Source organism: Bos indicus, chromosome X (genome assembly GCF_029378745.1).
Source record: "Bos indicus isolate NIAB-ARS_2022 breed Sahiwal x Tharparkar chromosome X, NIAB-ARS_B.indTharparkar_mat_pri_1.0, whole genome shotgun sequence".
Lineage (NCBI taxonomy): Eukaryota > Metazoa > Chordata > Mammalia > Artiodactyla > Bovidae > Bos > Bos indicus.
The window spans coordinates 91,868,010-92,009,762 of NC_091789.1; the positions used below are offsets into that span (position 1 = coordinate 91,868,010).

The 141,753-nt window shown below is 45.5% G+C and overlaps 6 protein-coding genes, 2 long non-coding RNA genes and 1 pseudogene across 13 annotated transcripts in view; 3 read left to right on the plus strand and 6 right to left on the minus strand.

The window, feature by feature from the left end:
- Positions 1 to 4,508: 4,508 nt before the first annotated feature.
- ARAF (A-Raf proto-oncogene, serine/threonine kinase) lies at positions 4,509 to 15,072 on the plus strand. Of its 4 annotated transcripts, none has more exons than XM_070784231.1 (16): positions 4,509 to 4,665; positions 6,322 to 6,476; positions 6,620 to 6,723; positions 7,509 to 7,611; positions 7,695 to 7,849; positions 7,962 to 8,060; positions 9,483 to 9,639; positions 9,744 to 9,771; positions 9,851 to 9,996; positions 10,091 to 10,293; positions 11,921 to 12,097; positions 12,199 to 12,245; positions 12,733 to 12,851; positions 13,087 to 13,218; positions 14,184 to 14,318; positions 14,509 to 15,072. In XM_070784231.1, exons 2-16 carry the CDS (start codon positions 6,381 to 6,383, stop codon positions 14,641 to 14,643), a joined length of 1,836 nt encoding a protein of 611 aa, XP_070640332.1. In that variant the 5' UTR covers positions 4,509 to 4,665; positions 6,322 to 6,380; the 3' UTR covers positions 14,644 to 15,072. The 4 variants fall into 4 exon arrangements, with proteins under 4 accessions (XP_070640332.1, XP_019811142.2, XP_070640334.1 ...); XM_019955583.2 differs by having other exon boundaries at positions 9,498 to 9,639; XM_070784232.1 differs by lacking the exon at positions 4,509 to 4,665 and adding an exon at positions 6,158 to 6,231.
- Positions 14,503 to 78,610, minus strand: SYN1 (synapsin I). Of its 2 annotated transcripts, none has more exons than XM_070784224.1 (13): positions 78,083 to 78,610; positions 62,591 to 62,648; positions 62,393 to 62,484; positions 59,938 to 60,094; positions 59,676 to 59,765; positions 21,231 to 21,293; positions 20,031 to 20,173; positions 19,857 to 19,931; positions 19,654 to 19,756; positions 18,243 to 18,389; positions 17,771 to 17,858; positions 17,080 to 17,671; positions 14,503 to 16,101 (listed from the first exon to the last, which is right to left on the minus strand). In XM_070784224.1, exons 1-13 carry the CDS (start codon positions 78,457 to 78,459, stop codon positions 16,074 to 16,076), a joined length of 2,013 nt encoding a protein of 670 aa, XP_070640325.1. In that variant the 5' UTR covers positions 78,460 to 78,610; the 3' UTR covers positions 14,503 to 16,073. The 2 variants fall into 2 exon arrangements, with proteins under 2 accessions (XP_070640325.1, XP_070640324.1); XM_070784223.1 differs by having other exon boundaries at positions 14,503 to 16,139.
- TIMP1 (TIMP metallopeptidase inhibitor 1) lies at positions 25,388 to 29,313 on the plus strand. Its single transcript, XM_019955596.2, has 6 exons — positions 25,388 to 25,547; positions 26,421 to 26,549; positions 27,304 to 27,383; positions 27,566 to 27,692; positions 27,947 to 28,071; positions 29,040 to 29,313. The coding sequence occupies exons 1-6, from the start codon at positions 25,412 to 25,414 to the stop codon at positions 29,208 to 29,210; spliced, it is 768 nt and encodes a 255-aa protein (XP_019811155.2). The 5' UTR covers positions 25,388 to 25,411; the 3' UTR covers positions 29,211 to 29,313.
- Positions 36,758 to 40,430, plus strand: LOC109554977 (uncharacterized). The gene is made up of 2 exons (XR_011565285.1): positions 36,758 to 38,622; positions 40,079 to 40,430. It is a non-coding gene; the product is annotated as an uncharacterized lncRNA (long non-coding RNA).
- Positions 78,611 to 83,068: 4,458 nt separating the features above from the next.
- On the minus strand, positions 83,069 to 88,600 carry CFP (complement factor properdin). Its single transcript, XM_019955585.2, has 9 exons — positions 88,304 to 88,600; positions 88,071 to 88,221; positions 86,696 to 86,874; positions 86,054 to 86,224; positions 85,725 to 85,916; positions 85,368 to 85,541; positions 84,929 to 85,120; positions 84,657 to 84,768; positions 83,069 to 83,297 (listed from the first exon to the last, which is right to left on the minus strand). Exons 1-9 carry the CDS (start codon positions 88,374 to 88,376, stop codon positions 83,147 to 83,149), a joined length of 1,395 nt encoding a protein of 464 aa, XP_019811144.1. The 5' UTR covers positions 88,377 to 88,600; the 3' UTR covers positions 83,069 to 83,146.
- A 4,219-nt stretch (positions 88,601 to 92,819) lies between these two features.
- On the minus strand, positions 92,820 to 108,290 carry ELK1 (ETS transcription factor ELK1). Of its 2 annotated transcripts, none has more exons than XM_070784235.1 (6): positions 108,135 to 108,290; positions 99,024 to 99,297; positions 96,220 to 96,663; positions 95,096 to 95,563; positions 94,309 to 94,410; positions 92,820 to 94,224 (listed from the first exon to the last, which is right to left on the minus strand). In XM_070784235.1, the coding sequence occupies exons 2-6, from the start codon at positions 99,231 to 99,233 to the stop codon at positions 94,126 to 94,128; spliced, it is 1,323 nt and encodes a 440-aa protein (XP_070640336.1). In that variant the 5' UTR covers positions 99,234 to 99,297; positions 108,135 to 108,290; the 3' UTR covers positions 92,820 to 94,125. The 2 variants fall into 2 exon arrangements, with proteins under 2 accessions (XP_070640336.1, XP_070640337.1); XM_070784236.1 differs by having other exon boundaries at positions 99,024 to 99,267; positions 108,135 to 108,289.
- Positions 108,291 to 109,440: 1,150 nt separating this feature from the next.
- UXT (ubiquitously expressed prefoldin like chaperone) lies at positions 109,441 to 115,963 on the minus strand. Its single transcript, XM_019955597.2, has 7 exons — positions 115,835 to 115,963; positions 115,543 to 115,649; positions 114,467 to 114,548; positions 114,264 to 114,331; positions 113,890 to 113,997; positions 109,752 to 109,815; positions 109,441 to 109,536 (listed from the first exon to the last, which is right to left on the minus strand). Exons 2-7 carry the CDS (start codon positions 115,638 to 115,640, stop codon positions 109,486 to 109,488), a joined length of 471 nt encoding a protein of 156 aa, XP_019811156.1. The 5' UTR covers positions 115,641 to 115,649; positions 115,835 to 115,963; the 3' UTR covers positions 109,441 to 109,485.
- A 1,591-nt stretch (positions 115,964 to 117,554) lies between these two features.
- The window catches only part of LOC139181289 (uncharacterized), a 58,180-nt gene continuing 33,981 nt past the window's right edge, over positions 117,555 to 141,753 (minus strand). Inside the window, exons 2-3 of the long non-coding RNA XR_011565286.1 lie at positions 125,232 to 125,338; positions 117,555 to 118,303 (exon numbers count right to left, since the gene is read on the minus strand). This is a non-coding gene — a long non-coding RNA (uncharacterized lncRNA). The remainder of the gene's footprint in view (positions 118,304 to 125,231; positions 125,339 to 141,753) is intronic.
- LOC139181284 (cyclin-C pseudogene) overlaps positions 129,045 to 141,753 on the minus strand; it is a 20,497-nt pseudogene continuing 7,788 nt past the window's right edge.

The window sequence follows — 141,753 nt, forward strand, 5'->3', positions numbered from 1 at the left end:
TTAAACTCTTTTTTTTCACCCTTGATGGGCCTGTGGATCAGCGTACATGTGTTTGGAATAAATATGCTAACCTTGAGAATTTTTTTACCAAATGCATTTCTGATCAAAACCAAAAGCAGACATTTCAGGACCACTTCCTTTGGGGAAATTGCTTTTTGTTTGTTTAATTAATTGATTAAAATAAAAAAATAATTGCTGACCATATTGAATTGCAGTCCCTACGGAGGGAGCTACCATGGAGGGTCAGAGGTGTTTGTCACTGTTATAGCATCTCAAAGATGGCTCCACTGATCAGTTTGTAGATTTATATTGATCCCTTTGCTCAACTATTGAGTATTTTCATATTTGAATTTTGCTTTATTTCTGAGAAATAAACATACCCACCAAAGGATTTCCTTATCAGAGTAAACTTAAATTACAAGGCTGTTATTTGGTTTATTTTTTTACCCAGCTTTATTGAGAAATAATTTATCTTTTTTAAAACTCATCTGATCCTTGGGTTTGGAAATTGAAAATATATAAAACTGCACATTTGATTTTACAAAAACACAGAAGTATATGTATAATATAAGGAACTTTAAAAAAATTTAAGAACCCTGTCTGTTGGTTTAATAGTGTGGTTTCCATCAATTTGGTTCACAGAGATAGCAAATTAAAATTACCACCCATTGCATTTTGTAGGACATTTTAATAAGGAATATTAATGTTACAAGTAGCATTTCAGTTCACTTGTAAATTTCCCACACCTCTGACCCGGAGGTTGTACATTAAAAAAATCTCTTCAAGGAATATTCAGAAGTGGAAATTTCCATACTCTGCTGTAGATGGAACAACTACAATTGCATTGGCACTCATTTAAAAGCAACATTAAATTGCTGGTTAGTAGCAAGACTCAGTCCAGCACCACCTCCCATTGGCTGGGACCGCCCAAAACCCACCTCCTATGCCTAACTACTGGTCTGTCAGTGGCTCCTAGGTCTGGATGGCCTCTCTTTTTTCACTCTTAAACGCTGGCGGTGAGGTAGGGCCTATCAATGGCCCCAGGCATCCCAAAGCCCGCCCTCCACTCCATCGCCGTTAGTTGATCTCGCTGCCTGTCGGAGGCCTTGGGCTCAAAGTGACTCCCTTCAGAAGAGCCAACAGTTGAGGACGCTGAGTCAGGGCTTTGGGACACTTAGCAAATTTTGAATTGTCGCTCAGCAAAATGTATATGCAGTCACATGTGAGGTACATGACTGAAATCGTGTTAGTTTGGGATGGATTTTGAGTGAGCCTATGACTCTTTGGAGAGAAAGGATTACCCTTGAGTGAGCCTCGCCTCCTCCCCACCTCCTCCCTACACAGCACCTGTGCAGTGAGCTTACCCTGGAATTTTGCTCATCTTTTTGTAAACGTTGAGCAACGGAGTCAGAAATCTGTGTTCAAATACTGCCTAGAAATTAAAGTTTTTAAACAAATTAAATAATATTTAGATGAACTGAAATCTAAAATACACTCTCCCCATCCATGAAATTATTCTTTCTCCTGGTAAGCATTTTGGAGCCCTTCACTGAGCTCCAACTGAAGTTGTTCCTGACCCTATGTGGTGCTGAGGTTGCCACCAGGGCTCCTGCACTGGGAAATGGGGTGCCTGGTCCAGGGATTCAATTTCAGAATAGTGAATTTTTTTTTTTAAAATCCTCTAACCAATTAGAATTTATAAGAAATCAAACGTTTAGAATTACTTTTGAAGCCATTTTTTTTTGCCATGAATTTTTTAAAATCAAGGTATATTTTACATACAATAAATATGCCCATTTGCAGGGAATTCCCTGGTGGTGCAGTGGTTAAGAATCCCTCTTCCAATGCAGGAGATGAGGGTTCTGTCCCTGGTCAGGGAACTACGACGCCACATGTGAGGGTCAACGAAGCCCACATGGCCACAACCACTGAGCCTGCAAGCCACAACTAGGGACTCTGTGTGTCTCAAAGTTCCCGTGTGCAGCAACTAAGACCTGATGAAGCCAAAAATAAAACTACAATATCATAAATAAACATGCCCATTTTCAGTACAGATTTCAATGAGTTTTGACAAATGCATACTGAACAGCCCAATCACCTCCAAAAGCTCCTTCATGCTCATTCCAATCATTCTTCCCCAAGACAACAACTACAGATTACTTTTCCTGGCTTAGAATTTCATACAGATGGAATAATAACAGCATTTCTCTTTTGTCTGTGGCTTCTTTCACTCACCCTTATGTTTATGAGCTTCATAGACATATGAAGTACTTTGTCTCTTTCATTTGGTAAATAGTATTCTATGATCCCATTGTTGTGTTTGTCAGTTCTTAAGTTGTTGGACTTCTGAGATGTTTCCAGTTTTTTGCTATCATGAAGAAAGCTAATGTGGGATTTCCCTGATGTCCAGTGGCAAAGACTACACTCCCAATGCAGGGGGCCCGGGTTCCATCCCTGGTTGGGGAATTAGCTCCCACATGCCTCAACTGAGAGTTCAAATGCTGCACCTAAAGATCTCGCCTGCCACAACGAAGATAGAAGAACTCACGTGCTGCAACTAAGACCTGGCACAATCAAATAAACATACAAATTTTTTTTTTTTAAGAGAAAGCCAATATGAACATTTGGGCACAAGTTTTTTTGTGTGTGTGAACATATTGCAGTAGTATGCTGTGGCTGGCTCACCACAGTCAATTTTGCCAATCTCTTCTCAGCTCTGGTTCTGTGATGTCATATTAGTACACAGTTTGAAATAAGCCAAGATGGGAGTATTTATACCATAGTTGGCAATCGCTACAAATTAGAGCTTTATTTCCCTGGAGAGCTGGTTGGTAAACATATACCAGCACACCATCGGACATATTTGTTTTCATTGTTTTTTCCTTTTTTTAGAGTAAATACCTAGGAGTGAAATTGCTGGACTGCATGATGTATCTATGTTTGACTTTATATGAAGCTGCCAAACTGTTTTCAAAGTGGTGTAACATTTTACACTCCCAAAAGCAACGTATGAAAGTTCCAGTTGCTCCACATTCTCATCAGTGCATGGTATTGTCAGTCTTAATTTTAGCCATTGAATGAAGATCTGAATAGAAGAGGGGTGATGGGAAATGGAGGTTATATGGCAGCCCAGTAAGCCATACATTTGTTTTCTCTTCTTACAGACGGAGAAAGCCCTCAAATAAATACAAGTAGAAGCATGTTGGGATCCCCTCACATAATACCCTTTCTCTGATGTTCCCATTTCACTGCAGAGGAATGTTGATGCTACCAAGGGGAGAAGGTGGTCACTTCAAACATAACAGGCCATGTTCATGATGTTGGGGAATAATTAAAAATAAAATCTCGTGCCAACTCAATGAATTCTCTCCACAAAGGTAGAAAAGAATGAACTGGTTTTATTATCGAGTAAGCATTAAAACAGGCAGTGAAGTGTATTACAAACAATTCACTAAAGTGATTTAGGAGAAAGTAACCTCATCCTTTTATATACCCAGGCACTTACAACCCATTTCATACATGTTCTTAAGACATGATAACTTGCCTTCAAGAGAACTTGACAGCACTATTTGCTACACACAGTTCATCTCAAATTTATCTGGTTATTGTTGTAGCCATCTGCCTTTAGGCAAAGGAAAAACAAAACACATATCTCTCTGACAAACAGCGACTTGGAGCCAGCCGCCTAGGTCAAATTCCTAGGGACCAGAAGATAGGGCGCTATCTCCGCTGACATTCACATTTCAAAGAGATGGCTCCCAGGTCCTCACGAACGACATTCCTGAGTTGTAAAACTGGCAGGAGGCCTATTTAGCTTTTATTAAAAGGAGTTACATACATCTTGAAGGGAGGGAGAAAAAATTTACAATTTAAAGTTTTCTAAGGGAACTACACCAAGAAAAGGGAAGATGGAAAGTCTCATTTGTAACACCAGAGACTATTTGACTTTTAAAAACTTTGTGTTTACCCTACAATACCTCCACACGCTTCCCAGCGTTATGCACCATTCCAGGTCCACAACTCCCCTTCACGTCTAGGATTAGTCTTTCAAAACCCGTATCAACTCCATTCCTAAAGGAAGGAAGCCTCCGCCACTGCTAGGGTAAGACCTCCAGCCCCGGCTACACTAGAGACTCGCTGTTATCAAAAGCTATGACTACAGTCTCTCAATTGGAAAACGTTGCAGATGGTTGGTGTGATTCCAACCCATTTCAAAGACGGTAAAACTGAGACCCAGGAATGGTACTTAGGGCACTGGGTCACTGGAGCAAAAAGAGCGCTTAAGGATCCCCCACCCATTTTCGGGAACCCCTAAAGTCAGCCCCAAGTGACCAAAAAAAAATAAAAGCCCTGCCTTATTCCATTGCGGCAAGATTGGGGTTAAAACCCTTGGCACGCAGGTCTTTTCCCGACTGCGCCTGCGCGAATCCGGACGAGCGAATTTGCCCTAGACCCTGACGTTTCAGGCAGCCTCTCCTAATCCGGAACACGACCCACATTCCGCCGGCCCTGCCTTGACAGGCGTGTACCTAATCCAATAAGGATGGAGGACTGAATCCTCCGGAGCCAATGGCCAAAGTCCGAGGGGCGGTGGAGGCGGACTCTGTAAGGAAACAAGAAGACAGGCCCAAGATGGAGGCGGCGGTGGCTGTAGCGGCGTGACAGGTGAGGGCGGGCCCGGTAGGGTTAGGTTTCTGGAGCTACTGTTGGGCACGGGTAGGGAGCCGGGAACGAAAGCTCAGCTCCAGGATGACTGCGCCTGGGCCCTGACGCCCCCCACCCGGAACCGGAGGAATGGTTTGACCCGGGGCGAAACCATTGTCGACGGCGGGGGGGCGGATTGGAATGGGTGCAAGGCTGCGGGGGATGGTTTCGCCCGTCGCGTGTGGCAGCGCGCCTGCGCAAAGCTGGAAGGCCCTCGGTGGGCGGAGCCGGGCCGAATGTGGCTTGGGTTGTGGTATCTGTCTTGTGGAGTTCTTCTTAATCTCTTTAAGGTATCTGATGCCCATTCCTTACCAACAACGGGGAATGCGTGAAGACACGGCTCATTCCTCGCTTTCCTTATTCTGGATCAATGTCTAACCCAATAGGAGAATGTTTGAGGATTCTCACATTCCTCCTCTTTAACCCTCTCCAGCCTCCATCCATTATCACTAGTAATATGTCTGCGACCCTTTCATTAGCTGTCAAGGAGAATTTTGGAGCGCCCTCTGCCTCATCTACGCCTTACCCCTGCTTATCTCACCTCAGCCACATCTGGTGATTCTCGATAACCCTCATTTCCCCCATTACAATGTCTGGTGATACCTGTTATCCACTCTTCCTCCCATTACAGTCTCTCAGTTCAGTTCAGTCGCTCAGTCGTGTCCGACTCTGCGACCCTATGGACTGCAGCATGCCAGGCCTCCCATCACCAACTCTGGAGTTTACCCAAACTCATGTCCATTGAGTCGGTGATGCCATCCAACCATCTCATCCTCTGTCGTCCCCTTCTCCGTCTGCCTTAAATCTTTCCCAGCATCAGGGTCTTTTCAAATGAGTCAGCTCTTCGCATCAGGTGGCCAAAGCATTGGAGTTTCAGCTTCAACATCAGTCCTTCCAATGAACACTCAGGACTGATCTCCTTTGGGATGGACTGGTTGGATCTCTTTGCAGTCCAGGGGACTCCTTACAGACTCCTTACAGTCTCTAGTGATGACTATTACATCTCCCCTCAGCATAGTGTCTTTGAGCCTTTATGAACTCCCTATCACAGTCTGGTGACTCCCATTAGGCACCTAGCACAGTACCTGTGAACCTACTGTCATTACAGTCCAGGGCTTTGGGATGCCCACAATGTCCTTACAAATACTGTTTGGTGCAATTTCCATTTTCCCCAAGCTAAGGGCAGTGTCTGATGATCCTCGGTTAGTTCCCCATCACCCTGTCTGACTCCTCCCACACCACAGTATCTGGTAACCCCCTTCTCCATTCAAAAGCCAGGACAGCCTGTTCATGTCCATTATGTACTTGACACGCCCCAGTGTAGTGCGTGCTGACTTCCCCATTAGTCCCCAGCACAGAGACTTATGTACTCCTATGCCCTGCGGGACAGTGTGTGCTGCCTCTCACTATGTCCTACCCCCACCCCTCCCCACCCCGCCCTGTGCAGTGAATCTGAGACCTTGGCACTTAAGCATGAGACAAACAACTGGAGGGGCTGAGCAGAGGAGGAACTGGATCCCTTGAGCGGTGTGGAAATAAGATTGAATTTTTTGTCCTCTGCTACTTTGCTTCCATACTATCATTATAGGACCTCTGAATTCTTCCTCTGTCTTTTAGGAGCCCCATGGCACCTACCCAGCCCCACCTTAGCCCATCTTGACAAAGTCCTAGGCTCCATGGAGCCACCACGGGGCCCCCCTGCTAACGGGGCCGAGCCCTCCCGGTCAGTGGGCACCGTCAAAGTGTACCTGCCCAACAAGCAGCGCACGGTGGTGAGTCTGATGGGAGCAAAACTGGCTGGGGGTGGGCATGGACCTAGTTGTAAATCTGGGATAAGAAATGTGACAAGGGCTGGGAGAGTCCACTGGGGACCCCTCTGGGTGCTGACTCCTTACATGTGTGCACATACACACAGGTGACTGTCCGGGATGGCATGAGTGTCTATGACTCTCTAGACAAGGCACTCAAGGTGCGGGGTCTCAATCAAGATTGCTGTGTGGTTTACCGGCTCATCAAGGGGTAAGTGTGGCTCTCCCACCCTCAACTGGGTGCCCAGCCTTCCACCCCCTTCTCAGAGTCATCCGACTCCTCCACTCTGCTGTGCAGTCTCTGTTAGTCTTCCCTTCATTTGGTGAATCCATGAGTCCATCCAGCTTTTGTCTTATTGCTTCATTAGTTTATTGGCCTGTAAGGTCAGTGATTCATTTTCTTCTTAGATCGTGAGTCCTCACCATGCTCCGTCGTCTGCTCCCGGAATTCATCTGTTTCATTCTTTCACTGTTTTATCAACTTGTCAACTCCCTCCTTCCTCCGTCTCCTCATTCTCTGTCTGCTGTGTGGGCCTTGCTGACCTTCCAGTTATTCCTCTGTTTTAGAGTTCCTTAACTTTTGTATTCAGTTCACACATTGCTTTTTTTTTTTTCACGCATTGCTTTTTATTTGTTATTTCAGTGCCTTACCAGCTGCTTTGTCAGGGGCTTGCTTAGCACCTCTGAGATTTAGTTGTTTCTTCACTGTCTCATTTCCTCCTCCTCTTGTAGCTAAGAACATGGACTCTTCACACTGTCCTTCCACTCACAGTCCCTTGTGGCTCTGGGCAAGTCATTTCATCCCTCTTTGCCTCAGTTTCCCCATACATAAATAGGGGTAAGGATAGTACTGGTTCCTAGAGTTACCATACTAAAAATGCAACATGTCATCTATTCTTCCATGGATGGCAGGCTTGTAAGGACTTTTGGTGGGTTCCCTTCCTCCTTGTGGCCCCTGGCCACCCTCCCACTCACTCCCTTCCATGCCTTCTGCAGGCGAAAGACAGTCACCGCCTGGGACACAGCCATTGCTCCCCTGGATGGCGAGGAGCTCATTGTGGAGGTCCTCGAAGACGTCCCCCTGACCATGCACAATTTTGTGAGTGGAGAGTGGGGGCAGACCGTGGGCATGGCGGGAGAGTCCGTGACCAGGCTTCAACCTTCTCTACTCTGTGGCAACAGGTACGGAAGACGTTCTTCAGCCTGGCCTTTTGTGACTTCTGCCTTAAGTTTCTGTTCCATGGCTTCCGCTGCCAAACCTGTGGATACAAGTTCCACCAGCATTGTTCCTCCAAGGTCCCCACAGTCTGTGTCGACATGAGTACCAACCGCCGACAGTGAGCCTGGCCTGGGGTGGGTGGGGAGATGGGGAGGACAGAGGCCCAGCCACAAGGCTTTTACAGACAGCTGACCCATGTTCCCTTGCTTTATACCCCAAATGCCCTCAAGGTTCTACCACAGTGTCCAGGATTTGTCCGGAAGCTCCAGACAGCACGAGGTTCCCTCAAACCGCCCCCTGAATGAGCCGCTCACCCCTCAGAGTCCCAGGTAGGGGATGCCTTAGCTGAAGGGCTACTGTCAGAAGAAAAAGATCTGGAGGCCTCGGTAGAGATCAAGCTATACTTAATTCTTTTGTCTACTCAATGAACATTTAGTGAGCACCTACAAGTGTAAGTAAGGGTATGGAGCTGTGGGGCCTCAGGCAAGTTCCCTAGTCTCGCTGGACCTTAGTTTTCTTATTTGTAAGGAAAGGATAATGATACTTTTACCACATAGGGTTCTGGTGTGGATTAAATAAATTAAAGTGGGTCCAATGCTTAGAACATGATCTAGCACAGGATAAGTTCTTCTTATTAATTATAATATATATCTATGTATATATTATCTAACTACTTTGTTAATTTTTCCAGGATAACCATGCTCAAGCCTTTCTACTTTGGAATACATATTATTTTTCTCATAAATTCACTTTTACTTCTCCTTTAAGTATAATAATACTATAATATATTTTAATATTGAAATATACTATCACTCTAATATATCATGTTTATATGATATGCATTTTATATGTATATGTATTTTATAATGTCAATATCTATATGATATTTATGCTATTGTATTATGTGTTATGTTGATAATATTTTTGTATAATGTATAATATTAAACATTTTTATGTAATATATAAAATAGTAAAGTTAGGGCATTATGTTATTTTTAATTATGGGCACATGTGAATTAATTATCTATGAATTGCATTTCAGGATAGTGAAGAAAACATTAAGAAATATTTTTATAACATTATAATATATTTAATATATATCATATATAACACATGTATGTATGTAACATTAACATTATTATATGTACATGTAAAGTATTGCCATTTTAATATAGATAACATTGTATATTACATAATGCATACTATATTTGAGTACTGCATATAGTTATACAATATTACATATTGCTCTTCCCCTACTAACTGTGTGGCTTGCTGTCCTTCCTTTAAGTCTTTGCTCAAATGTCGCTTGCTCAGAGAAGCCTTTCCTGACATGATCAGGGACACTTCTTGTCTTCTTATGTTGCTTTATTTTTTGCTTTATTGCTTCTATCACCATTGAATATATGAAATATTATTTGTTTTTTATTTGTCTCTCTCCCTACTGCAGTTAGTCCCATGAGGGCGAGAACCTTTGTTTTTCATTTCTTTTTTTTTTAATTTAAAAATTTTAGTACAGTTTAAATCAGCATGTGTGTAGAACCTTTATTTGTTTTGTCCACAGTTTTATTTCCACTGTCTAGAACGGTATCTGGAACACAGCCGGCAGTTAGTCAGTGTTTCTTAAACAAATGCATAATAGTAATGACAGTGGACATTTACTCTGTGTGAGCTAAACACATACCTAGGAAGGGGCAGTGGGTTGGGGGGGGCATTCTACTGGTTCTGTCATTCACTCAACAGTGATTTCACAGCCTTTCCCCTGCCAGCTCCTGCACCCAGCACCGCGACCCCGAGCACTTCTCCTTCCCTGCCCAGGCCAACACCCCTCTCCAGCGCATCCGCTCCACATCCACCCCCAATGTCCACATGGTCAGCACCACAGCCCCCATGGACTCCGGCCTCATCCAGGTTGGTGTTGAGGCAGGCGGTCACCAGGGAGCACGAGGCAGAGGGGAGGGCCATTCCTGTTGTCCTCCATGTCCTCTCTCTGACTCCCAGCCCTCTTCTTCCAGCTCACTGGCCAGAATTTCAACACTGATGGTGAGCCTCCCGCTGCCTGTGCCCTGAGCCCCCAACCCCACCCCACCCAGCTCCACTCACATCCTCTCTGTAACTGCAGCTGCTGGGAATAGAGGTGGTGGTGATGGAGCCCCCCGGGGGAGCCCCAGCCCAGCCAGTGTGTCCTCGGGAAGGAAGTCCCCACATTCCAAGTCCCCATCAGAGCAGCGGGAACGGAAGTCGTTGGCTGATGACAAGAAGAAAGTGGTGAGCTCCAGGGGACACCTTTGGTGGGGGCACCACAGGCTGAGTGATGAGGGGTGTGGGCAGGCCCCTGAGATGCCGCCCATGTGGCCCACAGAAGAATTTGGGGTACCGGGACTCGGGCTATTACTGGGAGGTGCCACCCAGTGAGGTGCAGTTGCTGAAGAGGATCGGGACGGGCTCGTTTGGCACCGTGTTTCGCGGGCGGTGGCATGGTGATGTGGCCGTGAAGGTGCTCAAGGTGGCCCAACCCACAGCTGAGCAGGCCCAGGCCTTCAAGAACGAGATGCAGGTGCTCAGGTGAGACTGCTCGTGTGTGTGGATGGGGCGGGGGCGGCAGGCACGGCCTCCGTGCCTCTCTGGGGAAAGGCCCTGCTGGGGGTGCTTCCTCACATCCCCCATGTTTATGTTGGGTTATAACCATAATAGAAGTTGTTTCTTTATCAGAGAAGTGCCTTTCCCCTCTGGGAAACGGGTATGTTTAAAGGACCTCTGATGAGGCTGTTTGTGTAAATACTGATGTTAATTAATGGCCCTGCCTCCAAAATGTGACTCTTTTTGCTTGCCTCTTGTGAAATGAGTATCACTGCAGTGTTACTGTATGTACTGACATCAATAGCATAATGTTAGTTAACTGCATCTCCTGGCAGCCTGGCGGCCTCTGCTTGTTCTACACCATTAGTATGTGTTTACTGTGTTATATTCATGTTATTAATTATAATAATACTATTCTTTAAAGAACAGTATTAAAACTATGATAAGCATAATTTAATCATTGTTTGGTTAATGATTGTGATTGCTCTGCTTAATGTATCATTCCTACTGTATTAATTCGTTCACACCGAGAAGCCCTGGTGCTCCCTTTTGTCACCCTAGTTACTACCACTCTTGGGGTTGCTGGTGTGGGCTTTCCCCTCTTAACAAATGGACACAATTATGTTGCAGAGTTGATGTTTTCAGTCTCTGCTCCTTTCTGTCAAATGGCAGTGATTTGAACAGGCTGTGAATTTGCACTGTGTTTGTACTGAAACCATAACCTAACTGCTATGAAGAACTCATGTGCTGTTATCCACTCTGATGTGTGCAAAACTGTGGACCATCATTGATGTTCTTTGCATGTATGTTACCATTGTAACTGTAGTAATCCTTCTATAAGGAATGAAAGTTTTCTTCTAAATGAGGGTGGCTGTTCGTACATGACAGAGTTTCTCTCAGGTAGATCCAGGTACCCAGTAGCGATAACAGCAGGGACAGTGGTGTTTTTAGGGTGCTTGCTTGTGTTTGGCCATTCAGAGCACCTTACAGGTTATTACGTAGTCCTCCCAACGCCCGTGCCAGGTATCTCATAGAATAATCACAGTTTTTCAGTTAAGGAAAATGAGGCACAGAGAGCTTAAGTGTCCTCCCTGAGATTGCACAGTGAGTACCTGAGGAAGCCCGGATTAGAACATAATTTTAGTCCAAACCCCAAACTCTTTACCTCTAAGCCTATCATGGTTAACAGGACATAGTCACACATCACTGATGTTTTTACTCAGCAGTTATCAATGTTATGTTGATATATTGCTGATGAAGGTTGGCATTCCACTTTTTCATCTTATCTCAAATGGTCACAGGCTCAAGTCATGGTCATGGTTAGAGGTGTGGCAAGTTGGATGATTAAGATGCTCCTGGTCAGTAGGGAGTGAAGGGTTATCCCTCCCTCCTGCTTTTGTTGGGAGATTTGGATGAGGAAGTTCAGGATATAAATGCTCAGCCCAGTAAATAAATCTCAGAAATTCACTGAATCTGGCCATAGTCTGGTCCTGAGCCTCCTAAAAGACAGGGTGGAAATGATGGCAGAAGGCAGCAGTGAAAGCGCCCTTCCAAAGGCTCAGAAAGTTGCTGTTTGCCCTCCCTGCCCTGATACCGCCTGCCCCACCTGCAGGAAGACACGTCACGTCAACATCTTGCTGTTCATGGGCTTCATGACCCGGCCAGGATTTGCCATCATCACACAGTGGTGTGAGGGCTCCAGTCTCTACCACCACCTGCATGTGGCTGACACACGCTTCGACATGGTCCAGCTCATTGATGTGGCCCGCCAGACTGCTCAGGGCATGGAGTGAGTGTTCTGGCTCAGGGACTAGGGAAGGGGCTAGGGGGCTGGGGGTAGGGAGATGAGGTAGCCCCTAGACAGTCTGACACCTGCTTGTACCCCTACAGCTACCTCCATGCCAAGAACATCATCCACCGAGATCTCAAGTCTAACAGTATCTACCTGTCCCTCTGGGGCTGGGCTGGGGCAGACGGCACCAAACAGGATGAGGACTTAGAGGGATGGGTTTTGTGGGGGGGCCCTTCTGGGGGGCAAACAGGGAGGGGCACCTGTTGCATTTTCCTTTGCCACGTGCCAGAGTTGTGGCTGGTTCAGGTGGTATTCTTTGGGACTCTGGTCAGGGTCTGAGGAGTGACAGTGGTGGAAGGCATTATGGGAGTTCCTGGTCAGTGTCACAGGCATGGTGAGTGTGGGTGCCATGAGAGGAGCTTCCTAGTCAGGAGTCGCAGGGGAGCCAAGTATAGGGAGTATTAATTAGAGCTCCCCTCCAAGTCAAGATTGTAGCTAGTTTGTGTGACACTGGGGGGCTTCCGGTTAGGATTAGAGGCAATGACTGGTGTGGAGGCGTCGATGAGAGCCTCCTAGTCAGGGCAAGAAGCATGGCTCTTGGGAGACCCTGTAGTGGCCCTTAACCCCGGTGGACATCTTCCTGCACGAGGGGCTCACGGTGAAGATCGGGGACTTCGGCCTGGCTACAGTAAAGACGCGGTGGAGTGGGGCCCAGCCCTTGGAGCAACCCTCGGGCTCTGTGCTATGGATGGTGAGTTGGACCAGGCTGGATTGGGGGTGTATAGGGACATGGGCTGCTGGGCTAAGATGTGGAAGGTGGAGTGGGGCCAGGGTTTCCTGCACCAGGTGTGGGTGTCTGGACCACTCATGCTTCACCTTGTGGGGGCGGCTCTGAGTTATACTCAGTGTGGCTGGTGGGATCTGGGCCTGCAGGTCAGTCACTTGCTGACCTGCACATTCCTTCTGCCCGGTCTGGTCTGCTGAAGGCAGCTGAGGTGATCCGTATGCAGGACCCGAACCCCTACAGCTTCCAGTCAGATGTCTACGCCTATGGGGTTGTGCTCTATGAGCTCATGACCGGCTCACTGCCTTACAGCCACATTGGCAGCCGAGACCAGGTGAGCCCCATACCTTACCTGCCTTATCCCAGGCCAAGGGATCCCCTTAGTCTCCAAACCTCAGATCTCCTTTGCACAGACCACCAACACCGCTCTGCCCCCAGAAACCCCAAATTTTCAGAGCTGAGGACTCCCAGACTCTTCTGGGTCTTCTGTACCCAGAATTATTTCCTTCACTCATATCCACTTCTCTGGGTCCTCAAAGTCCAGAATCTCCTGAGTCCCCTATACCCAGAATCCCCCACGTCCCCAAAAGTCCCCCTAGACACATACAGTCCTCTGACCTGGGTACTCAAACTCCTCAAAGCCCAGAATCCCATTTATCCCAGAAACAATCCCTTTGTGCTTCTGGAATCCCCACAGATACCCACAACCACTGAGGCCTTGGGTATCTGTCAAGTTCTAGGGCCCTTGAATCCACAATACTCGAGGCCCCAGACTCTCATATTTCTCCAGGTTCAAAGACTAGAATCTCCCAGGCCCTCAGAAACCCAAGATCCTCTAGGTTCCAGGTACCAATAGTCTTTGGGTCTTGAGCACTCACTGTCCTACAGGCCACTTGGACCCATAGTCCTCTCAGCCCTGGACCACTACAGAGATACAGGTTCCTGAGGACTACCAGCCTTTAACTCCTTGCAGACCCAGAACTTCATGTTTCCCCCAGGCTCAGTTCTTTCCAGGCCCCTAAGCCCCCTAGAAACCTGTGGACCCATAATCCTTTGGGCCCCAGACACTTAACCATCTTTGATTCCCCCAAGCTTAAATCCTTCTGTTCTGTTAAGCAGAGAATCCTTCCAAGTCCTCAGGGACCCAGAATCTCTAGATCCACCAGATACCCACAGTCCTCTGGGCCCCAATATCCAGAATACCCCAGTTCTCCCAAAAGGAGTCCCCGAGGTCCCTCAAGACCCAGAATTCCCTGGGCTTCCCAGCCCAGATCACCCCATTCCTGTCCCTTCTCCCAGATTATCTTTATGGTGGGCCGTGGCTATCTGTCCCCGGACCTCAGCAAAATCTCCAGCAATTGCCCCAAGGCCATGAGGCGCCTGCTGTCTGACTGCCTGAAGTTCCAGCGGGAGGAGCGGCCCCTTTTTCCCCAGGTGGGCTGAGGAGGAGGGCTGGACACCCTGGGGAGGGAGCCTCTGAGGAGCGAATGTGAATTGTGTGTGTTCAAGGCTCCGAAGTGTACAATGTGTGTGAGTGTGTGTTTCCCCTTTAGACTGGGGTTTGGGGGTGTTTGGATGCCCACGTGGCTCTGGACACCCCCTCCTCACCTGCCCCTGCCCCCAGATCCTGGCCACGATTGAGCTGCTGCAGCGGTCACTCCCCAAGATTGAGCGGAGTGCCTCCGAACCTTCCTTGCACCGTACCCAGGCTGATGAGTTGCCTGCCTGCCTACTCAGCGCAGCCCGCCTTGTGCCTTAGGCCCCACCCCCAGCCACCAGGGAGCCCATCTCAGCCTCCCACGCCAAGGAGCCCTTCCCACCAACCAATCAATGTTCTGTCTCTGCCCTGATACTGCCTCAGGATCCCCCATCCCTGCCCTGGGAGATGAGGGGTGCCCATGTACTTTTCCAGTTCCTCTGGAACTGGGGGACCCTTGGAGACCAAACCCATAATTTGGTTTCCTCTTGGCTTTGGGGATACTTTTAAATTCAGGAGCTCCTCCATCTCCAATGGCTGGGATTTGTGGCAAGAATTCCACTGAGCACCTCTCTGTAATTTGTGCCTGATGTGCCTTCCACTGGATTTTGGGGTCCCAGCACCCCATGTGGATTTGGGGGTCCCTCTGTCTCCTTTCCACCATTCAAGGACTCCCCTCTTTCTTCACCAAGAAGCACAGAATTCTGCTGGGCCTTTGCTTGTTTATTTTGCTTCCCGACTCTTCTCATGGGGTTCAGAGCCGCTGAAGGGTGAGGGTGAGTCCAGGCAAGGGTGGAGTTTGGGGGGAGGTGCGGATCACACAAACAGTGCCACTGCACGCATCACCACAGGCGGCACGATGAACGAGGACCACATATGCCAAGCACGGGCACGAGAGGAGGCCACGTCAGTCACAGACACAGACATCACGGCAAAGGTGGGGAAGTGGGAGACCACTGGCCTTCTGTGTGCACAGGATGCTGGGAGGATGGGTGGGGTTTGCATATTTAAAGACAGCTGTCAGAGGCAGGAAAGTGAGGCAGGGGTCCCTGGGGAACTGAGGGGTCCTAGCAGTGGGAGGAGCTCTCAGTGTGTTGAATGGGGTTGGGGGCAGGGAGGACTGAAGGGAAAACCTTGAGGGGCTTGGTGGGGACAGTTGAACAGGTGGATCCCCAGAGATGGGAAATCCAAAGAAAGGGTATCAAAGGGAGGGGTTTCTTAAGGATTGGGGAAATTTTGCTGGGGAACAAGGTGCACTGGAGAGCTCTGGGGGCAGGAGTGGGGTTTCCCAGGAATTTCAGGGCTCCAGGAGTGATTGCCTGGTGTTTGGAAGCTTCCAGGAAGGAAAATGCACTCGGAGGGTTGAGGTCTTCAGGGATCTGGAGGTTCTAAAACTGAGAAGTAGTTCTTGAGATGACTGAGAGTGGGTTTTTCAAAGGACGTGGGAATTCCAAATGTGAGGATTGGATTTAGGACCAGGAGTGAGGTTTCCCCAGGGACTTGAGCATTCTGAGGAGTGAGAAGAGGGATCTTGATGATCCAGGAGAGGACTTCTCAAGGGATGAGATTTCCAAAAGTGAGAAATAGATTCAAGGCCCAGACAGGGGTTTCCCAGGGATTTGGGGGTTCTCAGGGTAGGGTGTCAGTCGGAGAAGAGGCTTGCGAAAGACTTCCTCAGGCTGCGGATGGTCTCAGCTTTCACCTCGTCCTGGCTAAGGCTGGGCCTGGGCGGGGCTGGCTCTGGAAGGTTGAAGGCATTGGTCAGAGACTGGGATTTGCTAGAGAGAAACAAGGTGGAGGCGTGGGAGGAAGGGGGAAGAGGAAGGGAGGAGGGGGAGAGAAACACAACGTTACCCCAGGCCCGGCCCCAGCCCTGCCCCTCTGGTCCTGGGGCTGTGCCTGTTACCCTCCCACCCAGCAGCACAGGCCTGGACCCTGAGGGATTCTCAGGAGGAGTAGGGGAGTCCTGGGCTGGGTGGGAGGATCTGGATCCAAGGTGAGGAAGCCTGGGATGTATGGGAAGAATTCTGGGCTGAATCTTCTCAGAATTCTAGACCAGATTGGGAGGTGTTTGATATAAGGTGATGATGGGCAGGAAGGTTTCTAGTCCAAGAGCGAGGAGTCCAGAAAGAGGGGTGGTGTAGGGCTTGGACCAAGGAGAGGCTGGAAGGGGAAGATCTGAGGGGGGAGCAGTTGGATGGGGCAGGGAGGGCTTTTGAGGTAATGGAGGAGGTCTGGAATGGACAGAGAGGATAGTGTGATTTGGGAGGAGACTCAGATGGACCAGAAGGGAGCCTAGACTCTAGAGAAAGTAGGAGGATGACTGGAAAGTGAAGTAACATAGGAGGATTGTGGATTGGGCTGGGAGGGGTTTGGGGGTTCAGTTGCAGGGAGGTTGGGTAGGAGGAGAATGAGTTGGGCAGGGAAGTACTGAAGAAGGGTTAGCAAGGCGCCTGGGGTAGGCCAAGAGGAGCTGGGCTAGGGGGCTTTCCCAGGGCCTACAGGGAGGATTCTGAACTGAAGAGGGGTTCTCTGGAATGGAGTGTAGGAGCTTCTATGAACCAGGAAGGGTCTGGCTCAGACTGGAACCGGAGAGAGAGCTGTTAGGACCCCGTGCAGGACCGGGGTCTGAGGAGCCAGGGATCCCAGGGCTGCCCTCCACGTGCAGGAGCCCATTTTGTGAGCAGCAAGGTGAGGGCTGCTGTGGGATCCTCTTACTTGAGCTGCGGGTGTGGGGGTCCCCCGGCAGCAGCAGTGGCAGGTGGTGGCACATCCTGGCTGGGTTTCTGGGCCAGTTGTGGCTTGGTGGGACGTCCAGCGGGACCCGGGCCACTGGGTCGCGGCTGCTGTGTAGTGGGTGGTCCAGTGCGGGGCATGGGACCCGCCTGGCTGGCCTGGCGTGTGGGGCCAGCAGGGCCTGGGGGTTTCTGGGGTGGGCCCTGGCGCTGCTGACCACCCGGTGGAACTCCTGAGGCCTTTGGCGGAGCCTGACCAGAGACCGATGTCTGACGAGTAGCCTGTGGGGGGCCCGCCTGGCGCTGAGGAGATGGGGAGGCTGGTGGGCGGGTAGCTGGAGGTGCCCCAGGTCCTCCAGCCACTGGCCGGGATTGGCGGCCTTGACCCTGGGTCATCGGTGTGGCCTGGGATGCAGGCTGCTGGGGCACTGATGTGGGACTTGGTAGACGCTGGGGCAGGGGGCTGCCAGCAGGGGGTCCAAGGCCCGAAAGGTGCTGCTGGCCCTGTGGGGTCGGGCGCTGCTGCAACGGGGGTCCCTGGCGTTGGGGGCCTGGGCCCGGCTGTGGAGGGCCGCCTGAGGGACAGAGAGAAAGTGCACATGTGAGAGTGAGCCAGTGAGAGGTAGGAGGCTGCCGGGCAGAGTCGGGGCCCAGGAAGCTGGCCCCTCACTTACCCTGTGGCGGGGGTCGTTGCTGAGCTGGGGGCCCCGCTGGCTGCTGGGAGATCTGGCGGCCCAAGGGCAGGGCCCCTGGGGACGGAGTCTGCGGCAGAGGAGTGGAGCAGGAGAGGTTAAAAATAGTTACCAGCCAGTGGGGCATCAGCCAATCAGAATGACACGGGTTCCCTGTATGCTGGGTGTTGCCGCATTTGTGGCTGAGCTGAGGGATGGCAGGTTGTGGGGTCGGGTGGGGGGGGGGGGAGATTTATTCCCAGGGGAGGGGTCAGGAGGTACTCAGGGAAGTCAGGGTAGCAACTATTTATCAAATTTTTAAATATTGGACAATTTTAAAAAGTTGGTCATTGCCGCAACACATGTGTGTCCCTGTGTTACTCTTAGCCTGCTGGTTATCAGCTTTATGACACAGCATGACCAAGGGCTGGCCTGCCCACATCTAGCCCCTGAGGGCCAGAGCCAGGGGCCTGACCTGGCTGTGGGAGCCCCTGCCAGGGGAGGCATCCCGCTGCCGCTGCCGGGGTAGGGCCTGGGCCATCTTGTTGACCACAAGCTCTACGATGAGCTGCTTGTCTTCATCCTGGTGGTCACCGATGAGCGGCATGGAGGAGCCCACCACCTGGAGGAGGAGAGGGATCCGGTGAGGAGAGAAGCAGGAAGTGCATGGGAGGGCAAGGATGACAAAGTGCTTGAAAAGTTGGAAAGAGGCATGGCTGGCAGCTGGCCAGGAAACAAACTTTGGTTTGAGAGGCACTGATTATGCAGTGTGGGAAGGCTTGTCTTTTACGAGATACCTTACAGCTTAGGATATACAAACAGGGATGAGCAAATGAGGGCTTACCTACCGGCCAAATCTGGCCCAGCACCTGTTTCTGTACAGTCTGCCCCCCGCCCCCCCGCCTCCTGAACTAAGGGTGGGTTTTATATTTTTTAATGGTTGAGAAAAAAACCAAAAGATTTCATGTCCTGAGAAAACTATATGAAAGTTAAATTTCAGTGTCCATAAACCAAGTTTCATGGTAACACAACCCCCTTTACTTTCTTGCCATATTGTCTGTGGCTGCTCTTGTAGAATTGAGGAGCTGCAACAGACATTATATGGCCCACAAAGCCAAAAATACACACTGTCTGGCCTCGGTAGAAAAAGTTTGCCAATCCCTGCTTTATAGTTTGCTAGGTGCTTTGTCCTTTACAAAGAACTTTGGGGTTTATGTGCTACTTTACAGTATACAAAGCTCCTTGCCCTTGACAAAGGACTGTTGCATATATGGTGTGTTTAGGCTTTAGAAAGTACTTTGCAAAGGGCACCACTGTTTACAAGATGCTTACCATTTATAAAGTGCTACCATTTACTGTGCACTCTGAATTTTCAAGGTATTTTAGTTTACAAATTGCTTTACTGTTTGCTAGGGACACTGCTGCTTACAAAGAGCTTTAGAATTTTAAAAGCACTTTGCTATTCATGAAGCAGTACCTTCTTAAGGTACTTTACAGTTCACAGAATGCTTTAGTATCAGCCACCACTCTCTGAAGTTCTTTATAGCTTACAAAGTTCTTTGCTGTCAGCCAAGTGCAAGTTCACAGAATACTTTAAAGATTACTAAGTGCTTGGTCATTCACCATGGTGTCTCAGTTCACAGAGGACATTATAATTGAACAAATATTTTGCTATTCACTAAAGATGTCCAAGTTTCACAGAGCAGTTTAGAATTTACTAAGAATTTTGCCACTTGCCAGGGAAATCCCAGTTCACAAGGCACTTTACAGTTTTACATACTGCCATTCATTCAGGGCTTTCTGGGCCCTGGCATGCTTCACAGAGTGCTGCTGCCCTGCACCTGCTAGTGTGTCTGTGCCCCCACCAAATTCTGGAGTGCTCCCACCTCAATGATGTGATCTCGTCCATCCTTGCCATGCAGCGCTTCCACTGCACAGATGTCCAGTCCCCCAAAAATCTCTGAGCACGTGTCCACCCACAGCTTGTACCTGCCAAAATGCAAGGCAAGGAAGCCTGTCAGTACCTGGTCTGGGCAGCCACACTTCCACTCTTCCCCCCATCAGCCCCCACTAAGGTCAGGCCACCCACCTGTCAGACATAGCAATCTGCTCAAGCATCGCAGAGCCAGTGTTGGTCTTCCAGTTTCCTGACACTGATGTCCTCCTGGAGAACAAAAGGAGACAGGAGAGAGGCTCAGGGGGCCTGGGCTGCACAAGGCAGGGCAGGGGGACCCCTTCCCCAAGCCTTGGTCTTTCCACTCACATGTAGGCCTTGTAGTTCTGCCCAATCTTCTGGATGCGTACATCGTATTTGGCATCAATGAAGGGCTCGGTGGTGGCATACGTCTTGGTCAGTGCCACGACACTCGCAATGTCCTGGAAGTCGTGCTGGTTGTCCACCTTGACCTGTGGGAGTGGGGTGGGAGTCAGGGCCTGGTTAGGACGAGGCGATAGTGGGCAGTGGGGGTGCCTTGGGGCAAATGACACAGGTGAGATGAGTGCACAGAAATTCAGTGGATACCCCCAAGGCAGTCAAGCATGTATTCATTCTGGGCCTCCTGGCTTTTACATGTGCATGCAGATACCTCATGGGGTGTGAGTACATACAACCTGATTTTTAGACTCTTTTACTTTAAATGGGTCAGTTTATGGTATGTGCATTATATCTCAATAAAGCAGTGAGAAAATTGTGTGTATATACAGTATATGAATATGGGCACCCAGACACAAAATCCATTGTATATACAATATATAAACAGAAGCATGGACACAAACATAAAAATTACAAGTCTGCTTTCTATGAACACACAGACAAAATCAGATGGGTGGACAGCACACAGGACCCCGAGACCCTTGAATGTAAAAGATGACATAGTATGTGTTCAACAAAGAGGTCTGCCTACATACAAACACAGTGCTGGAAACACTAACAAATAACAGGACACACAAAACTGGCTGAGTGCAGGAGAGAAAATTGGGCTAACAAATGTAAGCATATGTGGAAAAATACAAATAGATAAAGGACACACATACAGAATTATTTTATTCACTGAATACACAGTATACTTCTACAGGCATACTTTCTTGGAGATACTGTGGATTTAGTTCTAGACCACCGTGATAAAGTGCAGGTCATAATAAAGCAAGTCACAAATTTTTTGGTTTTCCAGTGCATATAGAAATTGTATTTACACTGTATTCTGTTAAGTGAAATACATATCTAAAAGAATAATGTACATACCTTAATTTTAAAATACTTTATTGCTAAAAGATGCTAGCCATCATCTGACAATGCAGGGTTGCCATGCACCTTCAATTTGTAAAAAAAAAAAAAAAAAGTACCTGTGAAGAGCAATAAAGGGAAGTGCAATAGAACGAGGTATGCCTGTACTTACACCTGCACAGTGCCAGGAACATGCATCATTTACAAGCACACAGGTCCAAACCCCACCTGGCGACTTACCTTGCCCATCCCAGAGTGTGCGTGCCCCATCTTCACAACCACAGGGTACGTTGTGCTGCTGAGCTGGTAGGGTGGAAAGGCAGAGTGTGGTCAGTGGTCAGGGCAGGAGGGCTGACAGCTTGGGGCAGGGGTGAGGGGAGCCCATCCAGTGGGAGCCACACTCAGAGCCATTTTCCCACAAGAGGTGGGTCAGAGATAGCCAGCTAGCAGCTGGGGGTCACACAGCACTTGGGAGCTCAGACTCCAACCCAGAGCCCTGCCTGCCTTTCCCTCCCTCCACCACCCCCGAGTCCCAGACTTCCCGCCTCTGCTTTCCCGGGCAGAGGCATGGGTAAGGGGTGGGGGACTTTTCCGGAAAAGGGAAAGTTTATTTTTACAGTGAATGGATGGATGATAGAGAAGTGAGTATGTGCATGTGCGTGTGTAGGGGTGTGGTGGTGAGCATGTAGCAACTGGACCCCTCAGCCAGGCCTTGTGTGTGCATCTCTTCCACACACATACACAACCCAGAGACAGACAAACCCTCAGAACTCAGATGTACACTGCCACACCCAGAGGTTCCCACACACGCTGAGACCCAGGCAGTGGAAAGACCCACCGCCAACACAGGCTCTGGAGCACGCCTTGCTCTCTGGCCACACAGCCAGCCAGCCAGCCCAGCAGTATACACTCAACACTTGTAGACATGCAGTCCATACTTGTGGGCACAGACGTACACACAGCCCTCCTCTCACCCAAAGCCATGTAACAGAGGGACACACAACACGAAGATTACCTGTGCAACACTGAGACCCAACCCTCAGAGGCGCACAGAAGTGTGACAGGCACATACAACAGAACTGGGTACATATTCAACACTCACACATGCAATATTCCTAGGCATATGCATACCGAACGGAAAGACCCACCCTACATCCAGAGGTACACACACTTCTAGGTATTCACAGAAGCACTGAGACCCACAACACAGAGACACACCACCCTCCTGGACACATACAAAATGTATCTAGGAACACACATACATATAAAACTTGCCTTGCCATATATACAAACAGGCATGTACACAACCAGGGACACCCACAACCTCTTAAGTACATGAACAACACTCTGGGGTGTGTATGTGCACGCACACACACATTTAGGTGTGAGGATACCTCAAGTCTCCCCCAACCCTGGGCAGGGTAGAGGGAACTGAGTTAGCTGACCCCAGCCTCACCACACATGGATGCACACACAGGGTTGTGCCCTCCCTCCGCTGTGTCGACGGACGACAGGGTAGAGAGCAGCATTCCCGGAGGGGCTGCTGGGGTGGTGGCGGTTCTCAGTTCCCGACACAGGCACAGGAAGCCCGCAAGGTCAGGGTGACCGATTGACCTTCAGGCCTCACCCTCCCTGCACCGCCCCCCCACCTTCCTCATTTCCCAAATTAGTGGCGTCACGATGGGGTGCTGAGAAGCACCAAGTCGTTACCTTGTTGCCAGGATGCTTTAGATAGCGTTCCAGGCAAACCAGGCAGAAATGGCAGGTGATGTAACACAGGCGCACACCCAGCTTACAGAGGTGACAGCACACCCTTAGTTCGGTGCGCAACCCAGACCTGCTTTACAGAGGCAGATACAACTCCAGAAGCAACACAAACATAGTGGGCTATCCGAAACATTCAGGTACACACCACACACACACCACACACATACCACACACCACACAGAGGAGCACACACCACCTAAAACCACACACACAACCCTCAGAAGCAGAGACACAACAGGATGCTGTGTGTAAGCGCACATGCACACTCCCCCCCCCCCCGAAGTCTTTAGGCCCCTTTTATAAACCTTGTTTTCTCTGGACCTGAGCCTGAACACAACACTGTGTGTATGTGTGTGTGTGCCCACACATGCTGTGCCTGTAGGGATCTCTGAACACTGGGATCCCCGAGCCAGCCCTAGGTTTGAATCTTGGCCTCTCCTCTTCCTAAGGCCGTGTTTAACCCCAAGTAGGTCACTTAACCCCCTCCAGGCCTCAGTTTCCTGATCTGTACATAGGGCACAATCAGGCCCAAGCACGTGGTGTGTGAGAGGACTGTCAGGTGTCTGCACACCCAGCTGAACCCCACATCCCCCACACCCACCTCACCAGGTGGCCACACCAGCTGGACTACCCCTCCAGAAAACCCCACTGGTTTCGAGATCTGCACAATAACCTGCATCCACACAACCCCTCACGTGTAGACAGTGGGCAAAACTCTGTGCTGACTCAGGTTTCAGACTCAGAGAGCTGGCGTCAGAAGCAGTGTTAGCGAGGGGCTGCAGCAGGACTTTCCCTGCCCTCACTTCTCCCTTTGCCCCACCACCGACTTACTCAGCCCCCGTCTCATCACTCTCACTCCCCACTTTCACAATCAGCTTCTCTAAATTCCTGGTTTATGTCTCTTCCCCCTTATCTAGTCCCCCCCCCACCTCCGCCCCAACCCAAAGAGTCATTTCTTCACTCATTCCTGGGCAGATCACTCGACCCCTTTGTCTGTTTCCTCATCAGGATAATGAGAACAGGAATAGTCTCTAACTCACAGATTTTGTGAGGAACACAACAGCTATTTCAGACAAAACATTTAGCACTGGCATGCTAAAGCCTGTGCTGGCTTTAGTATCTGGCACACAGGAAGCCTCCATCCTCAAAAGGTGTTGAGCACTATTATTATTATTGATTTTAACATCCCTAGGTTCAGATCAGATCAGTCGCTCAGTCGTGTCGACTCTGCGACCCCATGAATCGCAGCATGCCAGGCCTCCCTGTCGTTAGCCAATAGTAATTGACAAGGAGGTAATCGGGACTGATGACATAGAGTAGCTACAAAGATTTCAGAGCAGTGTTTGATGTGTAGTAATAGTAAGAACTCCCTAGTGCTGGCAGTAGTTTCTGTTGTGGTGGTATTGGTGATGGTGATGGTTGTGCTAACCTTGCTGAGTTAATCAAGCTTAATTAGCAAGGAGGTAACAGAGATCTGACGACAGAATTACACGAAGGCTTCAGGGCACAGTATATAGTAAGTGCTCGGGAAGAGGCTGCTATCATCATTATTATTGGCCTGTCCTCCCTGAACTTACCAAGGATGTTAATTGGCCCTCAGAGCCCTTTCCCAGGACCCAGGGAAGATCCAGGCAGCATCTGGAAGCTGGTGGACAGATTGTCTCACCCCACCCCCCACCAGGGGCATGGGAAGGTTGGTGGGGAAAGGGGAGGGCAGGATGGGAGGGGATCTGTTTTCTACTGACTCACTGGCCTCTTTCACCACCTTTCAGCTCCCCCCACCCCAATGCTCATTCATTCACTGGCAGCTTCCCTGCTTGCCAGGACTGTGCTCTGCCTGGGTTAAGATCCTGGCACCAGTTAGCCTAGGTTCAAATCCCAGCCATGCCCTGTGGTCCTGGGAAAGTTCTTCAGTTCCTCTCTGCCTCCTCTGGGAAATGGGAATAATATCAATAACCATCTCAGAGGCTTATCATGAGCTTGAAGTGAGTTGTGTTAGTTGCTCAGTTGTGTCTGATTCTTTGAGACCCCATGGACTGTAGCCTGCCAGGCTACTCTGTCCATGGGATTCTCCAGGCAAGAATACCCGAGTGGGTTGCCATTTCCTTCTCCATGAAGTGAGTTGGTGCTATATAAATGCTGATTGTTTGCCTGTTTTTGTTTTTTTCTGAGAGGGGTTAAGATCCAGGTTTTGGCTCTACGACCTGAGTTCAAATCCCAGTTCTGCCACTTATTAACTGTGAGCTTGGATAAATCATTTAACCGCCTGTGCCTCAGTTTCCCCACTGTATCCGTCCTCCATTCACCTGCCCTATCTCCCTCCACTGTTTCTATTTGTTTGCTCTCTGCCTCCCCCCACAGTAGTTGCACACCAAAGTGTTTATTGAAGGAAGGAATCATTTGGGCTTCACCCATGAGGGGTTTTGGGGGATGTGGGTGATCAGTTAGATTCTGGAGACTTTAGGAAATTGCATTGGGCGGAATCCTGCCTGTAACCCTCCGCTGAGACCGCCTGGAGGGATAGTGCCTGACGTGGAGACGGGGGAGGGGGTGGTCAGGGCGAGGCTCCGGGGAAGGGAGAGGAGAAGGATGCATCTCCTTTTTGGAGTCCAGGGCCCGCCCCTTGGCCTCCGAGGATGGTGGGCGGATGAGTAATGCATCCAGGAAGCCTGGAGGCCTGTGGTTTCCTACCGCTGCTGCTACCCCGCCCTCGCATGGATATTTATCCTCCGCAGCTCAGGCCCTGCCGCCATCGCCGCAGACCCAGCGCCCAGAGAGGCTACACCAGAGGTAGGCAGGGGCTTGGGCGGCCCGCGGGGCCTGGAACTGGGCTGGAGCGTTCCTGCCTGATACTCGGCTGCTCAGCCTGGCTGGCGGGTACCAGGACCTTGGGCTGGAGCAGGGGAAAAGGGCGGGGGCGGGGGAGGGGGGCTGGAATCGCTCTTTAAATCCCAACACTCCCAACTCCTTTGAACCCCTGACATCCATCCCCAGCTCCCCGAAAGCCACGAGCCCCTAAAGCCACAGCTGTCTCCCAAGCTGCCAAGTCCCCTAAATTCCCTCTTTGTCCCCCAGCAACCCAAACCCCCGAAGCTCCCTCAGCCCCCACAATCCCTAGCCTCCCAAATTCCCAACTCCCTAAACTCAAAGCTTTCTCTGCACCCTAATTCCTCAGGCACCCCACCCCCTTAAGCCCTCAAACTCTGTCAACTTCTTAATCCCCAAGCTCCTCCAAATTCCTCAACTTCCTTCAACTGCCCCCCCTCCTCTATAACTCAATATGCACAACCCCCAAACTCCCAGCCTCCCTGCAAACTCCTTCAGCTCCCCTAACCCCAAATTCTTCAGCCCCAACTCCTCAACCCTCCCACTTCTTTAGCACCCCGAAATTCTCCAACTCCCCCAGCCCCCTAAACACGGCAGCCCCATAACTTACCCACTTACCTAGTGCTCAAAGTTTAAATTGCTCAAACTCCATGACTCCTAAACTCTCCTGACTCCCTATCCCCCTAAACTCTCCTGGGTTCTCAAATCCCCAAGCCCCTTAAAATCCCCACTGTGTCTGTGGAGGGGTGTGGTGTAGAGTAGGGTGGGAGGCCTGCCCAGGTATGTGGATCACCTGGGCCGGGGGCCCTCTGAACCCTCCTCCCCACCCCCCAACAGAACGCACCATGGCCCCCTTTGCACCCATGGCCTCTGGCATCCTGTTGCTGCTGTGGCTCACAGCCCCCAGCCGAGCCTGTACCTGCGTCCCACCCCACCCACAGACGGCCTTCTGCAACTCCGATGTCGGTGAGTGTGCCCACCTCGCCCACACACTCCCAGCTTTGGTTTCCCTCTCAGTTCAGTAGGGTGCACGAGGGTGCCTACCTCTAGAACAATTCCACTCAGCACACTGACTCTGCTTTAGCTGCTCTGCATCCTCATGCTTTCTTGATTACTCAAGGCCCAGACCAACCTCAGAGCCCTTGTACTGGCTGCTGCTTCTGCCTAGTATACCCATCCCTCCAGGTATCCACATAAGTGGCTGCCTTAAATGTCACCTTCTCAGGATGACCTTCCCTGACCACCCTATTCAAAACTTGAACCCCTGTCCCCTAGTACTCCTGATCCCCCTCACCCAGCTCTGAAGTTCCCTATCACACTTACTACCTTCTAGCTTCCCATATACTTAATTATTTCACGTGTGTTTAGTCTCTCTTCTCCTAGTTAGACTGTGAGCACCACAAAGGGAGAGATTTCTGTGTTTTGTTCCCTGCTGTGTCCCTGACACCCAGAACAGTGCCCTGGCACGGAGGAGATGCTCTAAAATATTTGTTGTGTGAACAAACACAGGATGAATATAGGAAAAAGGGTTGAAGCAGTGCTTGGCCAAGAATAGGCATTCAACATACACATGAAGCAATTAACAAATGTATAAATCTCTAGGGTGCTGTCTGGCATCCAGCAATCCCTATTTAAGGATGTGCTTTGCTAGTATTATTGTGATTATTTGCATTGGCCCCTTGCAGTCCCTTTGACTTTTGTTTCCCCTCTTCTTTTGTAGTCATCAGGGCCAAGTTCGTGGGGACCGCAGAAGTCAATGAAACTGCCTTATACCAGCGTTATGAGATCAAGATGACTAAGGTAACCCTTCAGTTCTTGCCCCAGCAGTTCCTAACATCTTCCTCCCCGTCAGAATAAAAGCCTCTGGCCACTGGTTTGGCGGGAAAGGTAGCTGTGATCTCAGGATGCTATCTGACTTCAGGGAAGAATGTGGAGTGGGAGGACTGTGTCAGTACAAGACTCTTCCCTTCATCCACTGACAGATGTTCAAAGGGTTCAGTGCCTTGAGGGATGCCCCTGACATCCGGTTCATCTACACCCCTGCCATGGAGAGCGTCTGCGGATACTTCCACAGGTCCCAGAACCGCAGTGAGGAGTTTCTCATAGCTGGTGAGGTTCCACCCCATTGCCCTGTGCCACGCCAACCCTCCGCTGCTGCCTGGCAACTGCTCAAGTGCAAGGGAAGGGAGGCTCTAAAAGAATGGTCCCCATTGAAATAAGGAATGCCCTAATTTCAGCCTATCAGAAGGCTGGGGCTTTGCCCAGCGGGTGTCAGTGGTCTTGGGACACCAATCTGGTGCCACTCTGTCCCTGGCTCAGCCAGTCAGAAGCTGCCTGTTGACCCCTCCCCTCCCCCGCCACAGGACAATTGTCGAATGGGCACCTGCACATCACCACCTGCAGTTTTGTGGCTCCCTGGAACAGCATGAGTTCTGCTCAGCGCCGGGGATTCACCAAGACCTATGCTGCTGGTTGTGAGGAATGCACAGTGAGTGCCTGGAGCCTGCCTACCTCCTGGAGAGCAGTCCTTTGTCGTGTCCCCAAACCACGGCTTGTTTCTTGCTCCCTCTAGCTATTCCTTGTCCCCATGGCTGCTCCCCAAACCCTAGGGGTATTCCTGATCTCTCTTGCTGTTTCCTCAAATCCGAGACTGTTCCTCTGGACATTCTGCTTGTTCCTTTGCCCTGTGTCTGATACCTGGGGATTCGCAGTTCCCTAGACTATCTGCCAGAGAAGGCAGTGGCAACCCACTCCAGTGTTCTTGCCTGGAAAATCCCATGGACGGAGGAGCCTGGTAGGCTGCAGTCCATGGGGTCGCTAGGAGTCGGACACGACTAAGCAACTTTGCTTTCACTTTTCACTTTTCATGCATTGGAGAAGGAAATGGCAACCCACTCCAGTGTTCTTGCCTGGAGAATCCCAGGGACGGAGGAGCCTGGTGGGCTGCTGTCTATGGGGTCGCACAGAGTTGGACACGACTGAAGTGACACAGCAGCAGCAGCAGACTGCCTGCTTTCTGTTCCTCTCACTCCCCCTTGTGACTGCTCTGCCACTCTGAGGGTTCCAGGATTGCTCCCTGATGGCCCTGGAAGTCCTCTGACCCCAGTGACTGTCTCTGAGCCCCATGTCTCCTTCTTAGGCTTAAGTTTCCTGCATTCCAGTTGTTCCCTGCTACTGCCAGCTATTCCCCGTCCAATGGGACGGTCCCTCCAGGTGACCTGCCTGACTGCTCCCCTACCACCATTCCAGGAAACTGATCTTTGACATGGATTGCTGTCATCTCACCAAGCCCAATGACTGTTCCTCACAATGGGAGGGACTGTTTTTGAGTCTGTAGCCATGTCGGGTGACACCAGGTCTCCCTAGCAGCTCTGTGTTAACAGCTGAAGAGTGCAAAGTTCTCTGGAGGGGCAGGAGGAGAAGCCCTCAGAGCTGTTCCTCCCTCCCCTCCTCCAGGTGTTTCCCTGCTCATCCATCCCCTGCAAACTGCAGAGCGACACTCACTGCTTGTGGACGGACCAGCTGCTCACAGGCTCTGACAAGGGGTTCCAGAGCCGCCACCTGGCCTGCCTGCCCCGGGAGCCAGGGCTGTGCACCTGGCAGTCCTTGCGGGCCCAGATGGCCTGAGTCCTGCCCCCAGCAGAAGCTGAAGCCCGCACAGTGTTCGCCCCTGTTTCCACTCCCACCTTTTTTTCTTCAAGAGGATGAAATAAAGAACTACCACCCAGCAGGCAGTCTCCCTGTGTAGTGTCTGGGAACAAACCTATGTCACTTGATGACCTGGTGGGGGTACCCGGGGACCAATGCTGAGGGAGTGAGGGGTGTCCAATGCTTTTTATATTTTATATACAGTTTGAGGTATTGATAATTATTATGTACATTGGCATTAGCACTGCTGTCATGTAACCTGCCTTACCAACCATGAGTTACTGGATTATCTCTCTACTCAATACTTTAAAGCATTTTACCAGACTAATTTGTCGTTCCTACTCCATTGAGCTTTCTAGTTCAGAAATTATCCTACTGCTGCCACATGGCGGGGGCTTCCCAGGTGGCGATAGTGGTAGAGAACCTGCCTGCTAATGCAGGAGATGTAAGAGACGAAGGTTCAATCCCTGGGTCGGGAAGATCGCCTAGAAGAGGAAATGGCAACCCACTCCAGTATTCTTGCTGGAGAATCCCATGGACAGAGGAGCCCGGCGGGCTACAGTCCATAGGGTCATGGAGTCGGGCATGACTGAAGTGACTTAGCATGCATGCATGCATACCAAATGGCAACCTCACTGGCAAATTCCCCTATTCACAAATACCTCCAGTGGACCAGCTCATTGACGAATGCCCTATCAATCATTTGTAAACAGCTCTCGCTTCAGGTGCTGTCCTGATGTCATCCAGGGAGGACGTTTTACCCCATCCAAACCTGTGGGTGTCACTGTTGCCACCTTAGGTTTTGTACTGTGAGTCTGACTTGAGTGAACAGGGAGACCTCCAGTAGGCCCAGAGGTCCCCCCCCAACCCCCATCAACATAACCCAGCCAGGGACTCTGGAAGTAAGGGCAGCCCTGCCCCTGCCCCCACGGCCTATGGGAGATTTCTTGGAAGTATTCATTTGGGGACAAGGAGGGAGGGGGAGAAGGTGTGATCTGAAAATCCCCAAGTTCTGCCCTTCTCCCTCCCCCCCTACTTCTGCTCCCCTCACTCTTTTGATCAACTGAAGCAGTGAAGTGCAGCAAGGGTCCAAAATCAGGACCAACCAGGTGCATCAGCCCACCCGCACCTCCACCTTCCCCTACACAGCTGTCCATTCACGAAAACAGGCCTCTAGACTCAAGCCTCACCTTTCTGGTTCATCTTCCTCCCAAAAACCTGAGTGAGAGACCTTCCAAACACTCCCTTCCTCATGACTTCTTGCTTACACAGCTCGGCCCAGGCCCTTCTCAGTCCCTAGAACCTGCTCCTTACACTCCAGAGATCCAACTGAAGTGAGGTCCCTGGGAACTGGGCTTTCAGATTGGTGCAAACATTCAGTAGAACACTCAAGTGTCCTGTTGACTGGAATCTGCTTTACATAGATACTTGTCGAAGGAAGGGCTTCCCAAGTGACTCAGTGGTAAAGAATCTGCCTGCAATGCAGGAGACCCAGGTTCGATCCCTGAGTCGTGAAGATCCTGGAGGAGGAAATGGCAACTCACTCCAGTATTCTTGCCTGGAGAATCCCATGGACAGAGGACCCTGGCAGGCTATAGTCCATGGGGTCACAAAGTTGGACACAACCAAGTGACTAACACTTACTTTGTCGCAGGAAAAGACTTCCAAATTCCCTCCCATCAGACTACCTACTGGTGCCACCAGTAAGAACCCAGGTCTCCTCCAGGACATTCTGGGTCACCAAGTATGGCCCCCTGGATCCTCTTGGTCCATGTCCTTTTGTATTCCTGGAAGGTTCTGCCAGGGCTCAAGGTATGTCCCAGGGATGGAGGGATTTTCAGCACCCAATGGCTACCTGTGCAGATATTTCCAGCAACAATTTGTGTCTTAATATTGACATGTTGGTTATGCCCTGGGAGGACTGAACCCTGTCCACCAAAAGGGGCAAATGGCAGCCTCTGCTGATGGGTACAAAGAAAGGACCTGGGCTCTGGTGGCCTTGTCTCTATTGGCTCAGCTGCCTGCAAGAGTCTGGCAGCTTCTGACAGTTCACTAAACCCTAGTACCAGCTCCCTGCACTCTTACACCGTTTCCTGACCCCAGGGCCTGTTCTCTGCATGTATTCATGTGTGTTCAGTCGTGTCCAACTCTTTGCAACCCCATGGACTATCACCTGCCAGGCTCCTCTGTCCATGAGATTCTCCAGGCAAGAATACTGCAGTGGGTAACCATGTCCTTCTCCCAGGATATTCCCAACCCAGGGATCGAACCCACATCTCCTGCATTGGCAGGCAGATTCTTTACCGAGACACCTGGGAAGTGCCCTAAGCTCTCCATTATTTTACCCCTGGGAGGAAGGTGAAGTAGAAAGTGGCAGAAGAAGGATGAAGCCTATTGTGGAAATGGTTCTCCTGCCAACCTGCCCACCTACAGGTAGTGCCCTGGATCAGGACTCAATACTTCATGGGATAACCACTAGGCCCTACTGCAGCCCTTTTCACAGAGTCTCAGCACACAAGATCACCTCCCCCAGACCCCAGTAGGACCTCCAGGCAAGATACGCGTAGTCCTGGGGTCATTACACCCCCCATCACTCTTCTGGAAAATCAACTAAAGGACTTCTCTGGTGGTCCAGTGGTTAAGACTCCACATTCCCCATGCAGGGGCCACAGGTTCGATCTCTGGTTGGGGAACTAAGAATCCGCATGCTGCACTGCAGCCAAAAAAAAAAGAAAGAAAATCCACTAAAGTAAGTAAACTGAGTTGCCCTTCACCCCTAGCATTCCACATGTCTGTGTGTGAAGCTCTGATTGGAAGAGACTCTGATGGCTGAGAAGAAGCAAGTGGGGGGGGGTGGTGGCAGTCTTGTGAGGTGTGCAGCATGGGGTCCAGCTCCACCGGTAGCCTGGGGGCTGGCCCTTCTCACCCAAGCCTCAGTTGTTGATGTTGTTCAATCGCCCAGTTGTGTCCGACTCTTTGCAACCCCATGGACTGCAGCATCTGTCCCTCACCATCTCCGGAAGTTTGCCCAAGATCATGTCCATTGCATCGGTGATATCATCCAGCCATCTCATCCTCTGACGCCCTCTTCTCCTGCCCTCAACCTTTCCCAGCATCTCCCTGAAAGATGGGCCTTGCAGTCCCTACCCAGAATCCTTCTGAAGTCTGTGCTAGCGTTGGAGGATGATTAATGAGTGCATTCACCCACTGGGTATTTTGGGGGTGTCAAAACACATGAAACTCTCATAACAATAACTTCCTATATAATGTTACAGTAATTTAAATTTCTAGACCGGTAGTGTAGTGTAGTGATTAAGAATCTAAACACTCAAGCCACGTCATTTGCATTCAAATCCTGCCCGTTACATGTACTAGCTCTGTGACCTTGGGAAAATTACATTACCTCTTTATACCTGTTTCCACCTCTGTAAGATTGGTATAAAATGAATGCCTAACTCATAGGCATGTAACTTTACGTGTAAAGTGCCTGGAACAGTGCTAGGTACATAGCACTTGTAAGTATTAATTAGGAGTAGTATGATAAATGTAATTTAATGTTTAATAGTGATTATCTGTATCACTAATGATTCTTTACAATATTGAAAATCATGTTTAATGTTGGGAATGATAATTTACAATATTAGAAATAATGTATAATATCAGTAGTAATAATTGAATGCACCCTGGAAAACTTAGTTTAACTCATCATCCTGATATCTTCCCCAGAGATGTAACAAATATTTAATATGCTCATGTGTTAATTTTTTTTTATCATGTGAGACTTTTACACTGCTTCCCAATGTCCAAATCACCCCACTTACAAATACTGACATTTTCAAAGACTTCTGAGGGCAAGCCCTCCCAGTGATAGCGTTCCCCACTATGAAGTCCTCACTGTGGACAAATCATCACATTTATAAATCTCTATTGCTGCCAAAACTATAGGTGACAAATCTCTAAGCCCTTGGCGTATTTTTTCCTTTGAAATGTCCCCTCTCTTTGAGAGGGTAACAGGCAGGAAGGCCAGGGGTCTCCAAATGGAGGAAATAGCCTGCAAGTGTCAGACATTTTTATCTCTCTTAAGCGGCAGGAGGAAACAAACTAGCAATATTTTTTCCTTCTCTATACAAATTTAAAGGGAGGTTTCTCTTAAAATACTGTGTTGCCATAATGACACCCGGCTTCGCCTGAAGTTAGCTATTCTCCAGTCTAGAGATAACCAATGCCTTTTTCTTATGGAAATGTTTATCTTAAGCTATGCTAATGTACTATGCCTTTACCCCAAAACTCTGTCTCCAAGTCGGTTCCGCCTCTTGGCCCAGAACCTACTTGACAAACCAGTATGGATATTGTTCCCCTAATCTATGTAAATGAAACTATTTGTATGGTGGTCTGCCCTTCTTCAAGATTCAAGTTAATCATTTTATGGCCCAGGATAAACCATTTATCCCAAAATGCATCTTATGGGTGAGGGGCCTGGTGCCATTCTGAATTTTAAGACATTCCTTTCTTTCATTAACAGACTGCTAGTGACTATATAACATCCAGCTAAACACTAGCAGGGGGGTACTCTTTCTGCCCCCTTCTGATGCCTATGTCAGAAGCTTTCTCTATCTTCTTTATACTTTAATAAAACTTTATTACACAAAAGCTCCGAGCGATCAAGCCTCGTCTCTGGCCCCGGATTGAATTCTTCTCCTCCGGGGGCCAAGAATCCTGGTGTATTCGCGTGATTCAACAACAACCTTTCATCTTGGGGGCTCGTCCGGGATCCTTCAGGACAAGGTAAGGATGCTTGGAGCTTTAGTTCTTTGTTCTCTTAGCGAACACGTTTTCTGCTGTGCTTTACTAACTCAACCGTGTGCTTGTGTGAATGAATGGCATGCCCTGCGTGAAACAAGTAAGGAGCCCTGCTCTGCGGTTCCACGGTGATCTCATATGGCTTACGGCAGAAACCTGTCGGGGCGTTATACCGACCTGCCAATGCCAAGAGGCACCCAATGTCTCCTTCGAGAACCGACCAGAAATGAACAAAGCGTGTGGACCGAACTCTCCTTTCTCGGTCAAACTTTTCGGTCTCTTTGACCATTTCATAACGCCTTGGGAATTAGAAGTACTAACCTAATCTATCGGATCATAGACTTTCAAGGGACTTGTGATCTATACTGTTACTGTATACTGTGGCTTAGGTCCCAAACTTGGATTGGTAGTCAAGAAAGTGTCTAGCCTCGCTAGGAATCGAAAGTTCGGAAGCTAGATGGAGCTCTAGCTCCCAGAACATCTCTGAGGTTAAAGGTTACTCAGATTGGGACTGCGATGGGTTTTTTTTTTCTTTGGTAATGCCGGCTCTTAGTGGATCAGAGGAGGCTGTTATACTGGTGTGGTGATGCTTGGAAAGAACATCTCAGTTTTATGTTCGCGTCGGTCTTATTGTGGTCAGGAAATACTCAGGGTCGTGCACAGGCACTCAGGTGACGAATGTTTCCCACAATGGTCTTAGCTTGGGAGGCATTCCGGAAAGTTACTCTGATTCACCCCGGGTGACATCAGAGGCAAGCAAGGTTAAGGGTGAAGAGCTGGACGTCAAGTAGGGATGCTATCAAGTCTACCCCTGGTACATCCCCACCCCGTCTCGGTGGTAGAACCGGGAGGGACGAGTACGGCCCCTGCGTCGGTAAGGGACAGACTAAGTCCGACCAGGAAGGAAAAGCTTTTGGTGTAACGTCTGTCTACACCCCCATCTAGAGCAGGGAGGGACGCCTCCGGTAGGAAAAATGGCGCTGGTCGCTTTTTTTCTCTCTTACAGATGGGAGCTAACAATTCCAGCCTCACTCCTTTGAACTGTATCCTGAAAAACTGGGATAGATTTGATCCCCAGGGCTTAAAGAAGACACACCTGGTCTTCCTATGTGATACTGCATGGCCACGGTATCCATTGGAGGACGGCGAACGGTGGCCAGTTGGAGGGTCTCTTAAGTATAATACTGTTCTACAATTAGACCGGTTCTGTAAGGAACAAGGGAAATGGGTAGAAGTAGCATATGTGTTGCCCTTTTTCTCTCTGCGAAATATGCCAGACTTATGTCCTAAGGGTATAGATTTGGGTGTGAAACCTTCAGCTCCTCCCTATCCTCTTCCTTTGCCCCCGTACCTGGGACTCCAAACTGGGATTCAAACTGCCCACATGGAGGTCCAAACAACTCCTGTCTCAGTACGACCTCAGACTACTCTGGTTTCAGTAGAAACTCAGACCATCGAAGTAAGCGATGAGATGGAGGACAGGAGACAAAGAGAAGAGGAAAAACAGGTTTCTCCAATCTATCCCTGGGATCATATGCACAGAGCAGCCAGAGAGACTGAGGAACAGCCACACAAGCTGTTGCCTCTTTATGAAACACCCACCAGGAGAAATAATCAGTCCATGAGAGTTAATAAGCCTTTTTCTTATCAAGAAATACAAAGAATCAAGGAGGATCTGGGAGACTATTTAGAGGACCCAGAAAAATATATCAGAGCTTTTAAAGGTGTTACTTTGCTTTATGACCTCACTTGGAAGGATGTGATGTATATCTTGGGACAAACGCTAACTCCTGAGTCAAAGACTCGAGTTTTGGGAAAAGCGGTTGCTTATGGAGATGAGTGGCTTGGTAATGAATCAGTAGGGAAGAGGGAGAACGAGATAGCGGCCCTCCCCACTGGGAATCAGGCGGTCCCAACTATAGAACCAGACTGGGACTACAACACAGCTAAAGGAAGATGGGATCAGAGTCATTTTGTTAGATGTATTCTTGAAGGACTTAGGCAGGCGCGTTCTAAGCCTTTAAACTATGGCAAATTGGCAGATATAGAACAGGAAGAGAAAGAAGCTCCTGGTAAATTCCTAGATAGACTGAGAGAAGGCCTTCGCAGATTCACTGAGATTGATCCCGAAAGTGAAGAGGGAAAAGTGATCTTAAAGGATAGATTTCTCACTCAGTCGGCTCCAGATATCCGCCGTAAGCTATTAAAACAGGCGTATGGACCAAATCAGTCTTTAGATACTCTGTTACAACTGGCTCAGACAGTCTATTATGGTAGGGAATATGAGGAAAAGAAAGAAAGGCAAAAAAAGACAAAGGAAAAGGCGGAAGCCTTCGCCATGGCTATGAAAAACGTTCTTAAACAGCCTGAGAAAAATGCCCAGAGGGGCCCAGGTGAAAAGGGATGGGCTTGCTACTGCTGTGGAAAGGAGGGGCACCTCAAGCGGGATTGCCCTCAGGCATCTAAGCCGCCCCCGGCTCCATGTCCGGTCTGCAAAGGACCACACTGGAAGAGAGACTGCCCCCAGAGGCGTAGGTCTCCGGGGTCGGACTCTCAAGACAATCAGGACTGAAGGTGCCCGGGGGTCCCCACACAAGCTCCCATCCTAATTACACCTGAGGAACCCCGGGTATTAATAGTTGTGGGGGGCCAATCCGTCGATTTCCTTTTAGATACTGGGGCAACTTATTCTGTGCTTACTGAAGCCTCTGGCCCACTTTCTTCCCGATCCGCTTCCGTAATGGGACTGTCTGGACAAGCCAAAAGGTATTATTTCAGTTATTCTTTATCTTGCAACTGGGATTCTGTGCTGTTTTCACACGAGTTTCTGATTGTGCCAGAATCTCCCTCACCCCTTTTGGGAAGGGATATACTGAGCAAGGTCCATGCCTCTGTTTTCATGAATATGGAGCCCTCCCTTTCTCTCCCTTTAGTTGAACAAAATGTAAATCCTAGAGTATGGGCTGATGGAAAATCTGTGGGTCGAGCACAAAATGCTATTCCTGTAGTTGTTAAGCTCAAAGACCCACACGTATTTCCACATAAGAAGCAGTATCCACTGAAACCTGAAGTTAAAGAAGGGTTAAAACCCATCATCGAAAATTTAAAGGAACAGGGACTATTAATTCCCTGTAACAGTCCTTGCAACACTCCTATTTTGGGTATAAAGAAATCAAATGGTAAATGGAGACTAGTTCAAGATTTACGAATAATAAATGAGGCTGTAGTTCCTTTACACCCCGTGGTGCCTAATCCTTATACTCTATTGTCTGAAATTCCTGAACGGGCCAAATATTTCTCAGTAATTGATTTAAAGGATGCCTTCTATTCAGTGCCTTTGGCGGAAGAAAGTCAATTCCTATTTGCCTTTGAAGACCCTACGCAGCCAGCTTCTCAGTTAACCTGGACAGTTTTGCCCCAGGGATTTCGTGACAGTCCTCACTTATTGGGACAAAGTTTGTCACGGGATTTACAAAACTTTAATAGCTCTGAAGCAGTGGTGTTACAATATGTAGATGATATTTTGCTCTGTGCTGAGACAGAGGAAGCTTGTTCGCGAGCCTCAGAAGATTTCTTAAACTTTCTGGCAGGCTGTGGTTACAAGGCATCAAGAGAAAAGGCTCAGCTTTGTCAACAATCGGTTAGATATCTGGGCCTAATCATATCAGAAGGGACTAGGGCCATAGGCCCTGAGAGAATTAAACCTATACTAAATCAACCCCTACCTATGACTTTAAGACAATTGAGAGGATTTTTGGGAATCACAGGTTACTGTCGCATTTGGATTCCGGGTTATGGGGAACTTGCCCGGCCTTTATATAAACTTATAGCTGAAACTCAGCAGGCCCAAACTGACAAACTGGTTTGGTCTCCAGAAACTCAAAAGGCTTTTAAGGTTCTTCAGACTGCTCTCCTGCAAGCTCCAGCTCTGAGCTTGCCCACAGGGTCAGAATTTAATTTGTTTGTCACTGAAAGAAAAGGTGTGGCATTGGGAGTTTTGACACAACCCCGAGGGCCTCACCAACAACCTATTGCTTATCTAAGCAGAGAATTAGATGTAGTTGCATGTGGGTGGCCCCACTGCCTAAGAGTAATTGGGGCAGCGGCTTTATTAGCACCTGAAGCTTTAAAAATAATTAATGGACGAAACCTTACTGTACTGACTTCTCATGATGTGAGTGGAATCTTAAATTCTAAGGTTAATATTTGGATGACAGACAGTAGGCTTCTTAAGTATCAGTCATTGTTGTTAGAAGGACCAGTAACTAAGCTTAAAGTTTGTGGAAATTTAAATCCTGCCACTTTCCTTCCTGAGAAGGAAAATGAAACACCTGATCACGATTGTTCTCAATTCCTAACTTTAAACTATGCAGCTCGGGAGGATCTAAAGGATACCCCATTAGACAATCCTGACATGGAAATATTTACAGATGGCAGTTCTTTTGTTCAGGATGGAAAGCGTAAAGCAGGTTACGCCGTGGTGACTGCTGAACAGGTTTTAGAAGCAAAATCTCTCCCCCAGGAAACTAGTGCTCAGTTAGCGGAGCTTGTGGCCCTGACCCGAGCTCTAGAGTTAAGCAAAGGGCAGCGGGTAAATATCTATACAGATTCTAAGTATGCTTATTTGACTTTACATGCTCATGCTGCAATATGGAAAGAGAGACACTTTAAAACAGCAACAGGAGAACCTATTAAGCATTTCAGAGAGATCGAGAGACTTTTAACTGCTATATATTGTCCTAAAGAAGTAGCTGTTATGCACTGCAAAGGGCACAGCAGGGATGGGAGTAAAATAGCCGAAGGTAATCATCTGGCTGACTGTCAAGCCAGAAAAGCGGCACTTTACGAAACCCCTTCACTACAGACGCCTTTGATCTGGACAGGTCCTGTGGAACAGGAAAGACCACAATATACTGAGGAAGAATTAGAAAGATATGAGAAACGAGGAGCAAAGATTACTGATAAAGGATGGTTACAGTCCGAGGATGGACGATTAATAATTCCTGAAAATGCTCAGTGGAAAATTCTTAAGGGTTTACATCAGAGTTTTCATTTGGGTGCTGAGAGTACTTACCAAATGGTTTCTCGTTTGTTTGAAGGTAAAAATGTAATGAAAACTTTAAAGAATATTATCAAAAGGTGTGAGATTTGTCAAAAAAATAACCCAAAGACTGAAAAGCTAGCAAAATCTGGATTACAACGAAGTGGGAAGTATCCTGGAGAGGATTGGGAAATTGATTTTACTCATATGCCAAAAGCTAATGGATATTCTTGCTTACAAGTTTGGGTAGATACCTTTACTGGATGGATTGAGGCTTTTCCCTGTCGTAGTGAACAGGCTAAAGAGGTTATAAAGATTTTAATTCATGAAATTATCCCCAGGTTTGGGCTGCCACGGAGCCTTCAGAGTGACAATGGCTCCGCCTTTAAAGCTGCTGTAACTCAGGGGGTATCTAAAGCTCTAGGAATAGAATATCACTTACACTGTTCCTGGAGACCCCAATCCTCCGGAAAAGTTGAAAAAGCTAATGACATTATCAAAAGGCATCTGCGCAAATTAACTCAAGAGACGCAGGACAAATGGATTAAAGTCCTACCCATAGCTTTAATGAGGGCTCGAACTACTCCAAAAAAAGAGGGACTGTCCCCCTTTGAATGTATTTATGGAAGGCCTTTCTTACGCACAGACATTGTTATAGACCCTGAAGCCTTGGAATTAACTAATTATGTAACTCAGCTCTCAGCTTTTCAACAGACGTTAACAGAGCTCCGGGAGAAGACTCCTGACCCAGCCTCCGAGTCAAGCAGGCCTCTATTTGAGCCAGGAACCGAGGTCCTCATAAAAACAGTGGGATCTGGGGGGCCATCCCTCGAGCCTCTCTGGGAAGGTCCTTACCAGGTTATTCTTTCCTCTCCCACAGCTGTCAAAGTGCCAGGAATTGATTCGTGGGTACATCATACTCGAGTTAAGAGGTGGCACCCTGACCAAAATTAAGTGACTTCATTTTATGTCTTTACTTTCTATGCTCTGACTTTGTACCTTTTAGATGGGCCTGATAACCTATGTGAGCTTACTTCTGCTGACTCCAAATATCCTGAGTCTGCCGTTGGATCCTCAAGACAATGTCTTCCTGTCCTGGGCTCACTCCTATGCTGCATTCCACAATCGGTCTAACTGCTGGGTCTGCGGAGCGCTCCCCTCTTCGTCAGTGGAAGGCTTCCCGTGGTGGACATCCCCACTTCAAGGAAAAGACTTTCTCCAAGTCTGTGAATACCTTCGACAACAATCACATGCGATGCCTCTTCGTCATCTGATGACATCTACCAACCCTAAAATGGACTGGTGCAACACTTTGTACTCTAACTATGGACATAATGTGACTTTTAATTTTGATTATACGTTGTCTCGGTTCAATGACTATTTTGCTACATATAAGGTAAATAGGTCTAGATCTAATGGCTTTTTACCTGACGTTTATCAAATATGGGATGAGGTTACATGGCTAACTCCTGAAAAAGGACGTTTAATATCTACTGCCTCTATATGCTGGGAACAAACAGAGCCGTCCCCAAAAGTTAGCCAACAACTTAATTACAATGATTGGAAACAAATGGGATATTTGTCTCGGGAAACATGCAATGTAATCATTCCCGTGTTTTCCAATCCCAGTTCAGGTTCTCCCTTTGTCTGGCCAGGCACGAATTGGGACTGGATATCTCAGTCGCGCTGGCTTGCTCCAAACGGAACTTATTGGATATGTGGCTCTTACCTATGGGCATGGCTTCCCCCTGGTTGGATAGGGAGATGCACCCTGGGTCTAGCCTTTACTCATGGCTTTATATTTTCAGAGCTTCCAGAAAAGCCTGCTAATTTACCCCACCTTAGAACTCGGTGGGCAAGGTCTGTATTTTATTGGTATGATTATTTGGCTGCAGCGTTTGTTCCCTCTTTGGGAACTACAGATGTTATGTTACGAGTGGATGCTTTGACTAATTTTACTCAACAGGCATTACAAGATTCTCAAAAGGCTATTTCAGCTCTTAATGCTGAACAAGCACAAATTAGAAAGGTGGTTTTACAAAACAGATTGGCTCTAGACATTCTGACAGCTGCACAAGGAGGAACTTGTGCCATTATTCATACCCAATGCTGTACATATATACCTGATATGAGTACGAATGTTACTCATTTTACTAACCACATGAACAGGATGATTAGGGCCATGGACACTCCTGAAGCCTCAATTGCTTCACTTTGGAAAACGTTAACTAATTCCCCATGGTGGACAACTATCTTAATTACGATAATTCTGGTTGTTTTGTTCTTGCTGTTTGCTCCCTGCATCTGTAATTGTATAACTGGATTTGTTTCTAGCCGCATGAAAGCTTTTAAGTTACAAATGGTTGCTCAAACTCCTGCTACTACTGTAGCTACCTCCAGCTACTATTTGGGGCCCCTGGATCAGATATCCTCAATATGAGGATTAGGAGAATATGTTGCCTCACCAATTTAGGGACAACGCCCCTTGTCAGCTCGGAAGTAGTTATGGAATGAGAACGACGCCCCTTTTCCCTAGGCAACATAATTCTCCTAAAAGAAAAGGGGGGAATGAGAGGGTAACAGGCAGGAAGGCCAGGGGTCTCCAAATGGAGGAAATAGCCTGCAAGTGTCAGACATTTTTATCTCTCTTAAGCGGCAGGAGGAAACAAACTAGCAATATTTTTTCCTTCTCTATACAAATTTAAAGGGAGGTTTCTCTTAAAATACTGTGTTGCCATAATGACACCCGGCTTCGCCTGAAGTTAGCTATTCTCCAGTCTAGAGATAACCAATGCCTTTTTCTTATGGAAATGTTTGTCTTAAGCTATGCTAATGTACTATGCCTTTACCCCAAAACTCTGTCTCCAAGTCGGTTCCGCCTCTTGGCCCAGAACCTACTTGACAAACCAGTATGGATATTGTTCCCCTAATCTATGTAAATGAAACTATTTGTATGGTGGTCTGCCCTTCTTCAAGATTCAAGTTAATCATTTTATGGCCCAGGATAAACCATTTATCCCAAAATGCATCTTATGGGTGAGGGGCCTGGTGCCATTCTGAATTTTAAGACATTCCTTTCTTTCATTAACAGACTGCTAGTGACTATATAACATCCAGCTAAACACTAGCAGGGGGGTACTCTTTCTGCCCCCTTCTGATGCCTATGTCAGAAGCTTTCTCTATCTTCTTTATACTTTAATAAAACTTTATTACACAAAAGCTCCGAGCGATCAAGCCTTGTCTCTGGCCCCGGATTGAATTCTTCTCCTCCGGGGGCCAAGAATCCTGGTGTATTCGCGTGATTCAACAACCTTTCATCTTCACTGCACAAATTCCCTTTTCCACAAATATCCCAGTAACAAATACCTCTGTTGAGCTACCTTCTTTATTCATAAACATCTGATTGATGAATCTCCACTGATGACCTCCCACTGACAAATCTCCCCATTCACAAATACCCAGGAGCAATCTATCATCCACTGATGGACTCTAGTGACAAATATCTCTCTTGATGATTTCCCAATCCGTTGACATATCTCCTATGACCACTCAGTTGAAAAATCTTTCTACTCATGAATACCTTTTTATGACATAATTCTCATTGATAACCTCTATCAAAAAATCTTCCCAAGAATACATTATACTGGCATATCTCCCCATTCAGGCATGCCTATCAAAATGCTCTCATTGTCAAATCTTACCATTCAGAACCATTCAGAAATACCCACCATTGATATCTACCTCATTGCTAAACTCACTTGAAAAGCCTTTTCATTCATAAAGCCTCATCCATCCATATAGCCCCTACTGATTGACCACCCTTCTCCACTGACACATTTCCCCATCCTTAGATATCTCTAGTTGGAAAATCTCCCTGCTGGAACAGCTCTCAATATATTACCCTATATGTTGAAACATCTCTCCATACTCCCAATGACAGATGAAGAGGTAGAACAATTCTTCCTTTTCATCAATACTGACTGACACTTAGGTCTCACTCTCTAGCCTGGGACACCTCCTATGCCAGTAGTGATGAAATCTGAGGACTAACCCCAGTTATACCATAGAGCACCCACCAAAGGAAATGATTAGGGCACACATACTCTCTGGATGTAGAGGTGAAGGTTGAGCTTGAAAAAAGAGATTAGTTGAAAGTCTGCATAAGAAGTTGTTAGAACCCCAGACACTCCCCAAATACCAGTCCCCACTGCAATAGAAGGCTGAAGATATGAGCTCTTAAAAAAGCAAAATAGAGAGTTCATATGGGCAGGAACGCCCAGGCCACACCTCTTTGTTGTTATCTATTTATCCACCACTGAGCCTGGGCCTCCTGCTGAACCTTTGTGAAGAGTTACAGCTCTGATGGGTGGAGGCGGGGCCACTGGTACCAGAGGGCAAGTCTCAGTGTCCTTTCCCCCCATCATATCATGAGGGCCTCCTCTGACTCCAGGCCCCTGGAAAGCTCCTTGAATCCTCTCCTGTTTGAGGGTGAGCTGGGCCAGGAAAAGCTCATGCTTCAACTCCACTCACCCTCACTGTATCTCCAGGTCCCTGCCATGAGTCCCAACTTCCTGCTGGTCCCTGTTTTGTTCCTGGCTCTGCCCCTGACCAGCCTCAGGCTGGCCCTCAGGTGCTACCAACCACACCCCCACACTATTTATTGTAACTCAGATGTGGGTAAGTCTGGGCAGACCTCAGGAAGGCCTCTAACGCAGGGACTCACAGTGAGGTTCCAGAAGAGTGGATAAAGCCCTATGAGGTGGTTGAACCTAAATGGCAGTTGCTCTGCAAACTTTTGTTTTTCCCCAAGAGTATTGGGACAGGGAAAATCTTGAATGTTTGAAACCCAAGGGATCCCCTGACACATTTCTCCCACCATTTATCCCTGTGGCTTAATTCCTGGGATTCTTACTGAGACCATGAAGCATTATGAGTTCAAAACATCAAGGCACCCCGCTCACCTCCTTCCCCATATCTGTCTCCTCACCAAAATACAGGCCCCTGACCTTGTTCTGGCTGAGGGAATAGGATGGGTCTTTGAGGCCTCAAAACTAGAGATGTGATACTAAGACCCAGCCCCTCATCCATTAAATATTCTTCAGTCGCAGGGTCCCTCTCCCTTCCCCCCCCCTCACAGACAATCAATGTTCTAAAAAACCCAGAATCAATGTTTCTGGGTCATGAAAGTACTCAAATATAAAGAGCAATGTGGTTATATCTATCTATCTACACACCACAGCAGTGATGACATCCCTGGGGAGAAGTTTTCTTCTAGGAATTCCTTATCTCAGGCCAGCCTGCATGTCCCTACCCTGCATGGATACCTCATCTTCAGGCCTCTCTCTGTCCCAGCCCTAGAACAAAGTGTCCCCTCCCTGGAGCATTTTCCACCAAGTACTCCTAATCCCAGCATGCTGTGCTCCTGATTTCAGCCATCCACAGAAAATTCTGTCCCCAACCCATAGTGTCCTGGATCTTTGGGACTGGGTACTTGGGGATCACAATCTGTCCCAGCCAAGGGACATCTGGTCACACTTTACTGACCATCAGGGAATGGCATTCACCCCCTTTATGCTCTTTGATGGATGAGAATGTACACTGAGTTGTGTAGTGTTGGAAGGGGCTCAGGGAGGAGTGTATCAGGGAGGGGTCCTGATCATCTACAAGTATGCCTGCAGGAATTCCAGCAGAGCTATTTAAAATCCTAAAAGGTGATGCTATTAAAGTGCTGCATTCAATATGTCAGCAAATTTGGAAAACCCAGCAGTGGCCACATGACTGGGAAATGTCAATCCTCATCCCAATTCCCAGGAAGGGCAGTACTAAAGAATGTTTAAATCACCGGACAATTGTACTCATCTCCCATGCTAGTCAGGCTATGCTCAAAATCCTTCAAGCTAGGCTTCAGCATTACATGAACTGAGAACTTCCAGATGTTCAAGCTGCATTTAGGAAAGGCAGAGGAACCAGAGATCAAATTGCCAACATTCGGTGGATCACAGAGAAAGCAAGGGGATTCCAGAAAAACATCTACCTCTGTTTCATTGACTACGCTAAAGCCTTTGGCTGCATGAATCATAACAATCTGTGGAAAACTCTTAAAGAGATGAGAATACCAGACCATCTTACCTGTCTCCTGAGAAACCTGTATGCGGGTCAAGAAGCAACAGTTAGAACCTTGTATGGAATAACTGATTGGTGCAGGATTGAGAAAGGAGTACAACAAGACTGTTTATTGTCACCCTGTTTATTTAACTTATATGCAGAGTACATCATGAGAAATGTTAGGCTGGATGAGTTACAAGCTGGAATCAACATTCTGGGACAAATACCAACAACCTCAGATATGCAGATGACACCACTCTAATGGCAGAAAGCAAAGAAGGACTAAAGAACCTCTTGACAAGGGTGAAGTAGGAGAGTGAAAAAGCCAGCTTAAAACTCAATATTAAAAAACTAAGATCATGGCTTTGGGTCCTATCACTTCATGGCAAATAGAAGGGGAAAAGGTGGAAGCAGTGACAGATTTCCTCTTCTTGGGCTCTAAAATCACTGTGGATGGTGACTGCAGTCATGAAATTAGAAGATTGCTTCTTGGCAGGCAAGTTATGACAAACTTAGACAATATGTTAAAAAGCAAAGGCATTACTTTGCCGACAAAGGTCTGTATAGTCTAGGCTATGGTTTTTCCAGATGTGAGAGCACTGTACATAAAGAAGGCAGAGCACCAAAGAATTGATACTTTTGAACGGTGGTGCTGGAGAAGACTCTTGAGAGTCCCTGGGACAACAAGGACATCAAACCAGTCAATCTTAAAGGAAATCAACCCTGAATATTCATTGGAAGGACTGATACTGAAGCTGAAGCTCCAATACTTTGGCCGCCTGATGGGAAGACCTGACTCATTGGAAAAGACTCTGATGCTGGGGAAGATTGAAGGCAGGAGAAGAGGGTGATAGAGGATGAGATGGTTGAATGGCATCACCAACTAAATGGACATGAACTTGGGCAAACTCTGGGAAATGGTGAGGGACAGGGAAGCCTGGTGTGCTGAAGTCCATGGGGTCACAAAGAGTCAGACACGACTTGGCGACTGACCAACAAAACGCCTGCAGACATAGATCCAGCTCTTCCTTGTTCTTTCTGTTCCTTGCTTTATGTTTATGAAGGCATAAACTTTGATGTTTTCCTTGGTGACCTGATATCTGCTATTGAATCTTCATGTACAATAGCCTCTGGCCTTGGACCCAGACTTCTGCTCAGAGGCTATTGTACATGAAGATTGCAAGGGCTTATATTGGTTTATGTTGTTGAAGAAGGTGAAGCACCCCCAGCCCTTCAACATCCCATCACCACCTCCTCAAGCCTCCGAAAGACTCCCAGCTCCTAACTGTGCTGGGGATCTATCTGGTTCACATTCTGTTTCTTGATCTGGATGCAGAAGAGAGGACTATGTTCACTGTGTGAAAATTCAGTGAGCTATATACTTATGATATGTTCCCTTTTCTGAACTTGTTACATTTCAATGAAATTGGCCCCTCAAAAGAAAACCCTGTAAACTACAAAAATATACTGTGCAGCACAGAGAATATAGCCATATTTTATTATTACTACAAATGGAATATTATCAAGAAAAATTGTGAATCACTATGCTATACACCTAAAACTAATAAAATACTGTAAATAACTTATATTTCAATTAAAAAATAAGTTAAAAAAAGAAAGGGAATAAATGAAGTCCCCCACCCTCTTAACATATCTCCCTTGCTTTTTCCTTCAATTGCTCCCTTACTACTGCACTCTCTCTTTCACACAATCCCAAAGTCACTTACCCTGTTGATTCTGACCATGAAGCACCCTCTCTTTCCTTATATCACAGGGACCATGAATCCTGGGCCCAGAGAAGGGACTGGATCTAGAAAGGCCTTGGGTTCGGACTCTGCCTGTCACATCATGAACCCTCTACAAACATTTGCTGAGCCGTAAATCACCTGGAGTGCAGGTAGCAAGGAAAGAGAAGTCCCTACTCCCACAGCAACCCACCCTCTAGGTCTGCATAACCAAGCTGATGTAAGTAGATCACCAGGCTAGGGAAGTTGGGGTGAAGAGAAGTCAAACTGTACCCCACATTTGACTGGGAAATATTTAGACACACTGAGCTGAGCATCCTAGAGGATTCCTGGTGGTCTGCAAACTGGATGGGAGTAGACAGGAAAGCGGGGCCAGAGTCCTGATGTGTCTACCATCTCAGCTTCCAAGTATGGGGTTGGGCAAGGCTGCTCCCACAAATCCAGGGCCACCTTTTACCCCTCCATGTTGTACAGTGTTGTTGAGGACAAAAGAGGAAATAGGGGAGGCAAGCTGGCTGGCAAAAAGTCTAATGCTTCTGCCATCACTTGCCACCATTACCCACCATTAACTGTCTTCCTCTGAAGGCCCGTTCTTTCTGTCCCTGACAAAAATAGCCTTTGTATAGCTACAAAACAGCCAGGAGGTACTATCAGGAATTAATGAGAAAATATAGCTATTAAGATAGCACTGAATTGGAACAGGTATAAAGAAAGTAACCAGTGGACTAGAACAGACTCCTGAACTTGCCCACACATACATAGGAATTTAGAATAGGATGGAGGTGGCATACCAGATCAATGGGGAAAAAGGGTTATCTATAAAGGAAAAGATGAAACTGGATCCCTACCTATCTCATACTGTATATGAAAATCAATTTTAAAGAACACATGTAATAAAGATGTTTGGAAGACTGCTAGGACTGCTATATTGAGAACAGCATTATGTAAGTGAATGGATGCAACAGCCATTCTGTAATGCATGTAGAGAAGTGTTAAAGAAATGTAATAAAGATGTTTGTAAGAATGCTAAAAAGAGAAAGGAAATCAATTTCAGATGGATGAAGAATTTAAATGTCAAAAACAAAGCTTGCTACTTGTATCATCTACTAAAGTTCCATTGTACATGGATCTAAATCTGGACTTTGAATTTTTCTTCCTTTAGTCTCAGTCTGTCTATCCATGTGTGTCATAGTGTTTAAATTAGAAAAGCTTCATAAAATGTTTGCTTGCAAAAGCATTAAACTCCTTGTAGACTGGAAAGGCTAGTCCCCCCTCAAAGCTCTTCTTTTTCAGGTTTTCCTGGCTATTCTTGCATGTTTGCTTTTTCATATGAACTTTACAATCAACTTATCCAGCTCCAGATAACAGCTTATTAGGTAGGTATATTTGGGGAGATCATATTACATTTATAATTTAAAAATAGAGATCTAAGAAGGGAAACTGATATCTTTATGATCTTAATTTATCCTATCCACAAATAAGGAATGCCTTTCCATTTGTGTAAATCTACCTTTGAGTCTTTCAGGAGTGTTTTAAATTTTTCTTCATAAAAGTTTGCACATGGGAGAAGGCAATGGCACCCCACTCCAGTACTGTTGCCCGGAAAATCCCGTGGATGGAGAAGCCTGGTAGGCTGCAGTCCATGGGGTCACTAAGAGTCAGACACGACTGAGCGACTTCACTTTCACTTTCCACTTTCATGCATTGGAGAAGGAAATGGCAACCCACTCCAGTGTTCTTGCCTGGAGAATCCCAGGGACGGAGAAGCCTGGTAGGCTGCAGTCTATGGGGTCGCACAGAGTTGGACACGACTGAAGCGACTTAGCAGCAGTAGCAGCAAGTTTGCACATATATTGTTAAACTTATTCTGAAGCATTTTATCTTTTTTGTTGTTACCTTAACTGGGGTTTTCTCTTCTGTCTGGTTAGTTGTATATATGGAAACTACTGATTTCTGTATGCTGATTTTATATTCTGCTGTTACTATTATTGTTTGAATTTGTTATTGAATCTCTGGGGAATTTCTAGGTATACTATCATGTAATCTATAAATAGAGATATTTTTACATCCCCTTTACCCATTTTTACATCTATAATTGTTTTGCCTAGTCTAACTGCATTGGTCTAATACCTCTAAATGCAAAAAGGCAAAATGGTTGTCTGAGGAGGCCTTACAAATAGCTGAGAAAAGAAGAAAAGCTAAAGGCAAAGGAGAAAAGGAAAAATGTAAGCATCTAAATGTAGAGTTCCAAAGAATAGGAGGACTTCTTAACTGATCAATGCAAAGAAATAGAGGAAAACAACAGAATGGGAAAGACGAGAGATCTCTTCAAGAAAATTAGAGATACCAAGAGAACATTTGCTGGGGAGATGGGCACAATAAAGGATAGAAATGGTATGGACTTAACTGAAGCAGAAGATATTAAGAAGAGGTGGCAAGAATACACAGAAGAACTATACAAAAAAGGTCTTCATGACCCAGATAACCATGATGATGTGATCACTCACCTAGAGCCAGACATCCTGGAATGTGAAGTCAAGTGGGCCGTAGAAAGCACTACTACAAACAAAGCGAGGGGAGATGATGGGATTCCAGCTGAGCTATTTCAAATCCTTAAAGATGATGCTGTTAAAGTGCTGCACTCAATATGCCAGCAAATTTGGAAAACTCAGCAGTGGCCACAGGACTGGAAAATGTCAGTTTTCATTCCAATCCCAAAGAAAGGCAATGCCAAAGAATGTTCAAACTACTGCACAATGGCTCATTTCACATGCTAGCAAAGTAATGCTCAAAATTCTCCAAGCTAGGCTTCAACAGTACATAAGGCAAGAAATTCCAGGTGTTCAAGCTGGGTTTAGAAAAGGCAGAAGAACCAGAGATCAAATTGTCAACATCTGTTGGATCATAAAAAAAGCAAAAGAGTTCCAGAGAAACATCTACTTCTGCTTCATTGACTACACTAAGGCCTTTGACTGTGTGGATCACAACCAACTGTGGAAAATTCTTAAAGAGATGGGGATATCAGACCACCTTACCTGCCTCCTGAGAAACCTCTATGCAAGTCAAGAAATAACAGTTAGAACCAAACATGGAACAATGGGCCGGTTCCAAATTGGGAAAAGAGTATGTTAAGGCTGTATATTGTCACCCTGCTTATTTAAATTATATGCAGAGTACATCATGCGAAATGCCAGGCTGGATGAAACACAAGCTGAAATCAAGATTGCCAGGGGAAATATCAATAATCTCAGATATGCAGATGACACCATCTTTACGGCAGAAAGCAAAGAGGAACTAAAGAGCCTCTTGAAGGTGAAAGAGGAGAGTGAAAAAGCTGGCTTAAAACTCAATATTCAAAAAACAAAGATCATGGCATCTGGTCCCATCACTTCATGGCAAATAGATGGGGAAACAGTGGAAACAGTAACAGAATTTATTTTGGGGGCTTCAAAATCACTGCAGATGGTGACTGTAGCCATGAAATTAAAAGACGCTTGCTCCTTGGAAGAAAAGCTATGACCAACCTAGACAGCATATTAAGAAGCAGAGACATCAGTTTACTGATAAAGGTCCATATAGTCAAAGCTATGGTTTTTCCAGTAGTCATGTATGGATGTGAGAGTTGGACCGTAAAGAAGGCTGAGTGCCAAAGAATTGATGCTTTTGAACTGTAGTGTTGGAGAAGACTCTTGAGAGTCCCTTGGACTACAAAGAAAGCAAACCAGTCAATACTAAAGGAAATCAATCCCGAATATCCATTGGAAGGACTGATGCTGAAGCTGGAGCTCCAATACTTTGGCCACTTGATGCAAAGAGCCCACTTATTAGAAAAGACCCTATGCTGGGAAAGATTGAAGGCAGGAGGAGATGGGGACGACAGAGGACAAGACGGTTGGATGGTATCACTGACTCAATGGACATGAGTTTGAGTAAACTCCAGGAGCTGGTGATGGACAGGGAGGACTGGCTTTCTGGAGTCCAGTCCATGAGGTCACAAAGAGTTAGACAAGACTGAGCGACTGAAAAACAACAACAATACCTCTAAACACAGTACTGAAAAGGAGTAGAAAGAGTGGGCACCTTGCTTTGTTCCTCACCTTAATGGAAACGCTTTCAATGTTGTCCTATTAAGTTAACAGTAACTTTTGGATTGAGGTATACAAATTTGATCATGTTAAGAAGGCATGAGTTGATTTCTGTTTTTGAATGATTTTATCAGAATGGGTGCTAAACTCTGTTAAAGGCTTCAAAAATATCTATGGAAATGATCATATGACTTCTCCTCAGATCAATTAATATGTTGCATTATATTGGGTTGGCCAAAAAGTTCATTCTGGGTTTTCCATAAGATGGTACAGAAAAACCCAAATGATCATTTTGGCCAACCCAGTATATTACCTATAACAAACCATTCTTGCATTCCAAGGGGGAAACTTACTACACAGTTATATTATATTATTTTCTTAATATAGTTTTGGATTTGTTTGCTAATATTTGCTTTAGGATTTTTGCACTGATATTTATGACTGAAAATTGCCTATGCATTTCTTTTTTCTGTTGTCCAAGTTATAACTGCTTTAGAAAAGTAATGTGGAAGTTGCTCTTCATTTTATGTTCTTTGGAATAATTTACGTGCCATTGGGATTAACTGGTCTCTAACAGTTTGGTAGAATTCCCCTTTGAAATCATTTGGGCCTGATGCTTTTTTAAGGTGGTAGTTTCTTAATAAATTTCTTCATTCAGTTCAGTTCTGTCACTCAGTAGTGTCTGACTCTTTGCAACCCCGTGAACCACAGCACGCCAGGCCTCCTTGTCCATCACCAACTCCCGGAGTCCACCCAAACCCATGTCCATCGAGTCGGTGATGCCATCCAATCATCTCATCCTCTGTTGCCCCTTCTCCTCCTCCCTTCAATCTTTCCCAGCATCAGGGTCTTTTCAAATGAGTCAGCTCTTAGCATCAGATGGCCAAAGTATTAGAGTTTCAGCTTCAACATGAGTCCTTCCAATGAGCACCCAGGACTGATCTCCTTTAGGATGGACTGGTTGGATCTCCTTGCAGTCCAAGGGACTCTCAAGAGTCTTCTCCAACACCACAGTTCAAAAGCATCAATTCTTCGGCGCTCAGCTTTCTTTATAGTCCAACTCTCACATCCATACATGACCACTGGAAAAACCATAGCCTTGACTAGATGGACTTTTGTTGGCAAAGTAATGTCTCTGCTTTTTAATATGATGTCTAGGTTGGTCATAACTTTCCTTTCAAGGAGTAAGCATCTTTTAATTTCATGGCAGCAATCACCATCTGCAGTGATTTTGGAGCCCAAAAAATAAAGTCTGCCACTGTTTCTCCATCTATTTGCCATGAAGTGATGGGACCAGATGCCATGATCTTAGTTTTCTGAATGTTGAGCTTTAAGCCAACTTTTTTATTCTCCTCTTTCACTTTCATCAAGAGGCTCTTTAGTTCTTCTTCACTTTCTGCCATAAGGATGGTATCATCTGCATATCTGAGGTTATTGATATTTCTCCTGGCAATCTTGATTCCAGCTTGTGCTTCCTCCAGCACAACGTTTCTCATGATGTACTCTGCATATAAGTTAAATAAGCAGGGTGACAATATACAGCCTTGATGTACTCCTTTTCCTATTTGGAATCAGTCTGTTGTTCCATGTCCAATTCGAACTGTTGCTTCCTGACCTGCATACAGGTTTCTCAAGAGGCAGGTCAGGTAGTCTGGTATTCCCATCTCTTTCAGAATTTTCCATAGTTTATTGTGATCCACACAGTCAAAGGCTTTAGCATAGTCAATAAAGCAGAAATAGATGTTTTTCTGGAACTCTCTTGTTTTTTCCATGATCCAGTGGATGTTGGCAATTTGATCTCTGGTTCCTCTGCCTTTTCTAAATCCAGCTTGAACATCTGGAAGTTCACAGTTCATGTATTGTTGAAGCCTGGCTTGGAGAATTTTGAGCATTACTTTACTGGCCTGTGAGATGAGTGCCATTGTGTGGTAGTTTGAGCATTCTTTGGCATTGCCTTTCTTTGGGATTGGAATGAAAACTGATCTTTTCCAGTCCTGTGGCCACTGCTGAGTTTTCCAAATTTGCTGGCATATTGAGTGCAGCACTTTCACAGCATCATCTTTCAGGATTTGGAATAGCTCAACTGTAATTTCATCACCTCCAGTGATGCTTCCTAAGGCCCACCTGACTTCACATTCCAGGATGTCTGGCTCTAGGTAAGTGATCACATCATCATGGTTATCTGGGTCATGAAGATCTTTTTTGTATAGTTCTTCTGTGTATTCTTGCCACCTCTTCTTAATATCTTCTGCTTCTGTTAGGTCCCTACCATTTCTATCCTTTCTTGTGCCCATCTCTGCATGATATGTTCCCTTAGTATCTCTAATTTTCTTGAAGAGACCTCTACTCTTTCCCATTCTGTTGTTTTCCTCTATTTCTTTGCATTGATTGCTGAGGAAGGCTTTCTTATCTCTCCTTGCTATTACTTCTATGGAAATTGGTGTGGTAAACTCAAATGGGGTAAATTTTGGTAAAGTGTTCCCCTAATGAAATTGGTAAACTGTGTTCCCCTAATGAAATTATCCATTTCCTGTAGGCTTAAATTTTTATCTGGGAATGCCTTTTTATATTTTGACTTTTGGAATCATGCTAACATATTACATTTAAATACATAAAATTAAGTCAGTATAGATAGTAAAAAAACTAAAATTTAATATAAAGGGAAACAAATTACATTTGAAATAAAATGAGTAACACAACTGTTTTGGATGACAAAATGAACTAAACCATGTAGCATTTGAATACAGTACTTTGTATAGTCTCATCTAAAGACATAAAAAGGGCAAACAAATCTCAAGTTATACCTTACTGTGGTTGTGTTTTACAGTGGTAAGGGTGTTGAAATTCTAAAAATATTTTCTGTGTATTGTAGGATTGAGCAAATGAGTAAATATGTTGATGATGTTGGAAGCTAGGGCTCTCAGTGTTAGAGAAGAGAAATATAAATATGGAATGGGGAAAGGCTAGAAGGAACCTTATATTGTGTTGGATTAGAATTGAAAGTATCTGTGGAATTCCCTGGTGGTCCAGTGGTTAGGACTTGGCAATTTCACTGCTGGGGGTCTGTGTTCGATACCTGGTTGGGGAACTAAGATCCCACAAGCTGTGTGGCATGGCAAAAAAAGTATCAGTATGAGCACACTGCATATAATTTCATACATGTGTATATATATAATTTCATATGTATATATGTCATAAACCACTCCAATAATCTTGCCTGGAAAATGCCATGGACAGAGGAACCTGGTGGACTACGTCCATGGGGTCACAAAGAGTTGGACATGATTGAGCAACTAAACAGCAACAAAAATATATTTCCTAGCTCTGCACAATGAGACAATTTAGAAGCAAGGACATTCCAGTAGCAATGATCTAGCTCCCAGATCCTGACTTTGAAATGCCATTATCCTAGGGCAGGGAAAGAATAAGATATACCTGGAGGAGAAGTCAGCAGAATGCCAGGGTAAGTGCCTATAACAGTCCTCTCCTCTGTAAAAGCAATGAGAGTACTGGCCAAAGTGGTCACAATGAACTTTGTCAGAATTCTGAAAATTGAGCATAGGCTTACAGTAATTCAAGAAGTATTTATTCAAGAAAAAGGCTGAATCTCACTAAGAACAGTTAAGTTTTGTGACATTTGAACTTTTTCTGTACTTATTCTCTTCTTTCCACCTTCCGAACAGATTTGAAAATCAACAGTCTTGCAATTCTGAAGAAAACTGGCAGGCTAGCAGCCAATGGAAGAAGCAGAACAGGGTTGGAGTCCTCCAAAGCCCCATTCCCAAAGAACTGTCTTTATTTGACCTGTCTTGGACTTCCCTAGAAAACTTCACACACAGGACTTATCTATTTGACCTGACTCAGAGTTCACCTGATGTGAGAAGTTTTTTGGGAGGATGCTTTTCAAAAATAATCAGCAGCAATTATTAACACAGCAGCTGCTTGAGGCAACAATTATAGTTAAGACAAACAACAAGCTGACCAAAAGACTTAACAGAAAAATCTGGGGACTAAGACATCCATAGGAGTCTTTGAAAAGTTCCGACATATTCCTAGGAATCTAAAAAGCCATAAATATGCATAAGGCTGTGTGCTTGAATAGGATCTCTGGCTGACCCCGAGGCTCTGCACAGGCAGGAAGTGAAGGCTAAGCAAAGTTGTAAAAACGTGAAGAAATGAGCACCTGTAACAGTATGAATGCATACTGTTATGTTTTTTTTTTTTTTGTCTCTGACACTTTTCCCCACCTATCTGATTTAAATACAACTGCATCAAGCAATAATTCATAAGTCTATATTCATGGGCATATGATGTATAAAGATGTAATTTGTATGACAACAATAGCACAAAGACAGACTGAGTGAATAAAGCTATAAAGAGGCAACTTTTTTTTTAATACTATTGAAATTAAACTGGCTTTAATTAAATGAGAGTGTATAAATTAAAATGTTAATTGTAATCCCCAGGGAAACTACAAAGAAAATATCTATATTTTAAATATGGAAAAGAAATATGAAGAGAATTATAATGGCACACTGGAAAATATCTATTTAACACGAAGTTATGCATTAACAGAGAAATACAGGAACAAAAAAAGGCACAAGAAATATAGAAAACAAATAGCAAAATTATAAACATAAATTTTACCTTATCAGTAATTACATTAAATGTAAATTAATTAAACACTCCAATTAAAGGGCTGCTGCTGCTAAGTCAATTCAGTCGTGTCCAACTCTGTGCGACCCCATAGACGACAGCCCACCAGGCTCCCCCATCCCTGGGATTCTCCAGGCAAGAACACTGGAGTGGGTTGCCATTTCCTTCTCCAATGCATGAAAGTGAAAAAATAAAGTGAAGTCGCTCAGTTGTGTCTGACTCCTAGTAACCCCATGGACTGCAGCCCACCAGGCCCTTCCATCCATGGGATTTTCCAGGCAAGAGTACTGGAGTGGGGTGCCATTGCCTTCTCTGAATTAAAGGGCAGAGATAAGCAAAACAGATGAAAAACATGACCCAATATATGCTATTTACAGGAGATACACTTTAGAAACAAGTTGAACTATACTTTCAAATAAGTTGAAAGTAAATGAATGGAAAAAGATTTACCATGCAAACAGTAACCAAAAGAGGACTAGCATTGCTATACTAACATCAGATAAAATAGACTTTAAAACAAAAACTGTTACTAGAGATAAAAAAGGACATTTTATATTGATAAAAGTGTCAATCTATCAAGAAGATTTAACAATTATAAACATATATGCACCTAACAAGAGAGTCATATTGAAACAAAAAAACCAGGCAGAACTGAAAGGGAGAAATAGACAATTCAGCAATAATTGCTGGAGATTTTAATACCTCACATTAAATAATGCATAAAATAACTAGACAGAGGATAAACAAGGAAAGAGAAGGCTGATGATGCTGATGCTAAGTCGCTTCAGTCGTGTCCGACTCTGTGCGACCCCATAGATGGCAGCCCACTAGGCTCCTCTGTCCCTGGGATTCTCCAGGCAAGAATACTGGAGTGGGTTGCCATTTCCTTCTCCAATGCATGAAAGTGAAAAATGAAAGGGAAGTCGCTCAGTTGTGTCCAACTCCTAGCGACCCCATGGACTGCAGCCTACCAGGCTCCTCCATCCATGGGATTTTCCAGGCAAGAGTACTGGAGTGGGGTGCCATTGCCTTCTCCTAAGAGAGAGAGAAGGCTAGAATAGCACTATAAACCAACCAAACCTAACAGAGGTCTATAGAACACTCCATCCTACAACAGCGGCATATGTATTCTTCTCAAGTGTACATAGAACATTCTCTAGGACAAAGTATATGTTAAGCCACAGAACGAATCTCAATAATGTAAAAGGACTGAACCATACAAAATATGTTCTCTGACTACAACTGAATGAAATTAGAAATAAATAACAGAAGGAAATTTGGGAAATTCATTAATAAGTGGAAAGTAAACAACATACTCTTAAACAATGGGTCAAAGAAGTCATCATGAAAATTAGAAGATACTTTGAGACAAAAGAAAATGAAGACAACATATAAAAATTGCTTATAGGGAAATTCATAGTTGTAAACTTCTATTTTTATTTTTTTTTCGGGAACTTCTATTTTTAAAAAGAAGAAAAATATTAAATCAATAGCCAATAATCTTCCTAAGAAATTAGACAAAAAGCAAAAACAAAAACAAACACCAGAGCAAGCAGAAGAAAAGAAGAAATAAAGATTAGGGTGGAAATAAATGAAGTTGAAAATAGAAAAAAAAATAGAGAAAATTGGTGAAACCAAAATTGATTCTCTGAAAAGATCAACAAAATGCACAAACCTTTAGACTAAGATTTCAGAAAAGAGAAAACTAGCTACTAAAATTAGGAATGAAAGAGACATAATTAATAACTTTATAGAAATAAAAAGGATTATAAGAGAGTACTATGAACAATTCTATGCTAATAAACTAGAAAACCTAGCTGAAATAGACAAGTTCCTAGAAAGACACAAACTTTGGATACTAACTCAAGAAGAAATGAAAAATCTGAATAGACCTACAATAAATGAAGAGATTGAATTAGTAAATAAGAAAACGTCTTCACTGGTTAAGTATACCAAAAATTTTAAATAAAATTAACACCAATCTTTCATTAACTCTTCCTAAAAGAGTTAATGAAGATGAGGGAACACTGTCTATTTCATTGTATGAGGTTACTATTACCCCAATACCAAAACCAGACAAAGACATCATAAGAAAACTACAAATCAATGTCCCTTATGATTACTGACAGCATAATTTTCAACAAAATACTAACAAACTGAATCCCACAGCATATAAAAAGGATTATATGCCAGATCAAGTGGGATCTGACCCAGGAATGCAAGTGTGGCTTAATTCAGATAAAAATCAATTAATGTAATACACCGTATTCATAGAATAAAGGCCAAGAGCCGTATCATATCAATAAACACAGAAAAAACATTTGACAGAGTCCGACATCCTTCCATGATAAAAACACTTCAAATTCAGAAGGGACAACAAACAAGTGTTCATCAACACTAGGTAGCAGTTAGTATATTTGCTAGATGCACTGTTCTAACCACTTTATGTTTGTTAAATAATTTAATTCTCACATTAACTCTATGAGGCAGGAACTATTATTACCCACATTTTACAGATGGGAAAACTGAGGTGCAGAGCATTTAACTAATGTTTCTTATAGTCAGAAGTTAGCAAGTTGTGGAGCTAGGATTACAACACAAAAATTCTGACTTTAGGGTCTGTGTTCTTAACCATAGTTTCTCAATGAATATAAGATAATAATAATGATGAACAAATTTGGTTTCAAAGTAATGATTTGATTTTCATCTACAAGTAAGCTTAATTCATAACACTACTGATTTGTATCAGTGACCATAATTTGTAATACTTGTAAGAATTTTTACTACTTTAATCAATGTTTATTTAAGTTGATAAAGCTGGGTCAATATTGATATTTAATCATAATTTAATTCATAAAACTGGTGATGATAACTTATATAAGTAAACATAACTTGTAAAAATCATAAAAAACTTGTAAAATTAACTATAAAATTTGATGGCACTAGGCACAGTGACTCAATTTCTATTTGGAACTAAAATTTGATTAATAACTGCTCTACTCTTAACATATTATAATCATAACTTTAATATTAGTAACTATTTATGATATCAATAAGATTATTAACCATATTAATAGTGATTTCTATTAGTAACTGTAGGATAGCTCAAAATATATATATTCATAATTTATATTAGTAATATTAATTTATAAATATTGGCAATAATTTATAACAGTATGTTACAATGTTTGTACTAATAGCTTAATTTCTTTCAGTAATTATACCTTAATTCACAAAATAGGTTCTAATCACTTATATTGATAACCTTAATTTATAACACTGGTAATAAATTATAATCTTAGTTATAATATTTGATGACATTAGTAATGATAATATAATTTTTATTATCAAGTATGACATAATTCAAAACAGGGACTTATAATTTGTATTAGAGCATAATTTATATATTGACAATAATTTAAATAATAGTTATAATATTCAGTGATACTAGAAATGATTACTTCTATTTGGAACTATAATTTATAACACTGGTACTCATAATTTACATCAGTAGGAATAGTTTGAAGTAATGGATATAATTTATAATGTTAGTGATTATATTTGTGATAATAGTAGCCAACAGTCAAATTTTCTATTTGAATACAATTTAATTCATAACATTGCTACTGATAATCTTTACTGGCAACCCTAATTTGAAACACTGTTAACATTTCTATCAGGAGGAATATTTGATAATGTTAGTAACAATGCCTTGATTTGTATATGTAATGTAATCTGAATTGTTACATTAATTCTGTTTACATCGGAAATCAGTTTCTTAATACTGATGAGAATAGACACTATAGCAGGATCAATGATTTAAATCATACTTGTAACTACATACATAAATGTATGGTATTAATAAACTCTATCACAAAGCAACATCGCCCTCCATGTGCATGTGTCAGCTGTACTCTCTGATGGTATTCCACCAGCAACACATCCATTGGCAACATTATTGCAATAGGCATGATGCTTTTCCCTCCTGCCCACTCCCTTCCCCTAGACTCACCATCTCTTTGTGATTGGGGTAGAAGGTCTGATTGATTAGAGGGAATTCCTCTGTTCCCAGTTTCTTGTGCAGTCGAACCATCTGGGCAAACTATGAGAGCCAGGAGAGATGAGTCAGCAAGTCCCTTCACCTGGAGGGAGTCTGTAAGCTGGGACTTCAAGGTTCCAAGCTTCCTCTGATCCCCCAAATCACAGTGGGTTCAAGCTCCCGCATGCATGTATGAGCTATTCCCTCTGCCAGTAGCACCCATCCTGTCACTTACCACCCAGGGTTTGTCACAGAAGTTGTAGACAGAATGCAAAGAGTTAATGCTGGGGATCCCGGCATACTGCAGCCCAATAACCAAACTGCGGTAGTCTCCATTCCGTGCCATGCTGAAGGCATGCTGGCGGATCAGCACGAAGTCTGGCTTCAGAGACCTGGGGTGGCAATGGTAAGAGTGTTGAGGGCCCCCCCAAAAGCTCCCCACCACCTTTAGAATAAAGGTCAAGTTTTTTTTTTTTTTTTTACTTTTTTTTTTACTTTTTATTTTTATTTTTTTTACAACCAGCATCTGTTTTTTATTTTATTTATTTATTTATTTATTTTTTATTTTTTTATTTTTTGGCCTCACTAGCTTTTTTTTTTTGGGGGGGGGGGATCATGTTTGTTTTTTTTTTTTCTTCTTTTTTTGCCAAATATCAAAATGAATCCACCACAAGTATACATGTGTTCCCCATCCTAAGGTCAAGTTTTGAAATCTCCACGGCTCCTAGAAATGGCATAGTGGTTTCTTACCTCAGCCACATACACAAGCTATTCCCTCTACCACACGCACCCTTCCTAACATCTCTTCATCTGGTGACCCCCTTTTAAGCCTTTCCTGCCTGCTCTTTTACCTCACCAAGGTAAGCTTGCAGCTTGCCTACTCAGCTCTCACAGTTTCCCCATCACAATCTCTCAGACTACCACTGTACACAAAGGATGCTGCCCAGAATAAATTCCAGCCTCAGGGCTCTACATGGGCTATTCCCTCAGCCTGAAATGTAGCCTCCCTAGATTTCTGCATGCACCACTCTTCTACCTCCTTCAGGTCTTTCCTCAAATCTCTCTCACTCTTTTGGTCTACATCAACCAAACTGCAGACTCTTCATAATCTAACAATCACTACAGCCCTTTGCTGATATACATATATATATATTTTTTAGCACTTTGACATTTTCTTCTTTGTTTATTATGTGTATCCCACAGTAGAATGTGAGCTTCATGAGAACAGAGGATTTTTTTGTGTGGTCTTTTTGGGGTCTGTTTTGTTCACTTCCAGGACCTCAGCATGAAGAATAGCTCCTGGCACACAACAGATACTCAGTAAATATTTGTTGAATGTGAAATGCTGAGAGTAGCACCCAGTATGCAGTAGACGCTCAAGAAATGCTTGTTGAATTAGTCACTGAAAAATTTGGCTTGTTGTCTTCTGATATCCTTGGCTCTTCTTCAGAAGAGAAGCTATCTCTTTTCATTCTGTTCCTAAGTTCTTTTAAAAAATTGGAATATAATTGACATATTATATGTCAATTATAATATAAGTGTAAGGTGTATTGTTGTTGTTTAGTTGCTAGGTTGTGTCCAACTCTTTTGCAACCCCATGGACTGTAGCCAGCCAGGCTCCTCTGTCCATGGGATTTCCCAGGCAAGAATACTGGAGTGGGTAGAAAATCCCTTCTCCAGAGGATCTTCTCGACCTAGGGGATGGAACCGGGGTCTCCTGCATTGCAGGCAGGTTCTTTACCACTGAGCCACCAGGGAAGGTGTATAACATGTTATTTGATACATTTACATTAATATATTATGATATGATTGCCATTGTAGCATTAGCTAGTACCCTTGCTGATGCTAAGTCACTTCAGTCGTGTCCGACTCTGTGCGACCCCATAGACGGCAGCCTACCAGGCTCCCCTGTCCCTGGGATTCTCCAGGAAAGAACACTGGAGTGGGTTGTCATTTCCTTCTCCAATGCATGAAAGTGAAAAGTGAAAGTGAAGTCAGTCAGTCATGTCCAACTCTTAGCGACCCCATGGACTGCAGCCTACCAGACTCCTCCATCCATGGGATTTTCCAGGCAAGAGTACTGGAGTGGCTTACCATGTCACAAAATTATCATTTCTTTTTTTCATGGTAGGAATAATTAAGGTCTAGTCTTTTATAATAGGAGCTTTACTGATTATGATATAGTATTATTGTCTATATCATGCATACTGTGAATTAGACCTCTAGGACTTATTTATCTACCAGTTGCAAACTTGGACTCTTAAACAGCTCTCCTATTCTTACACACCCTCCCCCAGCCTTTAGCAATCACCTTTCTAGAAAGGTGATTTCTATTAGTCTGGGTCTTTTAGAATCTACATATAAGTGATATCATACAGTATTTCTCTTTCTCTGTCTGATTTATCTCACTTAGCATAATGGCCTCAAGATCCATCCATGTTGTCACAAATGGTAGGATTTCCTTCTTTCTCATGGCTGAATAATATCCCTTTGTGTGTGTGTGTGTGTACCACTTCTTCTTTATCTGTTCATCCATTGATGGATACTTAGGTTGTCTCCATATCTTGGCTACTGTAATGTGCCTAAGTCTTGTTCACAGAAAGATAGGAGAGGAGGTGGGGAATCTCCCTCAGCTCTAAGGGAGCCCTTATGTCTCTCCCATAATACCAAAGTAACCTTTTTACACTCACCGCACAACCTTCACCCCATTCCGAAGAACTTCCATGTCCACAGAGAATCCACCATTGGCATGAGCCACAAGGTTGAGATCAGAGAATTCAGCCTGGGAAGGAAAAAAAAAATCAGGGATTCACTCACAGCACACACAAAAGACAACTCAGTTTGCAGTATGGACAGTTGACCCCCCAGGTCCACCTGCCCCAACTAACCTGTTCTACTTTAATGTCAATTTCTCCATGGATCTTTTTCCCTTTGAAGTATTTCGCCCTGGAGAGGAAAAGCAGAGCACATCTGTCAATGCTCAAATCTCAGAAAGACAAAACCCAGACCGGTCCTTTGACCCCTTTGCTCCTTCAGTGCCACTACAGAAACTATAAAGTGATTTATGATGGTTGAAATATTTTGAAAAAACCTAACAGTTGTTTGTGAACAATGAAGTCTCTTATAATCCTTGTGGAGGTATGTAAATATCAAGGTACTAAATCGCTCAGTCGTGTCTGACTCTTTGCGACCCCATGGACTATATAGTCCATGGAATTCTCCAGGCCAGAATACTGGAATTGGTAGCCTTTTCCTTCTCCAGGGGATCTTCCGAACACAGGGATCAAATCCAGGTCTCCCACATCGCAGGCGAATTCTTTACCAGCTAAGCCACAAGGGAAGCCCTGTAAATGTCAAATTGAAAGTGAAGTCGCTCAGTCGTGTCCAACTCTTTGCGACCCCATGGACTGTAGCCTACCAGGCTCCTCCATCCATGGGATTTTCCAGGCAAGAGTACTGGAGTGGGTTGCCATTTCCTTCTCCAGAGGATCTTACCGACCCAGGGATTGAACCCAGGTCCCCGCATTGTAGGCAGACGCTTTACCATCTGAGCCACGAGGGTGACTTAAATGTCAAAGGACACTGCAAATTATGAATTCTTAAAACAGAGTGCAGGCATTTCCCAAAGTATGGTTTGCTTGTCACAGTGCTATTTGAAAAACTTCTCAAAACAAGGAGTACTTTGTACACTGTAACATACTTTGAAATAGCATGGAGGTTTGTAAAATGGCATAGTTTCTTAGAGGACATATCTATCTGTGTGTGTGTGTGTGTGTGTGTGTGTGTGTGTGTGTGCACACTCAGTTGTGTCCAACTCTTTTGTGACCCAATGGACTACAGCCTGCCAGGCTCCTCTGTCCATGGGATTCTCCAGGCAAGAATACTGGAGTGGGTTGTCATTTCCTTCTCCAGAGGATCTTCCCAACCCAGGGACTGAACCTGAGTCTCTTGCATCTCTGCATTGGCAGGCAGGTTCTTGACCAGCTGAGCCACCATATATATATATGGAGTGTGTCCAAGTGCGTGTCAGTGCCAGTCTGTGTGGGCTGCAGCATCTCTTTGCTTGGGTCCTTTCCCAAGGAGGAACACATTTACCACGTGTTGTTGTGCACCGAGAGGGACACAGCAGCCATGAGTGGGCAGCTGCATCAGAAAAGGAAGAGCAGACTAAGGGCCGCAGGCTGGTGAGGGATCAATAGAGGCTGGAGTCAATCACGATAAGGTTGGAGAGAAATGCCGCTGAGGATAAGGGGAAACTACAGGAGTGAAGAGGGGTAGGAATGGCAGTAGGCATATCACGAATTGCTAAGTCACTGTCCCTGGGCCCATCCCCAGCTAGACTCCTCCACCAGGCCCAGGATTCCTATCCGACAGGCTTGTCCACAAACAGAAGCTCATCACCAATCAGGTTTTTCATAGACAGGGACTGAGGGGAGGAGCCACTCCTGGGATCGCCTACATGCACACCATCAGGGTCTCTGATATACATGCTGCACAACTGAGCTCTGGTGATTTCACTGACATACCCCAAAGACCGCAAGCTATTTTCTTCTCTCTTTCACTCTTCCCTCCTACCTCCCACCTCATCTCTGACACTGTCCCCTCACAGATGTTGGAAGAGAGTCTCTTAAACCTGTGCATTTTTTCATTTAGAAAATGATGATGAGTGTAGACTATATCACAACTTTCTTTTTCAAACTTTTTTGACCATATATGTAGTGGATACTATGGTGCTCTTCTCAGGTCTCCTCTTCAGGGCCAATGCACCTTGAGTATCAGCTGTTGACAGATTGCAGCTGTGTCCTTTGGGGAATTATCTTCTACCATAGGGAACTTTCCTGCCCAAGGTTATACCTATTTTGGACAGCCATGGATTACATCTGGTCTGTGAGTGAGTATGAAAGCCAGCCTCTTTGTCTCAACTATAGGCTGACTCTGAAGGACCACCCTAGGATCTCCCTAGAAGCTCTCCCGAGGATCAGCCGAGGCCTCAGAGGCAACTGCGCTGTGGACTCACTTCTCCAACTGCTCAACTTTGCCTTCCTTACAGCTGTTGATCCCAATGCATGTGTGCTAATTTGCTTTAGTTGTATCTGACTCTTTGCGAGCCCATGCACTATAGCCCACCAGGCTCCTCTGTCCATGGGATTTCCCAGGTAAGAATACTGGAGTGGGTTGCCATGCCCTCCTCCAGGGGATCTTCCTGATCCAGGGATCGAACCAGCATCTTACATTTCCTGCATTGGCAGGTGGGTTCTTTACCACTAGCACCACTTGTTGATCCCAAAGGCACTCCCAAATAAGCCTGTGCATGCAATTCTCTGCCTGAAAAATCTGTTTCAGAGATCCCAACCTAAAACAGTGGGTCAGAGAAGTCAAACAACAAAGAAAACTCTACTGCCTTTCTGGAGCTGGGCCATCCAGCAGCCCGCAGGCAAAAAGGAGCCATCATTTGTGCTGGTGGAGCATAGATGAGGGCTTCCCTGGTGGCTCAGTGGTAAAGAATCCATCTGCAATGCAGGAGCCTCAGGAGACGTGGGTTTGATCCCTGGGTTGGAAAGATACCCTGGAGGAGGGCATGGCAACCCACTCCAGTGTTCTTGCCTGGAGAATCCCATGGACAGAGGAGTCTGGTGGGCTACAGTCCATGGGGTTGCAAAGAGTTGGACATGACTGAAGCAACTTAGCATGCACGCATGCAGCATAGATAGCCTCTGACATGCTGTAGTAACACAAAGTGCCCTGTAGCATGTCTGGGCTGTGGTACAAGCAGGATGCCACTTGCACCATAAGATGTAGCAAACCCTATGACACTGGAGATGTCTTCAGGGAGAAGATGTGGCATGGAGTGGATTCTCGAGTGGGAGAATTATAGTGCAGGCCCATGGGGTTTTGAAGCAGCAGTAACTTAACTGATGGTGGACTGTAATGAGATACTAGTGGAAGGGAATGCACCAGCTGGTGAAATATTGCTGGTACTTGACAGGTGTGAGGGAAATGATAACCAGACTCGGGGGACTAAACACCATCGATTAGCTGAAGAAATATATGACATGCTCAGGGTGAATAATCACCAATTCAAAGCAAAATGTAGGGATTTCCCTGTGGTCCAGTGGCTAAGAGTCTGTGCTTCCAAGACAGGGGGCCCAGGTTGAAACCGTGCTCAGGGAACTAGATCCTACATACTTACTAAAGATCCCATGTGCTGCAACTAAAACCTGACACAGCCAAATAAATAAATAATTTTTTTAAAAAAAGCAAAATGTAAAAGACAAAAGACCTCCTTGGGTGTATTTAGTTCAGTCCAGTCACTCAGTCGTGTCCGACTCTTTGTGACCCCATGCACTGCAGCACATCAGGTTTCCCTGTCCATCACCAACTCCCAGAGTTTACTCAAACTCATGCTCATTGAGTCGGTGATGCCATCCAACCATCTCATCCTCTGTCGTTCCCTTCTCCCGCCTTCAATCTTTCCCAGCATCAGGGTCTTTTCCAATGAGTCAGCTCTTAACACCAGGTGGCCAAAGGATCGGAGTATCAGCTTCAACATCAGTCCTTCCAATGAATATTCAGGCCTGATTTCCCTTAGGATGGACTGGTTGGATCTCCTTGCAAGCCAAGGGACTCTCAAGAGTCTTCTCCAACACCACAGTTCAAAAGCATCTATTCTTTGGCACTCAGCTTTCTCTATAGTCCAACTCTCAAACCCATACATGATAACTGGAAAAACCATAGCCTTGACTAGATGGGCCTTTGTTGGTAAAGTAATGTCTCTGCTTTTTAATATGCTGTCTAGTTTGGTCATAACTTTTCTTCCAAGGAGTAAGCGTCTTTTAATTTCATGGCTGCAGTCACCATCTGCAGTGATTTTGGAGCCCAGAAAAATAAAGTCTGACACTGTTTCCCCATCTATTTGCCATGAAGTGATGGGACTGGATGCCATGATCTTAGTTTTCTGAATGTTGAGCTTTAAGCCAACTTTTTTATTCTCCTCTTTCACTTTCATCAAGAGGCTCTTTAGATCTTCTTCACTTTCTGCCATAAGGATGGTATCATCTGCATATCTGAGGTTATTGATATTTCTCCTGGAAATCTTGATTCCGGCTTGTGCTTCATCCAACTCAGCATTTCTCATGATGTACTCTGCATATAAGTTAAATAAGCAGGGTGACAATATACCGCCTTGATGTACTCCTTTTCCTATTTGGAACCAGTCTGTTGTTCCATGTCCAGTTCTAACCGTTGTTTCCTGACCTGCATACAGATTTCTCAAGAGGCAGATCGGGTGGTCTGGTATTCCCATCTCTTGAATAATTTTCCACAGTTTATTGTGATCCACACAGTCAAAGGCTTTAAAAGCAGAAAGATATTTTTCTGGAACTCTCTTGTTTTTTGATGATCCAGCGGATGTTGGCAATTTGATCTCTGGTTCTTCTGCCTTTTCTAAATCCAGCTTGAACATCTGGAAGTTCATGGTTCACGTATTGTTGAAGCCTGGCTTGGAGAATTTTGAGCATTACTTTACTAGCATGGGAGATGAGTGCAATTGTGCGGTAGTTTAAGCATTTTTTGGTATTACCTTTCTTTGGGAGTGGAATCTAAACTGACCTCTTCCAGGTCATGGTGGAGAGTTCTGACAAAATGTGGTCCACTGGAGAAGGGAATGGCAAACCACTTCAGTATTCTTGCCTGGAGAACCCCATGAACAGTATGAAAAGGCAAAGAGATAGGACACCGAAAGATGAACTCCCCAGGTCGGTAGGTGCCCAATATGCTACTGGAGATTGGTGGAGAAATAACTCCAGAAACAATGAAGAGACAAAGCCAAAGCAAAAACAACCCCCAGTTGTGGATGGGACTGGTGGTGGAAGCAAGGTCCGATGCTGTAAAGAGCAATATTGCATTGGAACCTGGAATGTTAGGTCCGTGAATCAAGGCAAATTGGAGTGGTCAAACAGGAGATGGCAAGAGTGAATGTCGACATTCTAGGAATCAGTGAACTAAAATGGACTGGAATGGGTGAATTTAACTCAGATGATCATTATATCTACACTGTGGGCAAGAATCCCTTAGAAGAAATGGAGTAGCCATCATAGTCAACAAGAGAGTCTGAAATGCAGTACTTGGATGCAATCTCAAAAACGACAGAATGATCTCTGTTCATTTCCAAGGCAAACCATGCAATACCATGGTAATCTAAGTCTATGCCCTGACCAGTAATGCTGAAGAAGCTGAAGTTGAATAGTTCTATGAAGACCTACAAAACCTTCTAGAACTAAAATAAAAAAAAAAAAGATGTCCTTTTCATTATATGGGACTGGAATGCAAAAGTAGGAAGTCAAGAAATACCTGGAGTAACAGGCAAATTTGGCCTTGGAGTACAGAATGAAGCAAGGCAAAGGCTAACAGAGTTTTGCCAAGAGAAGGCACTGGTCATAACAAACACCCTCTTCCAACAACACAAGAGAAGACTCTACACATGGACATCACCAGATGGTCAACACTGAAATCAGATTGATTATATTCTTTGCAGCCAAAGATGGAGAAGCTCTATACAGTCAGCAAAAACAAGACCGGGAGCTCACTGTGGCTCAGATCATGAACTCTTTATTGCCAAATTCAGACTTAAATTGAAGAAAGTAGGGAAAACCACTAGACCATTCAGGTATGACCTAAATCAAATCCCTAATGATTATACAGTGGAAGTGAGAAATAGATTTAAGGGACTAGATCTCATAGACAGAATGCCTAATGAATTATGGATGGAGGTTCATGACATTGTACAGCAGACAGGAATCAGACCATCCCTAAGAAAAAGAAATGAAAAAAATCAAAATGTCTGTCTAAGAAGGTCTTACAAATAGCTGTGAAAAGAAGAAAAGCAAAAACGCAAAGGAGAAAAGGAAAGATATAAGCATCTGAATGCAGAGTTCCAAATAGCAAGGAGAGATAAGAAAGCCTTCCTCAGTGATCAGTGCAAAGAAATAGAGGAAAAGACTAGAATGGGAAAGACTAGAGATCTCTTCAAGAAAATTAGAGATACCAAGGGAACATCTCATGCAAAGATGGGCTCAATAAAGAACAGAAATGGTATGGACCTAACAGAAGTAGAAGATATTAAGAAGTGGCAAGAATACACAGAAGAACTGTACAAAAAAGATCTTCACAACCCAGATAATCACCATGGTGTGATCACTCACCTAGAGCCAGACATCCTGGAATGTGAAGTCAAGTGGGCCTTCGGAAGCATCACTATGAACAAAGCTAGTGGAGGTGATGGAATTCCAGTTGAGCTATTTCAGATCCTAAAAGATGATGCTGTGAAAGTGCTGCATTCAATATGGCAGCAAATTTGGGTATATTTAAGGAAACCTCAATCTTCTGTGACCAGAGGGCAGACAGAGGAGAAGATCAGACTTAGGACTTAACTGTAAGGGTAGCAGAACTTCAGAGAAGGTTGAATTCTCAGGCCCAGTACATCCCCTATTCCATGCTCAGGGGCCTAATAGGACATGAGTGGAGCCCTGAGATTGGGATGGAGATATCTGGGAAGATGCATTTAACACCCTGACCTTACAGATTCACCTGAACCCACTGGGTCTGCAGAAGTAGCCCACTTCTCCTTGTTAGAATATAGACCTTCCCTTTGCTCGAAGATGATGCACAGGCCTTGAGTGAAGCATGTGCCTTATAAAACAATTCTTCTTCCTCTCAGAATCAACTTCCCTTCCCCTCCTGGCAACTAGATTAATAACCAGGGTCAAATCCTAGCACAACTTGACTGGAGAGGTTCTCAGCTTGCAAAGGAAGGAAAGGAATGATATGTGGAAGCTGAAGAATCTGGCTAACATGTATTGGCAGGAGCTGGAAAAGCATGCCTGAGACTGGATGCTGAGGACAATGGATCAAGGGAATGAAGCATGAACTTGGAGCACTGTCCCAGGACACAGAACTTAAAACCACGGTAAGGACTCTAGGAAATGTTGCTGATACAATTTTTGGATGACTTGTGGAAGCCTGGCAAGAATAGTGGCCCACACCAAGTGAAGTAGAAACACCAGACTTCAATGGCAGATTGTGGAAGAAAGGATCAAAGGGCTCAGAGAAGCTGATGTGTTAGAGAAGATACACTACTCCAGTATGGAAAACCAACTAGCTGACTATATTCTATGGGAGGGCCCAGAGCATATACCCAAATTACAAATGAGGGATATGTTGGTGAGAGTAGCACCAGACATGTTGAGAAGCACAGTAGAAGGAAGGTCATAAATGAAGTCCCAGCCCAGTTCCTGCTCACAGTGGGTACACTCGGTCCACAGGTCTACCTAGTGATCACTTTCCCAGCTCACAAACACCTAATTGGAATGGACATATCTGTAGTTTTCAGAACCCCTACATGAGTTCCTTGGCCTATGGGGGAAGAGCTATGGTAGCTGGGAAGTTCAAATGGATGCCTTGGAAACTATTGCTGCCTTCCCTGAGCAAAGCTATAAATCAAAGACAATATTGTATCTATCCTAAGGGTGATGGTAGAAACTAGTGTCCCTTTGAAAGATCCAAAGGATGCAGGGGTGTTAGTCCCATCATGTATATGTGCTTAGTTGCTCAGTCATGTCTGATTCTTTGTGACCCCATGGACTATAGCCTGCCACACTCCTCTGTCCATGGGGATTCTCCAGGCAAGAATACTAGAGTGGGTTGCCATGCCCTCCTCTAGGGGATCTTCCCAACCCAGGGATCAAACCCAGGTCTCCTACATTGCAGGTGGATTCCTTACTATCAGAGCCACCAGGGAAGCCCAAGAATACTGGAGTGGGTAGCCTATCCCTTCTCCAAGGGAACTTCCTGACCCAGAAATTGAACAGGGGTATCCTACATTGCAGGCAGATTCTCTACCAGTTGAGTCACCCGGGAAGCTCAGTCCCATCATATCTCTGCTGAATTAACCAATTTGGGCCCTGAGGAGGCTGGATAGATCCTTGAGAATGTAGAATACTGCAAGCTCAACCAAATGGTAGTACTGATTTAAGCTGCAGTACTAGTCATGCTGACATTGCTGGAGCAAATGAAAAGATCTCAGGTATGGCAGGTGGCCACTGATATAGTGAATGCCTTTTCTATTTTGATCAGAAGATCAGAGACGTTCCACATTCATCTGGGACTGACCACAATATACATTGATGGTCTTGCCATAGGGCTAAGTTATCTTTCTCACCCTATGTTATCATATAGTCGAAGGAGAAATGGACTATCTGGACATCCCAGGGACTATCACATTGGACTACTATAACAATTACATCATATTGATAGGCAAGATGAGCAAGAGTTGGTTAGCACACTGCATTGGTAAGATACATGCACTCCAGAGGGTGGGAGGTAAACCCTAAAAACACTCAGGGTCCTGCCATATTAGTACAGCTTTTAGGGATTTGTGTGTCCAAGGTATGCCAGAACAGCCCCTCCAAATCATAAGGCAAAGCATCGCATCACACACCGCCCACTATGATGAATAAAAACACAACAGTTGGGAAGATTCCTCAGGTTCTGGAGGCAGCATATTCCACACCTGGGAATACTGCTCTGATCTATATTTCAGGTGACATCTAAGGCTGCTAGTCCTGAACAGGTCCAGGCTGTGGTGCAAGCAGTCCTGCCACTCAGGGTATATGATCCAGCAGATCCTACGATACTGCATTGTGGGGGAAAATGCAGTGTGGAGCTTATGGGATGCCTGATTGGGAGGCCCCTGGGGTTCTGGACCAAGGCCATGCCATCTGCAGCAGAGAATTACACAGCTTTTGAGAAACAAATCCTGGTACAGTACTGGACCCTGGGTGAGACAGAATTCTTGACCACAGGGTACCAAGGAACCATGTATCCTGGTGCCTGTTATGAGCTGGGTCGTGCCAGGCCCACCAAGTAATGAAGTCAGGCCCAGCAGCCAGGATCGATCCCAGACAGGGCCAAGCAAGCTCTCTGAGCAAGTAACCTGGATGCCTGTGTCATCCACACTGTTGTGTTAGTGCCTCCCTCAGCTCACTAAGATAACTCCTTAGAACCAGCAGATGAAGGGAGAAAAATCTTAAGCTTGGTTCACAAATGGGTTGGCTTGCTATGTGGGTGGAATGGACAAAAATGAACAGGGGTGATCCTATAGCCCCATTCAGAGTGGCCTTGAAAAACAGTGGCAAAACTCCCAAGGGGCAGAGCTTTGGGCTGTGCACCTGGTCATCTGTTTTGTTGGGAAAGAGCAGCAACCCAAGATTCAAATACATATTCACTGATGGGCAGTGGTAAATGGCTTGGCTGATTAGGCAGAGGCCTTGAAGGAACAATATTGGAAGATCAGGAAAAGGAGGTCTGGGACACCGAAATGTGGGTGGACAGATGGGATTGGAGATGAAACAGAGTGAAGATCTTTGTATTGTGTGTTAACACCCACCAGATAGCATCCACCCTGAAAGTGGCACTAAGCAACCAGGTAGCTAGAATGACTCAGCCAAATGATGTCAGCCAGTTTCTAGAATCAGCTGCCCCAGCACTGGCAGATGGGCACACATATGAAGTGGCAAGGGTAACAGAGGTGGAGGCTGAGTGTGGGGCCTATGGCATCATTGCTGAATGTCCAACCTGCCAGCATCAGAGACCAATATTGGGTCCCCAACACAGCACCATCCCTTAGGAAGGCAACCAGCCACTCTGTAGTGAGCTGACTACACTGGACCCCTTCTACTCTGGAAAGAGTAATGATTCATTTTGACTGGAATATTCTATATATGAGTTTGCTTTTCCTGACTATAGGACCTTAGCCAGCATCATTGTCCAAGGGCTTACATAATATTTGATCCACCAGTATGGCATCCCACACAACAGTGAAACAAACTGAAGGACACACTCCACAACCATGAAATCAACTGACATTTTATACAGATGACATTCTATACCACACCATGCAGAAGCTGCTAGTCAGACAGAGTGATGGAACAAATTGGTATATCCACAGCTAAGATTTCAGCTTGGAGGTGATACTGTGCAAGAATGGGGTACCATCCTCCAAAACACAGTATATACCTTAAATCAATGAACATTGTTTGGGCTGTGTTCCTTACAGGTAGAATACACTGGTTTGGGAACTCAGAGGTGAAAGTAGGAGTGGCCTAGCTTACCATCAATCCCTGGATCCACTTTTGGAATGTGTGTTTCCTGTTCCCTCAGGGCTCTGCAAGGTTAAAGGTCCTGATTCTACAAGGGGGAACACTGCTACCAGGGGACACAGCAAGAACCCCATTACACTCTAAGCTTTGACTGTTACCTGGACACTTCAGGTTTCACAAGCCAATGGATAAGAAGATGAGTCTGTCTCAGCAGGCGCATAGACCCTGATCATCAGGAGATAGTTGCTGTTTTTTAGTTGCTAAGTCGTGCCTGACTCTTTGCAATCCCATGGACTGTAGCCTGCCAGGTTCCTCTGTCCATGGGATTTCCCAGGCAGGAGTATTGGTGTGGGTTGCCATTTCCTTCTCCAGGGGATCTTCCCAACCCAGGGATTGAACCCAAGTCTCCTACATTAGCAGGTTGATTCTTTACCATTGAGCCACCAGGGAAGCCCAGGAGTTGATAGGGCTGCCATTAAACAATGAGGGCAGGGAGGAATATATCTGGCCCCCAGGCTATCTGCTTTGACATTTTGTTGGTATTTCTTATTCAACACTGAAGGCAAATGGACAAGTACAGCAGTCATAGCCTGAGCAGATGGGGACCAGGAGCTCAGGGATCCCTCAAGGATGAGGATCATTCACCAGGTAAGTCACTGTGACCAAGAGAGGTGCTAGCTGAGGGTAAGGGGAATCTAGATTGTGTAGTACAGGAAGGAAACAATGTATCATTTATTTATGCCACATTTATCAAACTACAGTGGAGGCTGTAGTTTGTCCCACTAACTGTGTTCTTTCAAGTGCACTCCAGAAAACAAGACCAATTAGAATCCTAGAAACTCTGTTCCCAGATGGAATGAACTTACTTCTGAAAAGCAAGTGAATCTGAGAAGTCCTGGGGGTTGCCTATGTGCTCTACTCAGATCTTCAAGCCCTTCCTTCTTGTCATAACTGTCCTACAGGTTCTGGGAGTATCTGCTGCTGAAGGCTCACAGTGCTGTCCATCACTGGGAACTGCCCCCTATAGCAGGGACTCACCTTCTGCAAGATTATGCCTTCCCCCAGAGGGCAACCTGTAGTCACTGACTGACTAATGCAGGACTACAAAAGCCTGGCCATCCCATCTCAACTGGGACAACTCTGAAGGGTCATCCCATCTCCAGAGCTCCCCAGATGATCGGCTGGAGTAATTGTTGCACAGCATCACAGCTGTTCAACCTTTCCATCTGCCAAGTCCTGCTTCCCCCACTCCTCCTCTGCAACACGCGTTGTTCCCAAGAGCTCTCCCCGATCAATCTGCACACAAATCTCAGAGTCTCAGGGTCTGCATCCAGGGAAGTCTAAGAAAAGAAGCCACAATAAGCATGTTCTATATATATAATATATATTATATAAGACACATATACAGAAAATTTAATATAGGATGTCTTACATAACATATTACATATTATATATCATGTGTTGCAGTATCTAGAATGTATATAAATATGCATATAGTAGAATGAAAATTTCAGTAAATAATTACCTTTAATATGTACAATGGGGTCATATTTCCTATTCTATTTTATTTCATTTCATGAAAAGAAACATACACATATATATGTATGTGATACTATAAACCCATTGTATAACAAATATATTACAGAATACATATAATATATATGGTACACATTAATGATTATATTTCTTATTGGAGTAACAGTTTCACTAAATAATAATTCCACTTACTATGTGCAATGCACTCTCATTTTTTATTTTCATGTATCAATATTATCACTTATCATCATTTTATTTTCATTTCATGAAGAAAATGAAACACTGGTCACAAGCCAAGAGGTGACCTACAGCTGGAAAAACACTGGCCTAAATGATCTGTAAAAAGAGGTGATGAGTCTCAACTCTGAGTTTGCAGTTTTAAAGCACACAGGACTCAAGACCCAGGAAGGAATGAGAGTGGTGCGGTTTGGTGGGGAAAGCACCAGACTGTACTTAGGTGTACAACCCCATTACAGAGTTTGCATGATTCCTTTTATTCCAGGCTGAAATCCCTAAGCTTGTGTGGTTCTGAAAGTCTGCAAGTTGGTGATGCAGAGTCTCTGTTCCTCGCACTAAACCTGGTGTGTACACAGGCTCTCTCCCTTTACCCATCCCACCCCATCTATACCAGACACTAAATAAATAGTTGCTAGGTTGACTGGAAGAAAAGACTGAAGTAACTGCTGGGATAAAGGAAGGTTTTCGGGATACAGAAGCGGAAGGGAAGAATAGTTGACAGAATTCAGCAGGTGCTCAGTAAGTGCTTGCTAGACAAATTAGAATAAAAAGTGGAAAATACAGGAGTTGTGACTATGGAAAGGGGAAGGGTCTTGTCAGTGGTCTGTAGATAATTAATAAATGCTTAATGGAATGAAGGAAAAGGCAGCAGCAACCTTCCTGGAGGGTCAAAGTGAAGAAGGTAAGTCGAAAGGAGGGTGGTTACTAAAATATTCCAGTGGATCTTTCCAAACCAGGGATCAGAACCACATCTCTTGCATCTCCTGCATTGGCATGCAGATTCTTTACCACTAGCGCCACCTGGGAAGCCCCCAATGTACAGCAAGGGCTTCAATAAGGTTTGTTGACTTCAATAGAGCAAATTTAGCCAGGACGATGGCATATGTGCGAGTGGGTGTTGGTGAAGGAATTAAAACACGTGTTCAATAAATGCTTTATGGATTGAAGGAGAAAAGAGTGGAGGAGTCTGCTGCAGGGATGGGAATGTTGTTGTTTGAACAGAAAACAGTAAGAGAGCGATAAATCCTTTTTGGATTAATTGGGGGGAAAGGGCAGTGGGGAAGATGGCTACTATATGGGAGAGGGTTCCTAGTCAGAATGCAGTAGGTACACATCGTGAGTTTTTGAGATTGTGTCATGTGAAAGGCAGGATGGAGATTGTTGAAGGAGGAATTAGGGCTACAGGAGGGGGAGAAGAGGCACTGACTATGGGTTCTCAGTAGTATAGAATAAGTGCTCATTAAAAGATTGTTGGGGCTGAGTGGAGGAGAAGGTATGAAGAATCCAACTAGTGGTTGGGATTAGAAGGAAAAGAAACTGAAGGAGGCTTCTTCCTAGTGTATTGTAGTACATAATAAATGCCTCCCATAGTTTAACACATCGAAGTATGCAACAACTATCTGTAGAATGAATAAATGGCTCTGAATAGAGAGAAATCCTGCTGGGTAAGGGCTCCTGGCAGAGGAGAGGTAATTAACCAGTAAAGAGCTGGTACTCAATATATTTAGGCTGAAGGGGACCCCTGGAGAGAGAGCTCTTGAGATAAGGGCAGGAACTTCCAAACTTGGAAAGGGGAAGTTGAGAATGGCTCTTATGTAGTAAGTGCTCAGTTAAGTGTTTATTAGCTTAAATAGAAAAAAAGCCCTTTGGGGTCTTAAGATTGGGAGAGGGAATCCTAGGGAGACTGAAGAGAGTGAGAAAAGGCTAACTCTTCTAAATTTGGTTCTAGATTTATCGAAGGAAAGGACTCTGTGGAGATGTTGTATGACTGGCACAGGTTATCCTAAGAGTAAAGAAGGGGAATCTACTTCCTACACACAACAGGTACTGCAAATGTGCTCATGCACCCACTGGAAGAAAAGCACTTTGGGGAAGAGGTGTGAATATAGAGCACACAGGAAGCACTACACACATGCTCACAGGAGCCGCTGGAGGAAAATGCCTTTGGGGGAAGGTGATCTAGAATCAAGCACCTGGCAGACAATGACCAAATGCTCACTGCATCCGTTAAAAGAAAAGGTCTTTGGGGAAGATGGGGGGGAGACTATGGAAGAGCATATCATCACTGGATCCACTGGAGGAAAAATCTTTGGGGGAAGGGAAATGGGGATACAGTAACTTGATTTATGTAAGCTTGATTCGCCATCCTTGGGAAGAAAGGCTTTTATGGAGAAGGCACAGAATCGGCACACAGTGGGTACTCCACAAATGCTCCAGGAGTGATTTTTTAAAGAGGTATATGGAAAGACAGATTGAAATGCTCTACACAGTAAGTGCAGATATATGATCACTGTATTAACTGGAGGCAAAGGTCTTTATGGAGAAGGTCTGAGGTTGAGTCATGCAGATGGTGCTCAATATATACAGACTGAAGCCACTGGAGGAAAAGGTATTGGGGCAAGGGTCTGGGGTGACATAAACAGTGGGCACTCAATAAATGCTTGCTGAATACACTGAAGGAAAGAACCTTTAGAGAAGGCTCACACCTTTAGATCAGGCAGTTAATAAAGGCTTGGTGGGTCCACCAAAGGAAAGATCATTGAAGAAGTAGTTTGAGAATAGGTGGTAGGGGAGGCACTCAAATGAATGCCTTCTAGATCTGTCTGTTGTAGGAAAAGGATTTAGAGCAGAGAGTGTGAAGATAAGCCTCACACAGTAGGTTTAAAACTGCTCATAGAACTCATTTAAGGAAAATATGTTTGAGGAAAGGGCTTGGGGATGGGGCATACACCAGGCCCTTAATAAATGATTCTTAGATCCTTTGGAGAAATAAGCCCTTAGGGGGACTGAACTGGGGCACACAGAAGGAATTAAATAAAAACTCACAGGATCCATTAAAGGCAATGTTTTGGCAAAAAGCTGGGGTGGGATACACAGCAGGCACTCAATCAATGTTCAGTGAATAGTTTAAAAGGTTTTTGAGGTGAGGGCTGGGGTGGGGTGCACTCTGGATACATGCTCACGAGATCAGAGAAGGTCTTAGGGCAAGGACTGAGGAGGACAAAACAGATACCAAGCTCCCAACAAATGTTCACAGAATTCATGTAAGCCAAACGCCTTGAGGAAGGGCTCCCCACTGAGGCACACTGCCGGTACTTGATAAATGCTCACAAGATCCATTAGAGGACAAGACCTTTGGGGGCACGGACTGCGGGGTGCAGGGCACATCAGACTCTTGAATGCTCACAGGATATACTGAAGTCAGGTTTGTGGGATGGAGGCACACAGCAGGCGCCTGATAACTGCTCCCTGTATGGATCAAGAAGCCCTGGGTGAGGGCAGCGGGGAGGCAAGGGCGGGGCACACAGTAAGCGCTTCGTATAATAATTTAAAGGAAGAGGGTTTGGGCGAGGGGGGCAGACAGAGGGCAAACAAGCGGCGCTCAATACTTGCTCATCATGGGATGATCTGGGGACCCAGAACCGCGGGGGGACGTCCGCAGCAGTGGCTTACCAGTCGGTGTGGGGCTCGTCGATTACCAGCAGCACCCTGGCGGCGGCGCCCCCACGGCCTGCGCCCCCAGAGCCGCCGCCCACCTGCTCGCTGAAGGTGGCGGCCGCGGCCGCCGTGGTCTGCTTGACCGCATTGGACAGCGACGAGAAGAAGCCACCGCCCCCCGAGGACCCGGGGCTAGGGGCAGCCGGAGAGGCCACGGGGGCGGCCGAAGAGGCCCTCTCGGCAGTGGCGGTCGCAGGACCGGTCGTGGCCCCAGGACTAGGGGCAGCGGGCGGCGGTGGGGGCGGCTGCGGGCGCTGCAGGTCTGTCATGTACCCATTTGGCAGATTGGCCATGAAGTTGCTGTCCGACAGGCGGCGCCGCAGGTAGTTCATGGCTGCGGCGTGGGGCAGGGGGTCTTAGGAGCAGTCTGGTCAGGAGCCGCGGGGGCGGACCGCGAGGGGCCCAGGAGCACCGCTGCGCTCTCAGGCACGACACGTCTCTTCCGCTGCCCGCTGCAGACTGAGGCAGCGCTGAGTCGCCGCCGCCGCCGCAGCGCGGTTGGTCGCGCCCGTGACCCCCTATTTCGCGCCCCGTGTGGTGCAGTCCGGCTGGGCCGGCGGCAGCGCGGACGCGACCAAGGCGACTGCGAAGGGGAGTTTGTAGAGGAGCGGCGAGTGACGTCAGCGCGCCTTCAGTGCTGGGGCGGCGGCGGCGCGCGCCGGCAGGCGGGGGCGAAGGAGCTGTCCGCGGTGCTGAAGGCATAAGTGCGCAAGCGCCACGCCGCATCCTGTCTCCCCTCCCCCGCCTCCGATTGGGGGTGCGCAATTTGGGGGTGGGGGCGGGGTGGAAGCCTGTCCGGAGGGTAGGGTGGGTGCGTCAGGCAAGCCTCCCACCCTGTCTCATCCTGGTCTTCACATGCACTCGCACCCACACCTAGGACCCTCTGCGGATAGTAGGTTCCCAGTGTTGATATTCACCACAGGAGGCATTTGGCGGGTGGGAATGTAGTTATACTTAGAAACTCAAAAGTAGAGAAATAACCCCTTCACAGCGAGAGCCGAGGGTCACACGCAGTACTCTGCAAGATCAGTTTCCCACGTCCACATAGGCTTAGCTAGGCAGAGAGATGGATGCAGGGGTGGTGTAGCAGCATCAGACAGGTGGAGGTGGACACTTGCGTGGAGTGTACACTCTTGCCCAGGGTTGGGGGGCGTCCTGGAGGCACACTGGGAATGACACGTACGTGGAGATACATATAGAAATACACAAAAGTAGGGAAACATACGGAGGCATGTACAGAGATAGAACACACCGATCTAAGTATCTATACTGACACAAACAAGCCCAGGGTAATATTCATGGGCATACCTGCATACATGCACATGAATACGCCTACACACACACACACACACACACACACACACACACACACACAGAGGCACCACACAGATACACAGAGACCTAGGGAAACTCACATGAGCATGCACCCTCAGACAAAATGCACCCACAATCATGGACAAACCCAGATCTCCATACAGACACATTCCCTGAAGTCTAGTCCTGACGTGTGTTCATCTCTCCCCACACACACTCGGCCAACAAGCCCCCATCCTTTTGCCCTGGACACAGTCAGAAACCATGATATCGACCTGGCATTGTCAGTGCCCAAGGCTATCATCCTCTGTACCAGAGAGCTTTCCACTGGCAAAGGCAGACCCATCCTAGGGTATGCAAGCTGTAGGTGCCACATGTTTGCCACATGGGCCACATGTGCAAATGATCTTTGTAGTCTAGGCAGAGGTGGGCTGTGAAAGCTCCTATAAGATCCTGATTACAGTGAAGACACAAATTTATTTAAAAATAATAATTCGCTGACTGATTGTACCCAATTCTCACAAAACTATGGAGTGGGTAATATGATTTCCGTTTTACAGATGGAATCCAAGAACTCCAATTCATTCTCAAAGGGTCATGTTCACTTTGTGATACATACTTTTTAAAAAAGAATGTGCCAGAAAGGGATGTCAGTGTGGCTGGAGCAGAGTGAGGGAGGGAGATTGTGGCAGGAGAAGGGGTCAGAGAGGTTAGCAGGGTCCAGATGGAGCAGGGCCTTGTGGGGCATAGTGAGTGATGATGGTGGACCAAGTGATATGGAAGAAGATATGGCAAGAAGTAGGCAGATTTGTAGTCTTTTCTGCCTGAAGAAAATACAGAGATAGAATACACCGATCTAAGTATCTATACTGACACAAGCCCAGGGTAATACTCATGGGCATACATGCATACATGCACATGAATACGCCTACACACACACACACACACACACACACACACACAGAGGCACCACACGGACACACAGAGACATAGGCAGATTTGGAGTCTTTTCTGCCTGAAGGACTTTCAAATGAATCATCCACTTATTCGTTTGTACATTCTCCATTTATTAAATCTTTGGCGTGTACAAACAAGGTCATGGTGTGAGGTCTGGAGTCGGAGTGCCTGGATTCAAACTGGCCCTCTACTATACTCTTGGAAAAGTGACTTAACATCTCTGAAACTCGGCTTCCTCACCTGTAAAAACAATCACCTGACCAACTCTAAAAGATAGGGGTGGAGGAGTGCTGTGACTTCTGCCAGGAGTGTCCTTTCTTTCTCTCTCAAGGATCACTTTTGGCCAAGGTCTCCAGGAAGTCCCCTCTCCCCTTAGGCTCCAACTGTCCATCGCCTCTGCTCCCTCCTCCATCCCAGCCAGCTTCAGTCCACCTGCAGGCCTTTGCTTTGGCCATTCCTTCTCTCTCTCTCATGGAAGCCCTTTGGCATCCCACATTCCAGTGTTCCCCAGATGGGGAACTGCCCAGAAATTGGGTATTTCCCAACATTGCAAAGTATATGCTCCCCAGTTTTTGCTCAGTAATGGAAGCAAACAAGCTCTGCTGGGTCTGTGGTGACTTCTCTGAGGGACAGGAGCAGCTGCAGGTCTACAGACCTTTTTGGATCCTCTAGGAGTAAGAAGTCGGGCTCCTTAGGAGTCTGTCTCTAGACTGCCTCTTCCCAGTGGCCCTGTTGCCAGGTTTATAGTACCATGCCCCTCAGTGTCATCCCCTTTCTCCAGGTAGCTCATTTTCCAGAAATTAATTTTTTGTAGAAGAATGAAGAGTTTCCCACCCCCACCCCGAAGGAGTGTCTCAACTCTGCACTAACTTCATCTTCTCCAGCAGGAAGGAACATACAGAAGGGGCTCCAAGAATGTTTTTCTTTGTTGTGCACTGGTGAGCAGACTCTGAAACGCACACCCTTGACATATGTTTGTAATCAGTATTGTAGCCATGTTTATGGGCTTCCCAGGTGGCTCAGTGGTAAAGAATCCGCCTGCCAATGTAGGAGCTGCAGGAGACATGGGTTTGATCCCTGGGTCAGGAAGATCCCCTGGAGGAGGAAATGGCAACCCACTCCAGTATTCTTGCCAGGATAATCCCATGGACAGAAGAGCCTGGCAGGGGTCCCAAAGAGTCAGACACAACTGAGCACACATGCACCCATGTTTATAACTCACAATACATATTCACACCATCTGTGTATGTGTGTATGAGCATGTGCACACATATACCCCCACACCCTTATAACTCACACACTGTTATGGTGCACACAGTTGTAACTTCACATGCACTCCACACATACTCAATATATCCTTAATTCTTGCAGAGACCCTATAGGTCTTCCTATCACACATACACAAAGATATGTGCCTCACAATATACACATACAGCCAAATTTCCACTTTCTTATAGACGTATAACTTTCTCATACCCTGCAGTAGCAACCAGACTCCCTCACTCAGGCTCATTCCTCTTATGATAACTAATATGCATTGATTTCATCTTTACCCCTACCCATCAATTGATCCATTTTACACAAGGGAAAATTGACCCAGAGAAGTGAGCAGCCTGACAGACTCTGGGTGTCACAGATCTCCCATCTGAAGCCTCCCACACAAAGGCGCCCCTCCACTCACAGGACAAACTCCTAAACTCTGCTCCTGGCATGGTGTTTCCCAAATGTCTAGCCCATTACCTTGCTATGCCTGTTCCCTCCTGGGTAAAATGCAGATAGTAATATTGACCTCATATGTTTGTTTGGGTTAAATGAATTCATGCTATGGAAAGTCTTAAAACACTACCAGGCACACATCCTTGTTCTCTTCACTGGGGAAATACATATCGCTCTGACTCTTCTTCCCCATCTCCCATGATGTCCAGCGCTATTTACACAGTAAGCGTTGCTAAATGTTAAATAAATGTTCGAATGAAAGGATCTCCCATTTTGGTCTGTTCCCTGGCTCAGATGTCTTCTCTACCAGCCTTCCTTCACCGGAAGCCCAGACTTAGCTCTAGTATACAGTAGATGCTAATAAGTGTTGAATGAATGAACGAACCCTAAAGAAATGTGTCTGAGTGTCTTGGGGGCTCCTCCTGGCAGATGCTGACTATACCTTCTCTTTGCTCCTGTCCCAGTTCAGAGCCCCTCATAGGCACTTCCTCGGTCCCCCATCCCCCCACCTCTGCCTTGCGGAGCTATTTGTCGCCACTAATTGTGGTGTTGGAGCTGGGCTGTTGGGAGTGGGTGGGTGCAGATGTTCGCTCTGCGGGGCTCCAACCCCAGCCACGCCTCTTTGCCGGATTGACGCAGAATCTGCCAGCTGAGGGAGCCTTTAGTAGGGAGAAGGAAAACAAGCACTCCAGCCAATCAGAAAGTGCCTGCCAAGGCATATAGCCAATCAGAAAGCTCATAAATCAGAGCTCTGCAGAGGGACGTGCTGGGTGCCCCAGGGCACTGACAGAGAAGGGGGCAGACATCAAGGCTACAGCAGGGATGAGTATTCGGATACGCACCTTCACTTCCGTCATACCGTGGCCACAGTGGAAAGTACTGTTTTCCACCACAGGCCACTGCGACTTCGCCTGTGCTGCGCTCTTTGGCCTAGAAGATGCTATGGCCCCACTCTTGGGAAAAAGGCTAGTTTATTTAAGTCTGAGAGGTCGGGGGTCAGAGTGGAAGAGAGAGATGTAAGAATTCTCATCCTCAGGGTTCTTTGCAGGGAGGCACGTGTAGACATGGCCGTTTCTCCTCCACCATCACCTTCTGCCCCTGCAGCACATCGCACTGTACAAACGGTTTCCCCCAGAAGGTCACGTTCTTCTCACCCTGACCTTCGACCATGGTAACGGTGGGCCTGGTGCATTAGTAGGGATGGGGATGAAGAGGAAAAGCTCAGGGAAGGCAAGAATGCGTTCAACAAACTCTTACTGAGTGGATACATTATATGTATATTTTTAGCTGGGAGATACTGGGCAATTTATCTCCTCTGTGCCTCAGTTTTCCTCATCTGAAAAATGGGAATAATAATAGTCTCCTCACTGGGCTGAGTGAGGATAAATGAGTTGATTCAAGTAAAGTGCTCAGAGTCATGTCTGGTACACAGTAAGTGCTCAATAAATGTTGGTAATTATTGATACGAGCTACCATCTCTTACCTTTAAAACCTTTTCTTTCTTTCCCCATTGCCCACTGGGAAGAATCCAAATGCCTTGTTTTGGCATTCAAAGCCTTGTTGTTGGGCCCAAATCTCTGCCCCCAGGTCAATCTCTAGTTCTTTCTTACACTTTATTTAGACTAAGCCCCATGTCCAAAACGGTCTTCGCCTGGGTCATTTCTTCCACTAGGCAAACCCTCCATTCACTCCCATCCCGATTCTCCCAATCAGTCCTTTCTCCATTCATTCCCTCCCTCTGTCAAGTCCTTTGTGTCTCCATTCAACACCCGTAACTCTTCTTCCAGACCCACTCTAAACCCCACACCTGGTGACCAGGTAGCAGGCCTTCCACGAGTTGGGAAGAGGCCACTTAACCTAGTAGAAATAAGGAAAGCATAAGTGTTTTAACCCTCTCCAACACCTGGGCCACCCTGGCCATCTGCAAACATTTCAGGCAGCTGATTACCTGTGTCCAGGACTCTGCTCACAGTTTTGATGGTGGGGAAGTGTTTCCCAACCCCTTCCTGCCAGGGGAGGCCCAATCAGCTTCCTGGACCCAGACCCAACATGTCAACCATTCCTCAGATGTCTTCTGTCAGGGTGGAGTGGGCCTGTATTCCTGAGGGGAACCCATGGGATCTGGGTTCTGTGTGTTTGCAACTGTTGCCAAAAAGGCCTTAGAGCGTCTTGGGGCACAGGTGACAGAGGGAATGAGAGGGTGAATGGGGGCATGAGTGACTGAATGGGCAAATCAAAGCTTGGGTAACTAAGGAAGCAGAGCATATGGACACAGGAAGGACAGAGTGAATGGGAGAATGGCTGAGTGACTGAAACAGTGACTGAAGGGCACAGATGTTACTGATTCTCCCCTCAACATCCTCTTTCTCAGCTTCTTCTTTAGTTTCTCCCCTCTTCCTACAACTGGAAGATGGCACTCAGCCAGGCAGGCACCTTGGACCCAGTGACAGAAGCCCTGTTTGGTGGTGACCAACCCTCCTGCCCTATATGCTGACATATCACTATCATAACCCCCTCCAAGGCACATTGCCTCCTCACTCACGAGAACTTGGGGAGCGTGGCCTGGCAGAGGCGCTGGCGGGTGCGGATGGGGTTGGGTCCACATGGGGGTATGCACAGCCCCCAGGTACTCCACTCCGACCAGGAGCCTTGCACTGCAAAGAGGGGAGAGGTTCCTGAGTCAGAATTAGAGGTCTTGGTGGGGGGCTTGTGAGAGAGAGGCTGCAGGAACATGGGGTCCGCGGCAGAGTCAGAAAGCCCCTGTCCCTGCATGGGCTGCCCCACCCTCGCAGCATGGTTCCTGGGGGCACTCACAGAAGCAGCGCTGGATGCTGTAGCAGTGCCGGATATCCTGCTGTTTCCCAACACATCGCTGTCCGTCAAATTTGCGGCCCTTGCAGATCCTGGAGCGTGTCTGCTGGCCTGGGATCTCCTGGCAGCTGATCTGTTTAATGCTTGGGCGGATGCAGTTGCTCCACTCCCCCCAGAGCCCCCACTGTCCATTCACTGCAGAGACAGGGGCAGCTGGGCTTGCACCAAAGAAGAGAGTCAGGGGGTTCAGAGGAAGGAAGGGGGGCTGAGGAAGACAATGGGAAGGACTGGATGTGGGAAAGGGGGATCAGACATGGAATCAAGGCACTAGGGCCAGGAATGGAGGGATTAGAGGCAGGAACAAGTCATTAACAGCAGGAATTGGGCAGCAGAGATGGCCGGGGGCCTTAGGCATGGAAATCGGGCATCTTGGGGTGCTGACCAGGGCAGTGCACAGCCGTGTTGCAGACGTGCGTCCGGGTGCCATCACCGACACAGAAGGGGCCCCCATGCTGGGGCACAGGGTGATCACATGTCCGTTGTTCCTGGATCTTACCCAGGCCGCAGGTCACAGGGCAGGGGCTCACAGCACCCCATGGCCCCCAGCCACCAGCCACTGTCGGGAGGACAGAAGTGAGGAGAAAGGCCACCTCAGTCTCCCTGACTCAGCCCCTAGACCCATGAGGCAGACTGCTCCCAAACGAAAAGCTCCATGGTCACATGGTCTCAGATCTCTGTCTCTTGAAATGTCAGAGCAATCTCCATATACGTTAAGAGCAGAGGTCTCATTCCCCAGTACCTGGGCAAGGTGGCAGGCCGGTGCAGACCCGCTGCTCATAGGGTGACCCTGAGCAGGGATTCCCAGGAGGCTGTGTGGAGGGCTCAGGTGCAGAGCATGTGCGGCTTCGTCTCTCCACAGCTGCACTGGGTCCACCGTGGCAGGTGCCTGAGCAGGGGCCCCAGGGGCCCCAAGCAGCCCAGGCCCCATGTGCTGTGATGGGGTAGGGGTGGGGAGATACCAAGTGTGGTCATGCATGTTGAAGTCTTCACAACATGGAAGTTCCCTGCTGTAACCCCTGGACCCACCCTGGGTGCCCACATCATTGCCCAGTGGTTGCCCTCACTCACTGGGGCAGACTTGTTTGGTGTCACAGGGCTCTGACTCCTGTGCCTCTCCTATGCAGTGGCCCCCACACTTGGGGGTGGGGCGATTACATGCTCGACGACGAATCTTGATCCCTCTAGAGCAGGTGACAGAGCAAGCTGCCCAGGGTCCCCAGTCGGACCAGCCACCCATCTCTGTGGAAGAGAAAAGAAGGAACAAGATGGAGGTGGTGGTATTACTCAGTGGTCCAGGCTTCCTCATGTACCCCACATCAGCTTATCCTATCCCCACAGTTTCTGCCATACCTGGCCTACCATCATTGCTCATCTGGACTATTGCAGTAGCCTTCACACTGGTCCCTTTGCTTTGCTACTCAGCACATAGTTTGTCTTCCTGACAGCAAAAGGGATCTGTCACAACCCAAATCAGATCACGTTTTTCTGCCATCACTACATCACTCAGAATAAAAGCTGACATCCTCACCATGACCTACAGGGGTCAGTCACCCTATGACCTCACCTCTCATCACTCTACCCCAACCATGCTGACCTCCTCCTTGACACCTCACAAACATCGAGCACAGTTCCACCCTCAGGGCTTTTGCCTTGATTGTTCCCGGTGCCAGGTAACTGACAGTGCTCGCCCGCCTTGCTGATCTTCCTCACCAGGACAGCATGGCTGGTCCTCACAGGCCTGTAGCTGCCACTGGAAGGTTCCAGGCTCCACCTTCTCGGGGAAGCATTGCTCACCCCAGCCTGTGCAGTGCCGGTGCCGCAACTGGGAGCCCTCAGTGCAGGTCACTGAGCAGGGGGTCCATGCGGACCACGGTGACCACTGTGGGAGCCTGTAGGGAGAAGCACACGTCCCACCCTGGCACACTCTGGCAAGGATGGTATACGGGACCAGAGTGTGTGTAGGCACAGGCAGGAATGCGGGATAAATGTATGCAGAATGGAATGATGGGAGTACCTACCTCTTAGTGATGTTGGGGGATTGAACAGGAAGAGGTGAACACTCAGTAAACACTTATCATTTACCTTCATCATCAGGAATCTGGAGTTACCCTTTGAAGACTCCCAAGGACAGTGCCAGGCACGCAGTAAACAAGGATAAGGACTAGGGGCCCAGAACTGCTGTCAAAAGCCCACCAGGCCACAACTATGCATGGCAGCAGGCAAACAGGAAGTGTTTAATAAATAGGAGCCATCATCCCAATGAGCTCAAAAACCCCACCCCCACCATGGCATAATGCTAAACAGATGAGACCTGTTAACAACTAGGGGCCTGCCTTCAAAAATCCCCAAGCTACACATCCCTGCAGCTGTGTGTATCTGGGGTATACACAGTGTATCTGGTGGTGTATATGGAATATATAGTAAGCAGTTAGAAAATATGTCTGACATACAGAAAGGGCTCAATATATGTCAGCAGGCATTATGATTAAGAGACTAGAGCTACTCAAAAATCCTCTACTACTCCCAGTATCTGCAATGAATCAGGATGCTGGAAGTATTCAATGAATGTGAAGTGTCATTTTAATTTGGAGCCTGGAGTTGCCCTCAGAATTGCCCAAACACTTCCCTTCCTGCAATGTCTCTATACAGTATGAACATGCCATATGAGCTGTCATCACCATTTATGAGGGCTTGAGCTACCCCCAGAAATAGCCGAGCAGCAACCCACCCACAATGCTTCTGGTATGCAAGAAGTGCGCAATATGTGTAAGCCATCTTGGTTCTCAACCAGGGGTGACTTTCACCTGTCTGGAGACATTTGAGTTGCTGCAGATTGCTACTGATAACTACTGGGAGGCCAGGGATGTGATAACACATTCTGCCCTGCACAGGTCAGCCCCTCACAAAGAAATAATTTTCTGGCCCCTAAGTGTCAACAGAGCCAAGGCTGAGAGACCTGGAGCTACAGTTGTGATCAGGGCCTTGGAGCCATGCTGGAGAATCTCAGAGAAGGCAAGAGCCCAAGTTCTGTGTTGCCCCACATACAGTCCTTTTTGCCTCCCACAAACCCCAGGCTCCCCCTGACCTGCACGCCATACAGAGATTGCTGCCAGGCTTCTGGAAGGCATAGCCAGCATTGAGACAGCAGTCTTCCACGCTGACCCCTCTCCCAAGGAGGTCCTTGCACTTGCCCGTAGATTCCTCATACTGGGCGAAGCAGAATACAGGGTCTGAGCCTGTAACAGGGTGGGGGAGCATGGTCAGGGTTGTGAGGAGCCCAGGCACCCCTGGGGGCCAGTTGGGCCCCCACCCACTCACCTGTGGCTGGCAAGGTGAGCAGCAGCAGTGGCAGCAGCAGCAGCAGCAGCAGGGCCTGTGCTTGGGCGGGCATGTTGAGCACTGTACCCCTGCAGCCCCGCCAGGGAGGAGGCCTGGCTTTATGTGCGCTGACCTGCTCCCAGAGTTAGTGGAAAAGAGGAACCAGGGGCAGGAGGAACTAGGAGGGCGAAGGGCAGTGTGGGAGAGGAGGAGTGGGGGGAGGGGAGGGTACTGTGCTGGTCTCTTCAGCTCCAAACTCTCCTGGCCACCTCTGTCCCTGAGCTTCCTCCTCTCCTCTCCCCTCCCTACTTCCTGCATCACTCTTGTGAGGTCCTATTGTGTTTGTCACCATATCCCCAGCACCCCAGCACCCCAGGCCCCGCCCAGCAGCCCATGGGCACTCATTCAATGCACCTTGGACAAGTTCTTACTGAGGGGGAAATGGAGCCTGGCAGTTGGAAGCAAGATAGAACTTCCTCACTGTGTGACCTTGAGCAAGTCACTTGAACCTCTCTGAGCCTGTTTCCCCACCTATAAAAAGCATGCCCTCTACCACAATGACAGGGCCAACCCTACGGGGGTGCTGAACATTAGTGAAGTGAGCACGGTGTGCTCAGCGTGCCCTGCCTCATGGGGTGGAGCGGGCATCGAGGTAATTGCTTCATTCTCCATCCTGCCTTCACCACCACCCTCCTCTTTCCTGAAAGTGAGATTCTTCATGGTCAGCAATGTGGAGGGGAGGTCAGCACAAAGGAAGTGAGAAGGGGAAGTGGCAAGAGTGCGGGGAGAATTCAGGACTGAACTGGTGCTATCCACTGCCCCACGGGCAGCTGGGGGTACCTTCAGGTCCCAAGGAGGGGGTGGTTGGCTTGGCCACGTTCCATCGACTATCTTGGATAGGTAATAACTGCCCCCCTCCCCATCCCATACACAGCCAACATCATAAGGCATTTTGAGCAGATCTGGAGTTAAGGTATTTAAAAGTCCTTAGTTTAGTGCCTGGCAAACAGCAGGTGCTGTTTGTTAAATACATTGATTAAACATTTATTGAGCAACTACTGGGTGCCAAGTGCTGTTCTGGACATTGGATGGAGCAGACAATAAGAAGCCCCAAATGCTAGCCCTCAAAGGACTTTTGTTCTAAGAGAGGGAGACAAGGTCACCTCCCTCACAAAAGGGTATCTGTCACTCTCTAGCCCAGAGGCTCTCAAATCTAAGTACACATCAGAATCATCTGGAAGGTTCATTAAGTCCAGATTGCCAGGCCACCCCAGTTTCTGATCCTATAGATTTGAGGTGGGGCTCAAGAAGGTGAATTTCTAATAAGCCCCATCTGACACTGATGTTGCTGTTCGAGGACCACACTTTAAGAGCCATCATTCTAGTTCCTGACCCTTTTCTCTGTGGGTCTCATGTAGGAAAACTGTTCGTTGTAGTCCTTATTTTACTGTTAATAATTAATTCCAATTCAGCCTAAGCTCCACAGAGCCCTTTTTTTTAAAATAAGCCTAATGAGTGAAACTCCAGAGCCTGCTTTAAAAACAGAAATCTTTTTAATTAACAAAAAGGAGTGTAAGAAAGTTAGGAAGGCAATGTCTCATTTCCTCTACATCCATTTAGGAGCACTATTCTGCAAATTAAAACAAGGTTGAATGATTTGATTCGGTCAGGTGTGTTAAAACAGAGCTTTCTCAAGAATACTGGTCTTACTTTATGGGTGATAAGGCATGTTGACAATTCATATCCGTTACAGATGTACTGTTTTCTGATAACATAAGCCTGTCTTTGAACAAAGCGGTCTTGTTAAGTTTCCAGGACTTCAGTGCTGTTATCCTATGAAAACAAACTCCTCAAGAAACCTGTAATTCTGGTTGGTTGCTTTATCTAATCATCTTTTGCCCTGGTAATGATGTTATAATCGATACTTCATTTATTCCTAAACTCTGTACCTACTTACTGGTTCCCCTGGGAAGAGGACTGTCGCTACTTTCATCTTCTCCCACACGTTTAGGCAATAAAATGACTGCAGATTTCTTATTTAAACAAAGACTGAGAGTCTTATCTCATGTAATCATTGCAACACCACCACGATGCATTTGTTGCTTGTCTGTTGTCTCCACTACAATGCCAGCTCCACAAAGGTGGGATTTGTGTCTGGTTTGTTAACTGCTGTATCTGCAGGGCCTGGATGGGCACCAGCAAACAGTAGGTGCTCAATCAACATCTGCTGAATGAGTAAGTAAATGCAACAAACAGTGCTTTCAAGATTCTGAAAAGTGCTTAGAGGAATAATCTGGATTGGAGGTGAAAATGTGATCATCATGGCGGGGAGCAGCAGTGTTTCAAGTGCTGGAACTGGACCAAACAATCTGGAGAGGGCTTGGCTTGTGAGAAGAGAGAAGGGAAGCCCAGGCTAAGCCCTGAGAAACTCCAGCATTTCACCTTGTGGAGAACTGGGAGAAGCCAACCCAAGGGCCCAAGGAGGAAGAAGACAGACAGAAGAGAGCTTTCCCCTAAGCCTGGCACAATCCATCCACCAGCTCTCACCCACTAATTCAGTTTCAGTCATTCTCTCTTGAGATCTCTCTTCTTTTTTACATATTTATACACACACTTCAGAATTTACAGCTTCTACCACAGCCACATACAAACAAGATCACATACATACTTGAACACACAGCCTTTCTCAGCCACTCTTTCAGGGAGTCATTTGCTGTCATTGACATCAGCCTGACTGTGGTCTTCTTTCAAGAACAGTTTCCCACACAGTCACGTCATCTAGCCTGTGTCCTTCAGCCAAGGCCACAATGACTCTCACCGGTCAGTTTTGCACATACACACAGTCATGCGTTTTGATGTTTCAACTGCTCATTCGGGCCATCATTTTCTCATATACACAAATGTTTGGTGATTTATAGCCACCGCTAGTTCCTCCGGAAGTTCCCTGCACACACATGGTTACTCTCTCTCCCACCTCTCCATACTCATGCCCATTTCACACACCTAGAGTGCCTGACTAGGCTGAATTTCATTCATGCACAATCAGTGTCTCAGACACTGTCTTAATCACCTAGTCTCACATTTCTTTGCAAGCAGCTTCCAACATGCCCAGTCTTTGTTCTATAGTCTTTAAAGTCTCTTTTAGAGTTTTTCACAGACCCTCAGCCTGTCAGACATTCTGTCACAGGTACAGTGTCACAGTCACTTGCCCTCATTCACCCTCTGACATCCTGTAGTCACTAATTCACAACTGTTACTAGGCTCTCTGCAAGTCTCACACACACAGTCTCTCACAGCTCATCTTAGTTGTTTACACCATCCAGCCAGAGTATCCTGTACATTCAAACACAAGTAGAGCCTCCCAGATTTCTTGCACAAACTGATCGCATAGTCTCTCAGTGTCTCATTTGCTCAGCTTCATCTTCTCAGTTTTTCACCAGCATGTTTTCTCTGGTTTACTGTCTCTCATGAAATGTTTCACTCTCACACACTGCTCAGTCATCAGTTTTCTCTCACGTGGCACTTCCTTCCTTCTTTTTACTCCTCGCCTCTCACTCACAGTGAAGTAGTCTCTAGCACACTTCCACTCACTCTGTCTCACCATCATCTTCTCTTATACTTCCATGGTCCCTGAACCTGTTGGCTAGATTGGAGTACTAACTGCATCCATCTGCCACTAGGCTCAGGAACACGAACACACACACACACACACACACACACACACACAAATTACAGCCTCTCATGCTCTCCCAGCTGCAGCCACTTCTTCTGTTTCTCATGCAGTCTTTGCTAGTTTAATCTCGCAGAAAGTTTTCATACATACAATCACGCATTCTGGTATCTTAAATCTCAGGCACCCATCTGGCCTCACAGCTATTTTCTCTCATACAATCAACCTCTCACACATACGCTCTCATTATTTTAGTTGATCCAACAGCCTTGCATGAACGGTTTCACACACAACCCATCTCCTAAACACTGAGTCACCTGCTTACTTATAATGAAGTTTCTCACGTATGCACTGTCCCTGACAATCTCCACTGCACTTTCATGCCTATACAGGCTCTCACATGTTGTTTTGGTTACTCTCTCTTGCTCACCGTCAGCTTGTCCAACAGTGACTGATGTGCAATCCCCACTTCCTTCTCATAAACACTGTTTCACACAAAGCACCAGTTTCTGGCATACTATCTTAATCACTCATTCAGTTTTTGTATTTTTTTGCCACCCAGCCACAATTTCTCACATAGACACAACGTCAAGTTTGTGGTTACAACTTCCACTCTCTCAATACATGGCTTCACAAATGTACACGTGCAATCACAGCTTGCCAGAGTTTTCTCTTTTTCTCATACCTGGTTACCAATCTGCAGTCTTTACTCTTTCTGACACACACCATTATGCTCTCTCCCCCATGATCAATCTCACACCCTTATGGCCTTTCACACAGAGTCGTGCCTTTGCACACAGTTATTCCCAACAGCTTCAGGGAAAAAAATGCTACCAGCCTCCAGCATCACCTTTAAAAATATATATTTACAGGAACAATTCCCCATTCTCTGGGACTCTTAGAAAAAAAATTCATTTGGGAGGAAGTAAAACAAACAGTGGAGACAGGTGTAGCACCGTCCCCCAAATCACCAAGACCCAGGTCATAGGCCTGGGCTGGGACGGTGTTGATGGGAGGTGAACCCAGGAGTCCTCTGAACCCACCCTCCTCCAGCCTGGAATTCAGATTGAGCAGGCTTTATGTCCCTTGTTCCTCCCTCCCAACTCCAGGGACACATAAAGGGTCCTTTGTACCCGCCCGCAGGAAAATTGGGGGGCTGGGAGGGAGTTGAAAATACACATTTGGTATCAAAAATAAACACTTGGGGGTGGCAGGGAGATCCCCCAAATCCCTTCCTTCCCACCCACCCCATCTCAGATATAGGAAGAGATACCTCCCTCTCCCTTATTGAAAAGCCCTGTTTAAAAATAGATTATACTATCAAAATGGAAGGGGGTGGGGGACAGGGAGACCTGGAGTACTGGCTGGAGGGGCCCCCCAGACGGGGACCACTCCCCAAAAATCCCTCCATTGGGAGGTAACAGGCAGGACCCCAGGAGTTTGGCAGACACAGGAATGGCTTCTCAGGGGGAGAAGAACAAAAGAGGCATTCCTCCCTGGCCGAAAAGGTGGTTGAGAAAGGACAACCTGTCTGAGAGAAAGGCTGGGGAGGTGGAAATTCCCATCTCCAAGGGTGTGAGTCTTCCTTGGCCAAGACTCCCAAACCATTAAATGGCACAAATTCTTCCTGGACCCTTGGGGAGGGCCAGGAATAATAAACTACAACAAGCTAGCTCTTCTACCCATACCCCAAAGTGAAGACAGGGCTCCCTCAGCTCCCCAAGGGCAGGCTGAGAAATAAATAAAGAAAGGCCTGTCTCAAGCCAGACCCCGATTGTCTCATCTTGGGGAAAAAATGTGGAATACGGGGGAGATGCCCTTGCCACCCCCTCCAAAAGAGTTGGGCCAGGCTCCTCCCAGTGGCCTTCAAAAAATAAATAAATAAACCATCCCCACCACTGCAGTAGGAGACGTATAAGAGCGGCCACTGGGGGACTGATCAAGAAGAGAGAAGTTGTATGTTTTTTTGTGGAAGGGTTATTGAGAGATCCTTCTTCCTAAGAATCCCTACCCAACCACGACTGGAGCACGAGTCTGTCAGCTGAACTATGTTTCTCCTTGAGACAGCTGGCTGGAGAGAAGTTCAGGGCATGGAAGGAGTAACCCCAGAAAGGGGTGGTGGTGGTTGTGGTGGTGGTGGTGGTGGTGATAGTCATGGCTTCTGGGGCCCTGGGGAGAGCACCACGGGGGTTGAGAGGCCATCCACGCTGATGGAAGGGATGTGCACCTGGGCGCTGCCACTGGACGGAAACTGAGGACAGAAATAGGGAGAGGTCATGGAAGGGGACTGTGCTAGGGTCACTCACCCTTTCTGAGATGGGGGAGCTGATCCTACCTGGAAGGAGAGCTTGGCCGGGCTACGGGGTGCAATGGGACTCAGTGTGCTCCAGAAGTGAATGCTGGGGGGCAGCGAGCTGGGAGTCAGCAGCACCGGGGTCTGTGGGGAAGGGGTGGTAAGAGCACAAGTGAGCAAGAGGGCAGCTGTGGGAAAACCAAAGGAACTTGGTTCTGGCCCCACCTGATTTCCCACTCATACTTCCAAGATCACTCCTCAAAAGTGCACAGGCCTAGACCATAACTACTGAGGCCATGTCTGTGACAGCTCTCTGACTTCACACAGACAACTGTTTCTAACTTTGGAGGGCCCACCCCAGCCTCACTAGGCAAGACCACCTCCAAGAGCCCACCCACATGCTGTTTTCAAACCTCACAATCCCAGTAGCTCAGGATCAACTTCCAACTCTTATCCCCTACGTGCATACCTCACAGGAAACCCGCTGAGAAAATCCCAGACCCCAAAGCCCCACTCAGGTTCCTCAAGCCATGCCTCAAACTAGAAACAGTTCCTGCAGAAAGCCTCTCGGTCCCTGCCCACCAAACTCCCCAGAACTGCCCTTCTTTGGGCACTTGATCCTTGGCATTGCAGACTCCTCCGTCCAGTAGCAATCCTGGATGGAGGATTGCTGTCCTCCACGCAGCCAATCCCACTCAAAGGCTCCACCCTCCCACTCTTTCAGAGGTAATCGCATCGGCCTTCACAGTAAGTCTAACTCCTCCCTCCCCCACCTTGCCCCAATCCCATTTGTTCCAGGTGCCGGCCCCGCCCCTTCGAAAGTTCTCACCAATGTGTGCGTAGGTAGCAGGGAAGGCGTCAGAGCTGGACCTGGCGCCTGTAGACCTGAACCAGTTCCCGATCCCGGAGTCCGTTCGGGTCCTGGTCCACCCAGCAGGCTCGGGCTGAGTGGAAGCTCCAGGTCCCGGGGCTTCCGGCCCTTCTGAGGCTGGGCGATCTCCGTGCTGGGTGTTGTGGAAGCCGTGAGGCTGCCCGCCTGCGCCGCAGTTTCCATTGCGACAGCAGACAGCCGGGCTGGCACGCCCTCTGCTGGAGGGACTTCTGGGTCGACTTTGGGTTCAAAGGGCTCGGCCTTGACGGCTTCCAGCACAAACCCCGCCTCCCCACTGGCTGCAGCTTCTAACTCTTCCTTGGGCTCTTCCACTTTGACTTCTGGGGGCAGTGGCCGGCCTAACCCAGGCTCCATATTTGGCTCTTCGGATTTAAGGTTTGGGGCCTCGGGTGGGGTCAGGATGACCTGGGAGAGGAACGAGTGCAGAGGGGATGCCTAAGGATTGCTGGGGTAGTGAAGCCAGTTATTTCCCATGGAAAGTGGGACCTGAGAGTAGGGGCTGGTCCTTTAACAAGATGTGGTACTTTGACAAGAAAATGGGGCTTCTTCTGGTCCTCCTATCTGGGATGCCTTCAGGGGTGGGACTCCAGGAGATACTGCCCCCATTTATAAAAGCAGTGGTTCTCAAAAATTTGCTTTATGGACCAGCAGCATACACCTCATCTGGAAATTTGTTAAAAATGTAGACTCTTGGGCTCATCCCCAGACTCACATAAAAAAAAACTCTGGGGGTGTCCCTCAGCACCTCTGGCTTAAAAAGCCCTCCAAGTGCTTTCTGATGAGTGCTAAAAGTGTGAGAGCCAGTGCATTAACCAAATACATTCAAGGGCACCTACTACATATTGGGTGTACTGCTAATTGTAGTGCACTCAATTTCCTTCTTCTTTCCCAGGGTTTGAATAGTTTTCCTCCCCATCTCTTTCTCCAAGGGGACTTCTGTGTCCCTCCTTCCATTATATTATCTTTAACAGGACATTATGTCCCTCCTCTTCCCAGTCCCTCTCTTCATTTGGGAACTGTATATCCCTCCCCTTGCTGAAATTCCATATTCCAGTCCTTACCTGCAGAGGCAGGCCAGCCTCCTCAGCCTCCAGGCAGGCCTCCAAGGGGTTTGGACTGGTGCTCCTGCTCCCCGAGGGAGGCACTGCTACTCCTGCAGGGCCGGTGTTGGGGAGCACTGTGGAAGGTCGAGGGTGAGAGGGCGGTTGTGGCTGCAGGGACTGGATGGTGAAGGTGGAATAGAGGCCTGAGCGCATGTAATCATTTCGGCTGCTGCGTGCCAAGCCGCCTGGGCCTGCCATTCCTGCACCCTTGAGTGTGCCTGGCTTCCCAGAGGCAGTGTCCCCGGGTATGGCGTGTACAGCTGTGGCGCCTGCATTTGCCAGAGTGGAGGTGACAGACACCTCAGGCTGAGGCGGGCAGTCCTCAGTGGAGCACCCTGCAACCTCAGGGTAGGACACAAACTTGTAGACAAACTTCTGGCCGCTCACTTTGCGGATGATGTTCTGGTAAGGGGGAAGAGACAGGATAGAGTGTCTTAGAAGAAAGGGCCAGAGAGAGTGGACGGTGAGGAGTGTCTCCTGGTGTTTTTTCCCCTGCATGCCTCTCCTGTCCTTTTACATATACACTGTCCCTGCTCAGTGTCTGTGTCCCCATGGGGTCCTCTTCCCAGCTTCTTTCACATCTCACTCATCTCTTAATCTGAGGCCTCCTCCCTTCTCCCCTACTTTCTACTACTCTTCCCCAACCCAATTTCCCTGTCTTCTCCCCCAGCTTCTTCCCCTTCTCTCTCTCCCCACTGCATAATCCTTCCTTTAGTCTACTGCCCTTCTCCCTTCCACATCTCAGTCCCATCCATCCCCCTCCAAGTCTCCCTCTGTCATACTCTCACCTCCTTCTGTTCGATTCCCCCACCCCACCTTAGATACACACGGCCACACCCACTGGCTCCTCTCCACACTGAGGCCCAACTAGGGAAGTAGATCTAGGAACAGGCTTTCCTCTTGGCTCCTGGAACCAGGGGTGTCTGTGGGCTAATAGGGCCAGGCCTTGGGGGTGGCTGCCAGGACACAGTTTTGGAGTCTAGCTAATGCAGTAAGACAGGGAAATGAAGTCACTGATATAAATGTTGGAAGAGACTGAATGTGGAAGAATATGGTGATGAATTGTTAATAAATATGAATTATTAGAGGATGATTTAAAGCTCTTGACATAGCCGTGAAACAGGGCAAAGTCATCAGGGTGGACAGGATGAGGAGCCTTATTCTTAATACCACTGGGGAGGTTTAAGCTGAGACAATTGGAAAATGAAGTAACTGTTAGCAACTAACAAGAATTTAAAATACTGGTATAAATACTGTGGGAATCTTAAGGCTGGCTTGGGTGGGTCACAGAGCATGTTTGGGGTATTTCAGGATAGCTGGATCTCAGGTATGTTCTGGTGGTTTCAGCGCATAGAATGAGGCAGACTCATTATGAATAGTGTTCTGGAGGTTTCAGCTAAAGGTTTAAAATATAAAAATGAAATAAATGCTGTAAGTGAGTAAGGGTGGGCAGCAGCACAGGTCTAGGGCTGTTCTGAGGAACAAGAGGCATCTGGGGGGCATTAGGGCACCCTGAAGACATCTTCATGTTGGCCACAAATGTCACAGGGTGGGTTTGTGTTTCTCAGAAAAGGAATGAAAAGGGAGACTCATTAATATTGTTTGAGAAGTTTCAGTGTGGGGTGAGAGGAAAGGGAATTGGATGAAGGCAGTCAAAAGGCACAAACTTCCAGTTATAAGAAAAGTAAATACTAGGGATGTAATGCACAACATGATAAATATGATTCACACTGCTGTATGTTATATATGAAAGTTAAGAGTGTAAAGATTTTTTTTCCTTTTTATTTTGTGTCTGTATGAGTTGGTGAATGTTCATTAAACTTATTGTGATAATTATTTCTTGATGTATACAAGTCAAATCTTTATGCTGTACACCTTAAACTTATACAGTAATGTGTGTCAATCATACTGCAATAAAATTGGAAGAAGAAAAACACTGTTTTGGAAGTTTCAGGTAAAAAAATAAGAAAATGAAATAACTGGTATAAATGTGAGGTGGGATATCTAGCACTGGTTTGGCAGTCTGAGAGGAAAAGGAAAATTTACAATTTTAGCTACAGGAATAAGATGATAAAATAAAATAACTGATGTGAATATTGGAGAGGACTAGTGTTGCTCTGGGAATACAAGAGGATGGGGCGTGGAGCGGGCATTATACATGTTGTTTTGGAGGTCTTAGCTAACGAAATAGGATATGAAAAGAATTGATAAAAATGTTGAGGGTCTTGGAGGATGAGATAAGCAAAGGTTAGGATAATGCTATCATGGAGGTTTTGATTCTAAGAATAAGGCTATTCTAGAATTCTTATTCTTGGATAAGAGCAAACCATGAAATACCTGGGGGAGCCCAGGACTGTTCCAGGATGAGGAAGACTCATTATTAATAGTGTTTTCAAAAGTTTTGGTCAGAGGAATAAGGAATAAGGCAAGAAAATGAAATGTTGTGTGGGGTGTGGTTGGGACAGCAGGATTCTGGGGATCTCAGAAAGAATGGAGTGAGTAGGGGTCAGTATTAATGTTGCTTTGAAGGTTTTAGCCAAAGTTAAAATACAAGAAAATAAAATAACTGGAATAAATGCTTGGGGGCCCCAATATTGGTCTGAGAGTACCAGAGGATGGGGTAAAAAATGGTAAATTTTAATACTGTTTTCAAAATTAGAGCTAGATCAAATTAAGACAAGAAAATGAAATAACTGGTATAAATGTTTGCTGGTGTTGGGGCGGGGGGAGTGCGTTCCCAGCCCTGGTCTCAGACACCTTACCTTGTCATAATAGTACCGCAAGGCCCGGCTGAGCTTGTCATAATTCATGTTGGTCTTATTCTTGCGCAGCCCCCACAGCCGGGCCACCTCCTCAGCGTCCACCAGCTTGAACTCACCGCCATCCCGTGAGGTCCAGGAGATGATGTGGCCATTGCCTTGCTCTCTCAGCAGCTGCAGCAGAAACTGCCACAGCGTCACAGAAGGGTCCATCGCTGGGGAAGTACTCACGCCATCCCAGGGGTACCTGGAGGGCAGACAGCTCAGAGCTAAGCGGCTGTGAATACATAAAGGGGAAGAGGTCAGTAGGAGAAAGATTCCTTTCTTTCCACTTTGTCTCCACCTCTGACCCCAGCCACCACCATCATTCCCTGAGTACCCTCAGCCTGGCTTTGGATGACGGAGGGGTGGGATGAGAATTTTGGAAATGATAGGATAGTGTGAACGTGTTCTGCCTGTGGGACAAATCTGAACCTCTGGGGGCCAAAGGGCAGACTGTGCTAGGCAGAATAATGCCCCCCACCCAAAGATGTCCACGTTCTAATTTCTGGAAACTGTGAATATGTTACATGGCAAAAGGAACTTTGCAGATGGATTTAAGGTTATGGACCTTAAGCTAGAGAGATGTTTGGGTGAGCTCAATCTAATCACATGAAGCTTCCAGAAAGGAAAGCAGCCCTGATAACACCTGGATTTTAGCCTGGTAAGACCTGTGCTGAACTTCTGACCTCCAGAACTCTTAAGAGAATAATTTGTGTTGTTTTAAGCAGTTAAACACAAGCTGGAATCAAGATTGCTGAGAGAAATACCAATAACCTCAGATATGCAGATGACACCACCCTTATGGCAGAAAGTGAAGAAGAACTAAAGAGCCTCTTGATGAAAGTGAAAGAGAAGAGTGAAAAAGCTGTCTTAAAACTCAACACTCAGAAAACTAAGATCATGGCATCTGGTCCCATCACTTCATGGCAAATAGATGGGGAAACAGTGGAAACAGTGACAGACTTTATTTTTTGGGGCTCCAAAATCACTGCAGATGGTAACTGCAGCCATGAAATTAAAAGATGATTGCTCCTTGGAAGAAAAGTTATGACCAACCTAGACGGCATATTAAAAAGCAGAGACATCACTTTGCCAACAAAGGTCCAGCTAGTCAAAGCTATGGTTTTTCCAGTAGTCATGTGTGGATGAGAGTTGGACTATAAAGAAAGCTGAGCAACAAAGAATTGATGCTTTTGAACTGTGGTGTTGGAGAAGACTCTTCAGAGTCCTCTGGACAGCAAGGAGATCCAACCAGTCCATCCTAAAGGAGATCAGTCCTGAATATTCATTGGAAGGACTGATGCTGAAGCTGAAACTCCAATCCTTTGGCCACCTGATGGGAAGAACTGATTCATTTGAAAAGACCCTGATGCTGGGAAAGACTGAAGGTGGGAGGAGAAGGGGACGACAGAGGATGAGATGGTTGGATGGCATCACAGACTCAATCAATGGACATGAGTTTGAGTAAACTCCGGGAGTTGGTGATGGACAGGGAGGCCTGGTGTGCTGCAGTCCATGGGGTTGCAAAGAGTTGGACACAACTGAGTGACTGAACTGAACTGAAAGCAGTTAAAAGTTTGTGATAATTTGTTACAGCATGAATAGAAAACCAGAACAATGCCCCTCACCTGAACATTTTCATTTGTACCTTCTACCACATCAAATACCAAGTTTCCCAGGAGGTTCCTTCTGTCAGCGTCTCATAAAGGCTGTTTACTCCATACTGGGTTCCCTTCCTCTGCTTTCAAGTCTTCTCCATCGTTCAAGTCTCATCCCAAGGAGCCTTGACTTTATGAAAATTTCTGACATTGAAATGTCTGCTTTCTTCTGTCTACCCCATGCTCCTCTGACCTGTTCCTTTCCTTCTGGTTCTCCTTCTTGACAACAGCAATAATGAACATTTACTGAGTGCTAAATACGTGGTTTTTCCAGTGGTCATGTATGGATGGGAGAGTTGGACTGTGAAGAAAGTTGAGCACCAAAGAATTGATGCTTTTCAACTGTGGTGTTGGAGAAGACTCTTGAGAGTCCCTTGGACTGCAAGGAGATCCAACCAGTCCATTCTGAAGGAGATCAGCCCTGGGATTTCTTTGGAGGGAATGATGCTGAAGCTGAAATTCCAGTACTTTGGCCACCTCATGCGAAGAGTTGACTCATTGGAAAAGACTCTGATGCTGGGAGGGATTGGGGGCAGGAAGAGAAGGGGACGACAGAGGATGAGATGGCTGGATGGCATCACTGACTAGATGGACGTGAGTTTGAGTGAACTCCGGGAGTTGGTGATGGACCGGGAGGCCTGGCGTGCTGCGATTCATGGGGTCGCAAAGAGTCGGACACGACTGAGCGACTGAACTGAACTGAACTGAAATATGTGCCAGGCATTGTACCAATTAGAGGCAATATGGCCTATTGGACGATCACCCAGGCTCCAGACCCAGACTGCCAGGGCTGGAATCCTCATTCTGCTACTTATTAGCAGTGTGACCCTGGGTGTGTTCTTTAACCTCTTTGTGCCTCATTTCTTCCATCTCTAAAATAGATGGTAATACCACCTAGCTCACAGGGTTATTGTACAGTAAATATACTATGCCTGGGGTATAAGCTCTTACAAAATATCCATTTCTAATTTGTTCCTAATTCCTTATCTGCTACTCTAAAACCTGATTTGAAACAAAGTAAGGCCTTTTGTGGTCTTTATGGATCTTCACTTGGTGTGATTGTTCATACATCTTGCTACAGAAATCTGAATGTAGCTGATTACAGAGCCCACTAAGAGTATTATGTAACATCTTGTATGTGTACCTTGTTACTTTTCTAAAATCTGAAAAATTCAAAATTGTGAAACACATCTGGCCCCAAGGGTTTTAGATAAGGGCATGTAGACCTGGATTGCTATTTTTACAGCTATTGACTCACTTCTCTCTCATCACAACGTTGGGAAATAGGTACTCTTATTATCTCTAATTTCTAAAGGAGGAAGCTGAGGCACAAAATTTCTAAATGACATTTATGTACCACACAGCTCTAAGTGGCATAGTCAAGATTTGGACCCAGGCAGCCAAGTTCCTGTTGTCTGAGCTTTTCAACCATTAGACTAAACTGCCCCTCATACTGACTATTCCCTCAGCATGTAATGCACAGAACAGGACCTTCCCTGGCCTTCTTCCCCCAACCTATAACTGCTCCTTTTGCTCAGTGTGAGTTGGAAATAAACATGAGCTTCCTATTTCTTAAGGAAAGAGTTTTCATCAATTACCCAACTGGGACTGCTGGGTTAAGAAAGAACTTCTTTCTATAATTTATAGCTTGAGTCTTTAATCTGTAATGAAATACAGTCTGATCCTCTTATGTCTGAGCTGTTTCGAAGTTCATTTGGCAGATACAATTTTAGGCAATTATGTAAGTCATAAGGCCACAAAGTATTCAGATTACAGTCCCGTCATCAGAAACCTTGCTTGGTTTATTTGGAAGGCCTGTTTGTTTCAGAGGCAGAGAGTCCACTGTGACTCCTGGTGGTGACAACAGGCAATTTTATCAGTTCCCCTTTCAGCAGCCACAGAATCTATCACTTAAGGTGAAACCTGACAGTTGGCTTCAAGCCTCAGCAGCACACGAGGTTTTGTATTTTGTTTATTATCACATCTCCCACATAACCCCTAATAAGAGTTCTAGTCATATGCCTCTCTCAGATGCATTTACTTCTCTTTATTTCACTCATTTAGCAAGCATTTATGGAGGGCCTGCTGTGGGCCAGGTGCTGGGGAGACAGCAGTGGATACAACAAAAATCCCTGCTCTGGCATAACTCACGTTTTAGTGGGGCAGACAGACAAGAAGCAAGATAAACAAGAATTCTTCAGATGGTGATAAGAGCTCTGAGAAAAAAACAAAGAAGCAGGGGAGAAGTTATTTTCTGAAAAGGTAGTCACTGTGGAGGTGATATTTGAGCAAAGACCTAAGAGAGGTGAAGGTGTCAGTTTTGTGACAACCTGGAAAGCAGTCATCCAGGCAGAGGAAATAGCTAGGGTGAAAGATCCTGAGGCTGGAGAGCCTGGCAGGTCAGGGGAAGGGAAAGGAATCTGGCACGGTCAGAGAGAAAACAGTGAGGGGAAAGTATCAACAGTAGGAGCTGAGAACAGAGGGGCAATGGAGGCCAGACTGTGTGAGGCTCTTTTAGGCCAGGAAGGGCTTTGACTTGACTGAATGAGATAGGAGCCATGAGCTGGCTGTGAGCAGAGAAGTGACAGGATGTGACTTGGATTTTAACAGAATCCCTCAGGTTGTTGGGAGGAGAACCAGCTGTAGGGGCTGAAGAGGCTACTGCAATAGTCCATGTAAGAGATGGTGGTGTTAGCAGTGGAACTGGTGAGAAGCGGCTGTGTTCTGGATAAAACCTAAAGACAGAATGAATGGAATTTGTTGACAGATAGCATTGGGGGTGGGGTGGGGTGAGAGATGACTCTAGGTTTGTGGCCTGATCACCTGAGATAGGAGCCCTGTGGGAGAGCAGGTTTTGAAGGGAGAACATGGGGTCAGATTTGGAGATGGTCAGTCTCAGAGGCCTGTGAGACACCTACATGTATGCCAGGAATAGCATTACCAATTTAAAAAACAGGAACCAGCCACACAGCCCTTACCATTTTAGTCATTTAACTCATTCAATCCTCAAACCAACACCATGGGTGGGCACTCTTATTACCCTCCCGTGTTCCAGATGAGGAAATGGAGGCACAGAGAAGTAATATAACTTGCCTAAGGTCACACAGAGACAGCAATCAAACTGTGGCAGTTTGGCTCTAGGCAGTGATCCTAGCCACTTTGTTCCATCAGCTCTCCATAGAGCAAAACTGAAGGGTAAGATCCTTGAGGGGGACAGGGATGCTATTTTACAGAGGGTGTTCAGGGAGGGCTTCCCTGAGGAAGTGACATATGAGTAGAAATCTGAAGGAGGGGAGGTAGCAAGCTATGCTGACATCTGTGGGAAGGGTCTTTCAAGCACAGGGAACAGAATGTACAAAGGCTCTGAGGTGGACTGAAGCTTGGCATGTTACATCGTAGGCACCCTGAGTTCATCCAGTTCCCATCTCTAAGGATATGCATGTGCTGTTCTCCCTGCCAGGAATGTCCTTCCCTCTTCTCAACATACGATGAACCCTTTGTTATACACATCATCAAGTTCTGAGATCTCCCAGGCAGAATTAATTCTTCCTTTGTGTGATGAATAACTTGTCTACCCCAGCAGATCTTTCTTCTCTCTGGCTTGCCAGCCTCATACTCCTTTGTCCTGTTCTAGCTCTGTGACCATGAGCAAGTTACTCAACCTCTCTGGGTCTGTTCCCGTACCTATAAAATGGGGGATATGCCAATCTCAAAGTTAAGTATCTTCAAGATACACCTACCTGAAAGGTTTCTGGGAGGATTAAATGTCAATATATGCCAATATCCGCTGGATCATCAAAAAAGCAAGAGTTCCAGAAAAACATCTATTTCTGCTTTATTGACTATGCCAAAGCCTTTGACTGTGTGGATCACAATAAACTGTGGAAAATTCTGAAAGAGACAGGAATACCAGGCCACCTGATCTGCCCCTTGAAAAACCTGTATGCAGGTCAGGAAGCAACAGTTAGAACTGGACATGAACAACAGACTGGTTCCAAATAAGGAAAGGAGTACATCAAGGCTGTATACTGTCACCCTGCTTATTTAACTTATATGCAGAGTACATCATGAGAAACGCTGGGCTGGATGAAGCACAAGCTGGAATCAAAATTGCCAGGAGAAATATCAATAACCTCAGATATGCAGATGACACCACCCTTATGGCAGAGAGTGAAGAAGAACTAAAGAGCCTCTTGATGAAAGTGAAAGAGGAGAGTGAAAAAGTTGGCTTAAAACTCAACATTCAGAAAACTAAGATCATGGCATCTGGTCCCATCACTTCATGGCAAATAGATGGGTAAACAGTGGAAACAGTGGCTGACTTTATTTTTTGGGGCTCCAAAATTACTGCAGATGGTGATTGCAGCCATGAAATTAAAAGACACTCCTTGGAAGGAAAGTTATGACCAACCTAGACAATATATTAAAAAGCAAAGACATTAGGAGATCAGTCCTGGGTGTTCATTGGAAGGACTGATGTTAAAGCTGAAACTCCAATAGTCTGGCCACCTGATGGGAAGAGCTGACTTATTTGAAAAGACCCTGATGCTGGGAAAGATTGAGGGCGGGAGGAGAAGGGGACAACAGAGGATGAGATGGTTGGATGGCATCACTGACTCAATGGACATGAGTTTGGGTAAACTCTTCGAGTTGGTGATGGACAGGGAGGCCTGGCATGCTGTGGTTCATGGGATCACTAAGAGTCAGATACAACTGAGCAACTGAACTGAACTGATATGTAAAGGACTTTTGCTCCAGCCACGGTGGCCTCCTTCATGGCCCTTGAACACGCCAGGCACAATCCCTCCTCAGGGCCTTTGCATTGGCTGTTCCTTTTGCCTGGTACACTCTTCCCTTACACATCATGGGTCCCTTCTTGAACTCCTTCAAGCCTTAATTCAAGCATCACCTTCTAAATGAGGCCTGCCCTGTGCCTAAGATTCCAACCACCCTGATACTCTATTCCTACCTTCCCTTCTTCACTTTTCCTCCTTAGCACTTGTCTAACATACTAATTAGATTGACTTATTTATATAGTCTGCACTCTTAGCAAATGTCTGCTCCACAAAGGCAGGGATTTCTGCCTGTTTTGTTCCCTTTCATGTCCCCACCACCTAGAAGAATGCCTGGTGCTCAGTAAGTTTTTGTTGAATAAACAGTCCTGACTAGCCTCTTAACTAACTCTCTTATGGCCTCTTCATCTCCATCTGTCCCCAACTCTGATTTGTCTGAAATTGTTATTTTCTCCATTCATTTGTGCAATAAATTCTTATCAAGTACTAGGTAAGAATTTTAGGTGTTGGAGACCTAGCAATGAATAAGCAGACAGAAAGAGTTCCTCATGGGACTCCTATTTTAATGGGGAAAGACAAATATGATAAATTGGTAAACAGAGTGCCTGACAGTGATAAAGGGCAAAAACAGAAATAAAGCAGAAAAGGGGCCTGAGTCCTGCTAGGTGTGCAGGTTCAGATGGTCAGGGACAGGTGACATTTGAACACAGTCCTGAAAGGAACCATGCAGAGATGGGGGTAGACTGTTCCAGGCAGAAAAAATAGGCAAGGCAAAGACCCCAAGGCTGGATTGCGCCTGGTATTTCTGAGGATGAGTGAGGTCATTGTGGCTGGAACAGAGTTAGGGGTGGGTAGGAGGTAAGGTCAGAGAAGTTATCTGTTTTATTAATTCACAAGGCAACCCACTCCAATATTCTTGCCTGGAAAATTCCATGGACAGCAGAGCCTGGCAGGCTACAGTCCATGGGGTGGCAAGAGAATAGGACATGACAGAGCAACTGCACACGCACATTCTTTATTTACCCTGGAGGGGATTCTAGTTCTGATTCCCCCACTTTACCAATGAGGAAACACGAGAGAAAGTGGTTAAATCACAAAGGTCACATAGCTGCTGGGATCAGGTGTGGATATGTCCTGAGACAAGGTGTGGAATGGAGACAGCTGAGGGAACAGCAAAAACCAAAGCGTGGAGACAGGAACTAATTTGGTTTTTAAGGAATGGGGCCTCAAGTGGGGTGAGATGAAGTGAGAGAGGAAAGCGTCAAAAATTATCCTATGTTCTGAGGAGCAATCTAATCTGATACCTACTGGATCACCTTTGAGTAAGGTATCCCTATGCTGAAATTCCCTCAGTACCTATCTTAAAGGCTGGATTAAAAAAGCTCATAACATAAAGCATTTTGCCTGGTACAAGTAGGTGCTCAATAAATGTTAGCATCTATTGGCAATATCACTATCACTAATGTATTCATTTACTGGAGTGAGGTAGGATGTCTCAGTGGTTAAAAGTGTGTATGAGAAAGTGTGTTCTAGGGTAAAAAAAGACCTAAGTTCAACAAGCACACAGGCTGATCCACGATTAAGAAGGAGGGAGGGTGGCAGGGAAGGCCATGGACTGATCCACCACCATGAAAGGAGGGGGAAAATAAAAGCACACATGTTGACCCTCCTGGAGGGATTACAAGGCACTGGACTCATTGGAGGTTATAACAGAAGGGAAGGGTGTGAACCCAAGCACAAGGGTGGCAGGAAGGCCAATGGACAGATCCACAGTTAAGGTGTGTATGTGTGTAAAGGCTCACCTTATTTACTAGGAGCAAGGAGATCAGAAAGCACATTGACTCCTGCACAATAGTGGAGAGCCATCCCACAGACTGATTAAAAGGAGAGGGGGACAAGGCCATGGACTGGGCTACTGAAAATGGGGAGATAAAACGCACTAAACTGATCCACTCTTAAGGAAGGGAGAAGCCCAAGGACTGGAGTGACAGTTTACAAAAAAGGGAGAATAAGGCAACGGGCTAATAAGCAGGGGCACGTGAAAAACAAGCATGTAGACGGATCCACTGTACAGTGGTGTGTGTGTGATAAATCCATGAACTGATGCACTGGAGGCAGGAATACAAGTTCACAGATTAACTCACTGTTTGGGGGGGGGAGGGTACAACGCTACGGATTGACTAACTACAGGAACAGTAAGGGTGGAAAAACAAGGCCACAGCAGGGGCCCCTGAAAGTTGAGGACAGGATAAATACAAACACTCAGATGCACCTACGGTCAAGGAGTCGGACACTGCCGCAAACTGGTTCCCTATAAGCGTGGGGTGGGGGGGCAAGACCACAGACCAGTCTACTGTAAGGTGGGGTGGGGAGAAACACAAGCACGAAGACTGATCCATTATAAAACAGAAAGGGGGGTTAGGCCACGGTCAGATCCACTACAAGGGGCGATGGGAGGGGACAATGCCACAGGCAAGTCCACCAGCCGTAGTGGCGGTGGTGGGGAGCCGAACACTCGCAGGGCTTGGGCCAAGCCACATCTCCCCTCCTCCCCCCGCGGGGGCGGGAAGGATACTTGGGGTCATGGACCAGGCCCTCCAACCTCCAGGCCCCGGACTCACCTGCGCGTAGAGCAGCGGCGGTGTTGGCAGCTCCGGGGGGCGGGGGCTCCATGCGCTGCCCCACCGCCCCCCAGGCCCGGGCTCCGAGGCGGAGGCGGCGGCGGCGGCGGCGGCGGCGGCGGCGGAGGCGGCGGCGGCGGCGGCGGCAGCACCTAGAAGCCGCCCCTGCGTTTCTTCATCGCTCACGTGGGCCCGTGAAGGAGGAGCCGAGCGTTCTGCCGCTCGCTAATTGGCCAAAGTACCATGGATCGACCGCGCGGCTTCCAGGGCTGGGGAGGCGGGCACTGCTCCACAGACCTATGCTGTGATTGGCCCGAGGGGAACTGATGGAACGCTGATGGCCGCCTGGGTTCCGAAGAGGAGAGCTCGGCTCTGCGGTGCTTCATGCTGATTGGCTCAAGACAGACTGATAGGCCGGGGGCGATTGACAAGGTTTTGGGGGCGCCTGCCTCGCATGGATTGGCCTATATGGGATTGATGGAAGACAGCCACCCTCCGAGGATACGGGTGATTAGGTCCTGCTTTCTGCTGATTGGCTACCGAGCGACTCCCTAGACGGCTGCCAAAACCCCAACGGGGCGGTGCCGAACTCCACGCAGCTCAGCGGAAGCAAGACTTGTATAGAAGTACACAGGCATACCAGCCCAGAGGGAGGAGGTCTGGGTACTGCGTAGGCGGACAGGGTAACTGTGTAGTGATTGGCTGGAAAAGACGAATTTAGAACGGAGCAGCTGCCAGACATATAAAAGTGTGTGCTGAGTGGGGGAAACTAAATACCTACGGGGGCGGGGTCGAGCTGCAACCAGTTACAAACAGGCGGAACCTGGCTTTGCATGGATTGGCGGAAGCTGGACTCAACCTAGAATAGAAACCAGACCAGGGAGGGCGGGATCAGCCCTATTGCTGGAAGCTGGAACTTCTTAGCGGCTGGGGCAAGGCCAAGGTTGAGCCTAGATGGGCGTGAGTGTAATTTAAGGTACCTGAGGAACGATTGGGGTGTGGGAGAAAGGTAAACCTTCCGGCCAGGAGTGAAAGGCTGAATTGCTTTGGGGAACAAACCTCCACCGTGAATCGGCCCATTCTCTGGTAATTCAGAGTAGTGTACATGAAAAGAAATGGGTCAGGTGGGGGCCCAGGTTGCCAAGGCAACGGTAGAGAGGGCACAGAAGTCAAATGGCAGGACTTCAGTGGTGCATTAATGGTCCCACACAGACCGGATTTCTGGGCCTCCTAGTACTTTGTGCTTTAGAAACAGGGCACTTTAGCAAACAGTAGGGGTTAAGGGGGGAAAGAAGGGCCGTGTGACTCAAAGACATTCAGGCTCTTTAATGTCAGGGGAGGTAGGAAGAAGTCAGTGCTGAGTCTCTGGGAAATTCTGCAGACCTTGTAGCTCTCTAAGCCCCTGAAAAAGAGAACATAAGAGACTGAACAGAGACTGGGTCCAGGCCCCATCCCAGGCTTGCTCAGAACTCTCTTCCCTCTGAGCCAGCCTGGCTCCAGTTTGACTCCAGTTTAGACGAAAATATGGTCCTTCCCATCTCTGGCTCTCTCTCCTTCTCGGGTCACCACCCTAAACATTTGGAGATAGAGTCTGGGAATGGAGTGAGCTGCTCTCACCTCTAGCAACATGTGGATATGGGCCTTGATATTCATGGAGTCCTTGGTGAGGTTGTCGCTGAGCCTGGAGAAAAGAAACAAGAAAGGTGAAGTGGGCAGGAGGATGATGCTGCTTCATCACTTCAAGAACTACCTACATTCTGTATGACTTCCACACGGTAGGTGGTAGGACATCCTACTACCTGAGCTGCTCCTATGCAGAGATGCCTGGCTGCCATCTGGACTGCACTGATTCAGAGACATTTACTGAGTGCCTACTCTACACCAGGTCGTTTTAGTTACTGGGAGATAGCAGCAAACACAGCAAACAAAAATCTTGGCCTTGTGGAACTCAAATTCTCATTATGGGGGGAAAATGATGGGAATACAATATGCAGTTTGTCAGATGGTTATAAGTACAATGAAAAAATTAAATGTTAAGAGAGAATAACGAGTGCCGGAGTGGGGGGCTGTAATTCTAATTACAGTGCTTAGGGATGGCTTCATGGAGAAGCGCATTTGAGTAAAGACTTAAAATGAAGAAGCGAATTGTGTGGCTAGATAGAGGATGAGTGTTCCAGACACAAGGGGCAGCAAATGCAGAGGCTCTGAGGTGGGAGTGCACCTGGCATGTCTGAGGTACAGCAGAGAGGCCAGCAGGACTGGAGAAGGATCAGTGAAGGGGGGTTGTAGAAGGTGAGGTCACAGAGGTAAGCAGGGGAGAAAGATCATGTAAGACCTACCAGGCCATGGTAAGGACTCTGGCTTTTATTCTAAGTGATATGGGAGCCAGAGGAGGATTGTGATCAGAGAAGGGATGTGACATGACTAGGGTTTAAGAGGATCCATCTGGTTGCTGTGTGGAGAACTGACTGGGGATAAGGACAGCTAGTGTGGAAGAGGAAGTCCAGTGAGGAGGCAGTCCAGGTGAGAGAGGCAGACTCAGACCACAGTGGCAGCAGTTGAGGTGATAAGAAATGACTAGATTTGGGATACATGGGGGCTTCCCTGGTGGCGCAGAGGTTAAAGCGTCTGCCTGCAATGTGGGAGACCTGGGTTCAATCCCTGGGTCAGGAAGATCCCCTGGAGAAGGAAATGGCAACCCACTCTAGTATTCTTGCCTGGAGAATCCCATGGACAGAGGAGCTTGGTGGGCTACAGTCCACGGGTCGCAAAGAGTCGGACACGACTGAGCGACTTCACTTTCACTTTGAAGGTAAAGTCAACAGGATTTACCAAAGGAGGGTGTTGGGCGTGAGAAAGAGAACTCAAGGAAGACACCAAGTCTAAGTGACTGGGAAGCCAGAGTTGCCTGAAACCATGCCGGCTCTGGGCTGTTGAGTTACATGAAAGAAAAAAAGTGGAAGTATTAGTTGCTCAGTCATGTTGGACTCTTTGCAACCCCATGGACTGGGGCTCACCAGGCTCCTCCATCCATGGAATTCTCCAGGCAAGAATCCTGGATTGGGTTGCCATTTACATGAACCAGTCACTTTTTTCTCTCTATGCCAACTGGCACCAGTCTCACCCAAACAATCCTAATTCACCCAAAGGATCAAGGAAGGCCTCTGAAGAATGAGTAAAACAGTAGGAGATAGTCTTTTCCACAAAAAGTCCAAAAGACAGGAAAGAGCTTTTTAAGGAATAGTCAGGAGGCCAGAGTGTTAGAAACTAAGTGAATGGTGGAAGAAAAGTGGCACAAGTTAGGATCCAAGAGGTAGGTAGGGGACAGATCATGTAATCTTGATATTATGAGAGGAATATGGATTTTACTGTGTTGAGCTATCTGTCAATGTAAGAGTCAGTTTCAGGGAAATGAAATACTGTTAAGAAAAGTAGAAGGCAACAACAAAGGATATTAAATTGGGAAAAAATAGTATGAACCCATTTATATATCACTATCTCTCAAAGTTGTATTTTCTTTTTTTTTCAAAGTTGTATTTTTAGTCTAGCCCTCTCTCCCGAATTCCAGCCTTGGGAGTTTTAACTACATAGTCAGAAAACTTACTTCAATGTTTAATGATCACCTCACACTTAACAGGTCCCAGACTGAACTCCTGATTTTCCCCTCCAAATCTGCTCTCCCCTTATCTTCTCCATCTCATAAAAGGGCAATTCCATCCTTTGCTCAGCTGAAGACCTGGACTCCTTTTTCTCACACCCCACTTCCAATCAAGCATTCTCAAATCTTCATCTTTTTCAATTACTAGGGAGTCCTACTAATTATAATAAAGTAAAGAGATTCATGGGCTTCCCAGGTAGCACTAGTGGTAAAGAACCCGCCTGCCAATGTAGGAGATGTAAGAGACGTGGGTTCAATCCCTGGGTCGGGAAGATGACCTGGAGGAAGGCATGGCAACGCACTCTGGTATTCTTGCCTGGAGAATTCCATGGATAGAGGAGCCTGGCCAGCTACAGTCTATGGGGTTGCAGAGTTGGACACAACTGAAGCGACTTAGCACAGTAAGGAATTCACATTTCTCATCACACTATTAGACCAGATCAATAAATCAGAAAGACCAAACGGAGCAGGCAATGACAAATACCTCATTCTGGGGAAACACATCAAGTCTCAAAAAATTAAAATCTATTTGAAAGGCTCAGGAATCCGGTGACATAATAAGGAAGGCTTTGTCATTAAAAACAAAAAAACAAAAAAAACCAAAAACAGACTTGGTCTAAATGGCTGCTGGTTCAGAATTATACTGGCCTATTAAAGCAGTCCCCTCAACCAAACTATTCACCAACTGATCGGATCACTAAGATTTAGAAATCTCCACAGGTCTGAGGCTCATTTGAGTTTATGAATACTGAAACCTCGAAAAGGTCTGAAAAGAGAAGAATTACTAAAACCTAAGGTAGGCAACTCTGGAAGAAATGAACGAGACATAAAGGGAAATATAACCTAGAAGGTAGAATTTTAGATCAGTAGTATTCACACTTGTGAGATGTTGTTAATCTAAGTGTATTTTCTCAGCGTCCCCTCACTCACTCCATCTGAGTGACTGAATGCTCACCATTCTCAGCAGTTCCTCTAACATGGCAGGCACACTGGTCCCCTTGCCAGGAATGCTCTTCCCTAGAGAGCCCTATGGTTTGTTCACTCAACCAAGGAACTCAAATGCTGCTTCCTCTGGAAGGCCTTCCCTAGCCACATTTCAGAAATCTCTCCACAATCACAATTCCCCTTTCCTGCATAGAACCTTACACTCATCAGAGTTCATCCTTTATCCCCACATTACCTCCATCACCACCAACAGAGATCTACTAATCCTTCAATCCCCACTTAAATCTATTTCCAGCATATGCTTTGAAATTCATTCAACAAACACAGGGTGCCTCCTATATGCTTTGTGCTATTCTAGTGACTTGAGATGCAGAGAAAATCTCTCCGTTTGCAAAGCTTATATCCTAATGGGAGCAGGCAATGAACATTACAAAAAAGTAAATCACACAGTAAACATTAGGAGGTCATAAGTGCTATGGAAAAAAAGAAAAAGTAGAACAAGGGAGGGGAATCAGGAGTGCCAAGGGTTGAAATTTTCAAGTTAGGTTATGGGAAGTGACATTTAAGCAAGACTTCAAGTGAATAAGGAGAAAGGAAGCCATGCATGTATCAGAGGGGAAAGTGCTGTAGGCAGACAGAGAACAGTTACTGCAATTGTACTGAGGTGGGATCACTCTGTGGGCATTTAAAGAAGCCTGTGAAGGTTAGTGTGATGAGAGCACAGTGAATGAGCAGGAAAATTAGCAGGAGGTGAAGTCAGAGGTAACTTGTTTTACTGTTACTGATATACAGACTGAGACCTCCAGGATCTGGTCAAAACTGTGCTGATGTGTAACAGTTATAGCCCTTGTAGAATATAAGCTTTCAAGGAATTCTTCTGTCTTGTTCATGCTGCCTCCCCAACACCAAGCACAGAGCCTGGCATACAGCAAATGCCCAATAAATTTTTGTGTGAGTGAACAATACAGAGACCATTTATTGAGTACTTATTATGTGCTACACCTGGGGCTAAGCTTTGCATCCCCACTGTTCTCTCCCCTAGAGAGAGGGGAAAGTGGTTCCTAGGTACCATCCCAGGTAGCCAGGGTGAAAGGGGGAAGAAGGGTTACAAATGGTGGTGTTTTAGACAGTATCCTCATGCAATGGACTTACTCTGTGAGGAGACTGCTCTTACGATCAATGAACTTGAGAGCTTCTGCCAGTGTTAACTCCAGGAAAAAACCATATCCAAGGGCCACATAGATCCGTGAAGTGTCTGGGCTAAGGAAACAGTGGTGATAGGAAGTGGAGAAGTCCTTGTCACTGTTTAGCATACTACACAGTTTAACATTTCTTTTATTCCCCACCCCACATCTTCCCCAAACCGAAGGTAAGGGTGGGCAGAGAATCTGTCCTATTTTATTTACTGTCACATCTTTAGCACCGAGCAGTGTCGGGTTCATAGCAAATACTAACAAAAATATTTGTTGAATGAAGGAAAAGGGAAGCTGAACCCTGTGGGCTCAGAGGGGCAGGCAGACACTCACACCACTGTGTCAACGAAGAAGTTACAGCCCAAATCCACCTGCATATATAACTCCGAGTGATTAGCTTCCTGTGGGGCCAGGGAAAAAGAGGTAGGGATCAGTGGTCAACTTTTAGGTCAGGTGACAGGTTTTGGTCTTGGGTATCTCCTCTCTTCCCCCTCCTTTGCCCACAAAAAGACAGTACCTAACCCTGGCATCTTTACCTGGAGTCGCTCAATGACATTTCTCAGTTGAAGGTATTTGGCCAGCTGCTCATATACCTTGTCACGATGGTCCAGGACCTTTCTGATGGGACATGACAGGACAAGAGTAAAATGGTGACCAAGAGGAAACCCTGTCCCTCTTGGAATATCTCACATCATGACCCCCTGAGACTCTCCTGTCACCAGGGTCTAAACAGGAATTTTAGTGCAGAAGTCAAGGTTTGGACTCTGGGTCAGATTGCTTCGGTTTGAATCCAGGCTTTCCATTTTACTAGCTGTGTGACTTTGGCAAGTGAGTAACCTCTTTGGAACTCAATCTCCCCATCTTTAAAATAGGAATGAGGAGTATTACTTCATAGAGTCATTAAGAGGATTAAATGAGTATTTACTATAAGGCATTTAGAATAGTGCCCTCCAAACAAAGTTCTCTATATGCGTTAGCTCTTATTTATGAGTATTATTATTACACTCTATTCCCAATGCCTCCCTCCAATCAGAATATGCCATTCTCACCCTAGAAAAAAATCCTCAGTCTCTTTTAGGATGCTCATAATCCTAGACCTGAACACTCTCCTTCCTGCTCAGATTAATAATGACAGTAATAATAATTTTTTATACTCATTGAGCCTCTAGTATCCAAGTTAAACCCTTTACAAGGACTGAATACACTGAAAACCCAAACCCACTGCCGTGAGGAAGGTTGCATTAACTTCCCCATTTCACAGATGAGGAAACTGAGGCACAGAAAGTGGAGGCAAAGTATGTGTTCACACGGAAAGCAAAATGGTCAAGCCAGGATTCGAACCTGAAAACTCCAGCTTCAGAAATCTAATTCTTAACCCTTTAGGGGGCATCGGAAGCCGCGCAAGCGCGGACACAGGCACCATTAAATCACCGTGTCTCCCTCCTCACCCCACGTTGCACCCCGGATATCGCCCCTCCTTCCTCCTCGAATGGCGCACGGGGCCGGGCTCTGAACGCCTCACCCACCAATCAGAAGGCCAGGCCCTGACTTCGAACGCCCCGCTCACCACGTGGACCGCTCCAATCGCTCCGCCCCCTGTTCTGTCACTTACTGCAAGTCCCGCTGCAGCACGTCAGAGATGAAAGCCTCGTAGCGCAGCACTTTCTCCGCCGTGGCCTCCACCGCCCGCCGTTTAGGGGGCGTCGCCATGATGGGCTCCTGAGGAATGGGGAGGGAGAAGACCACGTTGAAGACCACTGGTCTCAGTTTGGTCTCAAGCACAGTACAACTGCACCTTTTCAGTGTTGGGAGTTGGGTCGTCCGGCTTATGCCAAGAGTTCAGCCTTCCGCCCCTCCCAGCTCTGGGACCCCATCACACAGGGACACCCAAGTGCGGCCGTTACCTGAAAGCCGCCGGCAAAAAGAACTGTTAGTAAGAACCGTGGCTTCCGGGTGGCGCGGGTAAATGACGTACGACGGGGGCGCTGGCCAACCAAATAACCAGGTGGGGTGAGGCGGTCCTGAACGGAAAAAATCGCCGGAGAGAAGGAAAGGGCTGGGCTTTAAGAAATCCGCTGATTAAGGAAGGCTGCAGAGCGTGGGAACCTGGACTGCGCAACAAGCCTATGGGGATAGTGCACTGTTGCTGGGGGTGGGGTTTGATGGGATTTGGCGGGTTCCGGAGGAGGCGGGACACACAGAGCGAGTAGAGCTTTGGGTATTTAAAAGTCAGAGCTTCAGAAGCAGTCGGGCAAGAAAAGATTATGAATCTGGTCTGTAAAAAGGCAAGTATCGCCCTGGATTTTGAGTTTTCACAAGGGAAGCTTGGGTTTGACTTCCAATAATGGAAATAAATGTCAGCATTAAAAAAAAAGTTTTGAAAAGGAGACAAATTTTCTGACATGCACCTTTGACGACTCCAGCTCTGTAGCCCACAGTCCATGACTGGAGTTCAAGCAGAGGTTGATAACGCACTATGTCTAATCAGTTCAGTTCAGTTCAGTCGCTCAGTCGTGTCCGACTCTTTGCGACCCCATGAATCGCAGCACGCCAGGCCTCCCTGTCCATCACCAACTCCCGGAGTTCACCCAGACTCACGTCCATCGAGTCAGTGATGCCATCCAGCCATCTCATCCTCTGTCGTCCCCTTCTACTCCTGCCCCCAATCCCTCCCAGCATCAGAGTCTTTTCCAATGAGTCAACTCTTCGCATGAGGTGGCCAAAGTACTGGAGTTTCAGCTTTAGCATCATTCCCTCCAAAGAAATCCCAGGGCTGATCTCCTTCAGAATGGACTGGTTGGATCTCCTTGCAGTCCAAGGGACTCTCAAGAGTCTTCTCCAACACCACAGTTCAAAAGCATCAATTCTTCGGCGCTCAGCTTTCTTCACAGTCCAACTCTCACATCCATACATGACCACTGGAAAAACCATAGCCTTGACTAGACGGACCTTAGTTGGCAAAGCAATGTCTCTGCTTTTGAATATGCTATCTAGGTTGGTCATAACTTTCCTTCCAAGGAGTAAGCGTCTTTTAATTTCATGGCTGATCACGTCATTTAATCGGGGCGTCAAATGGAGGGTTGCTGAAGTCCTTTGCCCAAGATAGGTTATCTTGTCGTTAGAAAGAGTTCCTATGTTTTTATTTAAATGTGTAAAGTTTTTATTTATTTTTATGCACTCAAATTACCGAATGGATTTATTTCCTATGTTAGATTTTCAAATAATAGCATCTAACTCAGTAAGTCCAGGCCTGAAGAACTCCAATGCCGGATCTCCCAAATGATACTCCCGCCTGCAGGCCCTAGAGCGCCCACCATATCAGGGAAGTTTTCCCAGATAATTTGTGGGTTTGCGGTCTAAAACCAAGCTTTGTTTTAAATGCTCAAAACGAGCAAGTCAAACTTTTCTTTACCCTTAGAACAAGATGATTACAAGGAAAACTTTGTGAGTTTAAAAAATTATTTTTGGTAAATCATCTCATGTTACATATAGTTACAATTATATTTAGTTTGATCAAAAGAGACAGTAGGTAGGTAGAAATATTATCTAGTTAATCTATACAATTTTCCTGTGGAAAAAAGGGTGTTACATTTATTATCTTTATTTAACATGGAGAGCTCAGAGTTCTGATGAGATGGAGATGGTTTATTAGCTTACATTTCACAAAAACCCATTTTTTATTATGGAGTCCATGTAAGATTTCTTTTTTAAAAACTTTTTTTCTGTTTCAAAACGTTTTCAACTTCATTTTAAAATGTCAAACCTACATGAAAGTTGGCACTGAATGCCCATATAGCCTTTACTTAGATTCACCAAATGTTAATATTTGACAGCATTTGCTTTCTCTCCTTTCAGACCATCCAATAATTGTTGATATGGCTGCATAGCATTCCATCTTTTGGATGACCTCAGATTTTTGAGCCAGTCTTCTGTTCCTCGATGTTTGGATGTGTCCAGTTTTTTTCATTGTTATAATCCAGAATAAGATAACAGTCTTTGTTTTCAAAATTTTGTGTGCAACCATGTTTGTTTTCTTGTGACAAACTTCTAGAACTTAATTTATTGATCTAAGGGAGATCATTGCATTGTAAAGCAAGTGTTAAGTGACAATTGTATATCTACTTCCAATAACAAACTTCCTCATCCAAATTTTACATCAACATCAGCACACTGTGGCCCACTGTTTGCTGACCCTTGTTTTACTGCTGTCTGCAAGCTAAGAGTACTATTTCCATCTTTTAGAGGCTTGAAAAAAAGTAAAAAGAGTATTTTGTGACATATGTGAAGGAAAGTTACATGGCTCAAAACAGCCTGGAGTTAAAACTCCCCTCTGGGTCCTCCACACCATTCTATGCAAAACAAAGACCCCTCACCTGAAAAAAAAAAAAAAAAAAAAGGACATTAAGGTTGATTATGCCCAGCTCCCAGCCGGTCCCAGCCTCTGGCCAATCTCCAGAATTCCTTGCCCAAGCTGTTTAAGAGATAACCGAAGCTGGTGGAGTTACTTCCAGCCGGGGATTCCTGCCCCCCTCCCCCATTCTAGCTAATTAATCCTCCCCACTTCCCTAGTTTGGGGAACCTGGGCCCTGAAGGGGCCCAATAAGTCAAGAGCCTTGAAAAATGCACTGTGCAAATATATTGACTTTATTTGTCTCCGTTCGGGAGCCTCACAGACATATCTAGGTAAAAAGATCGTTAAATAAACGCTGTCAGTCATCACCAAAAAAAAAAAAAAAAAGAGAGAGAGAGAGAGATAACTAATCCAAACAACTTTGGAGAAGAACAGGCCCCCTTAAGACAGTAGATTTCCACATATATGCCTGTATATACTTACTCTTTTCTTGTGTTAGTTAGTGCAGCAGCTCACTTATCTGACTACTGCCCCTTCTTGCCTCATTAAAGGTGATCTGTTCCTGTAAAGTGCCGGTCTCATTCTTTCTCTGAACCTCATTTTCTCTAATTCCCTTACCCTACATTTTTTGGTGCCGAAACCCGGGAGGTTGAGGTTCCTTCTTGTTCTCCATGGCCAGCTCTTTGGAGCATGGAAGCCTGCCGAGCTCACTTTTCTGCTCGGGCTTTCAAGACCTCCTCGAGAGGATGCCCCGTGCCTTTGTGAGTGGTACAAGTCCTGTGTAAGGGCTTTATTGGTTTTCCACGTAACCCGAGGAATACTGGTCTTTCTCTCTCTCTCTCTTCCTCTTTTCTCTACACTTTCTTTTCCTTGAGACCAACCAACTCCAGGATAGAGGCCTTTTGCCATTCGACCTCCTTCCATCCACCATGAATTCTCGCCTGACCCAGTAGCCCAGGTAAATTCTAGGGCACCATAGACTATCGTCCTTTCCGGGTTACTGGGGAACCCTCCAGCCAAAAGGCCCTCTGGGGAGGTATTTGGGGGATGCCCCTCCCTCCTTCAGAGTCTCTCTCTCTCTCTCTTTGCCTAGTCAAAAGATTAGGTGACATCTTTTCTCTCGACTGGACAGTCGCTAGCCATTTGCTATGGGGTCAAGCCAATTCATCCCATGGGACTCTCCCTTGGCCTGCATAAAACGAAACCTCAAACCTCTACTCTTGACCGATCTCAAGGTTCATAAACTCGAGTCACTGTGTACTCAAATTTGGCCTCAATACAAACTAGATAACCAAAACCATTGGCCTGAGTTCAGGACTTTCGATTTCAGTATTTTATCAGATCTCACTAACTTCCTCAAACAGAATGGCAAATGGTCGGAGGTCCCCTATATTCAAGCCTTCTGGGATCTTAGAAGCCATCCTTCTCTCTGCAAGGACTGTTCTACCTATCAAATCCTCCTCTGCTCTCTTTCCCCGTCCATTACAAAAGAATCCAAATCTAAAGCCCCTAAAAGGCCCCCTAAACCCTCAGGCCCCAATTTTGACCCGGCAGATGAGCCTCCTCCCTACCACCCCAGAGAAGAAACTTCCAGAGATGAGATCCCATCCTCTAGCCCTTCCTCCTCCAAAACAGTAAGCAATGACTCCGAACCCCCTAAAGAGATTTACACCCCCCCACATTGGCCACGACCCGAAGCAAACATATGTTTCCTTTCAGAAAGGTAGCGGGACCGGAGAGCCCTACACGGGTTCGTGTGCCTTTTTCAATTTCTGATATGAGCCAAATTGAAGAAAAATGGGGATCCTTTTCAGAAAATTCTACTACATATAGAAAAGAATTCCTCCACCTTACACAAGCATATCATTTAACCTAAAATGATCTTTACTACATCCTAAATGCCACTTTATCCCCTGATGAAAAGGAACAGATATGGCAGGCAGCCTGGACTCATGTTGATCAGCTCCATAACCAAGATAGGACTAATCTGGTGGCTGATGATATAGTCCCTTTAACGGAGCCATGGTGGGCATATCAAGCAGGTAATGTCAGCATCCGGTATCTGCACCATACGATTACCTGTTTATTAGAAGGAATGCTAAAAAGCTCTCACATTCATGTTAACTATGATAAAATTAGGGAAGTGACTCAAGAAAAAGATGAAAATCCTGCTCTTTTTCTTCCATGGCTTATTGAGGCAGTCCAGAAATATACTAATTTAGATATTTCCACCCCTGCCAGACTTCTGTACCTACAAGTCTAGTTCATAAGCCTGTCAGCCCCCGATATTCACCAAAAACTATGCCAGTTAGAGAAGGGCCCCAAAACCCCTCAGCAAGATCTCCTAGAAATAGCCTTTAAAGTTTTCAACAATAAGGAGGAAGAAGCAAAGAAAGAAAAAGAAATAAAGAAAAAGAAATGGAAAGAATGGCCAAATATGTTTTATTCACTGCAGCTAGTCAAGAAAAAAATTCAACCCCTTTGGCCCATCAACCTAGGCCCACCCATATGGGACCTAACCCTTCAGGCCCCTGCTTCAGATGTAACCAAATGGGACACTGGGCTAAGTCCTGCCCAAACCCCTGGCCACCCACCAAACCCTGCCCCACCTGCAAACAATGGGGCCACTGGAAAATGGATTGCTCTGAGACACTACCCACCAAGTCTCCGGGTCCACCCCAGGCCCAATAACAATGGGCCAGAAACCAGACTCAGGGGGGCCCTGACACCCCAGACCACGGTTCCTCAGATGAGGTGGGAGATGATCCAATTGTGCTTGAATTATTCCAGTGACGGAGCCCAAGCTCCAGACTCCAAGTCTGCCCTGTACAGACAGACTCGGAGCTTTGGGTAATTGGCACGGTGGCCGTACACAAAGTCTCGTTCCTAATAGACACTGGAGTGGCCTTTTCACTTTTAACCTCCTTTAAGGTTCCTCTCCAACATTCAGAAGTGGTCATTGAAGGGGTCTCAGGCATCCCCGTTTATCCCAAAATAACCCCTCCTCTCCTTTGTTTCTTTGGTAAGGCAACACTAACACATTCTTTTATAGTAGTTCCTCAATGCCCAATGGCATTGATGGGACGTGATCTTCTGGCTAAGCCACAAACTTCTATAAACCTCCCATTCTTAGATCCCCTATCAATTCTTTGCATCCAAATGGGCACCCAAACCCTTGGCCAGCCCTCACTCCCAAAACCTGCCCACTGACCTTCCCCCGATAGATCCTCAGGTCTGGGACACTGAAGCCCCATCGGTAGCTTGACACCATTCCCCCGTACAGGTTTTTCTTAAGAATCCCTCTCAGGTAATAACCCAAACTCAATATACCCTGACCATAGAATCCTGACAAGGACTTAAACCAATAATCTCCCACCTGCTCAAAGCCGGTTTTTGTGGCCTATCTATTCTCCTCATAATACTCCTATACTGGCAGTCAAAAAGGGACCCCACTCCTGGCGTCTAGTCCAAGATCTTTGCAAGGTCAATGAGGCCATAATACCCGTACACCTCGTGGTCACTAATCCCTATACCCTTTTCTCACATATTCCCCCTGACACACTCTACTTCATGGTATTGGACCTCAAAGATGCTTTCTTTACTATACCTCTACACCACTCTTCACAGCCCCTATTTGCCTTCAACCTGGATGGACCCTGACACATATCAATCTCAGCAATCAACTTGGACCGTTTTACCGCAACGGTTTAGCTGCTGCTGCTGCTAAGTTGCTTCAGTCGTGTCCAACTCTGTGCGACCCCATAGACGGCAGCCCACTAGGCATCTCTGTCCCTGGGATTCTCCAGGCAAGAATACTGGAGTGGGTTGCCATTTCCTTCTCCAATGCGTGAAAGTGAAAAGTGAAAGTGAAGTCACTCAGTCATCCCTGACTCTCAGCAACCCCATAGACTGCAGCCTACCAGGCTCCTTCAGGGAAGAGTACTGGAGTGGGTTGCCATTGCCTTTTCCAAAGGGTTTAGAGATAGCCCTCATTTTTCGGTCAAGCCCTTCAAAGGGACCTACAAACTTTAGACCTAGGCTCTACTATCTTACTCCAGTATGTAGATAATTTATTGTTATGTAGTTCCTCTTGCCATAACTGCCTAGTCCACACTGCAACAGTATTAAATGCCTTAGGCAACTGGGGTTACAGAGTTGCGCTCTCCAAAGCACAAATTCTTCTCACCACTGTCAATTACATGGGATTGCTTCTCACTCCCATATCCAAAATAATTCCAGCACAGAGACTTCGAGCCTTGACACAGACCCCCAGGCCCCAAACCAAGAGGGAACTTCTTTCTCTATTAGGTCTATTAAACTTCTTCCAAATATGTGTCCCAAAATTTGACCTCCACGCAAAACCTCTCTACCAAGTTACTCGAGGAAACTCAGATGAACCCTTATTGGCCCCCACCTCTCTCCACACCCCAATACAGACTCTTATCAAACACTTACTACAGGCCCCTTCTCTTTACTTACCTGATTATGCCAAGCCTTTTTTCCTTTTTCTACATTCTCGACAAGGACATGACTTAAGGGATTCTGTGCCCAAAAAAAGGGGGGGACGTATGGGGGCCTCTAGCTTACTTATCTAAACAACTCGATCTTGTCATACTTGGATGGCCACCTTGTCTCCAGGCCTTAGCTGCAACTACCCTCTTAATACCTGAAACCCAAAAATTAACCCAAAATGCTCCTCTAAATGTATGCTCACCTCATTCCTTCAAAGATTTACTCTCTCATCGGGCTTTCCTTTCTCTGCCCCCTGCTCAATTACAGATCCTCCACGCACACCTCTTAGACGCACCCCTTTCTTTTATGCCTTGTAAACCTCTTAATCCTGCTAGCTTACTCCCTACACCAGATCCAGAAGCAGAACACCTATCTCATGACTGTGTTCAGACCTTAGATATGACACTTAATCCCTTTGAACATATAACCGATCAGCCCCTTAATGACCCCAAAGTCCCATACTGGTTCATAGATGGCAGTGCCCAGAAACAAGCCCCATTTGGGGCTGGATACACTATAGTCCAGGGACAGCCTGATAAAATTATCCCCCCTTGCCTCATCATATCAGTCACACTCCCAGCTCACACATCCTCACAACAGGCTGAACTGATAGCTCTTACACAAGCTTTGACCCTAGCCAAAGACCAAAAGACAAACATTTACACTGACTCCAAGTATGTCTATAACATATTACATTCTAACATTATAATCTGGAGGGAGAGGGGATTCCTGACTCAGAAGGGCACACCTATTCTCAATGGTTCTTTTATTTCTGAACTCCTCCATGAAGCTCAGCTCCCCAAACAAGCTGCTGTAATACATTGCCAGGGACATCAGCGACATGGTCCTATTTCCTTTTATAACAATATAGCAGATCATGAAGCAAAGCGGCAGGCTGCCTCTGTTAGTCCTGTCTTTACTATAGCCCAAATTGATAAGCCTAACATCTACACATTACTTTCATATTTATATTCCCTTTTCCACCCCTCAGGCTTCCCTGGTGGCTCAGAGGTTAAAGCATCTGCCTGCAATGTGGCAGACCTGGGTTCGATCCCTGGGTCGGGAAGATCCCCTGGAGAAGGAAATGGCAACTCACTCCAGTATTCTTGCCTGGAGAATCCCATGGACAGAGGAGCCTGGTGGGCTACAGTCCACGGGGTCGCAAAGAGTCAGACACGATTGAGTGACTTCACTTCACTTTCTACCCCTCTGCAAAGGTATTTAAGGCTTTCCTTCAGAACTTTACTGAACTGACTAAGGATGATGTAATTTATTTAAATAATCTGACCCAAACTTGTGCCATTTGTCAGCAGACAAATCCTAACTCTAACATTTGCCCCCCTCCTTTCCCCACCCACCAAATTCACGGACATCTTCCTGCACAAGACTGGCAGGCAGATTTCACCCACATGCCACTGTAAAAAGGGTTAAATTTCTCCTAGTCTTCATAGATATATTTTCTGGATGGATCGAAGCTTTTTTGACTACTAATAAATGAAACAAGCCCCTACTGTGGCTCACCTTATTCTTACTGAAATCCTCCCCAGGTTTGGAATGCCTTCCTCCCTCCAGTCTGACAACGGGCCTGAGTTCACATCCCAAATCACCCAAAATACTGCTTCAAGTTCCTTGGAGGTTTCACATTCCTTATCATCCTCAGTCTTCCGGTAAGGTTGAGAGAGCCAACCGAGTCCTAAAAGAAACTCTCACCAAATTAACGAGCAAACTTCATCAGGACTGGACAAAACTCCTCCCTTTAAGCCCTCTTAAAGGACCGGGCCTTACCAAAAAAAAAAAAAAAAAAAAAACACCTTAAAAGCAGTCCATTTGAGGCCATGTATGGGACGCCCATAGTACCTTTAGGTTTTCCCCACTCCCAGGATGGTCCCAAACTGCCATACCACCTTCCTTTTCCTTGTCCAGATATGAGATGCCCTTTGGCAACATATGAATGACTTACTCCCTCAACCACATTCCATACCCATCCTTTCAAATAGACAAAGTCTATATGACAACTCAGTTCCACTCAGATCTAACCCCAAAATGGCAAGGTCCCTACACGGTAATTCTGTTGACCCCTACTGCTGCAAAATTAAAAGAAATCACCCCTTGGGTACACATCACTCAGCTAAAAAAGGTTATGCAGTCCAATGATGAAAATGCTTGCCAGACTAATACTTATCAAGTTTCTCACACAGGCCCTTCAACTCTAAAGTTCTCATGGCTTCCACCAGCCCCAACTGGCTATAGATGAGCATGTTGGTTTCACGGCTGCAATTATTCCTGGAACAACTTCTGGCAGATATCTGGGTCTCAAGTGCTCCAGGATCCACATTCGAACACGTTGAAGATTTACATCTTCACCCTGTGGCTACAGGGAACCTTTTATAACTTTTACCCCTTTTCAGACCATTCATTTTTATCACCCTCCTACTCACCTTTGGGCCTTGTTTGTTTAATCTTTTCCAGGGATTCCTCCAAGACCGAATCTGAGCCATTTCCCGAGATCAAGTCAAGACTGTTCTTTTGCTCGAGATCCTGATGGCTAGAAGAGAAAATCAACACTATGGGCCTTAGACTTCCTTTGTCCCAGACCACAAACCCCTGACCCTCATTTATCAGCACGAAGAAGCCCTGAACTTTAATGACTCCCACTTATCTTTCTCTTTTTATATGTATTCCTTAGGGTCTGGAATGAAGCAAAGTTACGTGGCTCAAAATAGCCTGGAGTTAAAACTCCCCTCTGGGTCCTCCCCACCATTCTATGCAAAACAAAGAATTCTCTCACCCAAAGAAAAAATGGACATTAAGGTTGATTACGTCCATCTCCCAGCTGGTCCCAGCCTCTGGTCGATCTCCAGAATTCCTTGCCCTAGCCGTTTAAGAGATAACTAATCCGAACAACCTTGGAGAAGAACAGGCCCCCTTAAGACAGTAGATTTCCACATATATGCCTATATATACTTACTCTTTTTTTGGGTTAGTGCATCAGCTCACTAATCTGACTACTGCCCCTTCTTGTCTCATTAAAGGTGATATGTTCCTGTAAAGTGTCGGTCTCGTTCTTTCTCCGAACCTCACTTTCTCTAATTCCCTTACCCTACAATTTGAAAATTATATGAAATTCAAATTTCAGTGTCCAATAATAAAATTTCAAACATAGCCACACTCATTCATTTACCCTGATGAAAGAAATTTTCACATATTGAGGTATGGGGACGTCATTCTGGCTAATACATGAGTTAACTTGAATTTTATGCTAACTAAAACAGCCTATTTGTGGCCTGTCAAATTTACATTGTACATCTAGTTTAATTATTAAAGAAAAGGGCACACTGACAAGAAACAGAGAAAATGCAAATAAGATAAATGTTAAATACCTCCTTTTCTGGATGCCAATGCTGGTACTCCTTCAGTGATGAGATTCCCTTCCCAGGTGCCAAGGCCATTACTGACTTGCTCTGTACATTCTGATCTGTTTTTTCTTTTTTTTAACTTTGAAGGAATGTATCCCTGACATGTTTGATGTTATTTATTCTGACAAGATATAAAACTGCCCTGAAAATCAAGCTTCTCCAGAGCAGTTCCTCACAGTTATCTAAGAGGCTGTCTTCTGGGCTGCAGTGCTCAGTTTGGCTCAGTTTTACTCTTTTCTATTCCTATTCATGGACTTCCCAGGTGGCTCTACTGGTAAAGAACCTGCCTACTAATGCAGTAGACATAAGAGACTCAGGTTCTATGTCTAGGTTGGGAAGATCCCCTGGAGGAGGAAATGGCAGCCCACTCCAGTATACTTGCCTGGAGAATCCCACGGACAGAGGAGCCTCGCAGGCTACAGCCAATAGGGTCGCAAAGAGTCGGACACAACTGAAGTGACTTACCATGCAAACTGTGATTATTTCATTACAGTTTCAATTTGTCATCACTACAATGGCAGAGTTGAGTAGTTGCCAAAGAAACCATATGGCCTGAAAATTCTAAAGTATTTACTATCTGGCCCATTCCAGAAAAAAATTTCCATCCCTAGCTTTACACAATCATATCAGTTATATCAATCATATCAATACATAGGTTGGAGCTATAAGCAACGTGGGTGTCCTTGGCTTTAACTTGCATTGCAACTTGTTACCTAGCCTACGGGTGGATGTTTTCAGGCTTCTGGGAGATATGAGGCTCTCATATCTCTATTTTCTCTTCCTCCCATCCAACCTTCTATCCTGTAACTTCGCACAGGTCTGACTTAGAGATCTCTGCCTTTGCCTTTACCCAAGAAGAGCAAGAAGTGACTGAAACCCAGAAGAGTTATAGTGCAGTTGTTCATTCACCATCTACTTTATTTTCCACTGGATATTTGGAACCTGACAAAAATACATCCCATTAAATTGAAAAGTAAAGGTAGGGTCACAGAAAACACAAAGCAAGCAAAATATTAACATCAGAGAAGACTGGGACGTAGGCATGAAATTCACATATGTTTAGCTGTGAATTTGTCTCTGATTTTCTTACAGCTGTAGCAAAAAGGGTCAGTTATGTTGATGAAAATAATCAATAAACAATCTATAACAGGAATAGAAAAGAGTTTTATTTGAGCCAAATTGAGGACGATAGCCTGGAAGGCAATCTCTCTCAGATAGCTCTGAGGAACTGCTCTGGAGCAGCATGGTTTTCAGCCCAGTTTTATATCTTGTCAGAACAAGGAACATCAAACAAGTCAGGGATACTTTGTTCAAAGTGTGTAAAAAATAAACAGACCAGCATATATACAGCAAGTCTGTATGTTCTTGGCACCTGGGAAGGGAGTCTTATCATTGAAGGAGTACCAGCACTGGCATCTCAGGAAGAGAGGCATTTAGTCTTTATCTTATCTGGATATTCTTTACTTCTGGTCAATGTGCCCTTTTCTTTAATAATTGAAGCAGATGTACAATGTAAGTTTGACAGGCCACAAACAAGCTGTATTAGTTAGCATAAAATTCAAGTTAACTTATGTATAAACCAGAATGACTTCTCCATACCTCAGTATGTGAAAGTTTCTTTCATTGGTTGTGTGATTTGTATTGTTTATGAGGGAAAATCATACCAATTTATCAGAAGTAAATATTTCATGGCACTCAGCAGGAAACTATAAAATGAGAACTCTCCTTCACTTCCTACACTAAAATGAATTCCAGATGGGTTAAAGATTTAAATGTAAAAATAAAACTATGAGCATACTAGAAGAAAAAAATGAAAGAATCTTTCATTGTTTTCTTAGAGTGAAGTCCTTTCTAATCATAACAAAATTATCCGGTCATGAGAGAATATATTGGTACATTGTGTACATAAAATTAATATATGCAGTTCAGTTCAGTCGCTCAGTTGTGTCCAACTCTTTGTGACCCCATGAACCGCAGCACACCAGGCCTCCCTGTCCTTCACCAACTCCTGGAGTTTACCCAAACTCATGTCCATTGAGTCAGTGATGCCATCCAACCATCTCATCCTCTGTCGTCCCCTTCTCCTCCTGCCCTCAATCTTTCCCAGCATCAGGGTCTTTTCAAATGAGTCAGTTCTTCGCATCAGGTGGCCAAAGTATTGGAGTTTCAGCTTCAACATCAATCCTTCCAATGAAAACCCAGGACTGATCTCCTTTACGATGGACTGGTTGGATCTCCTTGCAGTCCAAGGGACTCTCAAGAGTCTTCTCCAACACCACAGTTCAAAAGCATCAATTCTTCGGCGCTCAGCTTTCTTTTTTTTTTTTTTTCTAATTTTATTTTATTTTTATTTATTTATTTTTTTTGTTTTTGTTTTTTCTAATTTTATTTTATTTCTAAACTTTACATAATTGTATTAGTTTTGCCAAATATCAAAATGAATCCGCCACAGGTATACATGTGTTCCCCATCCTGAACCCTCCTCCCTCCTCCCTCCCCATACCATCCCTCTGGGTCGTCCCAGTGCACTAGCCCCAAGCATCCAGTATCGTGCATCAAACCTGGACTGGCAACTCGTTTCTTACATGATATTTTACATGTTTCAATGCCATTCTCCCAAATCTTCCCACCCTCTCCCTCTCCCACAGAGTCTATAAGACTGTTCTATACATCAGTGTCTCTTTTGCTGTCTCGTACACCGGGTTATTGTTACCATCTTTCTAAATTCCATATATATGCGTTAGTATACTGTATTTATGTTTTTCCTTCTGGCTTCCTTCACTCTGTATAATAGGCTCCAGTTTCATCCACCTCATTAGAACTGATTCAAATGTATATAGTCCAACTCTCACATCCATACATGACCACTGGAAAAACCATAGCCTTGACTAGATGGACCTTTGTTGACAAAGTAATGTCTCTGCTTTTGAATATGCTGTCTAGGTTGGTCATAACTTTCCTTTCAAGGAGTAAGCGTCTTTTAATTTCATGGCTGCAGTCACCATCTGCAGTGATTTTGGAGCCCAAAAGAATAAAGTCTGACACTGTTTTCCCATCTATTTCCCATGAAGTGATGGGACCAGATGCCATGATCTTTGTTTTCTGAATGTTGAGCTTTAAGCCAACTTTTTCACTCTCCTCTTTCACTTTCATCAAGAACTCTTTAGTTCCTCTTCACTTTCTGCAATAAGGGTGGTGTCATCTGCATATCCGAGGTTACTGATATTTCTCCCGGCAATCTTGATTCCAGCTTGTGCTTCTTCCAGCCCACCGTTTCTCATGATGTATTCTGCATATAAGTTAAACAAGCAGGGTGACAATATACAGCCTTGATGTACTCCTTTTCCTATTTGGAACCAGTCTGTTGTTCCATGTCCAGTTCTATCTGTTGCTTCCTGACCTGCATACAGGTTTCTCAAGAGGCAGGTCACGTTTAACTTAAAAAGCCATAAAGTCAAATGAGAAATGCAAAGAAAAAATTTCAAGAGATATAATCAATAGCTAGTTTACTCAATACATAAAGAGCTCTTATAGATCAATATAAAAGGCCAGTAATTTAAAAGAAACTAGACAGAGACAATTCATAGATATACAAATCACTTTCAAATACATGAAAATTGTTCATTCTAAATCATAATAGAGAAATGCAAGATAAAGATATGAAATTCTCTTTCATCTATCAGGCTGGAAAAGACCAGAAACATTTGTAATGCAGTTGGCCCTTGAACAACAGGGTTATTGTTTGATCTGCGTAGGTCCTATAAATATATTGGAAGAATTTTTGGAGGTTGGCAACAACTTGAAAAAACTTGCAGATGGAACATGTAGACTAGAAATATTGAAAAAAATTAAGAAAAACATATATCATGAATGTGTAAAATACATGTAGATACTAGTCTGTCCTTACATAAGCATAAGGTGATAATTAATATAAAATTAATAGTGTTAGTTTTCTTCTTGCTGTTGTTGTTCAGTGGCTAAGTCATATCTGATTGTTTGCGACCCCATGGTCTACAGTACACCAGGCTTCCCTGTTTTTCACTGTCTCCTAGAGTTTACCCAAACTCATGTCCATTGAGTCAATGATGCCATTCAACCATCTCATCCTCTGTCACCCCCTCCTACTCATGCCCTCAACCTTTCCCAGTATCAGGGTCTTTTCCAATGAGTCAGCTCTTTGCATCAGGTGGCCAACGTATTGGAGCTTCAGCTTCAGCAACAGTCCTTCCAATGAATATTCAGGGTTAATTTCCTTTAGGATTGACTGGTTTGATCTTGCTGTTCAAGGGATTTCAAGAGTCTTCCCCAGCACCACAGTTTGAAAGCATCAACTCTTATGTGCTCAGCTTTCTTTATGGTCCAACTCTTACATCCCTACATGACTACTGGAAAAACAATAGCTTTGACTATGTGGACATTTGTCAGCAAAGTGATATCTCTGCTTTTTAACATGCTGTCCAGGTTTGTCACAGATTTCCTTCCAGGGAACAAGTGTCTTTTAATTTTATGCTGCAGTCACCATCCACTTTGAAGCCTTTGAAGACTTTGAATCCCAAGAAAATAAAATCTGTCACTGTTTCCATTTTATAATAGGTGCTCACTAAATGCTTGCTACACCTGAAGTCAGTCTACTAAAGAAGCATTTATTTCTATGCTTGGGTAAAGATTTCACCAGCTTTATCATAGAATCTGTGAGAAATCATGTTTGCCACAATGTTTCAGATGCAAGTAGATAAAGAAAGATGAGTCCTTCTTAGAAGTCTTTTGACAAATGTGACTGGGTCAGAAAGATGACCTCGAGAAGGAGATGGCAACCCACTCCAGTATTATTGCCTGTGAAATACCGTGGACAGAGGAGCTTGGCGGGCTACAGTCCACAGGATTGCAAAGAGTCAGACACAACTGAAGCCACTTAGCATGCACACACACACACACACACACACACACACACACACACACACATATACAGGGCTTCCCTGATGGCTCAGGTTAAAGCGTCTGCCTCCAATGCGGGAGACCCAGGTTCAATCCCTGGGTCAGGAAGATCCCCTGGAGAAGGAAATGGTAACCCATTCCAGTATTCTTGCCTGGAGAATCCCATGGATGGAGAAGCCTGGTAGGCTACAGTCCACAGGGTCACAAATACACACACACACACACACACACACTTTATTTTTGGCTGTGTTGGGTCTTTGCTGCTGAGTGGGTTTTTCTCTAGTTGTGTTGAGTGATGGCTACTCTCTAGCTGCGGTGTGCAGGCTTCTCATTGCAGTGGCTTCTCTTCTTGTGGAGCATGGGCTTTAGGGCATGCGGGCTTCAGTAGTTGAAGCACATGGCCTCAGTAGTTGTTGTGAAAGGCTTAGTTGCTCTGCGGCATGTGGGATCTTCCCTGACCAGGGATAGGACCCATGTCTCCTGCATTGGCAGGAGGATTCTTTTACCACTGAGCCAACAGGGAAGTCTAGGATACATACATATATATATATATATTATTTTGTTTATTGAGGTAAAATATACGTAAAATTTACCATTTTAACTATTTTTAAATGTACTTAAGTGGCATTAAGTACATTCACATTGTTCTACAACCATCACCACTATCCATCTCCAGAACTTTTTCATTTAGAACATCTTTAACAACTTTAAAGCACAGGTAACTCTTTGACCCAGCAATTCCAATTCTAGGAATTATCCCACAGATATATTAGCACTATTATGTATTGAAATATAGTCAAAACATGCACAGCAGCATTGTGTGTATTAGAGAAATATTGGAAACAACCTAAATGTCCATCAGTGGAGGATGGGTCTAATTAAGGTACATCTGTATAACAGAAAATGAACAATTAACCATAAAATTATAATCCAGGGCCTGTATGTACTCAACAACATGGCCTCAAAATAATAAAGTATAAAAATAAAATTCTAAAACTTCTTTTATGATTTCTTGTAAGCCATATCACCCAGCAAAGAATTCTCTTAGTCTCTGTTTCTCTAGAAATGTATTTTGTCTTTGTTAATTTTTTTTAATTTTAAAACAATTGTGGATTTACTAGAATTTGCAAAAATAGCACAGAGAGGTCTTGTGCACCTTCACCCAGTTTCCTGCAATGGTTAAATCTTATGTAACTATAGTATGATATCAAACAGAGGAAACTGACATCAGTATGATGTGTGTATATAGTTCTATGCTATTTTATTACATGTGCAGATTCAATAACCTCTACTACAATCAGGATACAGAAATATCCTCTTGTTGAAATTATCTGCCTCATGTCACCCTTTCCCAGTTGCACCCACCTCTCTCCCTAGTATCTCTTAACTCCTGACAACCACTAAATTGTTTTCCATTTCTATAATTTTTTTTCATTTTGAGAATGTCTTATAAAGGGAATTATATACTCAATGTAATGTCCTTGAGATCCACCCAAGTTGTTGCTGGTTATCAACACTTCCTTTCTTTTGTTGTTGAGTAACATTCTCTAGTCTGGATGTATTGCAGTGTGTTAACCCTTAAGTTTTTCAGAAAAAAAGTTTTCAGAAAACTAAGATCATGGCATCCAGTCCCATCATTTCATGGCAAATAGAAGGGGAAAAGGTGGAAGCAGTGACAGATTTTATTTTCTTGGGCTCCAAAATCACTGCAGATGGTGACTGCAGCCATGAAATTAAGACACTTGCTCCTTGGAAGAAAAGCTATGACAAACCTAGACAGTATATTAAAAAGCAGAGACACCACTTTGTCGACAAAGGTCTGTCTAGTCAAGGCTATGGTTTTCCCAGTAGTCATGTATGGATGTGTGAGTTGGACCATAAAGAAGGCTGAGCACTGAAGAACTGATACTTTTGAACTGTGGTGTTGGAGAAGACTCATAGAGTCCCTTGGACAACAAGGAGATCAAACCAGTCAATCCTAAAGGAAATTAACCCTGAATATTCATTGGAAGGACTGTTGCTGAAACTGAAGATCTAGTACTTTGGCCACCTGATGGGAAGAGTCAACTCACTGGAAAAGACTCTGATGCTAGGAAAGATTGAAGGCAAAAGCAGAAGTGGGTGGCAGAGGATGAGATGGTTAGATAGCATCACTGATTCAATGGACATGAATCTGAGCAAACTCAGCGAGATAGTGAGGACAGAAGAGCCTGGTGTGCTGCAGTCCATGGGGTAGCAAAGAGTCAGACACGACGTAGCAACTGGACAACAACAACACTCATTCACCTATTGAGGGACATTTAGGTTGTTTCCTATTTTTGGCTATAACCAGTAAGGCTGCTGTGAGCAATTGCATACAGGTTTTTGTGTAGATTTAAGTTTTCATGACTCTAGGATAAATGTCTAGGGATACAATTGTTGGACTGCATGGTAGTATATGTTCAACTTATTTAAGAAACTGCCAAACTGTGTTTCCAGAGTGGCTGTATCATTTTATAGTCCCACCAGCAATATATGAATGACCTAGTTTATCTCACCCTCTTTAGCATTTGGTGTTGAAAGTGAAAATGTTAGCTGCTCAGTCGTGTCCAACTCTTTGCAACCCTATGGACTGTAGCCCGCCAAGCCCGTCAGGCTCCTCCGTCCATGGGATTTTCCAAGCAAGAATACTGGAGTGGGTTGCCATTTCCTTCTCCAGGGGATCTTCCCGACCCAGGCATCGAACCTGGGCCTCCCGTATTGCAGGCAGACTCTTTACAATCTGAGCTACCAGGGAAGCCAGCATTTGGTGTCGTCACTATTAAAAAAAAAAATTTAGCCCTTCTAATCGGTGTGTGTTAATATCTCATTGTGGCTTTAGTTTGCATTTCCCTGATAGCTGAAGATGTGGAACATTTTGTCCTATGCTTGTTTCTCATTCGTATATCCTCTCTGGTGAAATGTCTTTTCACATCCTTTGCTCATTTCCTACTTAGATATTTTTTTAAACTTTTCAGTTTTCAGAGTTCTTTAGACATTTTTGATACAAATCCTTTGTAATTTATATGGTTGGCAAATATTTTCTCCATCTCTCTTTTTGTCCTCTTAATGGAGTCTTCTACAGAGCAAAAGTTTTTTAATTTTTGAAGTCCAAGTTATTGATTATTTTTCTTTTTGGATTGTGCTTTTGGTGTTACGTCTTCACAAGCCTAGCTCCCAAAGAATTTTTCTTGTGTTTTATTCTAAAAGTTGTGTAGTGTTATGTTTTACACTTAAGTTTGCAATGTTTTTAGAAACAGCCTTTTTGAGATATAATTCACATGCCATAAAATCCATACATTTGAAGTGTACAATTCAATGGTTTTTAGTATATTCACAGAGTTGTGCAACATCACTACAATCTGATTTTAAAACATTTTCAACACCCCAAATTGAACTCTTGTGCCCAGTCTTCATTCCACTCCAGCCCTAAGCAAGCACAAATTTATTTCCTGTTTCTATAGAGATGCATATTCTAGACAGTTCATATAAATGGAAACATGTGATATGTGACCTTTTGTATCTAGTTTCTTTTACTTATCATGTTTCCAAGGTTCATTCATCCATGTTTTAACATTTATTTGTATTTTATTCCTTTTTATGGCTATTCCATTGTGTGTATGCACCATGCTTTTCCCCTACTTTGCCAGCAGAGTAAAATGTAAAGTCCTTATCTCCATTTGTTTCTTTATACTCCTCCTTTTACAATATTAAGTGTTTATTGAAAACCACATCAAACAATGTTATAATTTTTGCTTCAAACATGATTTAGAAAACTCAAGAGATGTCAAATCTATTTTATTTATTCTGTTTTTACTCCTTCAGTTGTTTTGACTTCCATTCCTGTGCTCCAAGATTTCTTTTTTTTAATCATTACTTTTGTGTTACAAGGATTTCCTTTAGCCATATTTTCAAAATAGGTCTGCTGGTGACAGATTTTCTTAGATTTTTTTCATCTGAGAATGTCTCAATTTCCCTTTTATGCCTAAAGGATACTTTTGCTGGTTAAAGACTTGTTGGTTGACATTTCTTTTACTTCATCACTTTAAAAATGCTATGCCAATTCCTTCTGGTCCCCATGTTTTCTGATGAGATTCACTGTCATCCAAATTGTTTCCCCATGTATATAAAGTATTGTTTCTCTCTCTTTGCTTTCAATAATTTTTGTGTTTAGTTTTTCAGACCTTCCCTCTTTCACCTCTCCTTCCAGGACTTTGATGACACAAATGTTGGAGTTCTATTAGTTCCTGAGGCTCCACTCATTGTTTTTAATCTATTTTCCCCTATTTTCAGATTGGGTATTTTCTATTGTTCTATTTTTGGGTTCACTGATCCTTTCTTCTGTCCTCTCTATTCTGTTTTTTACCCCATCCATTGTTTTTTCTTTTTTAAGCTGGATAATTTACTTTTATTCTTGCAGTTTTATACTAGGAAGTTAACATTTAATTTAATAATCCATTTTCACAGTTGATTTATGAAAAATTTTAATCCTTAAATTGTATATCAATATCCTATGACTCCAAATTTTATTTATCACTCTCCTTCAAGTCTGAAGAAAACAATCATGTAATTTAATAACTTCTACTGCAGATGGTGACTGCAGCCACGAAATTAAAAGATGCTTACTGCTTGGAAGGAAAGTTATGACCAACCTAGATAGCATATTCAAAAGCAGAGACATTACTTTGCCAACAAAGGTCTGTCTAGTCAAGGCTATGGTTTTTCCTGCGGTCATGGATGGATGTGAGAGTTGGACTGTGAAGAAGGCTGAGTGCCAAAGAATTGATGCTTTTGAACTGTGGTGTTGGAGAAGACTCTTGAGAGTCCCTTGGACTGCAAGGAAATCCAACCAGTCCATTCTGAAGGAGATCAGCCCTGGGATTTCTTTGGAAGGAATGATGCTAAAGCTGAAACTCCAGTCCTTTGGCCACCTCATGCGAAGAGTTGACTCATTGGAAAAGACTCTGATGCTGGGAGGGATTGGGGGCAGGAGGAGAAGGGGACGACAGAGGATGAGATGGCTGGATGGCATCACTGACTCGATGGACGTTGAGTCTGGGTGAACTCTGGGAGTTGGTGATGGACAGGGAGGCCTGGCGTGCTGCAATTCATGGGGTCGCAAAGAGTCGGACACGACTGAGCAACTGAACTGACTGACTGACTGACAGACAGCAAGGTCCCACTGATGTAACATTTAGTCTGACGTCCTACACTCAGATGAGAATTAAAAACAGCCAGTATCTAACTGGCCTGAAACCTGATTGTGTTCCTAGCTCAGGATTCCTGTAGTAAATCTGTTCCTGACTCAGGAATCGAACTGGTGTCTCCTGCACTGCAGGCAGATTCTTTACCAACTGAACTATCAAGGAAGCCCTATAAGTCCACACTAAGACACAAAAATAAACTAGGGTTTGTATATCACATAAAAAACTCCACAGTAAAAATAACATTAAAATGCTATCAAATTTCAACCATATTACGGTTTTTCTCCAGTTAGCTTTCAAAATGCCTGATTAACTGAATTAAATGCAATTTTTAAAACTGTTTGCCCAGCATTTCAAAATGGTTATGGAGTATAACTTTTAAAATGTCAAAGTACACTGTACATATTGCACTTTTCTGCTAGGCTGGGCTAGTATCCTCCATGGAAAGACACCAAAACTAGTGAATAAAATACATTTTAAAATCATATGTAGTTGATTAATTTTCCTGAAATTATCATCATCACCACCAAAACTTTCCAGGACTTTGTAAGATTTGATTCCTTAAATACAGTTTTAAAGTTTAACTTAAGGAGAGGGAAAAAAATCCTCATATATTTGACTTATTTCCTTTTTTGGTCATTCATTGACCAAAGAAAATTTTAAACAAATTATGTTTCATATTTTCTGGCTTAACAAAAAGCTATGATCTCTATTATCCAAATTAAGAAAAATTTTACTAATCAGAAGCTATTAATTTTCAAAAGTCTATGTATGTCTCTCTGTAGGTCCCCTTAGAACCTTTCCAAACTTTCATAAACAATAGATTTTAATCAATTATGTACTAGAATCAAATTAGGTAAGAAAAACATTTTGCAAAAATAAAATAACTTCCCAACATGCTTGACAGAAACAAGCTATTCATTTGTGTTCCATTGAAGACATTACTGAAATCTGTCCAGTGGTTTATTTCCAACTGGTCCACTATGAAATTCTTCAGAATGTTTTAAGATTGGCTGTAGCTAGAGTTCTAACTTCCATTTGGACCCTGTTCTCCTTCACTGTTTGGGGGAGGTTTTGGTTTCAGTATCTTACTAAGAATAGTTGCCATCTCTTTTCTCTCATCAAAATTTTTCCACTGCTCATACAGTTTTAAAATAACCCTGATTATTTCCAAGATCTTCTCCATATCCACAGAAAGCTTAGCAAACCACTGTCTGGCATCTTTCTGCTGTAGAACACAGGCTACATGCAGGCAAGCTAAAACTATCATGAAAGGAGGATACAGTAGGCAAAGATCCCTTCTGTAGGTATTGTTCACTATCCTCCATGCAAGGCGAAGCAAAATGTCTTCTTGGCCCATGTTCTGCACATACTGGAGCAAAGGTCTATAAGGATGATACACTATCAAACAACAATCCATTAATTCTAAAAGACAGAATTCGCATTCTAATATATGGTTCATCCTATAAGGAAATTCCTTTGGAAAGGCATATGAAAATCTAGTTTTCAAAACAGAAGTAGCAGCAGAAATCAATCTTGTATTTGAGACTACTCCAAATTCCTCTATTTGGATGCCAAAAGCACATAGATAGGAGCCATTAATACAGGATCTATACTTTTCAGAGAATACCTTACATAGAATCTCTTGAAATAGACCGTAGAAGTGGCAATGATTTGTCTTAATTTAGGATGTTCACCTAATGCTTGGATAACATTTGTAAAAAATATTTGTAATTTTTAATACTCTTTTACTGAGAGAAACTTTAAATCCTTTTGATGTTCCTTCAACAGATCTTGTTTATCAAAAATCCATTGCAAATAGTGTGAGCTCTGCCAAAATTTCCCTGCCATGGGACACAGCTTGCCCTGATAAAAAAGCACCAGCCAGCTGAGCAGCCCACAGAGTGACCATAGACCCAGCCCACCCGGTTACCATGCTCCTTGATCTGATGGGCTCAGCTCTGCTCCTCAGCAGCGATGGTGAGAGCCCCTTGAGTTTTTTTTTTTTTTTTAATTCAGTTATTGTATTTTTCTTTTTTGGTCATAGTTTTATTGAGATACAATTTACACATTTAATGTGGATAAATACCCAGAAGAGGTTCAATTTCTCCACAATCTATATTTTTCAATTATAAAATTTGTTTTTATCTATATCTTTTGTTTCTTTGCTTATGCTTAGATTCTGTATTTCTTTCACTTGTTTCAAGTGTGTTCATAATTGAAGCATTTTTATGGTGGATGCTTTAAAATTCTTGTCAGACAGTTTTAACATCTGTATCATCTTGATGGTGGCATCTGTTGATTATTTTTCTTCATTCAACTTAAGATTTTCCTCATTCCTAGTATTCCTAGTGATTTTCTATTGCATCCTTCACTTTTTTGTATTATGGTATGAGACACCATGCAGATATCAAAAAGGCAGTATTACTTCATTACAACCAGGTTGTGGTCAAAGTCCCAGTTACCCCATAGCCTCTGGTGATACTCTGGATGGGGGTACCTCATTACTGCTGGGTAGAGATGGGAGTTAATACTAACCACTAAGCCTCTGCAGAGACTGTCCTGGCTAGGAAGGGGTGAGGGTCTCATTGCTGCTTCCCATGTGGCCTCCACTGACACCCGTGGGTAGGATCTTTGTTACTGCTGGGTGTGGAAGTCCAGGTTCCTTGTAGAGTGTCTAGGTGTCTTCTGGCATTATAAGGAGATGCAGCCTCATTACTTCAGGGCAGGCATGAAACTCCTGGCTTCCCATACAACTTTCCCTGAAACTACAGTGGCATGAATAGGCAGAGATAATATTTTGCCTTTGTTTTGAAGCACAAAACTTGATATAGTTATTGATTGACAGTGTTTTTCTTTCAGCATTTTTAATATTATTTGATTGCCTTCTGCCCTGCATTGTTTCTGATGACATTAGCTTTAATTTCATTGTGGTTCATTTTTTCTGTGATATTGTTTTTTTCTTGACAGTTTCCTGGTTTTTCGCTTGCAGCAATTTAACTACGGTGTATTTAAAAGGTGTGGGTCTGTTTGGATTTTCCCTTCTTAGAGTTTGTTGAGCTTGTTGGATGAGTAGGTTAATGTTTTTCATCAAATTTAGAAAGTTAGTGGACATAATTTTCCAAATATTTTTTCTTCCTTATTCATTCTCTTCTCTTTCTGAGACTCCTGATGTACGTATATTGGTACATTTGATGTTGTCCTATAGGTCTCTGGTGCTGTCTTCATTTTTCTTCATTCTTCTTTGGTCTATCTTCAAATTCACTGACTCATTTTTCTACCAGGTCAAGTCTGCTGTTGAGATCCTACAGTGAAATTTTCATTTCAATTGTTGTACTTTTTAGCTCCAAAATTTTCATTTGGTACTTTAAAAAATAATTATCTTTCCTCATGGATATTATTTATTTGATAAATTGTTGCCATCATCAGATTAGATCAGATCAGTCGCTCAGTCGTGTCTGACTCTTTGCGACCCCATGAATCGCAGCATGCCAAGCCTCCCTGTCCATCACCAACTCCCAGAGGTCACTCAGACTCAACGTCCATCGAGTCAGTGATGCCATCCAGCCATCTCATCCTCTGTCGTCCCCTTCTCCTCCTGCCCCCAATCCCTCCTAGCATCAGAGTCTTTTCCAATGAGTCAACTCTTCGCATGAGGTGGCCAAAGTACTGGAGTTTCAGCTTTAGCATCATTCCTTCCAAAGAAATCCCAGGGCTGATCTCCTTCAGAATGGACTGGTTGAATCTCCTTGCAGTCCAAGGGACTCTCAAGAATCTTCTCCAACACCACAGTTCAAAAGCATCAATTCTTTGGCACTCAGCCTTCTTCACAGTCCAACTCTCACATCCATACATGACCACAGGAAAAACCATAGCCTTGACTAGACGAAACTTTGCTGGCAAAGTAATGTCTCTGCTTTTGAATATGCTATCTAGGTTGGTCATAACTTTCCTTCCAAGGAGTAAGCGTCTTTTAATTTCATGGCTGCAGTCACCATCTGTAGTGATTTTGGAGCCCAGAAAAATAAAGTCTGACACTGTTTCCACTGTTTCCCCATCTATTTCCCATGAAGTGGTGGGACCGGATGCCATGATCTCCGTTTTCTGAATGTTGAGCTTTAAGCCAACTTTTTCACTCTCCACTTTCACTTTCATCAAGAGGCTTTTTAGTTCCTCTTCACTTTCTGCCATAAGGGTGGTGTCATCTGCATATCTGAGGTTATTGATATTTCTCCCAGCAATCTTGATTCCAGCTTGTGCTTCTTCCAGTCCAGCGTTTTTCATGATGTACTCTGCATATAAGTTAAATAAGCAGGGTGACAATATTCAGCCTTGACGTACTCCTTTTCCTATTTGGAACCAGTCTGTTGTTCCATGTCCAGTTCTAACCGTTGCTTCCTGATCTGTATATAGGTTTCTCAAGAGTCAGGTCAGGTGGCCTGGTATTCCCATCTCTTTCAGAATTTTCCACAGTTTATTGTGATACACACAGTCAAAGGCTTTGGCATAGTCAATAAAGCAGAAATAGATGTTTTTCTGGAACTCTCTTGCTTTTTTGATGATCCAGCAGAAGTTGGCAATTTGATCTCTGGTTCCTCTACCTTTTCTAAAACCAGCTTGAACATCTGGAAGTTCACGGTTCACGTATTGCTGAAGCCTGGCTTGGAGAATTTTGAGCATTACTTTACTAGTGTGTGAGATGAGTGCAATTGTGCGGTAGTTTGAGCATTCTTTGGCATTCCCTTTCTTTGGGATTGGAATGAAAACTAACCTTTTCCAGTCCTGTGGCCACTGCTGAGTTTTCCAAATTTGCTGGCATATTGAGTGCAGCACTTTCACCGCATCATCTTTCAGGATTTGAAATAGCTCCCCTGGAATTCCATCACCTCCACTAGCTTTGTTCGTAGTGATGCTTTGGACCCCTTCATAAACAGCTTCTATTGAATAATTTTTTCCTGTATATAAGTCATACTTCTCTGTTTTCTTGCATGTCTCATAATTTTTATTGTTTTTTGCAGGAGGTGTGAAAACAGGATATTTTAGATAACATATTCTAACAACTCTGTATTCTGATCCTCCCATCCTCTACAGAATGGTTTTATTTGTGACTTGCTCAGAGTAATTCTGAAGAGTGTTTTCCTCAGTGTCTAGATGCTTTTATTTCTGCTCAGTGTTTATAAACATTGTTTTCATGTACTTAAGTCTGACCTTGTTAGGATAGTCCCTGGGTCAGCACAGATTATTTGTCAGTCAATGATTGGTCAAAGATTATACTTAGACACCTTGAGGCACTAAGGCAGCAGCTACCTTTTGCTGATGGATCTGTTATGTAGCTTGGGAGAACACATTAAAAGTGCATCTATTTTCCAAGTATCTCCTGGCTTTTA

Excerpts from the sequence above, each read along its gene's own strand:
- ARAF (XM_070784231.1), top strand. The coding sequence starts at position 6,381 with ATGGAGCCACCACGGGGCCCCCCTGCTAACGGGGCCGAGCCCTCCCGG. Across the intron at positions 6,724-7,508 it reads GTTTACCGGCTCATCAAGGG|GCGAAAGACAGTCACCGCCT; the intron begins GTAAGTGTGGCT and ends TGCCTTCTGCAG. Across the intron at positions 9,640-9,743 it reads TGGACTCCGGCCTCATCCAG|CTCACTGGCCAGAATTTCAA; the intron begins GTTGGTGTTGAG and ends CTCTTCTTCCAG.
- TIMP1 (XM_019955596.2), top strand. The coding sequence starts at position 25,412 with ATGCATCCAGGAAGCCTGGAGGCCTGTGGTTTCCTACCGCTGCTGCTA. Across the intron at positions 26,550-27,303 it reads CTTCTGCAACTCCGATGTCG|TCATCAGGGCCAAGTTCGTG; the intron begins GTGAGTGTGCCC and ends CTTCTTTTGTAG. Across the intron at positions 28,072-29,039 it reads CTGGTTGTGAGGAATGCACA|GTGTTTCCCTGCTCATCCAT; the intron begins GTGAGTGCCTGG and ends CCCCTCCTCCAG.
- SYN1 (XM_070784223.1), bottom strand. The coding sequence starts at position 78,459 with ATGAACTACCTGCGGCGCCGCCTGTCGGACAGCAACTTCATGGCCAAT. Across the intron at positions 60,095-62,392 it reads AATGGGGTGAAGGTTGTGCG|GTCTCTGAAGCCAGACTTCG; the intron begins GTGAGTGTAAAA and ends TTGCCACCCCAG. Across the intron at positions 16,140-17,079 it reads CCCCCACACCCGCAGCTCAA|CAAATCCCAGTCTCTGACCA; the intron begins GTAAGAGGATCC and ends GTTTCTCTCTAG.
- CFP (XM_019955585.2), bottom strand. The coding sequence starts at position 88,376 with ATGCCCGCCCAAGCACAGGCCCTGCTGCTGCTGCTGCTGCTGCCACTG. Across the intron at positions 84,769-84,928 it reads CAGCATCCAGCGCTGCTTCT|TGCAAGGCTCCTGGTCGGAG; the intron begins GTGAGTGCCCCC and ends CCCTCTTTGCAG. Across the intron at positions 83,298-84,656 it reads GCCACGCTCCCCAAGTTCTC|GCCCACCGTTACCATGGTCG; the intron begins GTGAGTGAGGAG and ends CTAATGCACCAG.
- ELK1 (XM_070784235.1), bottom strand. The coding sequence starts at position 99,233 with ATGGACCCTTCTGTGACGCTGTGGCAGTTTCTGCTGCAGCTGCTGAGA. Across the intron at positions 96,664-99,023 it reads TGCGGTACTATTATGACAAG|AACATCATCCGCAAAGTGAG; the intron begins GTAAGGTGTCTG and ends CCCCCTTACCAG. Across the intron at positions 94,225-94,308 it reads CGGCCAAGCTCTCCTTCCAG|TTTCCGTCCAGTGGCAGCGC; the intron begins GTAGGATCAGCT and ends TTCTGTCCTCAG.
- UXT (XM_019955597.2), bottom strand. The coding sequence starts at position 115,640 with ATGGCGACGCCCCCTAAACGGCGGGCGGTGGAGGCCACGGCGGAGAAA. Across the intron at positions 114,549-115,542 it reads GTGCTGCAGCGGGACTTGCA|AAAGGTCCTGGACCATCGTG; the intron begins GTAAGTGACAGA and ends ATGTCCCATCAG. Across the intron at positions 109,816-113,889 it reads AAGAGCAGTCTCCTCACAGA|GCTCAGCGACAACCTCACCA; the intron begins GTAAGTCCATTG and ends TCTTTTCTCCAG.